Source organism: Bos indicus x Bos taurus, chromosome 15 (genome assembly GCF_003369695.1).
Source record: "Bos indicus x Bos taurus breed Angus x Brahman F1 hybrid chromosome 15, Bos_hybrid_MaternalHap_v2.0, whole genome shotgun sequence".
NCBI lineage: Eukaryota > Metazoa > Chordata > Mammalia > Artiodactyla > Bovidae > Bos > Bos indicus x Bos taurus.
The window spans coordinates 36,980,444-37,124,622 of record NC_040090.1 but is presented as its reverse complement, the minus strand read 5'-3'; the positions used below and the strand labels follow the sequence as shown (position 1 = coordinate 37,124,622).

The following is a 144,179-nucleotide window of genomic DNA, read 5'->3' as shown; positions in this document are numbered from 1 at the left end:
CCAGGTTCGATCCCTAGGTGGGGAAGATCCCCTGGAGAAGGAATGGCTACCCACTCCAGTATTCTTGCATGGAAAACCTCATGGACAGAGAAGCCTGGAAGGATGCACATTCAATGTACATTTTCTTCTATTCTCTTTCAATTTCATCAACATCTTAGTTACATATGGTTATAGGGCTGTTCCCAGTGTACAAACAAGAGAAAAAAGAGGGAGGTTAGATAAATTGCAAAGACACTGTTCTGTGTTTTGCATTGCAGTTAACCAAAATAGAACACAGGTTGTAAGTAAAATTGGAGCTTACTATCTTACCAGATTGAAGAAAGACTAAGAAACTAAGAAGCGTAAGGATATGAAGTCTAGTCAAGGCTATGGTTTTTCCAGCGGTCATGGATGGATGTGACTATAAAGAAAGCTGAGTGCAGAAGAATTGATGCTTTTGAAGTGTGGTGTTGGAGAAGACTCTTGAGAGTCCCTTGGGCTGCAAGGAGATCCAACCAGTCCATCCTAAAGGAAATCAGTCCTGGGTGTTCATTGGAAGGACTGATGTTGAAGCTGAAACTCCAATACTTTGGCCACCTGATGTGAAGAGCTGACTCATTTGAAAAGACCCTGATACTGGGAAAGATTGAAGGCAGGAGGAGAAGGGGACGACAGAGGATGAGATGGTTGGATGGCATCACCGACTCAATGAACATGCGTTTGGATAAACTCCAGGAGTTGGTGATAGACAGGGAGGCCTGGCTGCGGTTCATGGGGTCACAAAGTCGGGTACAACTGAGTGACGAACTGAACTGAACTGAAGGATATGAAACCATGGGAAGTATGGGAACTAGCCCCCTCCATTTGTCATCTGTTTTTTATCTGTGTGGCAAAACACTTGAAACAGATATTGTAAATCAACTATACTTCAATTAAAAAAAATTCATGACAGAAAGGTGTAGATAGGTCTAGACTCTGTTGAGATCATCTTCATCCACTCATCAGGGAAGGTAATATTATATTAAACTAAAAAATGAAGAGATTTTGGGGCAGGTGGTCTCACTCATTACCTTTCTTGCAGAAAGCTTTGTGTTTTCAATACAAATTGGCTCCATATACGGTGAGGGAGGTGAGCCTTTGTCAAGCCACAGAAGAATTTGTTAAATTCTTGCCATACACATTGTTTTTTTACTACGCTGAATGAAAATCTGCTGCTTTCACTGTTAGACAAGAATTTGGCAACATTTAAAAAAACAATTGCTTAATTCACGTGCTATAAATTTACCCTTTAAAGCATACAGTTCAATAGTTTTTAGTATATTCACAGTTGTGCAACTATCACCCAGTATCTAATTCCAGAAGACTTTTATCTTCACAAAAAGGAATCTGTTACCCATTAGCAATTATCATGATTCTCTCAGTGTCCCAGCCACCGAAAGACACTAGTCTACTTTCTGTCTCTATGGCTTTGTCTATTATGCACATTTCATGTATATGGAATTATACAATATATGATTTTTTATGTCTGACTCTTTTAATTAAGATAGTGTTTTTAAGGTTCATAAGTGTTGTATCATGTAACATAGTGTCAGTACTTCATTCTCTTTTGTTGTTGAATAATATTTCAGTATATGGATATACCTTGTTTTGTTTATCCATTCATCAACTGATGGGCATTTCAGTTATATTCCATATGTGCAACTTTTAAATATAAATTCTTCTCATTGAAAACAATATGTATAGTTCTACTTATGTAGGAACTACCTCTTGTATTTATTTTCATTTATATTATTTAAAAAAACATTTACTTATTTGGCTGCATCAGGTCTTAGGATTTTTCATTGTGCACAGGCTCTCTAGTTGTGCCTGACCCTGTGATAGCTGAGAAGTTTTTCTTTGCATAGCCCTCTGGCTGGATCACCTCACCATTTTCAACAGGGACTGTTAGAGCTCGGCCTCATCTCCATGGCCTTGTTCCAGATACAGCTATTAACCCTTGCACAAGTGAAGAGACTAATGAAAGATAAAGACAGGCAAGTTGAGAAATCCAAGGATAGTGAGCCAGAGTATAGTCCAGGACAGAATCCTAGCGGGGTGGGCTGCCTCCCTGATTCCCCTCCCAGTGTCTTGGTATTGGCTGGTTTCCTTACTACTGCAGAGGGCACCATGAGGTGCCGTGAAGCTGTCATCAGGTTGGTGTGTCCTTCAGGGCTGCTTCCCTGCCCATGGCTGCCGCTGCCTCTGCTTAGGTGTTTGTGGCTCAGTGCAAATCTATCCCCATCCCTACCACTCCTGGGGTTTGGGGTCTGCATCATAGCTGTGAAATGACCTGATCTTTCACCGACCCTCCTTGGCTCCCTGCTTAAGTCAGGTTATTGTCTTACTCCAGCAGGAGGGACGCTTGGTGACTTTGGGGATTTATCGTGGTCATCTGTGAACCATCCCTTTCAAACCTAATCTTGGGAGGCAGTACCACCAGATGAACAGTTCTGCCAGGTTGAATTGTAGGTATAAGCTGTGTTCTCAGGAATTTCCTGGCTGTCCAGAAATTAGGGCTCTGAGCTTCCACTTCAAGGGGCACAGGTTTGATCCTAAGGTCCTGCATGGCTGGAAAACAAAAAAAAAAGATGTGTTCTCCCTTCTATCCACAGTTGGGTTTCTCCCCAATTATTCTAGCAAGTAAAGTCAGTTTTGTTATAATGTGACATGTTACATTATAAAATCTTAAAAATCACCATGCTATGTAAATACCACATGAAATCCATAGGATTTATGGAAGAATGGAGTTAGGAGCACAGTATGCAAAAACTTTGTCAACAGCATGTTAAAAAAAAGAGAGAAAAAAAATATAAACAGTACCAGAGTTTTACACGTGTTAAATGATTAGGAACAATACAAATACTACAAAGAATATAATACTTTGAAAAAGACATGAAGTTTGTGGAAGTAGGTAAACAGATTGCAGCTTATGAGTCATTTTGAAGTGGTAGAAATAACTTTATCTGAAATAAAATGGAAAGTTGTGAAGTGAATGCAGGTAGCTGGTAGATATTTGGAGCGTGTGCTGAGTGTGTGTGTTTTGTGTACTTCTAACGTAGTTTGTTTTCAGCCTGATGCAGCTTTCTCCATTCAACCCGTGTTCAGTTCATTTGCTCAGTCCTGTCTGACTCTTTGCGACCCCATGAATTGCAGCACGCTAGGCCTCCCTGTCCATCACCAACTCCTGGAGTTCACTCAGACTCATGTCCATCGAGTCAGTGATGCCATCCTCTGTCGTCCCCTTCTCCTCCTGCCTGCAATCCCTCCCAGCATCAGAGTCTTTCCCAATGAGTCAACTCTTCGCATGAGGTGGCCAAAGTACTGGAGTTTCAGTTTCAGCATCATTCCTTCCAAAGAAATCCCAGGGCTGATCTCCTTCAGAATGGACTGGTTGGATCTCCTTGCAGTCCAAGAGACTCTCAAGAGTCTTTTCCAACACCACAGTTCAAAAGCATCAATTCTTTGGCGCTCAGCCTTCTTCACAGTCCAACTCTCACATCCATCCATGACCACAGGGAAAACCATAGCCTTGACTAGCCGGACCTTTGTTGGCAAAGTAATGTCTCTGCTTTTGAATATGCTATCTAGGTTGGCCATAACTTTTCTTCCAAGGAGTAAGTGTCTTTTAATTTCATGGCCGCAGTCACCATCTGCAGTGGTTTTGGAGCCCAAAAAAATAAAGTCTGACATTGTTTCCACTGTTTCCCCATCTATTTCCCGTGAAGTGATGGGACCGGATGCCATGATCTTCTTTTTCTGAATGTTGAGCTTTAAGCCAACTTTTTGACTCTCCACTTTCACTTTCATCAAGAGGCTTTTGAGTTCCTCTTCACTTTTTACCATAAGGGTGGTGTCATCTGCATATCTGAGATTATTGATATTTCTCCCAGCAATCTTGATTCCAGCTTGTGTTTCTTCCAGTCCAGCGTTTCTCATGATGTACTCTGCATCTAAGTTAAATAAGCAGGGTGACAATATACAGCCTTGACGTACTCCTTTTCCTGTTTGGAACCAGTCTGTTGTTCCATGTCCAGTTCTAACTGTTGCTTCCTGACCTGCATACAGATTTCTGAAGAGGCAGGTCAGGTGGTCTGGTATTCCCATCTCTTTCAGAATTTTCCACAGTTTATTGTGATCCATACAGTCAAAGGCTTTGGCATAGTCAATAAAGCAGAAATAGATGTTTTTCTGGAACTCTCTTGCTTTTTTGATGATCCAGCAGATGTTGGCAATTTGATCTCTGGTTCCTCTGCCTTTTCTAAAACCAGCTTGAACATCTGGAAGTTCATGGTTCACGTATTGCTGAAGCCTGGCTTGGAGAATTTTGAACATTATTTTACTAGCATTTGAGATGAGTGCAATTGTGCGGGAGTTTGAGCATTCTTTGGCATTGCCTTTCTTTGGGATTGGAATGAAAATTGACCTTTTCCAGTCCTGTGGCCACTGCTGAGTGTGTTACTAGTGTACAAAATTGCCCAAGGGCAAATGTGAAATTCAGTTATGCTCAAATTGTTTCAAAACATATCATTGGTTTTGGGACATATTTGTATGTTCAAACTAAGTGACACAGCAGAACTGAGTGTATGTAATCACTTTCTCCTCTGTCAACAGACTTCCTCTCTCCCATATCATGCACCTCAGTAAATGACTGTCGACTTAAAAAAACTCTGTTCCACATATTTATCCCTAGGTCTTTCCCTGGTACTTTCCAGTCTCACTCCTCTATCCTCAGGATCTGCCTATTATCTTCTAAGCTGCAGTGAACATGGGGCTACAGGTGTCTTTTCAAATCAGTATTTTTATTTTTCTTTGGATAAATACTAAGAGTGGACTTGTTGGGTGATACATTTGTTCTATTTTTAATTTTTTGAGGAAACCTATACTGTTTTCCATAATGGCTGCACAAATTTTCATTTCTGCCAACAGTATACAAGTATCCCCTTTTCTCCACATTCTTGACAAAACTTTACTATTTCTCAAATTACTTACAATTGAAAGTGAAAGTTACTCAGTCATGTCTGACTCTTTGAGACCCCATGGACTATATAGTCCATGGAATTCTCCAGTCCTGGATACTGGCGTGGGTAGACTTTCCCTTCTCCAGAGGATCTTCCCAATGCAGGAATCGATCCCAGGTCTCCCACATTGCAGGCAGATTCTTTACCAGCTGAGCCACAGGGAAGCCCAAGAATACTGGTAACCTACCCCTTCTGCAGTGGATTTTCCTGATCCAGGAATCTAACCAGGGTCTCCTACATCACAGGTACATTCTTTACTAACTGAACTATCAGGGAGGCTCAAAAATTTTGTACTGTTTCTCAAATTGCTTACAAAGGGACTATTTATAAGGATGTGGTCAGTACAAGATCCTAAGTGATCCTAAATGCAGTTATCTAGGGCTCATAAGTAACAACACATGTCACCACCTCTAGCTGTGAAGGGTTGAGTGACTGGATTCCTGAAGTAAAGAGCTGGCATAGAGAAGGTTACCTCTAGAGGAGTTTCTTTTTTGGGTTGATGTTGTTGAATTTATTCTATCTTTTCCAGTGTGAGTTATGTTTGTAAACATTTATGTTACTCTTTCATGTTGATTTTCCTCAAAAATTTTGTATTTGGTAGTAAAGAAAAATTGCACTAAACAGGATGAACAAAAGGAAGTTAAGTTTATTTGATACTATTGCCAGCAGTGGGAGAGACAACACAGACCAGGTCTAGAAACTCAGTTCTACTAAAACAAAAGGTGGAGTTGGGCTGGGGTAAGTGTCAGGAGAAATGGGTTTCAGCTCTGGGCTGTGCTAGTGGAAAAATAGTGGAGGACTTTAGGGAGAGGTTGATCAGTAGGGTTTGTCAAGCATATGGAGTTATTCCTGAGATTGCAAAGGCTTTTGTCTGTGATTAGGCCATCTGTCGGAGAGGGCGATGGCAACCAACTCCAGTACTCTTGCCTGGAAAATCCCATGGATGGAGGAGCCTGGTAGGCTGCAGTCCATGGGTTTGCTAGGAGTCGGACAAGACTGAGCGACTTCACTTTCACTTTTCACTTTCATGCATTGGAGAAGGAAATGGCAATCCACTCCAGTGTTCTTGCTTGGAGAATCCCAGGGATGGCAGAGCCTGGTGGGCTGCCGTCTATGTGGTTGCACAGAGTCGGACACGAATGAAGTGACTTAGCAGCAGCAGCAGCAGGCCATCTGTGCTTGCTAATTGCTGCTCTTAGAAGTTAGTCTCCATAGAGGATGAGAGATAGGGTGCTATCTCCTTTGATGTTTATATTTTAGGAGAAAGTTCCCAGGTCTTGAGAAAGACATTTATTTCTAGGTTGTAAAACTGAAAGTAGATTGAGAGAAGGTTTATTTATATGGCAAAAAGTTAGAGAAAGAATTTACAAGTTTTCTCAAGCAAATGTCCTAAGAATGGGGAGGCTAGATGCTAACAGGGAAAAAATCTGTCTAAAGTTTAGACCAAGTCATCTTGGTTATTGGCTAATTGTTTTTCTTTCTAGTTGGCAATCTCAGAATGCTGCTGTATTTGTTTGATGCAACCTGTTGTCGGGGAGGTATGGGGTGTGCCAGGGGTAGATTTACGGTTAAGCTTTTTTTCCATGTCTCATGGGGCATGAATATTTGCATCCATTTGGGTCGCCGTCCTATTTTCTGACCCAGTCACCACTATTCTGGAACACTTAGCCCTCTTATCTGATTTTTGGCTCACTTCTTGGTCTAACGGTGTATGTGCAAAAGGCTGTCCTGCCTACCTGCTCCTACTCTGCTACCCATTAATCAGCAAGCTGATTTTCTCATGCCCCTGCCCCTGCTCTTTTAGAATCAGATATTTCTGAATCTGAATCAGTATTATGTTTGTAGCAGTCCTTTTCCATGCACCTTTTGGGCTTCCATTCTTTCTGATAATTCTGTTGTAGATGTCTTTCTTCTTCTGGAGTTTCTTTACGTTTTTCTCTTTTTAAAATGGCTGTGCATTTGTTTCGTATTGTGTTTTAGATCAACTTACTCTTGACTATCTTGTCAGTATTGCTAGGTTTAGAGTGGAAGGAGGAAGCTGCCGTGAATGCTGTTTGTCATGCAGATTCGGAGATCTTTAGAACTTATTTGCTCTGAAATCTTTGAGACCTTCTTCATGGCACATTATGTTATATATTTCTGAAAATATTGCATGGAGAGAATGTGATGTTCATTTTCTGTTTTCAGAAGTTAGTACATTCAGAATGTATTCAAACCCAACTTTCTATAACATTCCACCATTACAGAGGCTGGGAATGTAAAAGACTTAACTTTTGAGTCTTTCTTGCAATCAGATCTGAACATCAGACTCATTTGTGGCCCACCAGGTATGAGTGAAATTCTGCAAGACTTCCTTTTAAATAACTTCCTTCTTGTCTGGAATGTGGAGATGAATGTGGAGTAAGGTATCTATAGTTTAGAATGACAGAGCAGAAAGTTGAAAGAGCCTGATTCCTTCATGTCACAATTGTTGCTGTTGTTCAGTCGCTAAGTCATATCCGACACTTTGCAACCTCACTGACTGCAGCACTCCAGGCTCATCTGCCCCTCACTATCTCTTGGAGTTTGCTCAAATTCATGTCCATTGAGTTGGTGATGCTATCTAACTATCTCTTCCTCTGCCGCCCCCTTCTCTTTTTGCCTTCAATCTTTCCCAGCATGGTACAACAGTGCTGCTTTAATAATTCTGAACTGCCTGACTGTGGTGTGTATGTGTGTGTGATGAGAAAAATAAACTCCAGTGTGGCTGGCCACTATTATCTATTGTCTCATATACAGCCAAACACAATCCTAATAGTTTGTTACCTAAAGTTAAGGAGACACATCTCTCTCCTTCTTGATGTTCTGTGCCATGTGCTGGCCAGCCCTTTGCCATAACACTTCTGTTCACTCTTCACTCACTCTCCAGAGTTGGAGGACACTCTTAAGTGTCTTCATCTGAGCAGTTAACGAAAAAAAAAAAAAAGTTGAATAGAGCTCAGTCCCTTTCTCTATCCCAGTCTCTAGACCATGTGTCTCTATGGCTCTCAACCATGTGGTAACCCCAGGTTTAAAGGTCCTATATCTGCAGGGAATCTGCAGTTGGGGAAGGTCAGTTTGATTCAAGAAATTGCTAACATTCAGCTAATTGACAGCATATTGAAGAAGAGGGTATACAAATCTATAAAATTTAGGCATTCAAATACATGTTTTTGTTGTATTTTCCTTTTTCTACTTGCAGCCAAGGCAGACTTCTGGGAAGATATCACTATGCACTTAAGAAATAAGGAATTATGTTTCACCTATGTGAAGGTGGTGTATCTGCTGCTACTGCTGCTAAGTCGCTTCAGTCATGTCCGACTCTGTGTGACCCCATAGACGGCAGCCCACCAGGCTCCCCCGTCCCTGGGATTCTCCAGGCAAGAACACTGGAGTGTGTTGCCATTTCCTTCTCCAATGCATGAAAGTGAAAAGTGAAAATGAAGTCGCTCTGTCTTGTCCGACTCTTAGCGGCCCCATGGACTGCAGCCTACCAGGCTCCTCCGTCCATGGGATTTTCCAGGCAAGAGTACTGGAGTGGGTTGCCATTGCCTTCTCCGGGTGTATCTACATATATTATTTAGAATTTTTCTGCTTAAGAGGTTTGTCTATTCTCCCTTACATATTTATTTATTGGATCATTTATTTATATCAGAATGGAGTCATGGATATTTATTTTGTACTTTAGTTTTAATCCAATACTAGAACTTCTGACCTGTAAAGAGCTTTTTGTCATCACTCCTATCCTTACAACAACAACAACAACAGCAACAACAACAGAAAGCTGAAAAAAAGGAAATTCAGTGATTTTTCTTGGACTCATCAGAGAATTGACATTGCAGGGTAACTTCTACCCCCAAATTTGGGGGGACAGATAAAGACAGAGAATTCAGAGAATCTGGCTAATAGGAGCAGAAGCTACTGGAGCCATAAACTGGTATGAAACTTCAAAGTTAATTTAGACATATCCTGGAGGATGTGTGTGGACTAGTATGAAAATGAGAAACACTTGGAGCTGTAGTCTTAGGGAGGCTCCACACTTTAAATCCAGCAATTCTAGCAGATTCTTATAGTAAAGATCCAAGAATGGATTGTGAAATAAGCCCAGAGCATGCTCCATGTTAGAGGCCTCCTCTCTAGGCGAAAAGACTTTATTAGAGACATATCCTACCTGGAGTAGGGGGTATTTCTCTGACTCCAGGTTGTTTGTTAGTCCTGTGATTTCAGTTTTCTGAGCTGAAAAACAGTCCAGAAAAACAGTTGATTTTTGGTTTGTTCAGGTTCATCTTGATATCAGGATGGGAGTGGCAACTTCTAAGTTCTTTGTATATGTTGCAACAGAAAAGTAATCTGTCTGATTTTTCTTTGACACTCAGATCTTAGCCACATAGTTTTTACTAATTTGTTAGTTTTCCATTCTCTCTATACCCTTGTTCTACCTGGGAGGCTTGGTCTGAATTATCCTTATCAGCCTGTTTGTAGAACTGGAAATCCAATCTCTTGGCTGGTAAGATTAGAAGAAATTCCAGTACTTTGGGGATTTATTTTTCCCTCCCCAAAATGTTAAAGGATCTCAGGGACTTAGTCCAAGCACCATATGGAAAGAGAAACAGGCAGTTTGACCCATGCATTAGTACACTACTTTTTATCAGCTGCAATGCTTCTGCTCTGGGTGTATAGGATCACTGTTAAAGAAACAGGTGAAAGCAGATGGTTCATAGATAAGCCTTGTTCATAGATACAATAAAGCCTTTCTATTTAACTCACTCTGTCAAAGGAAGATGATTCAATTCCTTGAATATTCATGGCCTAAGTTTTGCTTGGGTTCCAAGCTCACTCTACAACTTCCTTCCTATTTGACCTTAGTAAACTTTCTCAACTTTCTTGCCTCATCTGCAAAATGTGTAAATAACAATGAGTCTTGCTTCACAGGGTTGTTCTGGGGATTAAATGAGTTAATATTCGTGAACTGTCTAGAGCAGTACCTTGCTCTAGTATAGTACTATGCTCTTGCATAGTATGTACTATGCAAAATAGGTGAATTAATTTGAATTGATGATCCTACTGGAAGTGAAAGTGAAAGTGAAGTAGCTCAGTCGTGTTGGACTCTTTTCGACCCCAGCTCCTCCGTCTATGGGATTCTCCAGGCAAGAGTACTGGGGTGGGTTGCCATTTCCTTCTCCAGGAGATCTTCTTGACCCAGGGATTGAACCCGGGTCTCCCGCATTCCAGGCACGTTTTAACCTCTGAGCCACCAGGGAAGCCTAATCCTACTAATTGCGATATTAAAATTTTGTCCCAGAACGACTGGGCTCCAAAGCCTGTGTGCTTTCAATACCGTTGATAACTTTCTGCTATTTAAAGCTGGCTCACTTCCTAGACATATGCTCACCCAGACCAAAGAACCTTTGGAAGCCCACCCTCAGCTCCTGGGTCCTAAGGGCATACACCATAGGGTTAAGGGCTGGGGGAATGACACTATGCAGCACATTGAGAAGAACAGGGATGATGGGAAACTGTCTTCCTGCCAGGTGGGTGACAGACACTACAATAACAGCAGTGTAGAAAAAGAGAATGAGGGTGAGATGAGAGCTGCAGGTACTCAGGGCCTTAGATGTTGCTTCAGCAGAGTTCAACCTCAGCACTGAGCGAATAATCAACATGTAGGAAGCAAAGACCAGACCCATGTCACTCCCAACCACAAACCAAGCCAAGGCCAAATGGTAAAATCTATTAATAGTGATGTCATCACAGGCCAGACTGGTGACCCCCAAGTTAGAGCATAGGCAGTGGTCAATCTCATTCCTGGAGCAGTAGTGTCTCTGGGCAGCAAGTACAGGCACTGGGATGATCAGCAGGCCATTCCTGAGCATCATAGACAGTGTGACTTTGATCACAAAAGTCTCAGTGACTATGGAAGAGTACTGAAGGGGATAGCAAATGGCTACATACCTATCTACAGCCATGCAGAGGAAGATGCCTGACTCCATGCCCATGAAACAGTTGATGGCATACAACTGAGCAAAGCACTCAGTGAGACTTATGGTCTTGGCATTAAACCAGAAAATGGCCAGGATTTTGGGCATGATGGTAGTAGCCAGTCCAATGTCCACCACAGCCAAGATACCAAGGAGGTAATACATGGGCTGGTGTAAGGTAGACTCATGATGGATGGTGATCAAGATGAGGAGATTGGCACCAAGAGCTAAGAGGTAGAGTAGAGCCAGGGGCAGGGAGAGCCAGTGTTGCCAGCTGTGAATGCCTGGAAACCCCATTAGAACAAATTCAGACACTTGAAACCTTGAGCCATTGGTTATACTTAGGGTAGTATCCATGTCATGGGATGTCTTCTTCTCAACATTTATCTGTGAATTAAGGGAAAGCAAGAACAGACTGTGGTTAGCCCAGCTGAGGGTCAAAATTCATGTAGAGGAATATAAGATTCACCAACGACTCAGTTCTTTTTAGCATAACATATCCTCAACTTGCTTGAGACCCTTGGAAAAAATTCAGATAAGAACAATGGAAGAGCGAAAACAGATTCTAAGATAGAGCTTTTAGCAGAATAAAAGTGAAGATTTATGTCTTTGTTTTCTTGAAATTTTGAGTAGTGATTTTTAATATGTGAGGGTTATGAACACAAAGAGAACACATATGCATATGTAAAGAATCCAAACTTTTAGGAGGTAAAGTTTAAGGGCAGAAGTGTTTTCCCTGTTCTTGGAGATCTTAAGAAAGAGAATAAGCCACAATGAGAACCTTGCTTTTCTCTAAACAGCACCTGAAGCTGACAAATTGTTTCTGACAAAACCCATCTCATTTAATCTTCATCAAACAGCTGTTGCTATTCACACATGCATAGAGGATACAGCACTTAAATGATTAGTCTAGATAAGAATCATATATTGAAAACACTAATAAGTGATAAAGCTTCAGCAAAATTTTAACCTTTTGCATTTAATTTCAGCACCCTTTTCATCAAATCATATCCAAAAGTTCAGTACCCTTTAGGAATACCATTTGTTCCTGTTTTTATTATGAAAGTAATGTTAGAGGTATACTTAAAGCAATATTTTTATTTTAAAAATTTTATTAATTTAAAATTTTATTTTAAATACAATTTTCAAAGGTTACTTTCCACTTACAGTTATTACAAACTGTTGGCTGTGTCCCCCATGTTGTACAATACATCCTTGAGCCTATCTCACACCAGTGGTGTGTACCTCTCAAATCCCTACATTGGCCCCCACTCCACCACTGGGAACCACTGGTCTGTTTTCTATATCTGTGAGTCTGTTAAAGGAATATTTTTAAATCATCAAATTTATTAATAAAATATATAAAGAGAGAAAATGACCAAAAAACTTCCACCTACTTCCAGATTTTTGTGTGGTATTGGTAGGAAATACGGAAGGCATGTACTGCACACATTTAGACTTTTTTGTTTAAGTGATTTCATGTCTTATTATTGGTCCTTCAATATTTGATCTTCCTTGTTCTGACATTCTTGCTTTTGTTCATTCTTGAATTGTTGTAGAATATACTCAAGTGTTTGCACCAAAATTGTACATGGACATTAAGCTTTTGGAATCCATTAATATCTTAGATTCTTTATCTGTGAATACTACCTTACCTTGTCAAATATTTAGGTATCCATATTTCCTTTCCACATCTCTGTGTTTGCTTCATTTGATGGCATTAAGAGTAAGATCAAGGCTCTATCCTTCACCATCTGTATGAAGAATGAATGACCATGCCATTTATAGATTACAATAAATGTATATTTCCCATGAAATTGATGAAGAAAAATAGTATAGTTTCACTTTTAGAAAACAAAAAAGCTAAAAAATAACTTTAAATGCAAGTAACTATAAATCAAAATCTCAACAAATGTAATGATGTTTAACAGTTAACAACATTTAATTTTCAGCATTTTTGTTTGCAATCTTTTCATACAGTTGAAGTTTCACATAACTAGAGTTCTGTGCTTTTTCTTAATATAGTACATATAAATTTCCAAATTGGAGAACTCTTTAAAAGCATTTTAAGTGTTAAAAAATTTATAAATTTTATAAATTATCAATGGCCACTAAAAGTTTTCATATTTTTTTTATAACATTTTCACTAGCTTTTGTTTGGCTTTACGTGTCTATGTATGTATTTTATTTTGATATTTATATTATTTTCTTTTTTTTTCTATGTGTGTTTCAGCATAATTAGAACTCTTTCACCAAAAACTTATGGAAGGTATGTATCGGACACTGTAAATTTCCCAAATTCATATGAAAAAATTTTGTCTATATTTGCATTATTCTGGGGGAAGGGACCATGTAGCTTTCATAAAATTCTCAAAGCATTCCGTTTTACCAACAGGAAACAATTACAAGAAATTATTCTTTACTCAAAATTATGACCATTCACCTCTTATGACTTTCCATCTTTTAATGGTTGACCTTCTGGTTCTGTGTCTTAACTTATGTACATGGAGTTAATTTTACTGTTAATGAGAAGTATTTAAATAAATCAATTTCTAATAATCATTAGAAATGTCTTCTACATTTCTCTTCAAGTGATTATTATGCCTTCTGTGTCACATAATAAACCTTTATATGCATACATTTTCCTGGGCAATCAACTATTTTTATTTTTTATGGTTAATTTTGTGCCAATATAAAACTGAATTAAAAGTTTTAGTTTTATATTTAATATACAATAGAACTATATCCTCTTATTACTTATTCTCTTTAATTTCAAAATCTTTTTCATGTGTTTATTTTCCAGATTAACCTTAAAATTCCCATGTTGAGTTCTAAAATAATTTTATTTGGAATTATGTTAAATTTGTAGATTAATTTTGACAAACAGTTTGCATCCTTATGCTATTAAGTTTTCTCATTCATAAGTATGATTTTTGTCTGCATTTGTTAAATCTTAATGTATATGTGCCCAAACTCTAAATCTTCCCAAGATGAGGATAATATCATTGCAGTGTTGTATGGGACAGCAACACCCATGCTGAACCCACTGATGTACATTTTAAGAAATAACAATGTGAAAGATATGCTAATTAAGGTGGTCAAAGGAAGGATAATGGCCTGATGGCCTTAGATACCTTGTCTGGTGTCCTTGTCAATGAGTCACCAGTCTTTTACTCTTTCACAATTGTCCACAAAGAAGAACTGAATAAAAGATGAACCTATCTACGACCCAATCAAATAAATTTTTTTTTTTTTGTTCTTCTGTACCATTCTTATTATGACAAATAGTGTTTTGGGATGTTTTAAATGAATGTGACTTTTTTTGTACTGAAAAAAAAAATAAAGTCAATGAATTTCCATCAGTCAAAATAAACATTGTATTCCAATGTTTATTTTGACTGATGGAAATTCATTGACTTTATTTTTTTTTCAGTGTAATTATATTGTTCTCTTTAATTTCCTTTTTCATCCATTGTGGTAAACTTGTGCCATCTTTAGAACATTTTATGAGTGTCTGTATTACATCCACCAATTAATGATTGCAGATAAAGTATATTTTGGGTTTATTATATGTTGAAGTTATATTTGTTTCATTTTTGTCTTGTGTATTAGCCATTTTTCTAAACTGTTGTCAGTTCTTAACACTGATATTCTTTTTCTGATGTTCTAGATAAAGCAAAAAGTTGATTGCATACCTTGTTATTTTCTCTTTTTATGGATATTAATTCATCTTAATTTTTGCTTCATATCTCAAAGAAATGGTTGAAAATTCATTATTAATGTGAAATAAGTATGATGGAAAACTTCTTCAGTTTTTTTGGTCAGATTTTAATAGGAATTCAGCTTGAATGTGACTTTAAAGTTATATGTCTTTCTTTTTTTTGGATGTAATAAAGTAGTCTTTTCTTTGAAGTTCCTTTTTGTTCTGAGAATCTTGAATATAGAATTTTTATTATAGACCCCTCTGTTTATCATTTTATTCACTGACAATTTTAGAACTCAGTGTCATTTCTCTCCTCTTTCCTAAATTATGGACCTAAAATGTGGAGAGCCTGAGAGAAGGAAGGAACTAAAGGTGAAAAATCAAACAAGAAGAGCTAACTATGGAGGCCATAGATAAGTTATATAATCAAAATCAGGGATCAGGACAGAATTATGAGAACACAGGATGCATCCATCCCCTTACCCAGAATGCAGGTCATACATTCATTGGTTTGCTCACTATTTCAGAAGGAGCTCTGAAGAGCTTCTCAGGCTGCAATGCCTTCTGTAGATGCTCCTGCTCTCCTTGCTTAGTTGCTTGTGTTTGGCCTTTTGTTATTCAGAACCGATTCCTGTCCTCACTGGCCACGCCCAGAGTTTGGAGTTTTTGTATAAATTTGATCCCTGAGATGTCTAACCCTGGTGTGCTGCTTTGTAGGCTCTCCCTACTGTATTTCAAGCATCCTTCAGGATCTTTTTTTTTTAACACTGTGGTAGGAATAGAACTCAAGGGCTCTTAGGGGTTAGCCACTTAATGTCTGGGAGTAGTTTCAACTCTAGTCCCAGGGCAGTCCACCAGATGGACAACTTTTCAGCTCAGGATCCTGAGGGATTAGAACATCCTTGTGTGATGAATAGTGCTCTTCATTAAAGAAAGTTTTGAAGTCTCCCCATATTAAAATGTATCTTTACTCCATGCCCTTTCCACAGATTTCCCCCCCATTTCCTGCTTCACAAACGTGAGTAACCCCTTTGTGTCACTGCCCTATCCTCACATCCTATATGCATCTCATCTCACTGCAATATAATTTTTCAACATCACATAGAAATTGCTTTTATTAATGACCTCAATTGCCAAAAATATGGCATAATTTTTAGAACTTAATTTTACCTGAAACTTCTTTATTTTTCTGAATTGATTAAGTTCCTCCCATTGGGTCCACTTGCATTTATTGTCCTTCAAGATATTGTACATTTCAGTTCAGTTCAGTTCAGTCTCTCAGCCATGTCAGACTCTTTGCGACCCCATGGACTGCACCATGCCATGCCAGGCTTCCCTGTCTGTCACCAATTCCTGGAATTTACTCAAACTCCTCTCCATCGAGTGGGTGTTGCCATCCAACCATCTCATCCTCTGTCATCCCCTTTTCCTCCCACATTAAGTCTTTCCTAGCATCAAGATCTTTTCAAATGAGTCAGTTCTTCGCATCAGGTGGCCAAAGTATTGGAGTTTCAGCTACAGCATCAGTCCTTCCAATATTATTCCGGATTGATTTCCTTTAGGATGGACTGGTTGGATCTCCTTGCAATCCAAGGGACTCTCAAGAGTCTTCTCCACACCACAGTTCAAAAGCATCAATTCTTCAGCGTTCAGCTTTGTTTTTGGTCCAATTCTCACATTCATACATGACTATTGGAAAAACCATACCTTTGACTAGATGGACCTTTGTTGGCAAAGTAATGTCTCTGCTTTTAAATATCCTCTCTAGGTTTGTTATAGCTTCTCTTCCAAGGAGCAAGCATCCTTTAATTTCATGACTGCAGTCACCATGTGCAGTGATTTTGGAGCCCCCCAAAATAAAGTCTCTCCCTGTTTCCATTGTTTCCCATCTATTTGCCATGAAGTGATGGGACCAGATGCCATGATCTTAGTTTTCTAAATGTTGCATTGTTTTTTTTTTTCCTAAGCACCCCCAATGTTTTATTTTTCCCTAACCTCATGCTCTTTGTTTCATATATGATATTATACATGTTGAGTTTTAAGCCAAATTTTTCACTCTTCTCTTTCACTTTCATCAAGAGGCTCTTTAGCTCTTCTTCACTTTCTGCCATAAGCATCGTGTCATCTGTGTATCTGAGGTTATTGATATTTCTTCTGGCAATCTTTATTCCAGCTTGTGCTTTATCCAGGCTGGCATTTTGTATGCGGTATTCTGCATATAAGTTAAAGAAGCAGGGTGACAATATACAGTCTTGACAAACTCCTTTCCTGGTTTGGAACCAGTCTGTTGTTCCATGTCCAGTTCTAACTGTTGTCTCTTGCTTGCATACAGATTATCTCAGTTCTGTTCAGTTCAGTTCAGTCGCTCAGTCATGTCTGACTCTTTGCGACCCCATGAATTGCAGCACGCCAGGCCTCCCTGTCCATCATCAACTCCGGGAGTTCACTCAGACTCACGTCCATCGAGTCAGTGATGCCATCCAGCCATCTCATCCTCTGTCGTCCCCTTCTCCTCCTGCACCCAATCCCTCCCAGTATCAGAGTCTTTTCCAGTGAGTAAACTCTTTGCATGAGGTGGCCAAAGTACTGGAGTTTCAGCTTCAGCACCATTCCCTCCAAAGAAATCCCAGGGCTGATCTCCTTCAGAATGGACTGGTTGGATCTCCTTGCAGTCCAAGGGACTCTCAAGAGTCTTTTCCAACACCACAGTTCAAAAGCATCAATTCTTCGGCGCTCAGCCTTCTTCACAGTCCAACTCTCACATCCATACATGACCACTGGAAAAACCATAGCCTTGACTAGCCGGACCTTTGTTGGCAAAGTAATGTCTCTGCTTTTGAATATGCTGTCTAGGTTGGTCATAACTTTCTTTCCAAGGAGTAAGTGTCTTTTAATGTCATGGCTGCAGTCACCATCTGCAGTGATTTTGGAGCCCCCCAAAATAAAGTCTGACACTGTTTCCACTGTTTCCCCATCTATTTGCCATAAAGTGATGCGACCAGTTGCCATAATCTTCGTTTTCTGAATATTGAGCTTTAAGCAAAACTTTTCCACTCTCCTCTTTCACTTTCATCAAGAGGTTTTTGAGTTCCTCTACACTTTCTGCCATAAGGGTGGTGTCATCTGCATATCTGAGGTTATTGAGATTTGTCCCAGCAATCTTGATTCCAGCTTGTGTTTCTTCCAGTCCAGCGTTTCTCATGATGTACTCTGCATCTAAGTTAAATAAGCAGGGTGATAATATACATCCGTGACGTACTCCTTTTCCTATTTGGACCAGTCTGTTGTTCCATGTCCAGTTCTAACTGTTGCTTCCTGACCTGCATACAGATTTCTGAAGAGCCAGATCAGGTGGTCTGGTATTCCCATCTCTTTCAGAATTTTCCACAGTTTTTTGTGATCCACACAGTCAAAGGCTTTGGCATAGTCAATAAAGCAGAAATAGTGGTGTATTACATTGGTTGATTTGCGGATATTGAAGAATCCTTGCATCCCTGGGATAAAGCCCACTTGGTCATGGTGTATGATCTTTTTAATGTGTTGTTGGATTCTGATTGCTAGAATTTTGTTAAGGATTTTTGCATCTATGTTCATCAGTGATATTCGCCGGTAGTTTTCTTTTTTGTGACATCTTTGTCAGGTTTTGGTATTAGGGTGATGGTGGCCTCATAGAATGAGTTTGGCAGTTTACCTTCCTCTGCAATTTTCTGGAGGAGTTTGAGCAGGATAGGTGTTAGCTCTTCTCTAAATTTTTGGTAGAATTCAGCTGTGAAGCCATCTGGACCTGGGCTTTTGTTTGCTGGAAGATTTTTGATTACAGTTTCAATTTCCATGCTTGTGATGGGTCTGTTAAAATTTTCTATTTCTTACTGGTCCAGTTTTGGAAAGTTGTACTTTTCTAAGAATTTGTCCATTTCTTCCACGTTGTCCATTTTATTGGCATATAATTGTTGATAGTAGTCTTTTATGATCCTTTGTATTTCTGTGTTGTCTGTTGTGATCTCTCCATTTTCATTTCTAATTTTATTGATTTGATTTTTCTCCCTTTGTTTCTTGATGAGTCTGGCTAATGGTTTGTCAATTTTATTTATCCTTTCAAAGAACCAGCTTTTGGCTTTGTTGATTTTTGCTATGGTCTCTTTTGTTTCTTTTGCATTTATTTCTGCCCTAATTTTTACGATTTCTTTCCTTCTACTAACCCTGGGGTTCTTCATTTCTTCCTTTTCTAGTTGCTTTAGGTGTAGAATTAAGGTTATTTTTTTGACTTTTTTCTTGTTTCTTGAGGTATGCCTGTATTGCTATGAACTTTTCCCTTAGGACTGCTTTTACAGTGTCCCACAGGTTTTGGGTTGTTGTGTTTTCATTTTCATTCGTTTCTGTGCAAATTTTGATTTCTTTTTTGATTTCTTCTGTGATCTGTTGGTTATTCAGCAGCGTGTTGTTCAGCCTCCATATGTTGGAGTTTTTAATAGTTTTTCTTCTGTAATTGAGATCTAACCTTACTGCATTGTGGTCAGAAAAGATGCTTGGAATGATTTCTATTTTTTTGAATTTACCAAGGCTAGATTTATGGCCTAGGATGTGATCTATCCTGCAGAAGGTTCCATGTGCGCTTGCGAAAAAGGTGAAATTCATTGTTTTGGGGTGAAATGTCCTATAGATATCAATTAGGTCTAATTGGTCTATTGTATCATTTAAAGTTTGTGTTTCCTTGTTAATTTTCTGTTTAGTTGATCTATCCATAGGTGTGAGTGGGGTATTAAAGTCTCCCACTATTATTGTGTTATTGTTAATTTCTCCTTTCATACTTGTTAGCATTTGTCTTACACATTGCGGTGCTCCCGTGTTGGGTGCATATATATTTATAATTGTTATATCTTCTTCTTGGATTGATCCTTTGATCATTATGTACTGACCGTCTTTGTCTCTTTTCACAGTCTTTGTTTTAAAGTCTATTTTATCTGATATGAGTATTGCTACTCCTGCTTTCTTTTGGTCCCTATTTGCATGGAAAATCTTTTTCCAGCCCTTCACTTTCAGTCTGTATGTGTCCCCTGTTTTGAGCTGGGTCTCTTGTAGACAACATATATAGGGGGTCTTGTTTTTGTATCCATTCAGCCAGTCTTTGTCTTTTGGTTGGGGCATTCAACCCATTTACGTTTAAGATAATTACTGATAAGTATGATCCTGTTGCCATTTACTTTATTGTTTTGGGTTCAAATTTATACACCGTTTTTGTGTTTCCTGTCTAGAGAATATCCTTTAGTATTTGTTGGAGAGCTGGTTTGGTGGTGCTGAATTCTCTCAGCTTTTGCTTGTCTGTAAAGCTTTTGATTTCTCCTTCATATTTGAATGAGATCCTTGCTGGGTACAATAATCTGGGCTGTAGGTTATGTTCTTTCATCACTTTAAGTATGTCTTGCCATTCCCTCCTGGCTTGAAGAGGTTCTATTGAAAGGTCAGCTGTTATCCTTATGGGAATTCCCTTGTGTGTTATTTGTTGTTTTTCCCTTGCTGCTTTTAATATTTGTTCTTTGTGTTATCTCAGTAGATGCAGAGAAAGCCTTTGACAAAATTCAACATCCATTTATGATAAAAACTCTCCAGAAAGCAGGAATAGAAGGAACATACCTCAACATAATAAAAGCTATAGGTGACAAACCCACAGCAAACATTATCCTCAATGGTGAAAAATTGAAAGCATTTCCTCTAAAGTCAGGAACAAGACAAGGGTGCCCACTTTCACCATTACTGTTCAACATAGTTTTGGAAGTTTTGGCCACAGCAATCAGAGCAGAAAAAGAAATAAAAGGAATCCAAATTGGAAAAGAAGAAGTAAAACTCTCACTGTTTGCAGGTGACATGATCCTCTACATGGAAAACCCTAAAAACTCTACCAGAAAATTACTAGAACTAATCAATGATTATAGTAAAGTTGCAGGATATAAAATCAACACACAGAAATCCCTTGCATTCCTATACACTAATAATGAGAAAACAGAGAAATTAAAGAAACAATTCCATTCACCATTGCAATGGAAAGAATAAAATACTTAGGAATATATCTACCTAAAGAAACTAAAAACCTGTATATAGAAAACTGTAAAACACTGGTGAAAGAAATCAAAGAGGACACTAATAGATGGAGAAATATACCATGTTCATTGATTGGAAGAATCAATATAGTGAAAATGACTATACTACCCAAAGCAATTTATAGATTCAATGCAATCCCTATCAAGCTACCAACGGTATTCTTCGCAGAGCTAGAACAAATAATTTCACAATTTGTGTGGAAATACAAAAAACCTCGAATAGCCAAAGCCATCTTGAGAAAGAAGAATGGAACTGGAGGAATCAACCTACCTGACTTCAGGCTCTACTACAAAGCCACAGTCATCAAGACAGTATGGTACTGGCACAAAGACAGAAATATAGATCAATGGAACAAAATAGAAAGCCCAGAGATAAATCCATGCACATATGGACACCTTATCTTTGACAAAGGAGGCAAGAATATACAATGGATTAAAGACAATCTCTTTAACAAGTGGTGCTGGGAAAACTGGTCAACCACTTGTAAAAGAATGAAACTAGAGCACTTTCTAACACCCTACACAAAAATAAACTCAAAATGGATTAAAGATCTAAGTGTAAGACCAGAAACTATAAAACTCCTAACACTCTCTGACATACATCACAGCAGGATCCTCTATGACCCACCTCCCAGAATATTGGAAATGAAAGCAAAAATAAACAAATGGGACCTAATTAAACTTAAAAGCTTCTGCACAACAAAGGAAACTATAAGCAAGGTGAAATGACAGCCTTCAGAATGGGAGAAAATAATAGCAAATGAAGCAACTGACAAACAACTAATCTCAAAAATATACAAGCAACTCCTACAGCTCAATTCCAGAAAAATAAATGACCCAATCAAAAAATGGGCCAAAGAACTAAATAGACATTTCTCCAAAGAAGACATACAGATGGCTAACAAACACATGAAAAGATGCTCAACATCACTCATTATCAGAGAAATGCAAATCAAAACCACTATGAGGTACCATTTCACGCCAGTCAAAATAGCTGCGATCCAAAAGTCCACAAGCAATAAATGCTGGAGAGGGTGTGGAGAAAAGGGAACCCTCTTACTCTGTTGGTGGGAATGCAAACTAGTACAGCCACTATGGAGAACAGTGTGGAGATTCCTTAAAAAACTGGAAGTAGAACTGCCTTATGACCCAGCAATCCCACTGCTGGGCATACACACCGAGGAAACCAGAATTGAAAGAGACACGTGTACCCCAGTGTTCATTGCAGCACTGTTTATAATAGCCAGGACATGGAAGCAACCTAGATGCCCATCAGCAGATGAATGGATAAGAAAGCTGTGGTACATATACACAATGGAGTATTACTCAGCCATTAAAAAGAATTCATTTGAATCAGTTCTAATGAGGTGGATGAAACTGGAGCCTATTATACAGAGTGAAGTAAGCCAGAAAGAAAAGCACCAATATGGTATACTAACACATATATATGGAATTTAGAAAGATGGTAACAATAACCCTGTGTATGAGACAGCAAAAGAGACACTGATGTATAGAAGTCTTATGGACTCTGTGGGAGAGGGAGAGGGTGGGAAGGTTTGGGAGAATGGCACTGAAACATGTATACTATCATGTATGAAACAAATTACCAGTCTAGGTTCGATGCACGATACTGGATGCTTGGGGCTGGTGCACTGGGACGACCCAGAGGGATGGTATGCAGAGGGAGGAGGAAGGAGGGTTCAGGATGGGGAACACATGTATACTTGTGGTGGATTCATTTTGATATTTGGCAGAACCAATACAGTATTGTAAAGTTTAAAAATAAAGTAAAATTAAAAAAAAGAAAAAGCAGAAATAGATGTTTTTCTGGAACTCTCTTGCTTTTTCGATGATCCAGTGGTTGTTGACAATTTGATCTCTGGTTTCTCTACCTTTTCTAAAACCAGCTTGAACACCTGGAAGTTCACAGTTCACTATTGCTGAAGCCTGGCTTGGAGAATTTTGAGCATTACTTGACTAGCATGTGAGATGAGTGCAATTGTGCGGGAGTTTGAGCATTCTTTGGCATTGCCTTTCTTTGGGGTTGGAATGAAAACTGACTTTTTCCAGTCCTGTGGCCACTGCTGAGTTTTCCAAATTTGCTGGCATATTGAGTGCAGCACTTTCAGAGCATCACCTTTCAGGATTTGAAATAGCTCAATTGGAATTCCATCACCTCCACTAGCTTTGTTCGTAGTGATGCTTTCTAAGGCCCACTTGACTTCACATTCCAGGATGTCTGGCTCTAGGTCAGTGATCACATCATTGTGATTATCTGGGTCGTGAAGATCTTTTTTGTACAGTTCTTCTGTGTATTCTTGCAACCGCTTTTTAATATCTTCTGCTTCTGTTAGGTCCATACCATTTCTGTCCTTTATCGAGCCCATCTTTGCATGAAATGTTCCCTTGGTATCTCTAATTTTCTTGAGGAGATCTCTAGTCTTTCGCATTCTGTTGTTTTCCTCTATTTCTTTGCATTGATTGCTGAGGAAGGCTTTCTTATCTCTTCTTGCTATTCTTTGGAACTCTGCATTCAGATGCTTGTATCTTTCCTTTTCTCCTTTGCTTTTCGCTTCTCTTCTTTTCACAGCTATTTGTAAGGCCTCCCCAGCAGCCATTTTGCTTTTTTGCATTTCTTTTCCATGGGGATGGTCTTGATCCCTGTCTCCTGTACAATGTCATGAACCTCATTCCATAGTTCATCAGGCACTCTATCTATCAGATCTAGGCCCTTAAATCTATTTCTCACTTCCACTGTATAATCATAAGGGATTTGATTTAGGTCATACCTGAATGGTCTAGTGGTTTTCCCTACTTTCTTCAATTTCAGTCTGAATTTGTCAATAAGGAGTTCATGATGTGAGCCTGGTCTTGTTTTTGTTGACTGTATAGAGCTTTTCCATCTTTGGCTGCAAAGAATATAATCAGTCTGATTTTGGTGTTGACCATCTGGTGATGTCCATGTGTAGAGTCTTCTCTTGTGTTGTTGGAAGATGGTGTTTGCTATGACCAGTGCATATTCTTGACAAAACTCTATTAGTCTTTGCCCTGCTTCATTCTGTATTCCAAGGTCAAATTTGCCTGTTACTCCAGGTGTTTCTTGACTTCCTACTTTTGCATTCCAGTCCCCCATAATGAAAAGGACATCTTTTTTGGGTGTTAGTTTTAAAAGGTCTTGTAGGCCTTCATAGAGCCGTTCAACTTCAGCTTCTTCAGCATTACTGGTTGGGGCATAGACTTGAATTACTGTGATATTAAATGGTTTGCCTGGGAAAGAAACAGAGTTCATTTTGTCGTTTTTGAGATTGCATCCAAGTACTGCATTTTGGACTCTTTTGTTGACCATGATAGCTACTCCATTTCTTCTGAGGGATTCCTGCCCGCAGTAGTAGCTATAATGGTCATCTGAGTTAAATTCGTCCACTCCAGTCCATTTTAGTTCGCTGATTCCTAGAATGTTGACATTCACTCTTGCCATCTCTTGTTTGACCACTTCCAATTTGCCTTGATTCATGGACCTTGATTCATTCCAGGTTCATATGCAATATTGCTCTTTTTAGGAGGCAGGTAAGGGGGTCTGGTATTCCTATCTCTTGCAGAATTTTCCACAGTTTGCTGTGATCCACACAGTCAAAGGCTTTGACATAGTCAGTAAAGCAGAAGTAGATGTTTTTCTGGAATTCTCTTGCTTTTTGGATAATTCAATGGATTTGGGATTTGATCTCTGTTTCCGCTGCCTTTTCTAAATCCAGCTTGAACATCTGGAAGTTCACAGTTCATGTACTGTTGAAGCCTGGCTTGAAGAATTTTGAGCATTACTTTGCCAGTGTGTGAGAAGAGTGCAATTGTGCGGTAGTTTGAATATTCTTTGGCATTGCCTTTCTTTGAGATTGGAATGAAAACAGACCTTTTCTAGTCCTGTGGCCACTGCTGAGTTTTCCAAATTTGCTGGCATATTGAGTAAATCACTTTCACAGCATCATCTTTTAGGATTTGAAATAGCTCAACTGGAATTCCATCCCCTCCACTAGCTTTGTTCATGGTGATGCTTCACAAAGCCCTTTTGATTTCGCATTTCAAGATGTCTGTCTCTAGGTGAGTGATCACACCATTGTGGTTATCTGGGTCATGAAGATCTTTTTTGTATGGTTTTTCTGTGTTTTCTCGCCACCTCTTCTTAGTATCTTCTGCTTCTGTTAGGTCCATACGATTTCTGTCCTTTAATATGCCCATCTTTATATGAAGCATTCCCTTGGTACCTCTAATTTTCTTGAAGAGATCTCTTGTCTTTCTCATTCTATTGTTTTCCTCTATTTCTTTGCATTAATCACCGAGGAAGGCTTTCTTATCTCTCCTTGCTATTCTTTGGAATTCTGCATTCGAATGGGTATATCTTTCATTTTCTCCTTTGCCTTTAGCTTCTCTTCTTTCCTCAGCTATTTGTAAGCCCTCCTCAGGCAACAATTTAGGCTTTTGGCATTTCTTTTTCTTGGGGATGGTCTTGATCACTGCCTCCTGTATAATGTCACGAACCTCTGTCCATTGTTCTTCAGACACTCTGTCTATCAGATCTAACTCTTGAATCAATTTGTCACTTCCACTGTATAATTGTAAGAGATTTGATTTACATCATACCTCAATGGTCTAGTAGTTTTCCCTACTTTCTTCAATTTAAGTCTGAATTTGGCAATAAGAAGTTCATGGTCTGAGCCACAGTCAGCTCCTGGTATTGTTTTTGCTGACTGTATGAAGCTTCTCCATCTTCAGCTGCAAAGAATGTAATCAATCTGATTTTGGTATTGACCATCTGGTGATGTCCATGTGTAGTTTTCTCTTGTGCTTTGGAAGAGGGTGTTTGCTATGACCAGTGCATTCTCTTGGCAAAACTCTATTAGCCTTTGCCCTGCTTCATTTTGTATTCCAAGACCAAATTTGCCCGTTACTCCAGGTATCTCTTGACTTCCTACTTTTTCATTCCAGTCCCCTAGAATGAAAAGGACATCTTTGTTGGGTGTTAGTTCTAGAAGGTCTTATAAGTTTTCATAGAACCACTTAAGTTCAGCTTCTTCAGCATTACTGGTCGGGGCATAGACTTAGATTACTGTGATATTGAATGGTTTGCCTTGGAAACGAACAGAGATTATTCTGTCGTTTTTGAGATTGCATCCAAGTGCTGCATTTCAGACTCTTTTGTTCACTATGAGGGCTACTCCATTTCTTCTAAGGTATTTTTTTTCACAGTGATAGATATAGTGGGCATCTGAGTTAAATTCACCCATTCCAGTCCATTTTAGTTTGCTGATTCCCAAAATGTCGATGTTCACTCTTGCCATCTCCTGTTTGACCACTTCCAATTTGCCTTAATTCATGGACCTAACGTTCCAAGTTCCTATGCAATATTGTCCTTTACAGCATCAGACTTAACTTCCAACACCAGTCACATCCGCAGCTGGGTGTTGTTTTTGCTTTGGCTCTGTCTCTTCATTCTTTATGGAGTTATTTCTCCACTGTTCTCCAGTATCATACTGGGCACCTACTGACCTGGGGAGTTCATCTTTTGGTGTCCTATCTTTTTGCCTTTTCATACTGTTCATGGGGTTCTCAAGACAAGAATACTGAAGTGGTTTGCCATTCCCTTTTCCAGTGGACCATGTTTTGTTAGAACTCCACGCCATGACCTGTCTGTCTTGGGTGGCCCTACATGACATGGCTTATAGTTTCATTGAGTTAGACAAGGCTGTGGTCCATGTGATCAGTTTGATTAGTTTTCTGTGGTTGTGATTTTCGTTCTGTCTGCCCTCTGATGGATAAGAATAGGAGTCTTATGAAAGCTTTCATATGGCGGAGACTGACTGAAGGGGAAACTGGATCTTGTTCTGATGGGTGGGGTCATGTGGCCCATCAGACTGGGATTAAATCTTTAATATAATTTTCTGTTGATGGATGGGGCTGGGTTCCCTCCCTGTTGTTTCACCTGAGACCAAATTATAGTGGAGGTATTGAAGATAATGGTGACCTCTTTCAAAAGGTCCTGTGCATGCACTGCTGCACTCACCTGTAGCAGCCACCACTGACCCACGCCTCCATGAGAGACTCTTGGACACTCATGGACAAGTCTGGATCAGTCTCTTGTGGGGTCACTGCTCCTTTCCCCTGGGTCATTGTGCACACAAGGTTTTGTTTGTGCCCTTCAAGAGTCTGTTTCCCCAGCCCTGTGTAATTTCTGGTGGTTCTATGGTGGGGTTAGTGGCGACCTCCTCCAAGAGAGCTTATGCCATACCCAGGTCTGCTGCATCCAGAGCCCCTGCCCCTGTGGTAGGCCACTGGTGACCCATACCTCCACAGGACACACTCAAACATTCAAAGGCAGGACTGACTTAGTCTCCATGGATTCTCCTGGTGCACACAAGGTTTTGTTTGAGCCTTCCAAGCATCTCTGGCAGGTATGGGGTTTGATTCTAAATGCAATTTTGCCCCTCTTACCATCTTGCTGGGGCTTCTCCTTTGTCTTGGATGTGGGGTATCTTTTTTGGGTGGTGATGGTGATGGTTGTTCAGCAGCAAGTTGTAATTTTGGAGTTCTTGCAGGAGAAGATGAGTGAACATCCTTCTACAGCACCATCTTGTACTTTTACTGTTAATTAAATTGCAATGAAAGTGATATTGAGTTTGTATTCAGAAAAAATGCTCTTTAATGAGAGATGTATTCTTCAGTCGGACATGACTGAAGCGACAGCAGCAGCAGCAGCAGGCCATCTGTGCTTGCTAATTGCTGCTCTTAGAAGTTAGTCTCCATAGAGGATGAGAGATAGGGTGCTATCTCTTTCGATGTTTATATTTTAGGAGAAAGTTCCCAGGTCTTGAGAAAGACATTTATTTCTAGGTTGTAAAACAGAGAAGATTGAGAGAAGGTTTATTTATATGGCAAAAGGGTAGAGAAAGAATTTACAAGTTTTCTCAAGCAAATGTCCTAAGAATGGGGAGGCTAGATGCTAACAGGGAAAAAATCTGTCTAAAGTTTAGACCAAGTCATCTTGGTTATTAGCTAATTGTTTTTCTTTCTAGTTGGCAATCTCAGAATGCTGCTGTATTTGTTTTATGCAACCTGTTGTTGGGGAGGTATGGGGTGTGCCAGGGGTAGATTTATGGTTAAGCTTCTTTTCCATGTCTCATGGGGCATGAATATTTGCATCCATTTGGGTCACTGTCCTGTTTTCTGATCCAGTCACCTCTATTCTGGAACACTTAGCCCTCTTATCTGATTTTTGGCTCACTTCTTGGTCTAACGGTGTATGTGCAAAAGGCTGTCCTGCCTACCTGCTCCTACTCTGCTACCCAGTAATCAGCAAGCTGATTTTCTCATGCCCCTGCCCCTGCTCTTTTAGAATCAGATATTTCTGAATCTGAATCAGTATTATGTTTGTAGCAGTCCTTTTCCATGCACCTTTTGGGCTTCCATTCTTTCCGATAATTCTGTTGTAGATGTCTTTCTTCTTCTGGAGTTTCTTTACGTTTTTCTCTATTTAAAATGGTTCTGCATTTGTTTCATATCAACTTATATGTTTTAGATCGACTTACTCTTGACTATCTTGTCAGTATTGCTAGGTTTTAGAGTGGAAGGAGGAGGCTGCCATGAATGCTGAATTTGTCATGTAGATTCAGAGATCTTTGGAACTTATTTGCTCTGGAATCTTTGAGACCTTCTTCATAGCACATTATGTTATATATTTCTGAAAATACTGCATGGAAAGAATGCGATGTACATTTTCTGTTTTCAGAAGTTAGTACATTCAGAACGTATTGAAACCCAACTTTCTATAACATTCCACCATCACAGAGATTGGGAATGTAAAAGGCTAAACTTTTGAGTCTTTCTTGCAATCAGATCTGAACATCAGACTCATTTCTAGCCCACCAGTTATGAGTAAAATTCTGTCGAGACTCCCTTTTAAATAACTTCCTTCTTGTCTGGAATGTGGGGATGAGTATGGAGTAAGGTATCTATAGTTTAGAATGACAGAGCAGAAAGTTGAAAGAGCCTGATTCCTTCATGTCACAATTGTTGCTGTTGTTCAGTTGCTAAGTCATATCCGACACTTTGCAACCTCACTGACTGCAGCACTCCAGGCTCATCTGCCCCTCACTATCTCTTGGAGTTTGCTCAAATTCATGTCCATTGAGTTGGTGATGCTATCCAACTATCTCTTCCTCTGCCGCCCCCTTCTCTTTTTGCCTTCAATCTTTCCCAGCATGGTACAACAGTGCTGCTTTAATAATTCTGAACTGCCTGACTGTGGTGTGTATGTGTGTGTGATGAGAAAAATAAACTCCAGTGTGGCTGGCCACTATTATCTATTGTCTCATATACAGCCAAACACAATCCTAATAGTTTGTTACCTAAAGTTAAGGAGACACATCTCTCTCCTTCTTGATGTTCTGTGCCATGTGCTGGCCAGCCCTTTGCCATAACACTTCTGTTCACTCTTCACTCACTCTCCAGAGTTGGAGGACACTCTTAAGTGTCTTCATCTGAGCAGTTAACGAAAAAAAAAAAAAAGTTGAATAGAGCTCAGTCCTTTTCTCTATCCCAGTCTCTAGACCATGTGTCTCTATGGCTCTCAACCATGTGGTAACCCCAGGTTTAAAGGTCCTATATCTGCAGGGAATCTGCAGTTGGGGAAGGTCAGTTTGATTCAAGAAATTGCTAACATTCAGCTAATTGACAGCATATTGAAGAAGAGGGTATACAAATCTATAAAATTTAGGCATTCAAATACATGTTTTTGTTGTATTTTCCTTTTTCTACTTGCAGCCAAGGCAGACTTCTGGGAAGATATCACTATGCACTTAAGAAATAAGGAATTATGTTTCACCTACGTGAAGGTGGTGTATCTGCTGCTACTGCTGCTAAGTCGCTTCAGTCATGTCTGACTCTGTGTGACCCCATAGACGGCAGCCCACCAGGCTCCCCCGTCCCTGGGATTCTCCAGGCAAGAACACTGGAGTGTGTTGCCATTTCCTTCTCCAATGCATGAAAGTGAAAAGTGAAAATGAAGTCGCTCTGTCTTGTCCGACTCTTAGCGGCCCCATGGACTGCAGCCTACCAGGCTCCTCCGTCCATGGGATTTTCCAGGCAAGAGTACTGGAGTGGGTTGCCATTGCCTTCTCCGGGTGTATCTACATATATTATTTAGAATTTTTCTGCTTAAGAGGTTTGTCTATTCTCCCTTACATATTTATTTATTGGATCATTTATTTATATCAGAATGGAGTCATGGATATTTATTTTGTACTTTAGTTTTAATCCAATACTAGAACTTCTGACCTGTAAAGAGCTTTTTATCATCACTCCTATCCTTACAACAACAACAACAGCAACAACAACAAAAAGCTGAAAAAAAGGAAATTCAGTGATTTTTCTTGGACTCATCAGAGAATTGACATTGCAGGGTAACTTCTACCCCCAAATTTGGGGGGACAGATAAAGACAGAGAATACAGAGAATCTGGCTAATAGGAGCAGTAGCTACTGGAGCCATAAACCAGTAGGAAACTTCAAAGGTAATTTAGACAAATCCTGGAGGATGTGTGTGGACTAGTATGAAAATGAGAAACACTTGGAGCTGTAGTCTTAGGGAGGCTCCACACTTTAAATCCAGCAATTCTAGCAGATTCTTATAGTAAAGATCCAAGAATGGATTGTGAAATAAGCCCAGAGCATGCTCCATGTTAGAGGCCTCCTCTCTAGGCGAAAAGACTTTATTAGAGACATATCCTACCTGGAGTAGGGGGTATTTCTCTGACTCCAGGTTGTTTGTTAGTTCTGTGATTTCAGTTTTCTGAGCTGAAAAACAGTCCAGAAAAACAGTTGATTTTTGGTTTGTTCAGGTTCATCTTGATATCAGGATGGGAGTGGCAACTTCTAAGTTCTTTTATATGTTGGAACAGAAAAGTAATCTGTCTGATTTTTCTTTGACACTCAGATCTTAGCCACATAGTTTTTACTAATTTGTTAGTTTTCCATTCTCTCTATACCCTTGTTCTACCTGGGAGGCTTGGTCTGAATTATCCTTATCAGCCTGTTTGTAGAACTGGAAATCCAATCTCTTGGCTGGTAAGATTAGAAGAAATTCCAGTACTTTGGGGATTTATTTTTCCCTCCCCAAAATGTTAAAGGATCTCAGGGACTTAGTCCAAGCACCATATGGAAAGAGAAACAGGCAGTTTGACCCATGCATTAGTACACTACTTTTTATCAGCTGCAATGCTTCTGCTCTGGATGTATAGGATCACTGTTAAAAAAACAGGTGAAAGCAGATGGTTCATAGATAAGCCTTGTTCATAGATACAATAAAGCCTTTCTATTTAACTCACTCTGTCAAAGGAAGATGATTCAATTCCCTGAGTATTCATGGCCTAAGGTTTGCTTGGGTTCCAAGCTCACTCTACAACTTCCTTCCTATTTGACCTTAGGAAAGTTTCTCAACTTTCTTGCCTCATCTGCAAAATGTGTAAATAACAATGGGTCTTGCTGCACAGGGTTGTTCTGGGGATTAAATGAGTTAATATTTGTGAACTGTCTAGAGCAGTACCTTGCCCATAGTATGTACTATGGAAAAATTAATTTGAATTGATGATCCTACTGAAAGTGAAAGTGAAGTAGCTCAGTCGTGTAGGACTCTTTCCGACCCCAGCTCCTCCGTCTGTGGGATTCTCCAGGCAAGAGTACTGGGGTGGGTTGCCATTTCCTTCTCCAGGAGATCTTCCTGACCCAGGGATTGAACCCGGGTCTCCTGCATTCCAGGCACGCTTTAACCTCTGAGCCACCAGGGAAGCCCAATCCTACTAATTGCGATATTAAAATTTTGTCCCAGAACAACTGGGCTCCAAAGCCTGTGCGCTTTCAATACCGTTGATAACTTTCTGCTATTTAAAGCTGGCTCACTTCCTAGGCATTTTCTCACCCAGACCAATTAACCTTTGGAAGCCCACTCTCAGCTCCTGGGTCCTAAGGGCATACACCATAGGGTTAAGGGCTGGGGGAATGACACTATGCAGCACATTGAGAAGAACAGGGATGATGGGAATCTGTCTTCCTGCCAGATGGGTGACAGACACTACAATAACAGCAGTGTAGAAAAAGAGAATGAGGGTGAGATGAGAGCTGCAGGTACTCAGCGCCTTAGATGTTGCTTCAGCAGAGTTCAACCTCAGCACTGAGCGAATAATCAACATGTAGGAAGCAAAGACCAGACCCATGTCACTCCCAACCACAAACCAAGCCAAGGCCAAATGGTAAAATCTATTAATAGTGATGTTATCACAGGCCAGACTGGTGACCCCCAAGTTAGAGCATAGGCAGTGGTCAATCTCATTCCTGGAGCAGTAGTGTCTCTGGGCAGCAAGTACAGGCACTGGGATGGTCAGCAGGCCATTCCTGAGCATCATAGACAGTGTGACTTTGATCACAAAAGTCTCAGTGACTATGGAAGAGTACTGAAGGGGATAGCAAATGGCTACATACCTATCCACAGCCATGCACAGGAAGATGCCTGACTCCATGCCCATGAAACAGTTGATGGCATACAACTGAGCAAAGCACTCAGTGAGACTTATGGTCTTGGCATTAAACCAGAAAATGGCCAGGATTTTGGGCATGATGGTAGTAGCCAGGCCAATGTCCACCACAGCCAAGATACCAAGGAGGTAATACATGGGCTCGTGTAAGGTAGACTCATGATGGATGGTGATCAAGATGAGGAGATTGGCACCAAGAGCTGAGAGGTAGAGTAGAGCCAGGGGCAGGGAGAGCCAGTGTTGCCAGCTGTGAATGCCTGGAAATCCCATTAGGACAAATTCAGACACTTGAAACCTTGAGCCATTGGTTATACTTAGGGTAGTATCCATGTCATGGGATGTCGTCTTCTCAACATTTATCTGTGAATTAAGGGAAAGCAAGAACAGACTGTGGTTAGCCCAGCTGAGGGTCAAAATTCATGTAGAGGAATATAGGATTCACCAGTGACTCAGTTCTTTTTAGCATAACATGTCCTCAACTTGCTTGGAAAGACCCTTGGAAAAAATTCAGATAAGAACAATGGAAGAGCCAAAACAGGTTCTAAGATAGAGCTTTTAGCAGAATAAAAGTGAAGATTTATGTCTTTGTTTTCTTGAAATTTTGAGTAGTTATTTTTAATATGTGAGGGTTATGAACACAAAGAATACACATATGCATATGTAAAGAATCCAAACTTTCAGGAGGTAAAGTTTAAGGGCAGAAGTGTTTTCCCTATTCTTGGAGATCTTAAGAGAATAAGCCACAATGAGAACTTCCTTTTCTCTAAACAGCACCTGAAGCTGACAAATTGTTTCTGACAAAACTCATCTCTTTTCATCTTCATCAAACAGCTGTTGCTATTCACACATGCATAGAGGATACAGCACTTAAATGATTAGTCTAGATAAGAATCATATATTGAAAACACTAATAAGTGATAAAGCTTCAGCAAAATTTTAACCTTTTGCATTTAATTTCAGCACCCTTTTCATCAAATCATATCCAAAAGTTCAATACCCTTTAGGAATACCATTTGTTCCTCTTTTGATTATGAAAATAATGTTAAAGATATACTTAAAGCAATATTTTTATTTTAAAAATTTTATTAATTTAAAATTTTATTTTAAATACAATTTTCAAAGGTTACTTTCCACTTACAGTTATTACAAACTATTGGCTGTGTTCCCCATGTTGTACAATACATCCTTGAGCCTATCTCACACACAGTGGTTTGTACCTCTCAAATCCCTACATTGGCCCCCCATCCACCACTGGGAACCACTGGTCTGTTTTCTATATCTGTGAGTCTGTTAAAGGAATATTTTTAAATCATCAAATTTATTAATAAAATATATAAAGAGAGAAAATGACCAAAAAACTTCCACCTACTTCCAGATTTTTGTGTGGTATTGGTAGGAAATACGGAAGGCATGTACTGCACACATTTAGACTTTTTTGTTTAAGTGATTTCATGTCTTATTATTGGTCCTTCAATATTTGATCTTCCTTGTTCTGACATTCTTGATTTTGTTCATTCTTGAATGTTGTATAATATACTCAAGTGTTTGCACCAAAAATTGTACATGGACATTAAGCTTTTGGAATCCATTAATATCTTAGATTCTTTTTGCTACCTTTATCTGTGAATACTCGGAAAAGGCAATGGCACCCCACTCCAGTACTCTTGCCTGGAAAATCCCCTGGATGGAGGAGCCTGGTAGGCTGCAGTCCATGGGGTCGCTAAGAGTCGGACATGACTGAGCGACTTCACTTTTACTTTTCACTTTCATGCATTGGAGAAGGAAATGGCAACCCACTCCAGTGTTTTTGCGTGGAGAATCCCAGGGACAAGAGAGCCTGGTGGGCTGCCGTCTATGGGGTCGCACAGAGTCGGACACAACTGAAGTGACTTAGCAGCAGCAACAGCATCTGTGAATACTACCTTGCTAAGTCACTTGAGTCGTGTCCCACTCTGTGTGACCCCATAGACGGCAGCCCACCAGGCTCTCTTGTCCCTGGGATTCTCCACGCAAAAACACTGGAGTGGGTTGCCATTTCCTTCTCCAATGCATGAAAGTGAAAGTGAAATCGCTCAGTCGTGTCTGACTCTTCGCGACCCCATGGACTGCAGCCTACCAGGCTCCTCCGTCCATGGGATTTCCAGGCGAGAGTACTGGAGTTGGGTGCCATTGCCTTCTCCAGAATACTACCTTACCTTGTCAAATATTTAGGTGTCAGTATTGCCTTTCCACATCTCTGTCTTTGCTTCATTTGATGGCATTAAGAGTAAGATCAAGGCTCTATCCTTCACCATCTATATGAAGAATGAATGACCATGCCATTTATAGATTATAATAAATGTATATTTCCCATGAAATTGATGAAGAAAAATAGTATAGTTTCACTTTTAGAAAACAAAAAAGCTAAAAAATAACTTTAAATGCAAGTAACTATAAATCAAAATCTCAACAAAGGTAATGATGTTTAATAGTTAACAACATTTAATTTTCAGCATTTTTCTTTGCAATCTTTTTATACAGATGAAGTTTCACATAACTAGAGTTCTGTGCTTTTTCTTGATATAGTACATATAAATTTCCTAATTGGAGAACTCTTTAAAAGCATTTTAAGTCTTAAAAAATTTATAAATTTTATAAATTATCAGTGGCCACTAAAAGTGTTCATTTTTTTAAAATAACATTTTGGCTAGCTTTTGTTTGGCTTTACATGTATATGTATGTATTGTATTTTGATACTTATATTATTTTCTTTTTTTTTTTCTGTGTGTGTTTCAGCTTAATTAGAACTCTTTCACCAAAAATTTATGAAAGGTATCTATCGGAAACTGTAAATTTCCCAAATTCATATGAAAAAATTTTGTCTATATTTGCATTATTCTTGGGGCAGGGGCCATGTAGCTTTCATAAAATTCTCAAAGCATTCCGTTTTACAAACAGGAAACAATTACAAGAAATTATTCTTTACTGAAAATTTTGACCAATTTACCTCTTATGACTTTTCATCTTTTAATGGTTGACCTTCTGGTTCTGTGTCTTAACTTATGTACATGGAGTTAATTTTACTGTTAATGAGAAATATTTAAATAAGTAAATTTCTAATAATTATTAGAAATGTCTCTACATTTCTCTTCAAGTGATTATTATGCCTTCTGTGTCACATAATAAACTTTTATATGCATAAATTTTACCTGGGCAATCAACTATTTCTATTTTTTATGGTTAATTTTGTGCCAATATAAAACTGAATTAAAAGTTTTAGTTTTATAATATATTTAATATACAATAGAACTATATTCTCTTATTATTTATTCTCTTTAATTTCAAAATCTTTTTCATGTGTTTATTTTCCAGATTAACCTTAGAATTCCCATGTTGAATTCTAAAATAGTAGTTTTAGTTGGAATTATGTTAAATTTGTAGATTAATTTTGACAAAAGTTCACATCCTTATGCTATCAAGTTTTCTCATTCATAAGTATTATTTTTGTCTGCATTTGTTAAATCTTAATGTATATGTGCCCAAACTCTAAATCTTCCCAAGATGAGGATAATATCATTGCAGTGTTGTATGGGACAGTAACACCCATGCTGAACCCATTGATGTACACTTTGAGAAACAACGATGTGAAAGATATGCTAATTAAGGTGGTCAAAGGAAGGATAATGGCCTGATGGCCTTAGATATCTTGTCTGGCGTCCTTGTCAATGAATCACCACAGGTCCTTTACTCTTTCACAATTATCCACAAAAAAGAACTGAATAAAAGATGAACCTATCTCAGACCCAATCAAAAAAGTATTTTTCTTTTTTTTTTTTTTTTGTTCTTCTGTACCATTCTTATTATGACAAATAGTATTTTGGGATGTTTTAAATGAATATGACTTTTTTTGTATTATGTATTCCAATGTTTATTTTGACTGATGGAAATTCATTGACTTTATTTTTTTCAGTGTAATTATATTGTTCTCTTTAATTTCCTTTTTCATTCATCCATTGTGGTAAACTTGTGCCATATTTAGAACATTTTATGAGTGTCTGTATTACACCACCAATTAATGATTGCAGATAAAGTATATTTTGGGTTTATTATATGTTGAAGTTATATTTGTTTTATTTTTGTCTTGTGTATTAGCCATTTTTCTAAACTGTTGTCAGTTCTTAACACTGATATTCTTTTTCTGATGTTCTAGATAAAGCAAAAAGTTGATTGCATACCTTGTTATTTTCTCTTTTTATGGATATTAATTCATCTTAATTTTTGCTTCATATCTCAAAGAAATGGTTGAAAATTCATTATTAATGTGAAATAAGTATGATGGAAAACTTCTTCCAAAAATCTTTTTTGGTCAGATTTTAATAGGAATTCAGCTTGAATGTGAAGCTGACTTTAAAGTTATATGTGACTTTAAAGTTATATGTCTTTCTTTTTTTTTGGACGTAATAAAGTAGTCTTTTCTTTGAAGTTCCTTTTTGTTCTGAGAATCTTGAATATAGAATTTTTATTTTAGACCCCTCTGTTTATCATTTATTCACTGACAATTTTAGAACTCAGTGTCATTTCTCTCCTCTTTCCTAAATTATGGACCTAAAATGTGGAGAGCCTGAGAGAAGGAAGGAACTAAAGGTGAAAAATCAAACAAGAAGAGCTAACTATGGAGGCCATAGATAAGTTATATAATCAAAATCAGGGATCAGGACAGAATTATGAGAACACAGGATGCATCCATCCCCTTACCCAGAATGCAGGTCATACATTCATTGGTTTGCTCACTATTTCAGAAGGAGCTCTGAAGAGCTTCTCAGGCTGCAATGCCTTCTGTAGATGCTCCTGCTCTCCTTGCTTAGTTGCTTGTGTTTGGCCTTTTGTTATTCAGAACAGATTCCTGTCCTCACTGGCCATGCCCAGAGTTTGGAGTTTTTGTATAAATTTGATCCCTGAGATGTCTAACCCTGGTGTGCTGCTTTGTAGGCTCTCCCTACTGTATTTCAAGCATCCTTCAGGATCTTTTTTTTTACACTGTGGTAGGAATAGAACTCAAGGGCTCTTAGGGGTTAGCCACTTAATGTCTGGGAGTAGTTTCAACTCTAGTCCCAGGGCAGTCCACCAGATGGACAACTTTTCAGCTCAGGATCCTGAGGGATTAGAACATCCTTGTGTGATGAACAGTGCTCTTCATTAAAGAAAGTTTTGAAGTCTCCCCATATCAAAATGTATCTTTACTCCATGCCCTTTCCACAGATTTCCCCCCCATTTCCTGCTTCACAAACGTGAGTAACCCCTTTGTGTCACTGCCCTATCCTCACATCCTAAATGCATCTCATCTCACTGCAATTTAATTTTTTAACATCACATAGAAATTGCTCTTATTAATGACCTCAATTGCCAAAAATATGGCATAATTTTTAGAACTTAATTTTACCTGAAACTTCTTTATTTTTCTGAATTGATAAGTTCCTCCCATTGGGTCCACTTGCGTTTATTGTCCTTCAAGACATTGTACATTTCAGTTCAGTTCAGTTCAGTCTCTGAGCCATGTCGGACTCTTTGTGACCCCATGGACTGCACCATGCCATGCCAGCCTTCCCTGTCTGTCACCAACTCCTGGAATATACTCAAACTCCTCTCCATCGAGTGAGTGATGCCATCCAACCATCTCATCCTCTGTCGTCCCCTTTTCCTCCCTTCTGCAGTTTTTCTAGCATCAAATTTCATGACTGCAGTCACCATCTGCAGTGATGTTGGAGCCCCCCAAAATAAAGTCTCTCCCTGTTTCCATTGTTTCCCATCTGTTTGCCATGAAGTGATGGGACCAGATGCCATGATCTTAGTTTTCTGAATGTTGAGTTTTAAGCCAAATTTTTCACTCTTCTCTTTCACTTTCATCAAGAGGCTGTTTAGCTGTTCTTCACTTTCTGCCATAGGCATCGTGTCATCTGTGTATCTGAGGTTATTGATATTTCTTCTGGCAATCTTTATTCCAGCTTGTGCTTTATCCAGCCTGGCATTTTGCATGATGTATTCTGCATATAAGTTAAATAAGCAGGGTGACAATATACAGGCTTGACACACTCCTTTCCTGATTTGGAACCAGTCTGTTATTCCATGTCCAGTTCTAACTGTTGTCTCTTGTCCTGCATACAGATTATTCAGGAGGCAGGTAAGGTGGTCTGATATTCCCATCTCTTGAAGAATTTTCCACAGTTTGTTGTGATCCACACAGTCGAAGGCTTTGACATAGTCAATAAAGCAGAAGTAGATGTTTTTCTGGAATTCTCTTGCTTTTTGGGTAATTCAACAGATTTGGCAATTTGATCTCTGTTTCCTCTGCCTCTTCTAAATCCGGCTTGAACATCTGAAAGTTCACGGTTCATGTACTGTTGAAGCCTGGCTTGGAGAATTATGAGCATCACTTTGCCACTGTGTGAGAAGGGTGCAATTGTGCGGTAGTTTGAACATGCTTTGGCATTGCCTTTCTTTGAGATTGGAATGAAAACTGACCTTTTCTAGTCTTGTGGCCACTACTGAGTTTTCCAAATTTGCTGGCATATTGAGTAAATCACAGCATCATCTTTTAGGATTTGAAATAGCTCAGCTGAAATTCCATCCCCTCCACTAGCTTTGTTCATAGTGATGCTTCACAAGGCCCTCTTGATTTCGCATTTCAAGATGTCTGTCTCTAGGTGAGTGATCACACCATTGTGGTTATCTGGGTCATGAAGATCTTTTTTGTATGGCTTTTCTGTGTATTCTCGCCACCTCTCTTAATATCTTCTGCTTCTGTTAGGTCCATACGATTTCTGTCCTTTAATATGCCCATCTTTATATGAAGCATTCCCTTGGTACCTCTAATTTTCTTGACGAGGTCTATTGTCTTTCCCATTTTATTGTTTTCCTCTATTTCTTTGCATTGATCACCGAGGAAGGCTTTCTTATCTCTCCTTGTTATTCTTTGGAATTCTGCATTCAAATGGATCTATCTTTCCTTTTCTCCTTTGCCTTTAGCTTCTCTTCTTTTCTCAGCTATTTGTAAGCCCTCCTCAGGCAACCATTTAGCCTTTTTGCATTTCTTTTTCTTGGGGATGGTCTTGATCACTGCCTCCTGTACAATGTCACGAACATCTCTCCATAGTTCTTCAGACACTCTATCAGATCTAATCTTTTGAATCAATTTGTCACTTCCACTGTATAATCATAAGGGATTTCATTTATATCATACCTGAATGGTCTAGTAGTTTTCCCTACTTTCTTCAATTTAAGTCTGAATTTGGCAATAAGAAGTTCATGATCTGAGCCACAATCAGCTCCTGGTATTGTTTTTGCTGACTGTATGAAGCTTCTCCATCTTCGGCTGCAAAGAATGTAATCAATCTGATTTTGGTATTGACCGTCTGGTGATGTCTATGTGTAGAGTCTTCTCTTGTGCTTTGGAAGAGGGTGTTTGCTATGACCAGTGCATTCTCTTGGCAAAACTCTATTAGCCTTTGCCCTGCTTCATTTTGTTCTCCAAGACCAAATTTGCCCATTACTCCAGGTATCTCTTGACTTCTTACTTTTTCATTCCAGTCTCCTATAATGAAAAGGACATCTTTGTTGGGTGTTAGTTCTAGAAGGTCTCATAGGTTTTCATAGAACCATTTAAGTTCAGCTTCTTCAGTGTTACTGGTTGGGGCATAGACTTGGATTACTGTGATATTGAATGGTTTGCCTTGGAAATGAACAGAGATCATTCTGTCATTTTTGAGATTGCATCCAAGTACTGCATTTCAGACTCTTGTTGACTATGAGGGCTACTCCATTTCTTCTAAGGGATTTTCATCCACAGTAGTAGCTATAGTGGGCATCTGAGTTAAATTCACCCATTCCTGTCCATTTTAGTTCACTGACTCCTAAAATGTCCAATTCCAGTTTGCCTTAATTCATGGACCTAACGTTCCTAAAATGTCCACTTCCAATTTGCCTTAATTCATGGACCTAACGTTCCAAGTTCCTATGCAATATTGTTCCTTACAGCATCAGACTTAACTTCCAACACCAGTCACATCTGCAGCTGGGTGTTGTTTTTGCTTTGGCTCTGTCTCTTCTTTCTTTATGGAGTTATTTCTCCACTGTTCTCCAGTAGCATACTGGGCACCTACTGACCTGGGGAGTTCATCTTTTGGTGTCCTATCTTTTTGCCTTTTCATGCTGTTCATGGGGTTCCCAAGACAAGAATACTGAAGTGGTTTGCCATTCCCTTTTCCAGTGGACCATGTTTTGTTAGAACTCTCCACCATGACCTGTCTGTCTTGGGTGGCCCTATATGACATGGCTCATAGTTTCATTGAGTTAGACAGGGCTGTGGTCCATGTGATCAGTTTGATTAGTTTTCTGTGGTTGTGATTTTCGTTCTGTCTGCCCTCTGATGGATAAGGATAGGAAGCTTATGAAAGCTTTCATATGGCAGAGACTGACTGAAGGGTAAATTGGATCTTGTTCTGATGGGTGGGGTCATGTGGCCCATCAGACTGGGATTAAATCTTTAATACAATTTTCTGTTGATGGGCAGGGCTGGGTTCCCTCCCTGTTTTTTCACCTGAGACCAAATTATAGTGGAGGTATTGAAGATAATGGTGACCTCTTTCAAAAGGTCCTGTGCATGCACTGCTGCACTCAGTGCCCCCGACCCTGCAGCAGGCCACCACCGGCCCACGCCTCCACCAGAGACTCTTGGACACTCATGGACAAGTCTGGATCAGTTTCTTGTGGGGTCACTGCTCCTTTCTCCTGGGTCATGGTACACACAAGGTTTTGTTTGTGCCCTCCAGGAGTCTGTTTCCTTCTGGTAGCTCTATGGTGGGGTTAATGCCAACTTCCTCCAAGAGAGCTTATGCCATACCCAGGTCTGCTGCATCCAGAGCCCCTGCCCCTGTGGTAGGCCACTGGTGACCCATACCTCCGCAGGACACACTCAAACATTCAAAGGCAGGAGTGACTCAGTCTCTATGGGTTCTCTTGGTGCACACAAGTTTTTGTTTGAGCCCTCTGAGCATCTCTGGCAGGTATGGGATTTGATTCTAAATGCAATTTTGCCCCTCTTACCATCTTGCTGGGGCTTCTCCTTTGCCTTGGATGTGGGGTATCTTTTTTGGGTGGTGATGGTGATGGTTGTTCAGCAGCAAGTTGTAATTTTGGAGTTCTTGCAGGAGAAGATGAGTGAACATCCTTCTACAGCACCATCTTGTACTTTTACCATTAATTAAATTGGAATAAAAGAGTGATATTGAGTTTGTATTCAGATAATATGCTCTTTAATGAGAGATATATTCTCTGATCATTCTATCTAAATTAGCAACTCCAACTCTATATAATTCTCTGCTTTAAATTTATCTCCATGCCACATAGCATCTCATGACATGCATATTGTAAGTCATTTTTTTGTTTTTCTTTTCTTTTTCTCATAGTAAAATGTAAGCTCCCCGAGAGAATGCTTTTTGCCATTTTTGTTCACTGCTCTAAACCCAGCACTTAGATTAGTTCCCGGCACTTAGTAGATGTTTGTCAAATGTTTGTCAAATGTGTGAATAAATATTGAGAAGAGGCATATGGGAGAAGTCTTAAGGAATTTAAAAGTATGATGATGGTAATTCTGGTCTCATAGAATGAGTTTAGAAGTATTCTGTGTGTGCTGTGCTATGCTAAGTCACTTCAGTCGTGTCTGACTCTTTGAGACCCCATGGACTGTAGCCCACCAGGTTCTTCTGTCCATGGGATACTCCAGGCTAGAATACTGGAGTGGGCTGCCATGACTTCCTCTGGGGGATCTTCTCAACCCAGGGATTGAAACTTAGTCTCTTACATCTCCTGCATTGGCAGGTGAGTTCTTGACCACTAGCGCTGCCTGGGGAGCCCACAAAGTATTCTATTATCCTCTATTTTTTGGAATAATTTAGGAATTCTTCTTTAAACATTTGAGAGAGTTCATCAGTGAATCCGTCTGGGGTTGGACTTTTCTTGTTGGAAGCTTTTTGATTACTGAGTCAACCTTTTTACTTGTTATAAGTCTGTTTATATTTTAGATATCTTGTTGAGTCAGTTTTGGTAGTTTGTATGTTTCTAGAAATTTTTCCCTTTAATGTAGGTTATCAAATTTGCTGGCATGCAATTTTTTTATTCTCTTATAATCCTTTTCCTTTTTGTGAGCTTGGTAGTAATGTTCCCATTTTCATACTTAATTTTTGTAATTTGAGTCTTCTCTCTTTTTTTCTTGGTCTTTCTGATTATGCCCCTAGCCCTGGTCATGCTTATGGCCTTCCTTCTAGGAAAGCTCCCCAGGACTATGTGGGAGCTTTTCAAAGCTCTTATTTGCCAAGGCATCTCACTCCTCAGCCTTTCCTCCCAAGAATTTGGTGTGTCCATTGTTTGCTTTGACTGTCATTCCTTTCCAAATCCCAGGGGCTAACACATTTGTGTTTACATATTTTTTGCCAAATGCCCTCAAGTAACCTCTACTATATCTTTATAACCTCTACTTTATTTGGGGAGAGTTCTGAGTTACATGAAACAAAGACACATTGTTTCTGTCTTTCACAGAGCCACCAGATGGATTAAAAAATGACAACAATTCTTTGAGAACAAGGTCTGCTCTACTCCTTCCAGGACCAGGAGCCCACACAGGGAGCATAGGCTGCTCTTTTCAGGAATGTCACCGAGTCACAGAGGGAGAGATGGAGCCTAGGTTAGTTAAAATTCCACAGAGCTTTCCTACTGCGATTCAGTCATCTTTGTATGATTGAGTGCCCACAGGCTTCCCTGGGGTGTCCAGCAGCCCCTCCTAGAAGCTCCCTGTTATGGTTTTGTAGCCGAATGCCTCTGGTAATATACCTTCTTGTGAACAGTTTTCTCTGGCACCCTGCAAGTTGGATTTCCAGCAAGTTCTGCTGGCACAGTGTCACAGCAACTTTCCCATTCAGTGTGCCATCCTGTACCCTCTCCAACAAGGACTGGATCTCAGCCCAGTGGGGCTCTTCCTTTGGAGAATCCATCTCACCTCTAGTGGCAGTGGCTGCTCCTATATCTGCTATTTATATAATCTTTAGAGTTCTATCTACTTACTAGGCAATCCCTTGATTTTCCAATTCCTTGTTATAGTTGATAATTCTTTTTATTTAATATTTCCTGTTCAGGTTATATGGCTTCCCTCTCTTTATTGGACAGAGAATGATACATTGGAGAAATGTATACAAAAAATTATAAACAGTGAATTTGGTAAAGCTTCACAGCGAAACAAAAATAAATTTTCTTAATGTAATTGTAAGCTATACTAAAAGCTCTAAAATACTTTTGATATAGAAGAGATATGTTTTACATTAATCATCAACAATGACTTGAGACTAAAATTTCAAATGATTTCAGCAAAATTCAGTGTGCTAGTTATCTATGCTTTGTACAAGCACAGAGTATAAAGCAATACCTATTTTATCACTGTCACAGATTCTGTGGGTCAGGAATTCAAGAACAGTGCAGTGGAAAGGTTTTCTTTCTACTCCATGTATCTGAAACCTCAGCTCAGGAGCCTCAAATAGCTGGGGTGATCAAATTCCCAGGGTTGGAATCACTCAACAGGCTTGGCTCCTGGACTGACACAATTTCAAAGCTGGGCTCAGCTGAGGTTGCTGAGTGCATTACCTACCCATGGCCTTGGCATGTGGTTTAGACTTCTTTTTGCATGATGGCAGGATTTTTAGTGGGAGCATCATCCAGGGACCAAACATTACAAGAGGCACAGGTGGATGCTGGGTGTGTTTTCCTGGCCAGGACTTCCATCACAGTCTATTAGCTGTAAGTGAATCACTAAGGCCAGCTCAGATTCAAGGTGGTGGGCAGTAATTAGATTCAACTTCTAAATGGGGAATTTCCTGGTTACATTGCAAAAGAGTCTGAGGGATGGAGATGTTGCAGTCATCTTTGTAATATGTCATACTCAGTGAGAAGCTTGATAGGGAATAAAAGGGACAGAAAAATGCTTTACATTCTTATCTTGAGCTTAGTATTAGAAGGACAAAATACTGAATCACTACTATATAATTTGGAATAATACAAAAATATAAAGTTGAAAGTGTCCCTAAAGTTATGAATATAGTAACTGGTCAAGCAGATATATTTGATAAAACTTCTAAGTCAAAGAAATGGATATATAGGGAAATCCTCCCTGATAGCTCAGTTGGTATAGAATCTGCCTGCCATGCAGGAGACCATGGTTTTATTTCTGGGTCAGGAAGATCCACTGGAGAAGGGATAGGCTACCCACTCCAGTATTCTTGGGCTTCCCTTGTGGCTCAGATGGTAAAGAATCCCCCTGCAATGCAGGAGACCTGTGTTCGATCCCTGAGTTGGGAAGATCCCCCGGGGAAGGGAAAAGCTACCTTCTCCAGTATTCTGACATGGAGAATTCCATAGATTGTAGAGTCCATGGGGTAGCCAGAGTTGGACACGACTGAATGATTTTCACTCATGAAATGGATCAATTCAGCAAAAGTCAGAAGTCAAAAAAAAAAAAAAATGAGAAAACATAATGAAAATAAACGATGACCAAGGCAACCACAAATATGGAATTATGATAAATGTGGCTAGGTTGAATCTCCCTACTTAAATGGTAAGTCTCTCAGAATAGGTTAAATAACAAAGATGCAGCTAATGCTGTGTTGAAAAGACAGGCCCAAATTAAAATATCAACTGGATATGAAAATAAATGCATGAGAAAGGATAAATAGGCAATTAAAAATAAAATAGTGTGACAGTATTAAATTTATATAAAGCAAAACAAATGAAATACACATGACAAAGGAATAGTTCATAAAGATTAAATAGAAGACACACCTCTTTGTATTTATGGTGCAGAGTGCAGAGAGCATAATTAAGTGCTCTGATCTTTCTGTTGTGTCAGAAATTTTGCTGAGACTCTAGGTTGCATATTGGATTTTCATGTATTTTTAAAAGAGTTGAGAGACACATTATCACAGCAGTTGTTGGCAAAGGTCTGCAATCTGGGCTGCTACACATAGACTCACATTGTGTAGAATTGCTTTCCATCTGAATCAGTGGCCACTGTCCAACAGAGTGAAGTAGGAATTCCTTTTGGAGGAAGTTTGTAGCCTTTGTTCTTGGGTAAGTTTCTAGGGGTAACTCTTAGGATGGCCTGTCTCAGACGGTGGACTGACTGCCTGCAGGTCTGCTGTGCTGCCCAGCAGCTACTTCCCTGGTGGGGTGAGCTCACGGTTTCTGATGTTGTTTCAGGCCCAGTGCTGTCTTCCAAGAGGCTGTTTTCCAAGGTGGACTCACATGCATACTTCCTGAGGTCTTTTTCTAGACTGTGGTCTAGGGTATTTTCTTTGATACAAATGAGTCAGCAGACCATGTTATACTTCTCTGAATCACTGCATCATGGATAAAGTCTTTATTAAGGATCTAGCAGAGGAAATGGCAACCCAGTCTAGTATTCTTTCTGGGAAAATCTCATGGACAGAGGAGCCTGGTGGGCTATGGTCCATGGGGTTGCAAAGAGTTGGACACAACTGAGTGAGTACACACACACATCTTGTACAGAGTTCTGTACTAAACTCAGAGAACATACAAAATGATCAAGGATCAGAGTTCTTGAATGCAAAAGTATGCATTTTTGTTAGATGTTCCAAAAATAAAATTAGATTTAAATAATTGGTTATTTGGAGCTACTTTTCTAAGGCATTTCTGGGGCCATTGTCTTCCTTTCCTAGAAAGAAAATTTTGCCACACAATTCGACCATTTTTTCCCCATGTGTGTATCATATCTCAAAGCATGTTTTTTTTTTTTTTTTTTTTTATCTCTTGATTGTCTGATTGTCACAGCATGCTGTGATTTCTAGCATTTTTTTCCTGGTAAGAGACAAAGGCAGATTATAACCCAGGTTTATTGAGAGCTAAAACTTCTGATTATTATGACTTTTAAGTTAAAGAACTGAAGGATTGTGAGGTTTCATAAGTTGTTCAAAATCATGCAGAAATTCTGGAACCCAGCAAGACTAAGAGAGAGAACTGTGAAGGTTATGCAATCAAACTTCCAATCTCTTGAATCCCAGCTATCATGCTTGAAAACTACTGGCAGAGGCAAAAAAATGAAAGTAAAACAAAATTTAATATTTGTTATCTGTTCAGTTCAATTCAGTCGTTCAGTTGTGTCTGACTCTTTGCAACCCCATGAATTGCAGCATGCCAGGCCTCCCTGTCCATCACCAACTCCAGGAGTTCACTCAGACTCATGTCTATCGAGTCAGTGATGCCATCCAGCCATCTCATTCTCTGTCGTCCCCTTCTCCTCCTGCCCCCAATCCCTCCCAGCATCAGAGACTTTTCCAATGAGTCAACTCTTTGCACGAGGTGGCCAAAGTATTCAGCTTTAGCATCATTCCTTCCAAAGAAATCCCAGTGCTGATCTTCTTCAGAATGGACTGGTTGGATCTCCTTGCAGTCCAAGGGACTCTCAAGAGTCTTCTTCAACACCATAGTTCAAAAGCATCAATTCTTCGGCGCTCAGCTTTCTTAACAGTCCAACTCTCACATCCATACATGACCACTAGATAACAGATAATTGGTTATCGCTGATAATTGCTAAACTGTCTTTCAAAGAGGTTTTTCTACCCCTTTGTTACAGTATGGGCTTTTATATTTTTGACATACACTGAAATGTTGCTTCATAGGTACACAGTAGTATTTTACATATCCAGAATTTGTTTATGAGTGTCTATTTCATCACATCCATGCCATAATTAAAATTTTCAATTTAAAAATCTTGATTATTAGAATAAGTAAAAATTGATATTATAATTTTGGTTTACCTTTCTCATCATAGTTTTGTGAACTTTGACTATTTTTTAACTTTGACATTTTAAAAGATTTTTTCCCCCATTTACATACTTAGGTAATTTTCTATTTTGGCTTTATGTACAACCCATCCTTTATGTATATGGCTTTATGTACAACCCATCTGCATCATGATGCAGAGTATATCATGAGAAACGCTGGGCTGGATGAAGCACAAGCTGGAATCAAGATTGCCGGGAGAAATGTCAAGAACCTCAGATATGCTGATGACACCCCCCTTATGGCAGAAAGCAAAGAAGAACTAAAGAGCCTCTTGATGAAAGTGAAAGAAGAGAGTGAAAAAGTTGGCTTAAAGCTCAACATTCAGAAAACTAAGATCATGGCATCTGGTCCCATCACTTCATGGCAAATAGATGGGGAAACAGTAGAGAGAGTGACAGACTTTATGTTTTTAGGTTACCAAATCACTGCAGATGGTGACTGCAGCCATGAAATTAAAAGATGCTTACTCCTTGGAAGAAAAGTTATGACCAACCTAGACAGCATATTAAAAAGCAGAGACATTACTTTGCTGACAGAGGTCCATCTAGTCAAAGCTAAGGTTTTTCCAGTAGTCATGTATGAATGTAAGATTTGGACCATAAAGAAAGCTGAGTGCTGAAGAATTAATGCTTTTGAACTGTGGTGTTGGAGAAGACTCTTGAGAGTCCCTTGGACTGCAAGGAGATACAACCAGTCCATCCTAAAGGAAATCAGTCCTGAGTATTCATTGGAAGGACTGATGGTGAGCCTGAAACTCCAATACTTTGGCCACCTGATGCAAAGAACTGACTCACTGGAAAAGACCCCAATACTGGGAAAGATTGAAGGCAGGAGGAGAAGGGGATGACAGAGGATGAAATGGTTGGATGGCATCACCGACTTGATGGACATGTGTTTGAGTAATGATGAGTTGATGATGGACAGGGAAGCCTGGTGTGCTGCAGTCCACGGGGTTGCAAAGAGTCAGACAGGACTGAGCAACTGAACTGAACTGAACTGACAATAAAGAATGAACTGAACCCATCCTATAGCATTAAGAGAAATAATGTTTTTCAAGTGCTTAGCATGGAATCCGAAAGCATAACCTTATTCTTAAGTTTTACTCTATGAATATTATCTCTATATGAATTTTCTGGAAATATTTTTTCATTCATTTTCTATTACATTCTAATTAATTTTACATATGCATACACTTAAACTTTTATATATTTATAGTAATTGCACTTTTAAAATTAATTATTTCATGACTTTTAAGCTTTCAATAATGTAAAATCCAGTAGTTTAATAAGTATTCACATGCTTTTTCTTTACCAAAATTTATTTTAAAATTAATTTTGTAATCAGTTTGGAATTTGACATGAAGTGAGAAAGTCCTAAATTAATTTCACCCACAGATAGCTAAAAGATGCTTGCTCTTTGGAAGAAAAGCTATGACAAACCTAGGCAGCATATTAAAAAGCAGAGAGATTACTTTAGCAACAAACGTCCGTATAGTCAAAGCTATGGTTTTTCCAATAGTCATCTATGAATTTCTGGAAAAGGAAATGGCAACCCAGTCCAGTATTCTTGCCTGGAGAATTCCATGGACAGAAGAGCCTGGTGGGCTACAGTCCATGGAGTCACAAAGAATCAGACATGACTAAGTGACTAACACAGGTATAGATATAAGAGTTGGACAAAAAATAAATCTGAGCACCCAAGAATTGATACTTTTGAACTGTGGTGTTGGAGAAGACTCTTGAGAGTCCCTTGGACTGCAAGGAGATCAAACCAGTCCATTCTGAAGGAGATCAGCCCTGGGATTTCTTTGGAAGGAATGATGCTGAAGCTAAAGCTCTAATACTTTGGCCACCTGATGCGAAGAGCTGACTCATTAGAAAAGACCCTGACACTGGGAAAGATTGAAGGCAGGAGGATAAGGGGATAACAGAGGATGAGACAGTCAGATGGCATCACTGACTCAATGGACATGAGCTTGAGCAAGCTCTGGGAGATGGTGAAAGACAGGGAAGCCTGGCATGTTGCAGTCCATGGGGTTACAAAGAGTCAGACATGATTTAGTGACTGAACAATAGATAGCTAAATCATTGTTGCACCACTGTTCAGTAAATAAACCTTCCCATTACTTTGCAATACGCTTTTTTTGTCAAAAAGTAAATTCAAACATGTATTCAAAGATCGTTGCCTGACCAGTCAGTTTTCTCTATTTTTAATGCCAGTACTAATTGAATTAGTATATTTACCACATGATAGAAGAGGGTTTTGCTAATAATTTTGGATAATTTTTTCAATTAAAAAAAGACTGGTTGTATTAAATTCAAACATACAAAGGAATATGGAAGAACTGATTATCTTTATCCCATTGATTTGTTCCATTCAGAAATTTAATGGAAATTTCTGTTATAAGTGTCGTAAGTAGGTTTAGAATTTTTTACCTTATATTTCTCTTTTACTTTTTTATCTTTTGAAATTAGCTAGTATTATTTTAAAAACCTTTGGATCATTATTGCTTTCTAAAACATTTCGCAAAACATAACTATTTTACACTGCTGCTGCTGCTGCTAAGTCACATCAGTCGTGTCTGACTCTGTGCGACCCCATAGACGGCAGCCCACCAGGCTCTTCTGTCCATGAGATTTTCCAGGCAAGAGTAAAGGAGTAGGGTGCCATTGCCTTCTCTGATTTTGCACTACTGCTTTCCAAAGCTCATTACTTAGGAGATTCTCATTGGTTTTTTTTTTTTTTTGGCAGGAAGATGCATTGCTAAAATTTAACTGGGATAACTTTAATTAATATAAGCTCTTATTTATATTTTACGTCTTTTAAAAATCTTTATAATTTTCTATACAATATAAAGAAACACTTATGGTGAACATCCTTGTCTAGATCTGGACTTTAAATAGTATGCTGTTGGAGCTCTCCTCAGTGTGGTGCTGGTGAATCCGTTCAGTTCAGTTCAGTCTCTCAGTCATGTCCAACTCTTTGCGACCCCATGGACTGCAGCACGCCAGGCTTCCCTGTCCATCACCAACAAGCAAGTTTGAGCTTGCTCAAACTCATGTCCATTGAGTCAGTGATGCCATCCAATCATATCCTATGTCGTCCCCTCCTCCTCCTGCCTTCAATCTTTCCCAGCATCAGGGTCTTCTCCAATGAGTCAGTTCTTTGCATCAGGTGGCCAAAGTATTGGAGTTTCAGCTTTAGCATAAGTCCTTCCAATGAATATTCAGGACTGATTTCCTTGAGGATTGACTGGTTGGATCTCCTTGCAGTCCAAGGGACTCTCAAGAGTCTTCTCCAACACCACAGTTCAAAAGCGTCAATTCTTCGGCACTCAGCTTTCTTTATGGTCCAAATCTTACATTCATACATGACTACTGGAAAAACCTTAGCTTTGACTAGATAGACCTTTGTTGGCAAAGTAATGTCTCTGCTGTTTAATATGCTGTCTAGGTTGGTCATAACTTTTCTCCCAAGGAGCAAGTGTCTTTTAATTTCATGGCTGCAGTCACCATCACAGTGATTTTGGAGCCCAAGAAAATAAAATTAGTCTCTATTTCCATTGTTTCCCCATCTATTTGACTTGAATTGATGAGAGCGGCTGCCATGATCTTAGTTTTCTGAATGTTGAGTTTTAAGCCAACTTTTTCACTCTCTTCTTTCACTTTCAGCAAGAGGCTTTTTAGTTCTTCACTTTCTGACATAAGAGTGGTATTATCTACATATCTGAGGTTATTGATATTTGAATGCTTTTCAGATAAACAGTCTTAACTGGTGATTTTATGTCTATATCTAATTCTTGATTTGGTTTTTTAAAATCAGAAATGAATGAATTAAATCACTATCTCTGTTCAGGCTCTTGCATCTGTAATTTAAACAGAATGCTCTCCTGCTTTCAGCATCCTTTCAGCATTTACTGCATGCCTCCCCTGTGTCAGGCTCCAAAAGGCAGCGGTTCTGGGACTCTTTCCTCCAGTAGGGGTTTCTGTTCTTTCTAATATGTACACTTTTCTCACTTGTTTTCCAGACCTCAGGCCTTTGTCTTTATACAGATCTTGAGAGAAAAGAGGGCCAGAATTGCAATGATCACACTAAGGAAACAAAGTGAGAACACCGACAGAGGAGGAAGAAAGAGGCTGGGCAACCAGGACAGAGAGCTGGCACACAGGGCAGGAAATCAGCCTCCTCCTCGCACCTCGGTCTCCCGGTCACTCCCTGCTAGGAGGTCTTGGAGAGATTCTCTGCATATGGAACTGCCTTCTGTTGCTGTTGTTCAGTTGCTCGTCATGTTTGACCCTTTGTGACCCCATGGACTGCAGCACCCCAGGCTTCCCTGTCCTTCACTATCTCTCGGAGATTGCTCAAACCCATGTCCATTGAGTCAGTGATGCCATCCAACCATCCCAGTGAGTCAGCTCTTCGAATCAGGTGGCCAAAGTATTGGAACTTCAGCTTCAGCATCAGTTCTTCTGATGAATATTCAGGGTTGATTTTCTTTAGGATTGACTGGTTTGATCTCCTTGCTGTTTAAGGAACTCTCAAGAGTCTTCTCCAGCACCTCAGTTCGAAAGAAGCAATTCTTCGTTGTTCAGCCTTCTTTACGGCTTCTATTCTCTTGGCCACACTCTTGCTTTTGCTGTAAAGAGTACATCCTTTCCTCTCCCCTGGCGTCTGGGTTGTTGTATAGATTGGAACTTGGAGGTGCCCTGGACCCTTTATGTTACTCCCTTGGTCCTCCAAGAAGCTCTCTCTAATCTTTTTTCCTGTGTGCAATGAAACTTGATGTTTTCTCACTGCAGCCTGGAAAGGCCTTCAACAGTCTTAGGAGCATATCAAATTCATCTCAGGGAAGAGAAGTACTCAGGTCTCAGTCCCTTGGGAAGCACTATCAGTACTCATCTCTGCTGATGAAGGTTTAGAGAGAGGTGTTTTTCCATCTGTGTGACTCCATCAAGGCCTGCCCCTCCCACAAGACACAATTTTCTTTACCCTCCATAGGGACTATTTTCCAGCAGATGTATTCTCTCTGTTTTATGTTTTACTATGTCTTTTCTCATGGGTTATCTGTCCCATATAAGAGCATATTTATACTTCCTCTTCTAAATATATTCTACCTGACTCCCCCACCCCCAGACCCACTTTACACCTTGTTCTGCACCCAGAGAGGGTATTGCCTCTGGATGTTGTTAGGTTTGGCTAATAGGAAGCACTGGCAGTTGATCAGAGGCAGCAAGAAGGACAAGTTGAAGGATTTATCCCTCTGAGTCGCCCCTTCCAAGTCCACTCACTGTTCTGTAGTGCCTGGGGCCTCTCCTAAGGCCACTGCTCCCATGAGGTGATTGCCTTGATGACTCTGCCAGTCGTGAGCTCTCCATTGCTGTCCAGACTAGGGAGGGTAATGCCTTTGATGTTACCAGCCCTGGTGTATTTTGCCACCCCTGCTTTATTATTATTATTGGTTTTAACTCTTCCCATGTATTTTGACAGTTCTCTTCATTATACTCTCTTCAGTCTTTCCTTTTGCATGTATCATCTGTTTCCTGTTAGGACTTTAACTAATACACCTCCTGATCTCAACTTTCTCCCACTCAGCACCCTTGTCCTAAATCTGCTCCCTCTCTTTCCTTTCTTCCACAAATTCCTAAAGCATTTCTCTCAGTGTGTTGCTCCCAGTTCCTTACCTCTCATATTCTTTTAAATCTACTTGAGATTTATATTCTCCTATCTTCTGGGAGTTGGTGATGGACAGGGAGGCCTGGCGTGCTGTGATTCATGGAGTTGCAAAGAGTTGGACACGACTGAGTGACTGATCTGATCTGATCTTCCTACTAAACCAAAATGTATCAAAATTTAAAACCTTTTTATTTTGTAGTGGTGTGTAGCCAATTAACTTGTGATAGTTTCAGGTGGACTGCAAAGGGACTCAGATTTGATTCGTGGGAAGTAGACAATGAAACAATCGAGGGTACAAGAAGTTTATTAGGGATCAGAACCCATGGAAAAGCAGGGAGAAGGAAATATTGGGTAAACAGAGAAGTAGATTGTGATGCAGGTGTGAGAGGGCCTCAGTCAACTGACTCAGAGCTCTAGAGGGGATAGAATAACATCTTTCTCCACATGACACAAGGATATGAGAGGTTGTTGACACCGGTGCATATATATGACACTGGAAAGCCAGAGACAAGAATTCCCATGGATATCATGGATATTTTGCTATGGCACTCAACCTAATCTCACAAATTGATACTTTCCCACATATTTGTTAATAAAAATACCTAAAGAGGAAAAATCAGATTGATGAACTTAAGCTATATAAGCAGTATATATTATAAGGCTATAATAATTAACACAGTGTAGTACAGGAAAAAGAAAAAAGATTATTAAAAAGAAGAGAGAGCTGAAAGATAAGTCTACATGTATATGAACACAAAGCAGTGTGGGAAAGGGCAGTCTTTTTTCTAAAAGGTAGAATGTCTATAGGCTGCCCACAGGCAAAAGTAAACCTTGATCCCTAGCCGCATAAAAGTCATTTTGAGAGTAATTGTGAAAGGTTAAAAACAGTAAAAGCTCTAAATGATAGCACAGAAGAATATATTCATAACCTTGGGGTAAATGAAAATTTCTTAAATATCTCATAAAAAAGGACTAAATGTAAAGGAAATGATTAATAAAACTGGATTATTTTTTACCTAAAATTTTTCATTTCTCTTTAGTAAATATTTAGGCATGGCCACTCCAGTGTTCATTGCAGTACTATTTAAAAAAGCTAAGACATGGAAGCAACGTAAATGTTCATTGACAGATGAATGGATAAAGAAGATGTGGTGTGTATATACAATGGGATATTACTTAGCCATAAAGAGAACAAAAGAATGCCATTTGCAGTGACATGGATGGACTTAGAAATTGTCATGCTGAGTGAGGTAAGTCAGAGAAAGACAAATGTCATATGAATCACTTATGTGTGGACTCTAAAAAAGGCTACAAATGAACTTATCTACAAAACAGAAATAGAGTTACAAATGTAAAAAATAAACTTATGGTTACCTGGGAGGGGTTGGGAGGGATAAATTGAAAGATTGGGATTGACACAAGTAAACTACTGTATATAAAATGAATGACTAATAAGGACCTAGGGTATAACACAGGGAACTTTATTCAATACTTTGTAATGTCCTATATGGAACATTAGAATCTAAAAATAAGTGGATATATATGTATATATAACAGATTCACTCTGCTGTACACCTGAAATTAAGACAAGTTGGAAATCACTTATGTTGTTCAGTCACCAAGTTATGTCCAACTCTTTGTGACCCCATGAAACACATGGACCCCACTCCAGGATTCCCTGTCCCTCACCATCTCCTGGAGTTTGTCCAAGTTCAATTATACCCCAATAAAAATTAAAAAAAAATTCAGGCATGGAGTTGCTGAGTTATGTGGTAATCATATGTTTAATTTTATTAAAATGCATCTACCAAATTGTTTTCCAAAGTGGTTCTACCATTCTACATTGTTACCAGCAATTTGAGTGTTCCAGTTGCTTTGTATCCTCATCAGCACTTGGTATGTGTGTGTGTTAGTTGCTTAGTTGTGTCCGACTCTTGCAACCCCATAGACTGTGCCCACCAGGCCCCTCTGTCCATGGAATTCTCCAGGCAAGAACACTGGAGTGGATTGCCATTTCCTTCTCCAAAAGGAACTAGAGAAAGAAAGAAAGTGAAGTTGCTCAGTTGTGTCCAACTTTTTGTGACCCCATGGACTGTAGCCTACCAGGCTCCTCCATCCATGGAATTTTCCAGGCAGGAGTACTAGAGTGGGTTGCCATTTCCTTCTCCAGCACTTGATATGGTCAGTGTTAATTTTAGCCATCCTAATATGTCTATCATTGTAAGTTATTATGGTTTTAATTTGCATTTATTCTATGACTAATGGTACTGAACATCTTTTAATATGCTTCTGAACTTGTTGGCTATCCATAAATCTTCCTTTGAAAAGTGTTCAAATATTTTTTACTGTTTGTGAGTTGTCTTATTATTTCTCTGTATAATTTCTTTACATAATCTGGATTCAAATCCTTTCTCAGACCCATGCAGTGCAAATATATTCACCAAGTCTGCAACTTACCTTTTATTTTTATTTATTTTGCAGAGTCACTGAGCTTTATGGTTCCATTTGACCCCAAAACACACTTTTATTGGCCTCAAGTTATCTTTTCAAAAATAACTAAGCATGTGAATTTGAACGTTCCCCACCCCCAGGGGCCTTCCACCATTCGGTTCCTTCCAGGAGCTCCAAAGCGGAAGTTGAGTCTGTCCCACTCAGGTCGTTGTGAAGTGGCTCTGCTTCCTGGGGTCGGGGATAGGGGTGAGGTTCTGATGTGAATGACGGTGATGTGCCAGCACAGGGGCTCTGCTGGTGGCCGTCACATGGTTGCACAGGGATGAGTTTTATATCCTGGCCATTTTATAGAAGACTTTCAACTGTATTCCCAGCACTTCAGATTTGGACACCAGGTCATTGAGCTTCCCGCCTCGCGCTAATAAAGACTGCATGGTGTTGTGTAGAATGATGTTTCTGCATATCTGCACTGGTCTCATTCAGTTCAGCCTGCACTTTAGTCATGGAGTCAGCTTCTTGGGGGTTCTGGTGTCTACTGAGGTGACTGTCCAGGCCTGTGTACTGGATGGTATAGGGGGATCCAACTGGCCAGTCTATCCTGTGGACCTGCTTGGAGAATTCGTCTAGTACCTTCTCTAGCAAGGTAAAAGACTCCCAGGATGGATGTTCACGGTCAGCAATGACCACTTCTGCAAGACTGTCATTTCTCACGAAGACATAGCACAGATATTCTTGTTCCACAGAAGTTTGGCTATCTTTTGCAGAGCACTCCACAATCAGGATCCCCTGGAGAAAGAAATAACAACCTACTCCAGTGTTCTTGCCTGGAGAATCCCATGGACAGAAGAGCCTGACAGGCTACAGCCCATGGGGTTGCAAGACTCAGACACGACTTAGTGACTAAACCACCACCACCACCACCAGCCATCCAATCAATCAGTTGGCTTGTGAAGGCGGTGAATTCCTAAACGCTGGACCTCTGGAAGAAGCTGAAAGAGGACACATCGTATGTGGCTTTGAGCACTGCCTTGGACTCGCCTTTGTACAGACACTTAGGCTGTACAGCTTCATGGCGCCGTGCCCTCAGGCCGGCCACCCACCTGGTGGTGGCCTGGGCTCACAGGGAGCAGCATGGTGCCGCCCCTTGAGGGGCTGACGGGTCAGCCACCTGCTTCCTTCTGCCTTTTATTTCTAAATGATGTCTTCTGATGAGCAGATTTTAAAATTTTGGTAAATTCTAATATATCAATTTTTATTTTATAGTTTGAAATAAAATTATAAAATAAAGCTAATGAACTATGCTGTGCTGTGATTAGTCACTAAGTCATGTCTGACTGTTTGCAACCCCATGGAATGCCCCACTAGGCTCCTCTGTCCATGGGGTTCTCCAGGCAAGAATACTTGAGTGGTTTGCCATGCCCTGATCCAGGGGATCTTCCAAAACCAGGAATTGAACCCAGGTCTCCCACACTGTGGGAGGTTTCTTTACTGTCTGCGCCACCAGGGAATCCATTTTTATTTTATAGCTTAAAATAAAACTATAAACTTATAAAATAAAACTAATAAACTATAGTTTAAAATAAAATACATTTTGTGTCCTATTGAAGAAATTTTTGGTTAACATAAAGTTGCAAAGATTTTATCCTATTTTTTTTCCTAGAAAATTCATAATTTTAGCTTTTACATTGTCTTAAAATTTTTGGATTACCTCGTTCAGAGGATGTGACTGCTGATTGATTCCTGAGCTGGACCTGGGCAATCAGGATCCTCATTCCCTCCCTGTCCTTGGAATGGGTGTACCACCCACCATTCCCATAGCCAGACCCATTTTCAAGGATGCAGCTGAAGAGAGAGTCATATGTTGTTGAGACCATCTGAGTGAATCCATTTAAGATCTCTCTATAAATTCCTAAGATTCTAGCTGGTGGTGTGAAGATTTACTCATCTTGTGGGTGCCCAAGACAAGCCTCCTAAGTAAATTCCCCTGCTTATTATACTTGCCATTTATCTGGGGTGGTCTGTGTCTTCAATTTCTACTTTGTCTCCATGGAGGAAGTTTATATTTTGTATATGAATATTCAGTTGTTTCAATACCCTTTATTGAAAAGTTTATACCTTTCCCACCACAGTACCTTGCACGTTAGTGAAAAAAAAAAAAAAAAGATTATTTATATATATGTGTGTGTGTATTCTGAACTCTCCTTTTTGTTCCATTGAGCTATTAAACTATCCCTTATGTTAATATTACACTGTCTTGATATTGTAGATTTAAAACATCTTGAAATAAGTCCTCAGACTTTGATAACTTTTGAATTGTTTCCAAAATTATTTTTGTTCTGTTGGGTCTTTGCATTTCAGATAAGTTTGAGAATAAGTTGTCCAGTTTTTACAAACAAAAAATCTTCTGGGATTTTCATTGAAATTGCATTACATTTATAGATCAATTTAAGAGACTAGACATCTTAGTCATATTGAGTTCTCCAATGCATGAACGTAGCATTTCTCTTCATTAACTTAAATCTATAATTTCTCCCAGCTATGTTTTCTAATTTTCAGTGCAAAGACTCAGATATAGTCTATCAAATTAATTCCTGAGTGTATTATGTATTTTGATGTTATCATACATAATTATTTTATGAATCTAATTTTCCAGTTTTTCATAGCTATTAATGCTGTGTACAAGTGCAGAAAATCAATTTTGTTTTGACTTTAACAAATGAGCCTGCTAAATTCACTTAATAGTACAGATCATAGGTTTTTCTACTTACAGTCATGTTGTATTCAAGTGATAATCATTTTACTTTTTTTCCCAGAAATGCTAAGATTTTATTTTGTTTTGTATGTGTTTTTCATCATTTATTTTGTTAATTTGATGAGGTAAATCAACTTTTTGAATGTTAAATTATCTTTCATTCCTGGGTAAGCCTCGTCTAAGTTCAGTTCAGTTGAATTGCTCAGTCGTGTCCGACTCTTTGCAACCCCATGGACTTCAGCATGCCAGGCTTCCCTGTCCCATCACCAACACCCAGAGTTTACTCAAACTCATGTCCATTGAGTCAGTGATGCCATCCAACCATCTCATCCTCTGTCGTCCCCTTCTCCTCCTGCCTTCAATCTTTCCCAGATTCAGAGTCTTTTCCCATGAGTCAGTTCTTCGCATCAGGGGGCCAAAGTATTGGAGTTTCAGCTTCAACATCAGTCCTTCCAATGAATATTCAGGACTGATTTCCTTTAGGATGGACTGGTTGGATCTCCTTGCAGTCCAAAGACTCTCAAGAGTCTTCTCCAACACCACAGTTCAAAAGCATCAATTCTTCGGTGCTGAGCTTTCTTTATAGTCCAACTCTCACATCCATACATGACTACTGGAAAAACCACAGCTTTGACTAGATGGACCTTTGTCAGCAAAGTAATGTCTCTGCTTTTTAATGTGCTGTCTAGGTTGGTCATAACTTTTCTTCCAAGGAGTAAGTGTCTTTTAATTTCATGGCTGCAGTCACCATCTGCAGTGATTTTGGAGCCCCCGAAATAAAATCTCTCACTGTTTCCACTGTTTTCCCACCTATTTGCTATGAAGTGATGGGACAAGATGCCATGATCTTAGTATTCTTAATGTTGAGCTTTAAGCCAACTTTTTCACTCTCCTCTTTCACTTTCATCAAGAGGCTCTTAAGTTCTTCGCTTTCTGCCATAAGGTTGGTGTCGTCTGCAAATCTGCAGTTATTGATATTTCTACCAGCAATGTTTCATCCAGCCCAGTGTTTCTCATGATGTACTCTGCATATAAGTTAAATACGCATGGTGATAATATACAGCCTTGAGGTACTCCTTTCCCTATTTGGAACCAGTCTGTTGTTCCATGTCCAGTTCTAACTGTTGCTTCTTGACCTGCATACATATTTCTCAAGAGGCAGGTCAGATGGTCTGGTATTCCCATCTCTTTCAGAATTTTCCACAGTTTGTTGTGATCCACACAAACAAAGGCTTTGGCATAGTCAATAAAGCAGAAGTAGATGTTTTTCTGGAACTCTCTTGCTTTTTCTTTTCTTTTTTTTTTAAAAATAAATTTATTTATTTTAATTGGAGGCTAATTACTTTACAATACTGTATTGGTTTTGCCATACATCAACATGAATCCACCACGGGTATACACGTGTTGCCCATCCTGAACCCCCCTCCCACCTCCCTACCCGTACCATCCCTCTGGGTCATCTCAGTGCACCAGCCCCAAGCATCCTGTATCATGTATCAAACCTGGACTGGTGATTCATTTCATATATGATATTAGACATGTTTCAATGCCATTCTCCCAAATCATCCCACCCTGTCCCTCTCCCACAGAGTCCAGCAGACTGTTCTATACATCTGTGTCTCTTTTGCTGTCTCTCATACTGGGTTATCATTACCATCTTTCTAAATTCCATATATATGGGTCAGTATACTGTATTGGTGTTTTTCTTTCTGGCTTACTTCACTCTGTATAATAGGCTCCAGTTTCATCCACCTCATTAGAACTGACTCAAATGTATTCTTTTTAATGGCTGAGTAATACTCCATTGTGTATGTGTACCACAGCTTTCTTATCCATTCATCTGCTGATGGGCATCTAGGTTGCTTCCATGTCCTGGCTATTATAAACAGTGCTGCAATTAACATTGGGGTACACATGTCTCTTTCAATTCTGGTTTCCTTGGTATGTATGCCCAGCAGTGGGATTGCTGGGTCATAAGGCAGTTCTATTTCCAGTTTTTTAAGGGATCTCCACTGGTACTTGATCTCTGATTCCTCTGCCTTTTCTAAATCTGGCTTGAACATCTGGTTCACGGTTCACATACTGTTGAAGTCTGGCTTGGAGAATTTTGAGCATTACTTTACTAGCATGTGAGATGAGTGCATTTGTGCAGTAGTTTGAACATTCTTTGGCATTACTTTTCTTTGGGATTGGAATGAAAACTGACCTTTTCCAGTCCAGTGGCCACTTCTGAGTTTTCCAAATTTGCTAGCATATTGAGTGCAGCACTTTCACAGCATCATCAAGCCCCAACTACTCATCATAATTTTTATATATTGTTGAGTTTGATTTACCAATCATTTGTAAAGGATTTTTATATATCTGTTCATGAGGGTTTTTGGCCTGGATTTTCTTGTTTTGTAAGTCTTTAATTTGTTATCAGTTAATACTGACCTCATAAAATGAGTAGGAACGTGTTCCCTCCTCCCCTATTTTCTAAAAATTTGCATAGGATTATTGTCTATTTCTTAATTGACAATATTTATCAGTAAAGACTTGATCCAGTTTCCTCCTTTTAACTTCATTGCCATAGATTTCTTCTCGGATTTCACTAATTCTTACTCATTCAGATATCATGTCTTTCTTCTCATGCCCAGAATATATGTAGGAAATCTACTAAGTCACTAATTTATTATCATCACTGCTCTGCTTAAACAACTCCCTTGTTCGTTGTCTTCCTTGACCTCATATTTAACACAGTGTTATTCGGAAGAGCACTTAAGACCTGTTGCAGCCTGGGTCCAACCTCCCTCTTAAATCTCATTCCTCTCCACTAATCCTTCAATTTTCAGTTTTTGGCTATTTAGCAAGAATTCCAGACTTTAGTAGTTTTGGTATCTTTAATGCTAATGTCTGATCCTGAAATATTCTATTCTCACTTTTCAACTTTCCTCTTAATATTGTCTCATTAGTATACCCTTCCTTGATTCACACAGGCATGATTAGATTCTGTCTCTCCAAGTGTTTCCATATCTCCAAGGTGTGGCCACAGAGATCTTTGCTTGTACCTCTGCTTGCCTTTGGTGATGCTTTGCTTTAGCTTGATGTGTATCTTTCACCTGACTCTAAAAATCCGTATTTCTTTCTTTCGCAGCCCTTAAGAGGAACTCAAGAAATACTTTTATTGATCTAGATTATTGATCCAAATCCTCTTGAATGTTCTTGGAGCTTTGGTCTTGTCCTGACCTCTTGATGTTTTACCCAATTTCTGAATTTAGATGAGGATTTGAGGATTTCAGTTAGATGGTCCATGTTTACGTTAATCTAATGTTTTAGTTTTAATAATTTTCTTTTTGGGGGGCCAAAGGGCACATGGCTTGGAGGCTTTTAGTTCCCTGACCAGGGGTTGAAACTGTACCCTTAGCAGTGAAATCGTGAAGTCTTAACCACTGGACTGCCAGGGAACCCCCAACTTCTCTATTTTCTGAGTCTTAAGTTCTTGTTTCAGTTCCTCATCCTCTCCTTCAGTTCCACTCAGATTAACCTTTGTATTGCTCCTGCCTACTCATACCTCTTCCAATGAGGTTCTGACCTGATATTTTCTACCTTATAATACCAATATCCTGAAGTTTCAGAGATATCCTAGCATCCTCTAAGATAGAATGATCTGTCCTAAGCTCATTGTTACCAAGCTTTGCTTCAGTGTTAGAAAGTTGAGTGCTTCACGTTAGTGTTCATAATCTTGGCTCTATCTAAAATGACACCTACTGTGTCTTCTTCCCTCTGGAACTGGGTTAGTACCCTTAGAACACGGCTTTTCTAAATGGAGGAACTGGTTCTGGGCAATGATCATTTCCAATCAAATTGCGCTATTCTCTTTTAATATAACTTGTTTTAACCTCTATCTTTCTAATTAAGGATTATCTTTCTGAAGACATACAAATCTGGCCAAGTCCCGAACTACAAATTTTCATGTATTTGTTTTTATTTTTCCTTTGGCTTCATTAAAAAAATACTTTTTTTTCTTCAAAAAACAAATACTTTTTTTCTTACTAGATTTGAAGAATACATGAAGACTCATGCATACCACCACACATGTCCTTTTATGTACACACTCAATTTTTCCAATCCTTCTCAATCCAATGCAATGTCCAGATCCTCTATTCGCTTGAATATTCTCTCATCGATTAATCTGGCACCACTTTAAGGAGTGATTTTAGTGACTGAGTTGAATCAAGTGTAGAGAAATTGGTTAAGAAGAGACAGAGCTGAAGGTAATCTCACTAAGGTGAGATAAGATATGGATGGCAATACCTACAGGACTTGGCCTGCCCTTGTGTCTACCATTTTGAAATCTAGCACAGGAGACATTTGGCATTTTCTCCAGCCTTATTCCATGGCCAGATTCTCTCATCTTATAAACACTGTCACCTATTAATCCATTCTTCCTCTCACAGTCCCACCTATGTCATGGGGTCATATAGGTAATATTGTAGCTGGTCCTGGTGTTGTCCCTCCCCATCTCCCTGCCCTCCTCTTACCTTCCCTAAATCAGGTTGCTTGGTGATCAAATTAGGTGTCCCATTTCCCATCACAGGATGTCTCTCCTTGCTTCTGGCTGCAGGCCCTTAGCCCTCTCTTGACATGGCACCCTGGAGTATGATGTTCAAAATATTCCCCATTGGGGCTGTTCCTTGAAGACTCAGTAACTAGAAGAGACTCTGTTAGACCTTTGCTTGAAGAGGGAGCAGAGTACTAATTGGTGTCTGGGTGGTGGGAGTTTCACTTTGGATCCCTATAGGCAGTGGCTGAAAAGGTACCCATTAAATACCCTGTTCTTGGGACCTGACTGGTAGCTTAACTTCTCATTCCTCGTAGGTCAGTGCACCTCTTTGGTGAGTAATGTTTAAGGGTAGGCCCAAGGAAGAGAGATTCGTATAGGCTACATCTACAACTTAATTTTTCCCCCAACCTTCCCAGATCTGGATAATCTGATAGGCTGTCTGGGGGTAAAAATGCATTGTATTGATAACAGTAGGGAAAAGGGGAAATATCACCAATATTGATGATGTGTACATCATCAGAGATCTATCTAGATCTTTTTGTGTTGTATATGGGCTTCTCTGGTAGCTTATGTGGTAAAGAATCTGCCAGCAATGTGAGAGACCCAGGTTTGATCTCTGGGTTAGGATGATCCCTTGGAGAAGGGAATGGCTACCACTCCAGTATTCTTTCTTGGAAAATCTTATGGACAGAGGAGGCTGGCAGGTTATAGTCCATGGGGTCACAAAGAGTCCGGCACGACTGAGTGACTAACACTTTCACATTGTGTCATATACAAGGTGGGGGCGGGGGTGGGGGTGGGGTATTGGGTGTGTGAGAATTACTTCCTCCAAAGCAGGCAAACATCCTGCTGGTTCTGGCACAACAGTAAGTTATTTATAAGTTGGCTCCTCCTTGAAGCCTGCAGGGTGAGCCTTAGGGAAACATTTATGGAGGCCCCTGCATCTGCCTCCAGGAATCCTCTAGCTCCAGGATTCTTAATCTCATTTTACTACTTCCGTGATGGAAATAAAGGAGTTGAGCTTACTGAATTAGACTTTCCCTTGAGGCATAAGGTTTATAATGAGGGACATTTGCTGGGTCCTCAGGGGATAGTTGGGCCATTAGATTTAAGTATTTCCTACACAGTCCTGAAGACACTGTTTCATTCCACAAAGTTGGCTGAGGCTTAAGGTTGGGCAGCTTTTTGGATAATCTGAAACAGGTGCTCAGGTGATCAAAGCCACATTTCTTGACACCTTCCAACACCCCTTCCCTCACAGCACCATATTCTGGGGATGCTGAGGGAAACAATGTGTGTTGGGAGGGAGAAAAGGAGCATTATCTGGGAGGATATAGTATTTTTGACTGGGTGGCTCTGGGTTACTACTAAACAACATCCACACATGGGATGAAACTATCTTTTTTTTTTTTTTTGTGGAACTTATCATCTTTTGTCAAATCAAATGCATTGCCTCTGAATTGCTAAAGTTTCTGTTGCTCTTAATCAGGTAACTCCTAATGCCTCATTTACTTCTTGTAATTCAGTGACAATAAAATGACTGTTTCTAGCATTTGATAAGGAATTTTCACATATTGTATCTCATTGGATTCTCATAATGATCCTGTGAGGTAGGTTTTAGTATGTTCATTTCACATGTGAGGACACTAAGGCTTGAAAATGGTTAGATGCTCTGCTTAAAGTCACACAGCAGACATATGGAAGAAATAGTACCTCGAACCAGGATCTTGACTTCTGGTCCAGTGTTTATTCCAAGACACCAGAACTACAGGTCCACTCAAATCTCCTTATCTTCCAAGCCCTTATACCTTTTGCTGTTATCACTTAGTCTCCTTAGCAGCTATGGTTTAAGGTATGGGCAATAGTCATGTAATTTCTCTTGGAGAGAAAAGAAAAATGTTCTTGGTCATTTTAAAGCTGCACTGTTCCTTCTTTTTTTAATTTCTTTTTTTTTAAATTGTAGTATAATTGCTTTACAATGTAGTGTTAGTTTCTGCTGTATGAAGGAGGAATCAGTTATATGTATACAATGTAATATTACTCAGGCATAAAAAGGAATGAAATTGGGTCAACTGTAGAGATGTGGATAGACCTTGAGTCTGTTACACAGAGTTGAGTAAGTCAGAAAGAGAAAAACAAATATTGTATGTTAATGCATATATGTTCCTTCTTTTCTGAACTGTGCTCCTGGGCTAACTTCTGCTCCTCTCCCTCATGGTTAGAGACTCCTTCTTGCTGCCATTGAAAGTATGAGAGGAACCCAGCTGTAATGTCTCTGCCTGGAATGTGAATCACTCTATGCTCCAAAACCCTCTCGGACCCTGGGCCCAGGTCTCTGCATGTTCTTGTGCTTTTCTTTGGCATGAGAGGACTGTGGTACTGGCGGTGTTGGGGTATGCTGGAGAGACACCCAATCCCTAAGTCGTTCTTCATCCGCCATGCTATTTGGTTCCTGTGCTGCCCACTCGTGGCCACAGTGTCCTGGGCATTCTTCCTCTGCTCCGTAGTAGTCACTATTCTCTCGAAGACAAGATGATAACCTCCTAGCTCGTGGCTCAGTGGATGTGAGATCTTGTCTGATTCTGCCACTAATAACTCTGGGACTCTGGGTCTTTTACTTATCTCTAGACCTTAGTTTTCTAACCTACAAAATGATGGTTTGAGCATAGTACATGTTGGGGATATGTATAATTCTGTACACTTTATGTGATTACATGAAAAACTGAACTGGAAGGTATATCTGATCATTTTATTTTCTGTTCTCAGCAATATAGGTGTGATATAGAGTTTTTGACTTTCATATGATTATTATTTAAAAAATTTCTGTTCATTCCAGGTCACCACAACTCTAAACTTTGTGTCTGCTGCTGCTGCTAAGTCGCTTCAGTTGTGTCCGAATCTGTGCGACCCCATAGACGGCAGCCCAACAGGCTCCCCCGCCCCTGGGATTCTCCAGGCAAGAACACTGGAGTGGGTTGCCATTTCCTTCTCCAATGCATGAAAGTGAAAAGTGAAAGTGAAGTCGCTCAGTCGTATCTGACTCTTTGCGACCCCATGGACTGCAGCCTACCAGGCTCCTCCATCCATGGGATTTTCCAGGCAAGAGTACTAGAGTGGGGTGCCATCACCTTCTCCAGAACTTTGTGTCTACCTATGTACAATACCACCTTGAAGGAGAGGGAGATACAGAAGGTGGTGAAATCAGATATCTATTGAGATTTTGGGGAAAGAAGCAAGATGTACATTTGTGAAATGATTGGGGAATAACCCAAGGAGGAATCTAATTAGTGTTGGAGTCATCAGGGACCATTTATTCTGTAACCTGGAAGTCCGTGGAGTTTGGAGAAGTGGAATGTCTCCAAATTAAGGAATTTTCCAGATGTTAGGATTTGGGGCAGTTTCAGATGAAGGTTGGTTGTAATAAGACTTATGTGAGGTCTATGCTGATTAGATCAATCACTAGCATTCAGAATTTGGGAATAAGAGCATGATGGGAAGGAGTTTCACTTACAACAGTTCCTGGGCATCTACTTGAATCTGTGATTTACTTAAATTACGTGAACTGCTCCAGGTCACAGATATAGTAGGAAGTGTAATTCTGGAAACTGGTTTCTGCTTTTTTTTGTTCAATGCATTTCCCACTAGACCAAGCTGACTTGCCTCTTTCGTGTTTAAAGATCTTGCAGAAATATCGACTAAATTGAAAATTACTTTTGACTATTTTCTTAGAATAATGGGGAAAGACTGATGGTGATGGTGGAGTTAGTCAGACCACATGTTCTGAGCTCCTAACCTTCTCATTGAATTTAACCTGTTTGCCTTTCTTTGCAGGGGCACTTCACACTTCTAAGTGAGGTGACCACCATGACTTTTCCCAATAATTCTCATCTCTTCTCACATACTTTCTTCTTGGCTGACATCCCAGGACTGACTGCTGTCCACATTTGGATCTCACTTCCCTTTTGCTTCATGTTCTTCCTGGCAGTGACTGGGAATGGTGTCCTGCTTTTTCTCATCTGGACAGAATGCAGTCTTCTCCAGCCCATGTTTTTATTTCTTGCCATGCTCTCCTTTGTTGACCTGGTTCTCTCTCTTTCCACTCTGCCCAAGATGCTGGCCATTTTCTGGTTTGGTGCTACAGCCATCAGCTCCTACTCCTGTCTTTTCCAGATGTTCTTCTTCCATGCATCTCTGCCATGGAATCAGGAGTGCTGGTGGCCATGGCCCTGGACTGCTTTGTGGCCATCTGTAACCCACTATGTTATGCAACCATTCTTACCCCAGCAGTTGTTGCCAAGATTGGAGGCCTGGTGGTGCTTTGAGGTGTGGGTTTGACCACCTCCTTTCCAAGCCCAGCCCATGGGCTGCCCTACTGTGGCTCCCACACAATTGCCTACACCTACTGTGAGCATATGGCAGTGGTGAAACTGGCCTGTGGGGCCACCACCGTGGATAACCTCTATGCCTTTGCTGTGGAGATCTTTCTTGGTGCTGGGGATGTGGCCTTTATTGCCTACTCTTATGGGCAGATTGTAAGGACCATGATTCATTTGCCCTCATCTGAGGCACGTGCTAAAGCAGGCAGCACACGTACAGCTCACATCTGTGTCATTCTCTTTTTCTACAGACCAGGCTTTCTTTCTGTAATCATGCAGCACTTTGGCCAACCCACAGCCTCTGCTGCCAAAGTCATCCTTGCCAATCTCTACTTGCTATTTCCCCCTGCACTGAACCCCCTTGCCTATGGAGTCAAGACCAAGCATATCTGGGAGCACCTGTGTAAAATTCTAAGTCTCAACCGTATTGATCCCACCTGAGTGTAGTTCTCATTAGTTGGACCTTGGGGGCCAAGGTGACCCTCCCCTGTGTGATGGGAGCCCCATAAGACCATGCTACTTACCTGGTGGGGACAAAGAAGAGAGAGCAAATGAAGTTATTCTGAGTGTTTAGAAGTTGGGAAATCTCTTCTGAGACCTATGGTGTTTAGATATTTGGATGAAAATCTAGAAGGGCTGGGGTGTATCAGTTGATCAATCAGCAAGTACTTTTCTGGATACCTTTTCCCCTAAAAGTTTGTTATTTACTTGTCTTGACAAAATAAGTGCATCAGGTAATTAAGAAATAATTAGACTTTAATAGATCTGGATCAAGTGACTCAGGAGTTCAAATGAAAACATGGACCACCTCCCACCACCATGACACTGACACATAGCCTGTTTGTGGAAGCAATAAGACTCCCTCTATCAGAAAAAACTTTGGCATCACAGAAACTGGCAAATTCTGGAGATACTTTAAGTCTTAAGATTATGAGAGAAACTCTGTAAAATATTCATGTTCCATCTGACTCCAAAATTGCCAATAACATTTAAAATCTTTATTCTTTGTATTTTTCTAGCCTGTTTTTGAGATGGCTGACCCTCTATGGCTCTTATAGTATTATGAATTTTTAACTTCTCAGGTTAATAATAATTCTTTCTTTCCTCATTTTTAGTCTCTGGTACAAAAAAAGTTTGTTGCACACAATAATTATTGTTCTAATTCTTGCTTTGTTTATTTTCGGTCTTCATTTCTAACTCTCTTGCCCATTGTCTTCTAGTTTCTACCATTGGTACTCACTGTAATGTTTCTTGTATGCTGTGAAGTCTTTACACACTCTTGCAATATATGTAGTGTTGAGTGAGGGTTATGTATTTGTAATAACATGTTTCCTTCTTTAGTTCTTCAAGAGTCCAACTTCCTCCAGTTATGTATTGTCTGGGCTCTTCCTAGTGGAAATGCATCATCCTGTCTTTTTCCTTGACATTTCTACTCATCTTGAATTTCAATTCAAACCTCACTTTATTGAGGAAGGTTTTTTGAATTAGATAAGTCACCTGTTTTTTGAACCCAGAGTTTTGTGTGTATTTCTTTCATTATCCTTCACAATTTATATATATACTGATTGAATTAATGATCTCTGTCCCCCATCTCTAGTAAATTGTGAGTTAGATGTGTTGTCTTATTATCATAGTACCTGGCACATAATAGGCTCTCAATAAATGCTTGTTCAATAAATACATCTCATTCCTTTCATGGACTGTGTCATCACCAGCATATTTCCTCATCAGTCACATTGTGTTTTTCCATAAATAAATACATAAATCTTCATAAGTGTAACAGTAGGTACTCAATACATTTTTATTGGAGAAATTAAATAAATTTTCACAAAAATGTCATTGCCATTGCAATCACTATTTATAGTACTGTCTTCACTACCATTGTCATGACTAAGGGCACATTAACTTAGTCTTTTCAGGTGTTATAAGTTCAACTGGTGGTATTTTGGATACTATGCAACATATTAGAGGACATATTTATAACACAGACTCTACTGTGCAGAAGCAAGGAACAAAGAGAAAACTAGCATTTGTATTTCTTCTTTTCTTTATTTCCTCTCCTTTTCTTCATTATTTTCTTCCTTACCCTGAGTATTTACCATGCTGTCAGTGTGATGATGAAATGAACTTGAAAATATAGAAATTATGATAAAATGTGATAGTGCAATGGTAAAGATTGGTTCTAAGTTATAGAGTATTAATTCTCAATGGGAGGCCATGGGCAGAGATGGGGCATGGGTTAGACTGGGTTTAAATTGATGCTATAAATGACCAGAGTTTAGAGACTATGAGCCTGAATTGTTGGGTGGGTAAGTGGACCAGGATTAAATTTATGGTCCCTATGGGGAGTCTGCCTCAGTCCTTCTCTGAAGTGGCTTCTGTTCTATGCACACTGTATGATCCTGTATTTTTCCCTGTTAAATATTAATCTTCAATATTATCAGTAAGAAGAAAGCTTTTCAAAGAAAGGGCAAAAAGAGGAGGACCCCCTTTCTCTTATCCCTGCTCCACTGATGGGAGTGGAAGAAAGATTGGCAGAAGAGAGGGAGCAGCAAAAGCTGCTCCATCAAAGCTCCATCAGAGCTCAAAGCTCTCTATTGATGGTAATTATCACTCAAACCTCCATCCACCTAAGGTATCTCCCTCTACAGCCCTGTGGTTGCTCCCTCTTTGTATTGACATTAGTGTAAAATTTTTATAATATGAACAGCTCTTGTTTTCCTCTTATTCTGTGGTACCCTGAAGCTTAGAGAATAAAACTGCATTATAGATAAACTCTGTCATTTAATGTCTACTAAATGTGTATGAAGATGGTACTCTCATAGTTCTCATATTTTTCTAATGAAAATGTTATACTTCCTACTAAGTGGGGAACATCCATTTTCTCACACCTCTTTTACCTCTGATTTGGAAATGAGTTTACTGTTCTTGTTCCTAAATGTAATGTTCAGTTCTTTCTTTATTTTTGTAAAAACAGACTAGCAATCAAACAAGCACAGACTGGTGCTTTCAAGGTTTGTGTCATTTACACATATCATCCTCTACCTCTCCCCATTACTAATATCTCTTCTTTCATCAAATGATGGCTTAATCAACATCTTCTTTATTATTTCACTACCCATAGTCCTGGAGGGAGACTTCAGGGTGAATGACCCATTGAACACTCTAGGTTTTCTTATTCTTCATTTCTTTATTCCCAAAGATCCTATCTCATTTACCGATTTCCAAGATGTATACTTATACTTGAACCTTGTTAAAGATTGCTATGCTTGTTTCCAACAGATGTCCCATCATCTATACTTCATTCTTTCCTATCCATACTCCTAGTATGAGGCTTAATAATGAGATTCTGATTGTGTTTCAACCTTCTGCTTAAAATCTTCCTAACTTTCTGCTGCCCTTTAAAATGACCTAAAATGTGCATGATACAGTCTTACTTACAGGCCAGGCTAAGTTCCTGAGAACTACATTCCCCAATGTCATGATTTCTTCAAGTCTTTGACAATACCAAGCTCCCTTCTCTCCTGCCTCAGGGATTTTGTATCCTCAGCTTACTCTCACCCTTCTCTTCACTTTTAACCCATTCTTTTGGTCATGAACTTGAATTTAGGATGGCTTCCCTGAACTCTCCAGGCTGAGAATGTTCTCATAAGACACTTTAGTTTTGACTTATAACACTTATAACTTCTATTAGTTATCCTTATGATCATGTATTTAAAAGTATCATTCCATGATCTGTGATCACAAGGACCATTTTATCACGTCAGCTGTTGGTGGCTGTTTTTTTGTCCAACATCTATTAGAGTACTTAGATTTGGTAGATATGTAATATCCATTGAATAAATGAAAAACTAAGGCTTCCCACTAGCTATAAGTGAAATGTTTGTAGACTGGAAGAATGAAAAGACTGCACTAGAAACTTTATTCCAAAGGAGAACATGGTCCCTGGGGTCGACTGGTAGCTGCTTTATCTGAGATGGGACCAAGGGCAGAGTTTACCAGGTGATGGAAAGATGTGATAAAGAAGATCCTAGCCTACCTCATTGGAAACTTCCTGGAATGAGTTGTCTGAGATGTGTATTTATCCTATACTTGCTATAGTATTGAAGTTGATGTTTGTATGCTTGCCACAATTCCCCAAAGAGAAGCAGAGTGCTCAATTCACCTGAGACAGGTGGCATTTATCTTAGGTTAGGTCCTCTAGAATAAACCTAATGCAGAGATTTGTATGTACGTGGCTTATTTTGAAGTATACTTGGAAATAACACCTGTCAAGAGTGAAGGAAGCAGGATGAGGCAGAGAAAGAAGTTAAACTGTGATCCAGTTATCCCAGATGCTGATGTTGATTTCTTAGGGATGCTCTTGAGCTGGGATGGTACTTCAGTGTTGCTTCATGTTGTTGTATTTATACATAGACCAGTCATTGAGCAAGATCTACACTCAGGAAAGAGAAGCAATTTTGTGTGAATCAGCTCTTTGTCCAAAGGAATGGCTCAATTATGATAACTTTTAGCAACAACATTCACAGGAGATGGAAGATAGAACCTACTGAAGTACAAAATCCACTAAAGTATTTATTGGGTCCGAGTTTGACCTGTGAATATGAGAAGTCTGAGCTTATACAGCAATGTGGGGTTTCTTAGCTTCCTGAACATAAGGTTTCTTATCATAGTAATGAGGAGGTACAGACTTAGGAATGATGACCAACACTGGACCAACATTAGCCATCTGGTCAGGGCTAGGTACCACTCCTGGCTTACCCAATCAGCTGTCCCTGGGACAGCAGACTTAGCTCTGTGTGCCTCTAACCAATCAGAAGGTTACATTTGGCTCTATTCAGATGGGTTTGGGTGGCCTCTGGGACCTGCCAATTGGTAATAACATCTTCCCTGCTCAGTACCTTGTTCACAGTCACCAGGACTGCTTTGGAGAAGTATCATAAAAGGCTTTGCCTTTGAGGTAAGATTACAGAACCAACTATGAGTTTGTGTATAATTTATAGTATAACTGATATACATCACTTAATTAATATTTATAAACACAGAATTAAAATTTTATTTATTTTATTTTTTAACTTTACAATATTGTATTGGTTTTGCCATATATCAACATGAATCCGCCACAGGTATACACGTGTTCCCCATCCTGAACCCTCCTGCACAGCTTGTGTTAGCCTGTTACATCATGAAGTCTTTGCCAGCCAGATGATAGTTATAAATTTCAATAAGACATGGTCCTTTAGTTGATATAAACCATTAAGACACTGAAAGAATTTCTATGATATAGATGAAACAGAAACTTGTGGATGAACAAAGAAAGATAATAAAATAAAATGCCCATAACTCAATCAGTGGCTCAAATATAGTCAGTGAATCCTTTTTAAGAGGCAGAAGACAGTGGACTCTGAAGTTTGAAGAAACAGCAATTCAGATATAGAGCAGGAGAAAGAATACATAAAAAGGCCCATGTTAAATAGGATGGTATACTCATATAATTCCAAAAACGTAAAAATGGTTAAAGTAAACTATACATGTGGGAATATTTTAAGTACAAGTCAAAGTTATACAAAAAGATAGACTTTGAAAACCTTGTATACCAGTCATAAACGTAGGTTTTATTTCACAGATTAAATGAACTAAAAAACATTTAACTGTAGGAGTGACATGATGACATCTGCATTTTAGGTGCATTTAAGAACACTTTGGCTTGAGAATAGAGAGTGGATTGAAAGGATAAGTGACAAAAGCAGAGAGATTTAAGGAAACAATCCAGTTTGGAGGAGTAGGGAGTATGACCTAAACATGGACATTGGGGGTTGAGAAAAAGAAGTGGCTATAAGAAGGGTTAAAAATCCAGTCAACAGATACTGTGATTATGTAAAAAGGATGAGAGACAGAACTGCGCATGCTCAGTCCCTTGCACTGAGTAATGCCAGAATCTTTCTGTAGCCCACCAGGCTCTTCTGTCCATGGGACTTTGCAGGCAAGAGAGACATAATAAGCAAGGGTAATTTCAAGTTCGTATATTGGGTTGGATAGGTTGACAGTGATGTAATTCACAAAAACATGGCAAACATGTGGAGCAGATTTAGGAAGAATAGGTAAGTTAATTCAGTCTTGAATATGTTGAGCATGTGGTATAGATATTTAGGAAGCAAGTGGAAAAGTGGATTTGTGTTTCAGAAAGATATTTGACTTAAAAAAGCTGTTTGGAAGTATATAAATTAAAGCATATAAATACTTAAACTCATGTGAGCTCAATCAGAGATAAAGTACAGAATATGGAAGAGAGGAAAGAGTGAACCCTTGGAATCAGCAACATATAACTAATAGGTAGATGGAGAAAGCGGTGGACTGGGGATATGAGAGAAACAGTGGTAGAGTACTAAGTTATGGAATCTGAGGAATACTAATTTAAAAAAATAGCAGGCTGGTTTATAGTGTTGCTCAATGCCAAGGGGCAAAAAAAGAATTCTTCTGTGTAGACACTTGCAGACTAGAAGTAATTGAATGTTTGAGTTTCAACATATCTCTAAAAGCAGCCTACGCTTACGCTTATCCCTAAATGAAACTAGTCTCTCTTAATTAAGATATGTGGATATCTTGCTTTTGCTAAATTATCTGAAGAAAAAGAGATTTTCCTCCTAGTATCTGATTTTATTCCCTTGTGTTACAGTTTAAACTTATTTCTTCATCTCATGAAGATGGTAGCCAGATCTGGACAATGTGATAATCCATAAAGAATGAAGAAATCATGACTTTGGTTTTTTTGCCTCTTCTCTTTCCAAGCCATTGATGACAACCCTGAGTAATTCCAGCTGGAGGCTGATCGAGCCATCCTTTTTCCTGATCGGCATCCCGGGTTTAGAGGAAAGCCAGCACTGGATAGCACTGCCGCTGTGTGTCCTTTACCTCCTTGCCCTACTGGGCAATGTCACCGTCCTCTTCACCATCTGGACTGACCCATCCTTGCACCAGCCTATGTACCTCTTTCTGGCCATGCTCTCTGGCATTGACCTGGTCCTGGCCTCCTCCACAGCACCCAAAACCCTTGCAGTGCTCCTGGTTCACGCCCATGAGATTGGGTACACCGTCTGTCTGATCCAGATGTTCTTCATCCATGCGTTCTCTTCCATGGAGTCAGGGGTACTTGTGGCCATGGCTCTGGATCGCTATGTAGCCATCTGTCACCCTCTGCACCATTCTACCATCCTGCATCCCAGGGTCATAGGGCGCATTGGGATGGCAGTGTTGGTGCGGGGGATACTCCTCCTCCTCCCCTTCCCCATCTTGTTGAGGAGACTTGTCTTCTGCCAGGCCACCGTCATAGGCCATGCCTACTGTGAACACATGGCTGTGGTAAAACTCTCCTGCTCAGACAGCACAGTGAACCGAGCCTATGGGCTGGCAGTGGCACTGCTTGTGGTTGGTCTAGATGTCCTGGCCATTGGTGTTTCCTATGCCCTCATCCTGCAGGTGGTGCTGAAGGTACCAGGGGGTGAGGCCCGACATAAGGCATTTAGCACATGTGGATCTCATATTTGTGTCATCCTGGTCTTCTATGTGCCTGGAATGTTCTCTTTCCTCACTCACCGCTTTGGCCGGCAGGTGCCCCATCATGTCCATGTTCTTCTGGCCACACTCTACCTCCTGGTGCCACCTGCACTCAATCCTCTGGTCTATGGGGTGAAGACTCAGCAGATCCGCCAGCGAGTACTCAGGGTGTTTGACATAAAAGGACAGATCTGAACACATCCCAATCATTTTATTCAGAGGTTCTTGCCAGCCATGCTGCTAGGAGCCCATGGTTGGTCTTCTCCACATGGATCAAGTCCATTGTTATCATGAGAAATCTTTCTGGTTATAATAGTCTCATGGCAAAGAACATCATGAACACTTGGCTCCATGGCTGATTGAGATGTGCCTAGAGAGCCTGATTGTGAATATTTCCTCCATCCTTTATTTCCTAATCCAAACATTTCTCTATTCCTGGTGATGGAGGGGTTTGGGGTTAGGAGACACACATGATGGCTCTGGATATGTCATTTTTTCTATCTAATGACTGACTGTGCAACATATCCTAGAGTGTATATGGAAAGTTCCAGTGTTTGTCCTGTTTTAGTTCTGAGTGTCATTAAAACTTATAAGTGCTATGAGCTTCAGGTCACTAGGCTCCTGTGTAGTAAGAACCTTTTTCAAATCATTTGAGATAGTCACAATGTGAGAAAATACCTTTTCCTGAAATATGGGTGTTATTTATTTAAAACAAACTTATGTGGAGCAGATACTGTGATAGGGAATAATGTGATATCCTTGTATTTAGTGTAGAAACACATGTGAATAGTGACTTTCTTTTTTAAAAGATATGTTGTATTTCAGATTTATTGTGTTTTAATTTACCTATATTTTTCTTTGGATAAAGGAGGAATAAGATAAAGTATTGAATTTATGTATTTTATAAGTATTAATTTAACCAAGCAAAAGTAACCATGTAATTATTTGTATCTTACAACTATAAAATATGCTAGAATATGATGTTGATAAACATAGGTTTATTAGTAAATTTAGAAGCAGTTATGCCAGTGGATGCAAGAGTTGGACTGTGAAGAAAGCTGAGCCCTGAAAAAAAAAAAAAGAAAGCTGAGCACCGAAGAATTGATGCTTTTGAACTGTGGTGTTGGAGTAGACTCTTGAGAGTCCCTTGGACTGCAAGGAGATCCAACCAGTCCATTCTAAAGGAGATCAGTCCTGGGTGTTCTTTGGAAGGAATGATGCTAAAGCTGAAACTCCAGTACTTTGGCCACTTCATGCGAAGAGTTGACTCATTGGAAAAGACTCTGATGCTGGGAGGGATTGGGGGCAGGAGGAAAAGGGGACGACAGAGGATGAGATGGCTGGATGGCATCACCGACTTGATGTATGTGAGTCTGAGTGAACTCCGGGAGCTGGTGATGGACAAGGATGCCTGGCGTGCTGTGATTCATGGGGTCGCAAAGAGTCGGATATGACTGAGTGACTGAACTGACTGACTGACCGATGCCACTTAAACTGAGTTACTCTTTCTGAAATGTGGATATGGAGTGATTACAATGAGGCCTCACTCCATCTCTGCTAACAGGAACTGGGTAAAAAGTTATAAAAGGATTGTCGTAATTGATTTGTTGCCTGTTTGTGGGATATCGCCTTAATATTGATCTTAACTATTTTGAGTCCCTAGAAAAGTTACAATGTTTTTTAGTCCTTGAAGAAATCAAGTCACTGGTACCTAGATGTAAGATGCTCAAGTGATCAGAGTATCCTATCTTGAGATTCCATCATGGTAGGGTAGATGGTTAGTGTTTCCAATTTCTCCTTTCTTTGTAAATTTTACTTCTAATAAGTAGTCTTATATTATAAAGCTGAGTATGAAGTCTTTAATTTGGTTGTCACACATGGGTGAGTAAAGGAGGATTGCTCTGAGTTCTTATTGCAGGAGGGATTACATATTCTCATCACTCTTTTCTAGGTGTGGGATTTAAACTATGGTAAATTGTCCTGGGGAAGCCAGTCTATGCTATATCACACACACTGGAAAACAAATACTTTGACACTAGAGGTATTTAGTTTGAGTAGATTATAAAAGGAGTAATTTGCTTTGTCCTTCCATTTATAGTACTTTCCAGTGCTTGGAATGTGGATGTGAAGCAGCTTCCTTGGATCAAAAGATGGAAATGTGTGTTGAAGATGGCAGGGCTACATTATAGAAAAGTCTGTGTCCTGCTTCTTCCTGGGCCACCAAACCTGGCTTATATCTGTGACAAAAATGAACTTGAAGTTGGTTTAAGCCAATGTGTTTTGGGAGGATCTTTGTTGCAACAGACTAACCTATAGCTTAAGCAGTACACAGTCTTCATCTCAGATCTTTCTAGTAGTATACGTATTTCTCTGCCTGAAAGATGTCTTTTAAAATTTCCTTTTGAAAAGATTTGTGGTTCTTGTCTAAAAACCTATTTATTTTACTCACATCCAAATTTAATATGAGAAAGTTATTTAAATTATTGCATTATTTAATTTTCTACTGTGTCTGTGGTATATCCTCTATTTCATTCTTAGCAGTGTTTGCTTGTGCTTTTTCTCTTTTCCTTGATTACCCATGATAAACATTTATCAATATTATCAAAGTATTTCACTGTGTAGCCATTCAGCTAAGTGTTAGTACTGATGCTTTGGATTAACCTTCTTGTCTTTTCTGCTGGTTTACTGACATTACCTCAGAATTAACTGATTCTCTCTGTCTGGCCCCACAGCAATGACAGGGCTTGGAGATTCAGCAACACCTCCTTCATTTATAGAGGGAGCTGGTTTCCTAGTCACTTTGTGCACAGGATACTAAACTGACCCATCTCCTCTGACACTACAAGAATAATTTTTTCATTAATTCACTGAATGATTTTTCTTTTATGTTATTATTTCTATTTATTCTAAGCTTGGAGCATTCCCTAGATCTCCTAATGTTATCTCCTAATAACATTTCCTATCTCTAAATCAAGCTTTAGCTTCTCCAATTACTCTTTCCCTAACTCATAATTCTATTGTCCATATTTACATTGGTTTACAGATTTTTTTCATTTTGTTTTTTTTCTATATTTCCAATCCAATTTGACTTATGGATCCAGAAAATTCAGAAAATATTTGAACCAATTGTTTTACACTTCCCTGTATCCTAGAACTGTTATTATTATTTTAATAATTCTTTGTCTATTAAATGAGACTTTTGGGAGAGAGAGAAAAGTACATCATATTTTTAGTCCAGCATCCCAAATCAGAATTATTACATTTTAGATTTCATTTTTTGGTATTAGTAGTTTTGTATATAGCTTCCATTTTAAGCCATAAGCTTCTGGTAGATAGGAGTCTTTTGTGTTCCATTTACTTCTCAAAGCTAAATGTCTGACTTAATCTCCAGTGCAAGAAACGTCTTCAGTAATTGTGATACAGGATGAATGCACAAACTTGGTACCTCTGCAGAGAGTGCTTCTTTTATTCTGTTAGCAATTCTTGGTGTGGTTTTTTGTTTAGGATTAGGAATATAGATTTCTCATCCTAGAATTAGATGTTCCTCAACTTGGTAGAAACAGAGTGTCTCTTTGAGAGAAAAAAGCTCAGGAGTACTGCTGGAGATTAGAAGCACAGGTTTTCTACTCTTAATCCTCTCTGTATTCTTAGGAGTAGTGATCACTCACAAGGAATTAAAGAGGGGCCAAAGTAATGTATGGATGTGAAATTTGGTCTATAAAGAAAGCTGAGGTCCAAAGAATTGATACTATTGAATTGTGGTATTGGAGAAGACTTTTGAGAGTCACTTGAACAGCAAGGAGATCAAACCAGCAAGGTAATCAACCCTGAATATTCATTGGAAGGACTGATGCTGAAGCTCCAATACTTTGGCCACCTGATGCAAAGAACTGACTCATTGGAAAAGACCCTGATGCTAGGAAAGATTGAAGGCAGGAGGAGAAGGGGACGATAGAGGACGAGATGGTTGGATGGCATTGCCGGCTGAATGGATGTGAGATGAGCAAGCTTGGGAGTTGGTGATGGACAGGGAAGCCTGGCATGCTGCAGTCCATAGGGTTGCAAAGAGTCAGACATGACTGAATGACTGAACTGACTGAAAGTAATAATAGAGCTTAATAACTTCGATATGCATAGCTCTCCAATAAGTCATGACTGATATATGTGGAAGCAGAGAACACAGAGGGGGCCATCAGTTTCATTCCCTTAATTCTAGATCTTAGGATCACTGCTTACTCCCTTCCCCAATCTGGGGGCATACTTGATGTGAAAATTTGACTCAAAGTACAAATATCTTTGTTGTTCTTGCTTAGTTTCTGAGTCTTGTCTGACTCTTTTGCGACCCCATGGACTGTAGCCCCTGTTCGTGACTCCTCTGTTCATGGGATTTTCCAGGCAAGGATACGGGAATGGGTTGCCATATCCATCTCCAGGGGATCTCCTCGACCCAGGGATAAAACCTGTATCTCCTGTATTAGCAGGAGGATTCTTTACCACTGAGCCATCTGTAGGATTCCCATAAATGGATGAAGATCTAGAAAAATGTAAACTACAAAAAGATAATGGTTGGCTCCCAAGTTTTCTTTGGGAAGCTGATCATGGGTACTTATGCAAGTGAACTTATGACATTTGAATATGAAGCAAAAGAGAGTCCATTGCTGTCCTTATAGATCCTCTAGGCAGTCAGTGAAATGGACAGGTTGAAACAGGCTACCTACTCTCAGATTCAACAACCCCACCATTACTCCAACAGTCTGTCCAGTTAGTGACCTTTCTTCCCATATGTAAAAACAAGCAAGAGAAAGTGGAGGATAAGGTTCTTTCTTAGTAGGCAGCAGAGGGCGCCTTTCACTTTCTTTGGGTGAGGTTGATAATGTTATAAGGGCTGCCCTAGTAGCTTAGCTGGTAAAGAATCCCCCTGCAATGCAGGAAACCTCGGTTCAATTCTTGGGTCGGGAAGATTCCCTGGAGAAGTGATAGGCTACCCACTCCAGTATTCTTAGGCTTCCCTGGTGGCTCAGATGGTAAAGAATCTTCCTGCAATGCAGGAAACCTGGGTTTGATCCCTGGGTTGGGAAGATCTCCTGGAGAAGGGAATGGCTACCCACTCCAGTATTCTTCGGAGAAGGCAATGGCACCCCACTCCAGTACTCTTGCCTGGAAAATCCCATGGATGGAGGAGCCTGGTAGGCTGCAGTCCATGGGGTCGCTAAGAGTCGGACACGACTGAGAGACTTCACTTTCACTTTTCACTTTCATGCATTGGAGGAGGAAATGGCAACCCACTCCAGTGTTCTTGCCTGGAGAATCCCAGGGATGGGGTAGCCTGGTGGGCTGCCGTCTATGGGATCGCACAGAGTCGGACACGACTGAAGCGACTTAGCAGCAGTAGTAGCAGCAGCCAGTATTCTTGCCCAGAGAATTCCATGGAAAAAGGAGCCTGACAGACTACGGTCCATGGGGTCACAGAGAGTAGGACACAACTGAGCGACTTTCACTTGATAATGTTAAAGGAAGGTTGGAAAATGTGGGGGGAGAGGGGTACATTTTTCTGCTGGGTCATAAATTATGTCTTAATAAATTTCAAGAAGAGAAAAAACCCAACATATATTTAAACTGAAAAAAATAACAATATATGTCATGATAAGGTCCAAACAACCAGAAATTAAACAAAATACCTCTAAATAATCTGTGATTCAAGTAAGAAATCATACAGAATATTAGAAAATATTTCAAACTATAATGACATGTAGTAAAAGAGGAATATAGCTAAAGAAGAGGGAAAATTACACTTTTAAATGTTTATATTAGGAAAGTACAAAGATTTAATATCAACTATCTAAGGTGACAACTTAAGAAGTTAGAAAAAGAAGTATAAATTTAGACAAGGTAAATAAGATTAAGGAATTATTAAAGATAATAGCAAAATGAATAAAATTGGAAGCAAAAACAGTAGAGAAAATTTAACAATTCAACAAAAGAGCAAAACTAGTACTTTGGAAAGATTAATAATATTGATAAAGTGCTGGTAAGATCATCAAAGAAAAAGAGAGAAACACAAAGGATAAATATGATGATTGAAGAAGTTCTTATGTAGACTATAAATCTTGACTTAGGCATACACTTCCTGTTTCTAGCACCTACCCCAACCCTAGGTTAACTATAACATTGTCCCAGTGAACCCTGGACTGTCATTTGCAGCTGAAAATGCTTCTGGTTTGTCATCTGCCCAAACCCACCATGTAAGTTACCCTATAATAAACTGATCCATTGGGTATGGAGCTGCCAGCCTTGGTTTTTGGTTTCAAGATAACTATCTCAGTTCAGTGGGCACTTGTTTGTTCCCTTCATCCTCCAACACTTGGTCACTCCCAGAACAGTCCTATTCAAGCCTAGCTCCAGGGACAGCTGCCCCAGATGGACAACTCTTCCAGGTTAAACTGCTGTGTTCTCCATTCTCTCAGGCTTATTTTCCTCCCCACTCACTCTATCAGGTATAAATTGGTTCTCTTACCATATAACACATGAATTCTTTAAATTCACTATGCTATGCAAAATCCCATGTGAAAAACCATAGGATATATGGAGAAATGGAGTGAGTAGGATAAAAAAGATAGAAAACAATATACAGTAGAGTTTTTCATATTAAATGGTTAAAAAATACTCCATTGAATATAATGCTTTACTTTGAAAAATGCAGGAAGCATGCTTGTGGAAATTGACAGAAGACTTGCAGCTTGTGAATTATTTTGAAGTGGTAAAAGAAACTTTATTTGAAATTAGATGGAAATTTGTGAAGTGAACTAAGTAAGGTACCTTGTGGCTGTTGGGGGTGTGTGTATTTGTGTGTTTTGTATATTCTTATGATGGTCATTTTCAGCTTGATGCAGTTTTCTGTGTTCAAATTATACAAAGGCAAGTATGAAATTCAAATATCCTCCAAATGTTTTCTAATATATCACTGGTGTTGGAACACCTTTATATGTTCAAACCAAGTGATAGAGCAAAACTGACTGTATCCTTTTTTTCCACTGTCAACAGTTTTCCATAATCCCAACGACTGCCGAAAAATATCTCTGTTCCACAAAGTTTTGTCTAGGTCTTTCCAAGTACTTCCCGGTCTCACCAGGTATTCCCAGATCTGCCTTTCACTGACCTATTATCTTGTAAGAGGTATCTTGTATATCGCCTTTACCTATTCATTTTTTAAAGCTATGATCATTCAAAATCTGTCATATCACTACCTTGAAACTGCTTGCTAATGAATGTGCATAAAATTAGGTCGAGTCCCACTAGAGAGCAGAGCATATACTCATATTAGAATAATTTAAGAATGGTTTACTTGTGAAGGGACTATTCATAAGGATGTGGTCTGTAAGAGATCCTAAGCAACAATGCAGTTACTCAGGGCTTGTAACATCACTTGTCAAATGAGTGACTGTATTTCCACAGCACAGATGTATCTAGACATCACAGACCATGTCTTGATACCCAATTTAACAAAAACAAAAGGTGGAATTGGACTGGGGTAAAGTGTCAGGAGGAATGGGTTTCAATCATGTGCTGAGCTAGTGGAAAAGTACTGGAAGGTTTTAGGTGGGGGTTAATCAATACGGTGTGTCAAACATATTGAGTCATTGTTGAGATTGCAAAAGCATTAGTCTGTGATTAGGCCATCTGGGCTTGCTAACTGCTGCTCTTGGAAATTAGGCTCCTACTCTCCATAGAGACTGAGAGATGGAGTGCTATCTCCTTCGATGCGTATATATATATGTGTATATATATATATATTTAAAACTTATTTATTTATTGGCTGCTCTGGGTCTTCGTTGCTGCATGTGCTTTTCTCTAGTTACAGTGAGTGGGGGCCACTCTCTAGGTGTGGTGTGCAGGCTTCTCATTGCAGTGGCTTCTCTTGTTGCAGAGCACAGGCCCTAGAGCACCTGGGCTTCAGAAGTTGCCGCATATGGGCTCAGTAGTTGTGGCGCCCAGGCTTAGTTGCTCTGCACCATGTGGGATCTTCCTGGATCAGGGATCGAACCCATACCTCCTGCATTGGCAGATGAATTCTTTACCACTGAACCACCAGGGAAGACTCAATGTTTTAAGAGAAAGTTTCCAAGTCTTGAGAAAGAGATTTCTAGGTTGTAAAATTGGGAGGAGGTTGGGAGAAGATTTATGTACATGGCAAATGGGCCGAGAAAGAATTTACAATTTCTCAAAGTAAAGTTTCTCAAGCAAATATTCTAAGGAAGCTAAGGAAACTAAGGCTAGGGGTCTGTAGTCTTAAAGAAACCTGTCCAAAGTTTAGACCAAGCCATCTTGGTCACTGGGTGATTATTATTATTTTTTTCTAGTTGGCAGTCTTAGAATGCTGTTGTATTTATTTGATGAAAACTGTTGGGGAGTTGCGAGGTGTGCTAGGGCTTGGTGTATGGTTGAGCTTCTTTCCCATGTCGCATGGGGCATGGCTATTTATAGCCATGTGGATCACTGTCCTATTTTCTGACCCAGTCGCCACTATTCTGAACACTCGCTTCTCTTGTGTGACTTTTGGCTCACTTCTTGGTCTAATAGTGCATGTGCAAAAGGCTAGTCCTGCCTGTCTAGTATCAGACATTTCTGAATAAATATTATTTTTTAGTAATCCTTTCCTGTGCACATTTTGGGCTTCCGTTCTTTCCCATTATTTCATCACAGCTGTCTTTCGTCTTTTGAAATATGTCCATATTTTCTGCTTCATAAACACTTCTCCATTTGTTTTGTATCATACTATAGATTGATTTACTATTGAACATCATGTCAGTATAGCTAGTTTTTAGAGTGGAAGGAGGAAGCTGCAGTGACTTCTGAGTTTGTCATGTGGATTCAGAGATCTTTGGAACTTTTTTACTATTTGGAGTTTTTGAGACTTTCTTCATGATACAATGTCTTATCAATTTTGAAGCCATTGCATGAAAAGTACATGATGTGTATTATCTGTTTTTACTAAGAGTAAGCTATTCAACTCAGAGACATTACTTTGCCAACAAAGGTTCTTCTAGTCAAGGCTATGGTTTTTCCAGTAGTCATGTATGCATGTGAGAGTTGGACTGTAAAGAAAGCTGAGCACCGAAGAATTGATGTCTTTGAACTGTGGTGTTGGAGAAGACTCTTGAGAGTCCCTTGGACTGCAAGGAGATCCAACCAGTCCATCCTAAAGGAGATCAGTCCTGGGTGTTCATTGGAAGGACTGATGCTGAAGCTGAAACTCCAGTACTTTGGCTACCTGATGCAAAGAGCTGACTCATTGGAAAAGACCCTGATGTTGGGAAAGATTGAGGGCAGGAGGAAAAGGGGACGACAGAGGATGAGATGGTTGGATGACATCACCAACTCAATGGACATGAGTTTGGGTAAACTCCGGGAGTTGGTGATGGATAGGGAGGCCTGGCGTGCTGAAGTCCATGGGGTTGCAAAGAGTCGGACACGACTGAATGACTGAACTGAACTGAACTGAAGCTATTAAACATTCATTCAAACCCACTTTTCCATAACTCTCTTCTATCATGGAGACTGTGAAGCTGAAATACTTAACCTTTGAATCTTGGACCTAAAGATGGACATCAGACTCATTTCAATCAATCAAACGCAAAAGTCTGTTGAGGCTTTTCTTCCTTCTTCTTATCTGGAACATGGAATTGAAAGCAAATAATTGTAATCATAACTTTAGATTTGTTGTTGTTGTTGTGCAGTGGCTAAGTTTTGTCCAATCCTTTGTGACCCCATGGACTGCAGCATACCAGGCTTCCCTGTTCTTCACTACCTCCTGCAGTTTGCTCAAACTCACATCCATTGAGTTGGTGATGTCATCCAACCATCTCTTCCTCTGTTTCCCCCTTCTCCTTCTGCCTTCAATCTTTCCCAGTACCAAGGTCTTTTCCCATGAGTCGGCTCTTCTTATTAGGTGGCCAAAGTATTGGAACTTGAACTTCAGTGTTAACCTTTCCAATGAATATTCAGGACTGATTTCCTTTAGGATTGACTGGTTTGATCTCCTTGCTGTCCAAGGGACTCTCAAGAGTCTTCTCCAGCACCACAGTTCGAAAGCATCAATTCTTCGGTGCTCTGCCTTCTTTATGGTCCAACTCTCACATCCATACATGACTACTGGAAAGACCATAGATAGCTTTGAGTAGATGTAGCTATACTTTATATTTAAAAATCAAACACGTAGTGTTTGATGTTTCAGGCTTACAGTGAAGTTGTTAACCAGGAATTTATGAATGGTCTCTATGGTAGTCTGTGAACTTTGTAAACATATGGAAATAAATCTCATCATCATTGTTACTCTTATCATCATTACTATTTATTACCATTAGGAGAGAGTCTACTTATCTTTCATTAAATTTTAGACCATTTCACTCCTCAAGTAAAAATTGCAGAATGCTGTTCTTTATTCAAAATTTTGACCAATATTCACGTCTTAGCCTTTAAATTTTAAATAGCTGAGCTTTTGGTTTTGTGACATAACATTTATATGAAATTAATTTTGATGTTAATGAGAAGTATGTAAAGAAATTTGTTTTGAATTATTAAAAAATAACATCTACATTTCCCCCTAACTGATTATTATGCCTCCTTTGTCATATACATAATTTTTATATGTATTAATTCTATGCCTGGAGAATCCCATGGACAGAGGAGCCTGGTGGGCTATAGTCCATAGGGTTACAAAGAGTCAAACATGACTGAAGAGATAAGCACACACACACATGCTTTAATTCTATATCTGGGTAATCTGTTTTTTCATATGTCTTCCTGGTTATTTTTGTGCCAGTATAAAACTGAATTAAATAGTCTATTTTTATAAAAATTTAATGCACAACAGGACCATATAACAAAACTACAATTTTAAAGCTCTTTTTATGCATTTATTCTTCCAGATTAACCTTAGCATTCATGCACTGGGTTCTAAAGTATCACAGTTTTGGTTGGGATTTTGGTTAGATATGATGGCAAAAGTCCGCCTGTTTGGGAACCTCCTGGGAGGAACTGTTTCAGGATCAGTATTTATCTCATACTTGCTGTAGGAATGGAGTTGATGTCTGTGGACCTGTCACAATCCCCTAGGAGAGAAGCACTCAATTCAAAAACGTGTGGCATTTGTCATGCCATGAGGTTGGATTTTCCAGAGTAAGACTTGGAGGTTTGTATGCAAGAAGTTTATTGTGAAGCATACTTGAAAATTATACCTGGTTATGTCTGTCAGGATGTCAGGGAAATACGGAGAAGAGAAAGAGGTTAAACTATGATCCAGTTACCCTAGATACCTAAGCTAATTCTATGCGATGCTCTTGAGGGAGATGGTCCTTCAGTGTTGTTTCAAAGTGAACAAAGAGGGTCAAGTCTGTGTGTTTGTATATAAATCAGACACTGGCTGAGAACTGCACTCAGGAACAAAAATTGTCTTGGATGAATCAGCAAGAGAGAGTGACTTAATTATGGGCTTTTAGCACCTGACACTTTCAACAGATAGAGGAATGAACACATTTAACTATGGAGTCCACTAAAGAATTTGCTGGGGCTGAATTTGACCTGTGAATGTGAGAAGTCTGATCTTACAGAGCAATGTGGGGTTTCCTAGCTTACTGAGCATCAGGATGTACAGGCTTGGGGGTGATGATCAACACTGGACAAATGGGACCCTGGATCAGGTGAAGTTGCCACTCCCTGCTCTGTCTCTCTGTCCAACCAGCTATCCCTCGGGTAGAAGATGGCTCTGTGTGCCTCCAGTCATTCTTGAGGCTAACTCTGGCTCTGTCCAGGCATGTTTTTAGTGTCTTCTGGGACCTGGCAATTGGTAATGACAGTTTCCCTGCTCAGCCTTTTTTTTTGCAGTCACCAACCCTACCTTGGGGCAGTACAAGAATGGACTTGCCTTTCAGAGTGAGGATGACAGAACCAGCTAAAAGTTTTTGCATTGTATTTCAGTTGTGGAAAATGAGGTCAGGTTTGGAGCTTCAGGTTCTGGGGAAGGCTCTTGACAGATGACTTCCATCTTTCCCATAATCCTTGCAATAGGAGTTATTTCTTGGTTGACTACTATGGCTCTGAGTCTTCTAATATGTTTGACACCTCTTAGTAGCTCTAAGTTTGTTTCCCTTTGTCTCAGAGACGTTATCCTCCAAACTCACGGATTCCTCAAAACTAACCCACTCTATTTCAATCCCCTTAGCTTCTACCCTTTAAATCATACATGCTGCAAGCTAATGTGCGAGCTTGCATATACTCCCCAATGCCAGTAAATGGTCAGCTGAGCCATTCACAGGGGCCTTTAGCATTCTCCTAGGTTGGCATCCTCATCACATATGGTGCATGTAGGTATGTCTTATTTACCTAATTCAGCCAAGTCTTGCCAGAGCTAGTACCATGCTTCACATCCTTGGAAAATTTGAGTTGCCTAGACCTATGTGATGTGTTTTGTTTCCTTTTTGGTGTTCAGAGATTTCTGTGTGGGCCTTCTGGATGTAAAATCTTCTTTATCACTGATACTTCCAAGCTAGGCAGAAGATCATCATGGAGACAGAACTGGGACTCATTTTCTTCAACTGAGCAGAGAGGGTCCTAGTGAAACCTTCTTCAGTCTGGAAATTTTCTCCTCTTTCTAAGTTCTCTTCATGTTGCTAAGTCTTGCTCAATCCTATGTTGGGACTGACCAGTGTTCTTGCCTGGAGAATCCCATGGACGGAGAAGCCTGGTGGGCTACAGTCCATGGGGTTGCAAAGAGTTGGATACGACTGAGCTACTAACACACACACACACACACACACACACGTTGGGACTGTAAAGCATGCATTTTCAGAAGCTAGCCTAGAGGTCAAGAGAACTATATCCCTGTTCTAGGCATTTCATTGACTATTTATGTGTCTCAGATTTGACATTTGACCTCTACATCTGAGGGTTTGATCTCTATTTTTCTCTCTCCTAGTAGGTCGTCCCCACAAACCCACAGTTTTTGTGTCCTCGCCTAATCTCTGGGTCCCTGCATCTCCCTTCACTACTGTCATAAAATCCACACCACTGTAAAGAAGGAGATTAATGAGGCAGGGACAGGCCACAGCCTGCAGAAGAAGAGCCTTCTTGCCTGTAGTGACAGAGACAGTGCTGGAACTGACCACTGTGAGGAGTTCCTCATTTCTGACACTCACCTAGGATTCTGCCACAGCTTCCTATGGCAGAGAGATTCAGTGTGGTTTTTCTATCATGAGGCCCCCAGAATATCACTTGGTGAGGAGCACTGAGGCTCAGTCAGTCCATGCCTCATAGATGCCCCACCATCTGCTACATCATTCCTGTTCCTTAAGTTCAGGGTCTGTCTTGTCAAGTTCTCACGATTCCTGGTTGCTTTATATACACATTTATTTATTTTAAATGTACTCATATAGATATTTATTTATTCACCAAACATTACTGGGCACCAATTAAATTCTGGCCTTTCTGGGACTTGCCCTGTGACTGCAAGCATGCATGCATGCATGCTTATTTGCTAAGTTATGTATGACTCTTTGCAATCCCTTGGATAGCCTGTGAGGCTCCTCGGTCCATGGGATTTTCCAGGCAAGAATACTGGGGTGGGTTGCCATTTCCTTCTCCAGGGTATTTTCCCCACCCAGAGATCGAACTTGCATCTCTTGTATTGGCACAGAGATTCTTTACCACTGAGCCACCAGGAAAGCCCATAAGCAAGGCATAGTCCCCACTTTTTAATGACTGACAGACTAATGAGTTTTATAGTTCAAAGTAATCAGTGCAATGACATGGCCAGTAAGGTGATTTTATAGAAAAGTAAAGGAGACACGCCAGGCTGCCTCACAGAATTTGGGGAAGGCTTCATAGAAGAGAGGTCACTTGGACTAAATTTACATGAATAATTAAGAATGAACAACTTCAAATTTTGTTACTTGTCCTCTGCTTTCTGGCCAGAGAGCTAAATATGTCTTCATTTTTAGGTTCCTGGGAATAAAGTCCCTTTTGCGTTTCCTCTACAAATCATTGAGGGATTTCTTGTTTACTTTAGTAATTAACGCTTAGCAAACAGCTCTCATCTTTCTCCCTAGACTCACAACAACCCAGTACAAAGAAGAGGCAGGTTGTACTCAGACACACGTCTCTGCTCTTCTCCTTTGCGCACTAAAGTTTATCTTCATCTTCCTCCACTGCTCTGCTGACACTGCCCCTATCAGAGCAATGGGTGGTGGCCTTCCACAAATGCTCAGCTGTCCTCTGACTCCTCAGCTGATACGAGAGAAAGGGGTTGGAACTTGTACCAGAAAGGAAGTAGTTAAGAGAGAATTAACTTTCTCATTGCGTAGAATGTTCAGCACTGAAATATGAAGTTTTGTAAAATTGTGAGATTTTTCTTAGAGGTGTCAATGAAAAATGTTCTTTTACTTGTAGATTTGAATCTGAGAGGAAAGCAAAAGGTGGGTGATATGTGCCCTCCAGGCATTTCAGATTTTGTACCTGCCCTGGTCACAGTTTTGGGGCAATATTTTTTATTATCATTGAGTTACAAAAAAGATAGTTGAAGTGATGTATAGATTTATAATCCACAAGAACTGACTCTTATTGATAATACAGAAATACAAGTGTGTAATCCTCTCTTACACTGAAAAGACAACTATTTCACACTGTGTCTGTCTTTTAAGACTAACACATATAAATAAACATATCTAGTTTAAAGATTTTTGTTTTAACTCTGCAGAAGTTAAACATAGTAGCTATTTAATTCGTATTTCTTGTTACGTGGGGCTTTCAGAAGCACTGAATCATCATGATAAGAGACAGACATAGCAAAAGTTTGAAATAGAGAGTTATGGGGACAAAAAATGCACCAGGAATGGAGAAATTATGATTTTCTTTTTGTCTCTTCCCTTTCCAAGTCATTGATGACAACCCTGAGTAATTCCAGCTGGAGGCTGATCCAGCCATCCTTTTTCCTGATCGGCATCCCGGGTTTAGAGGAAAGCCAGCACTGGATAGCACTGCCGCTGTGTGTCCTTTACCTCCTTGCCCTACTGGGCAATGTCACCGTCCTCTTCACCATCTGGACTGACCCATCCTTGCACCAGCCTATGTACCTCTTTCTGGCCATGCTCTCTGGCATTGACCTGGTCCTGGCCTCCTCCACAGCACCCAAAACCCTTGCAGTGCTCCTGGTTCATGCCCATGAGATTGGGTACACCGTCTGTCTGATCCAGATGTTCTTCATTCACGCGTTCTCTTCGATGGAGTCAGGGGTACTTGTGGCCATGGCTCTGGATCGCTATGTAGCCATCTGTCACCCTCTGCACCATTCTACCATCCTGCATCCCAGGGTCATAGGGCGCATTGGGATGGCAGTGTTGGTGCGGGGGATACTCCTCCTCCTCCCCTTCCCCATCTTGTTGAGGAGACTTGTCTTCTGCCAGGCCACCGTCATAGGCCATGCCTACTGTGAACACATGGCTGTGGTAAAACTCTCCTGCTCAGACAGCACAGTGAACCGAGCCTATGGGCTGGCAGTGGCACTGCTTGTGGTTGGTCTAGATGTCCTGGCCATTGGTGTTTCCTATGCCCTCATCCTGCAGGCGGTGCTGAAGGTACCAGGGGGTGAGGCCCGACATAAGGCCTTTAGCACATGTGGATCTCATATTTGTGTCATCCTGGTCTTCTACGTGCCTGGAATATTCTCCTTCCTCACTCACCGCTTTGGCCGGCAGGTGCCCCATCATGTCCATGTTCTTCTGGCCACACTCTACCTCCTGGTGCCACCAGCACTCAATCCTCTGGTCTATGGGGTGAAGACTCAGCAGATCCGCCAGCGAGTACTCAGGGTGTTTGACATAAAAGGACAGATCTGAACACATCCCAATCATTTTCTTCAGAGGTTCTTGCCAGCCATGCTGCCAGGAGCCCATGTTTGGTGTTGGCTATATGGATCGAGTCCACTGCTATTGTGAGAAGTCCTTCTGGTTGTAATAGTCTCATGGCAAAGAATGTCATGAACACTTGGCGCCACGGCTGATTGGGGTGTGCCTGGAGAGCTAAACTTGTAAATATTTTCTCCATTCTTTCTTTCATGATCCTGACATTTCTCTACACCTGGTGATGGAGGGATTTGAGGATAGGAGAAATAGATGATAGCTCTGATATGCCATTATTCCTGTCTCTGTCTAATGATGGACTGTACAACACATCTGGAGTGGGTAAGGGAAGTTTTAATGTTTGCCTAGTTTTAGTTCTGAGTGTCATCAACGCTTGTAAGTGTTGTGAGCTTCAGGTCACCAGGTTCTTATGTAGTGAGTCTTTCTTAAAGCATTTGAGACAGCCACAATGTGAGAGAATACCTTTCACTGCAATATAGGTGCTATTTATTTAAAATAAACTTAAGTGGGGCAGGTAACATAATAGGTTCTGGAAATAATGTGATATGATCTCTATTTTAAATGAAAAAACACGTGTAGTGATTTCTCTTTTTTAAAAGGCCTATTTGTATTTTAACTTTATTGTGTTTTAATTTACCTATAATTTTACTTAAGATAAAAAAGGGAAGAAATATTGAACATATTTGTGTTTTATAAGTACCAATTTAACAAAGCAGAAGTAGCTATGTATTTATTAGTGTCTCATAACTGTAACATGTGTAGAGTCTGGTGTTAATAAACATAGCTTTCTTAGTAAATGTAGAAGCAGTTATGCTACTTAAACTGTTTCTAGAACGTGGATACCTAGTGATGTCAGTTAGACCTCCTACCATCTCTGCTAGCAGGAGCTGGGTAAAAGCTTACAAGAGGATTGTCACAATTGCTTTGTTTTCTGTTTGTCAGATGTTGCCCTACTATTGAACTTAACTATTTTGAGTCCCTAAAAAGTTTCAATTATTTTTAGTCCTAGAAGAAATCAAGTTACTGCTACCTTGAGTATTAGAGAAAAGATGATAGCTTTGGATATGTCATCTTTTCTGTCTTCATCTAATAACTGACCTTCAAGATCATCTGGGTTAAGGGTGGAAAGTCCTAACTTTTGGCAGATTTTAGTTTCAGAGTGTCTTCAAATCCTATAAGTTAGTGGTGTGAGTTCTAGGTCATTGCGTTCCTGGGGGGCAGCAGAGTTTCTCTCAAAGTAGTGTGAGAAGACACCTTTTGTTGCAATATGAATGTTATTTATTTAAAATAAATTTAAGATGGGAAGGCACTATAGTAGGTCCATAGAGTAATAAAATCTCTATTTCCAAGGAAATATCTCTCTCTTTATGCACATATGTGTATGTGTGTGTGTGTATAGTGAGTTTATTTTTAAAGTATCTGTTTGTATTTTAACTTATCCATAATTTTGTCTAGGATAAAGAGGGAATAAAACCAAGTATTGGATATATGTTTATGTGTTTTATGTCTTAATTTAACAAAACAAAGCAAATATGTAATCATCAGGATCTGACAAGCATATACTGTATTAGTGTCTGGTGTTAGTAAACATAGTTTTATTAATACATGTATAAATAATTATGCCACTTGAAAGAACGGGTCTTTCTGCAATGTGGATATGGAGTGATGTTCGTAAGCCCTCCGTCCACTTCTGCTAATAAGAACTGTGTCAAAACTTACAAGAGGTTTGTCACAGTTGGTGTATTGTACTCTGTTTGTGGGATGGTGCCCTGAGATGGGACTTAATTATTTTGTATTCCTAAAAAGTAACACATTTTTTTCAGTCCTGGAAAAAATCAGGTCACTGCTACTTAGAGGTAAGATGCTCTAGTGATGAGAGGTTCCTATCAGGGTAGAAAAGGTGGAGTAAATGGTTAGTGTTTCTAGTTGTTCTCTCTCTCTCTCTTTTTTTGGAAAACTTTACTCCTAATAAATAGTCTTCTGTTATAGAGCTGAGTAGGAAGTCTTAATTTGGTTGGTGCACATGGGTGAGTTAGGGAGGACTGGTTCGGGCTCTTATGCAGGAGGAATGACACAGTCTCATCACCTTGGCTCTAGGTCTAGGACTTAAAACTCTGCTAAGTTGTCCAGGGGAAGTCCAGGCTATGCTGTATCACACCCATTGGGCAACTGCTTTGATAATATGTATCACACTCACTTGCAAACAAAGTAAGAAGTACTTTAGTTTGAGTAGATTATACAAGGAGTAATTTGCTCTCTCTTTCTGTTTTACCATTTTCTGATGCTTGGAAGGCAGATGTTAAGGAGCTTCCTTGCATCACAAGATGGAAATGTGTGTTGAAGAAGGCAGAGTAACATTATTGAAGAGCTTGTGTCCTATTGCTCTCTGGGCCACCAAACCTGAATTAAACCTGTGACAGAAATGCACTTGTAGGTGATTTAAGCCACTGTACTTTGAGGAATCTTTGTTGCAGTTACTGGCTAAAACCTAAAAATACATGTTTTTGTTTTAGATCGTTCCAGTGGGATAAGTATGTCTTCTAGAATTTCCTTTGAAAATGTTTGCAAGGTTTTGTTTGGGTAAAATGCATTTATTTTGTGCTCATTCAAATTTACTATCAGAGAACTGTTTATGTCATTTTCTTCTTATATTTTATTTTCCATGGTGTCTGTACTGTATCTCCTATTTAATTCCTAGCAGTGTTTATTTGCTTTTTTTCTGCTTACCTTGGTCATCCATGTTAAATATTTATCAATATTATTAAAATATTAAAATAGTTAAACTGTGTGGCCATTCAGTCAAATGGTAGCTTTGGCTTTCTTTTTTTTAAATTAGAGGATAATTACTTTACAATATTGTGATGGTTTTTGTCACACATCAGCATGAATCAGCATTAGGTATACATATGTCTCCTCTCTCTTGAAACCCCTCCCTCCGCCCTCCCCACACCTCCAGGCCATGACAGAGTGTTGGCTTTGGGTTCCCCGCGTGGCACATTGAACTCCCACTGGCTGTCTATTTTACGTGTGGTAATGTATATGTTTCAATGCTATTCTCTCATCATCCTACCCTCTCCTTTTGCATTTAACTTTCTTATATTCTCTGTTGATTTAGATTTCTTTACTTTTCTACCATCTCAAAGATGCATTAAAAAGGATACCAAACTATTATTACTTATTTTATATCTATTTTTTTCATTTTTTGGCTCTAGTGAATTTCTAGTGAATTTTCTAATGGATTAGTTTTTATGCTTATTTGGCATTGACCTTTCTTTTCTTGCTAGTTTTCCACAAAACTTTATATTCTTACCCTTATATGTCTGTTCATCGATGAAAATTAACTGATTTGGGTAGGTGGTGTGAGTTTCCTCAGAGGCTGTGAATGTCACAGCCCCTGCGCCCTGATGGTAGGACTCTATAGGTCATTTGCTCACAGGCAGAATTCCCTTTAGGCTGTCAAGAGAAAGATGAAAAAGTGCAGTGAGTTTCTTCTTCTTTTGCTGAAGTAGAGAACTTTTATGTCTGAAGCCAGTGATACTATAGTGCATTTTGCTGATCAGTGGACTGTTTTTCCATACTTTTTCTCTATTTCTAACCTTGAGTACTGACACTATCTCAGAATTGACTCTTGAGATAGAGTCAATTGACTCTGATCCTCTTCATCCAGCCCCACAGAAATGACAGGATTTGGAGATAGAGCAGCATCCTCTTTACTTATAGAGGGAGCTGGTTTCCTTGTTATTTTGTGTGCACAGGATACCAAACACATTCATCTGCTTTATGCAGTTCAATATGAGAAAATTTCCTCATCAATCCACTGAGGACTTGTCTTCCATTTCTATTATCATTTCTATTTATTCTAAGCCTGGAGTATTCCCTGAATCTCTTAATAAGAATACTTCCCATCTTCACACCAAGTTTTAGCTTCTCCAATTCCTCTTTTTCTAACTCATAATTCTACCCTCCATACATACATTGGTTTGCAGGTTTTTTATTCTGGCTTTACTATAAATTCAATCCAATCTGACTTTTGAATTCCAGAAATATCTGAAAGTATTTGAAACAGTTCTGTTACACTTTCCCGTATCCTAATACTATTACTGAATTATTTTTATGTTTCTTTACTCATTATATTTAAAATTATATTACAAATCTATAGTTATCAAAACAATATGGTTTTGTCATAAAAACAGACCATATATCAATAGAACAGAACAGACACCTCAGAAGTAAACTCATGCACGGTGGTCAGTTAATTTACAACAAAGGAGCTGAGAATAAGCAATGGGAAAAGCATAGTCTTTTTAACATACAGTGTTGGAAAAACTGGATAACCACATGCAGAAGAATGGAATTGGATCCCTATTTTACACAGTACACAAAAATCAACTCAAAATGGTCTGCAGGCCTGAAACCATAAAAATCCAAAAGAAAACACAGGGGGTAAACTCCTCAACATCATTATTGGCAATAATTTTTGGATTTGACATCAAAAGCAAAGTCAACAAAGGCCAAAATAAACAAGTGGGACTACATCAAACTAAAAAGCTTCTGCAAAGCAAAGGAAATCAGCAACTAAATGAAAAGGCAACCTATGGAACCAGGGAAAATATTTTCAAAATGTCTATCTTATAAGGGGTTCATATCTAATTGTATAAAGACCTCATACAACTTAATAGCAAAACAAAACAAAAACAAAAAACAAACTGATTAAAAATAGGCAAAAGAATTTAATAGATATTTTCCCAAAGAAGACATCCAAATGGCTAACAGTTACATGAGAAGGTGTTCAATCACTAATATCAGGGAAATGCAAATTGAAACCACTATGAAGTATCACTTTATACTTGCTGAAATCTATCATCAAGAAGACAAGAGATGGCCAGTGCTGAGGAGGCCATGGAGAAGAGGAAACCCTGTGCTCTGTGAGTAATGTAAATTGGTGCAGCCACTGTGGAAAGCATTATGGAGGTTCCTCAAAATGTTAAAACTAGAACGACATATAATCCAGCAATCCCACTTTTGGCTATAACTAAAGGAAATGAAATCTCTGTCTTAAATAGATATCTGCAGCATGATTTACAATATCCATGAAGCAACCTAAGCATTCCTTGACAGAAGAATGGATAATGAAAATGTGGTATATGTACTATATATATCTAATATATAGCTGTGTAAAGAAGAAAATCCAACTTTTTGTCACTACAAGAATAGAACTTGAGAGCATTATGCTGAATGAAATAAGTCAGTCAGAGAAAGACAAATACTGTATGTTCTTACTTACATGTAGAATCTTAAAAGCTGAACTCATAGACACAGAGAAAGAGTTGGTGGTTGATAGACACAGAGTATGGGGATGGGGGAAATGGGCAAAGTTGGTCAAAAGGTAGAAATTTCTGGATAAAGACAAATAAGTCTGGAGATACAAAAAGAAAACTTTGAGAGAGAAAGAGAGGAAGTGAATAATGTTGTCCATTCAAGATCTTCAATCAGAATTATTATAATTTTAATTAAAGTCCATGATATTTTTTGTTGTATATATCTTCCATGCTATGCTTGACTCCAAGAAGACAAGAGTCTTTTATATTTCTTTACTTCTCAATACTAAGTGTCTGACTTACTCCTGAACACAACAAATGTCCTCAATAATTATTTGTAATATTAGATTCAATTAATCCTCAAACTTGATACCTCTGCAATGAATACTTTGTTTTTCCTTTTACTAACTTTTATTGTGATTTTCTCTTTGGGACTGGGAAGACAGACCTCCCATCCTAGAATTAGATGCTCTCACCTGACAGAGACAGGGTGCCTCTTGAGAGAAAGAAGATCAAATGTGCTATTGGAAGTTAAAAGTGCAAATTTATCACTCCTTAGTAGTTTAGTTTAGTTGCTAAGTTGTGTCTGATGCTTGCAACCCCATGGACTGTAGCCCACCAGGCTCCTCTGTTCATGGGATTTTCCAGGCAAGACTACTGGAGTGGATTGCCATTTCCTTCTCCAGGGGATTTTCCAGACCCAGGAATTGAACCCTGGTCTCCTGCACTGCAGGCAAATTCTTTACCGACTGAGCTATGAGGGAAGCCCAATGCATTTCTAGCAGTAGAGAAGTGCCACAAAGAATAAAAGAAGAATCAAAGTAGCAATAGTTGATGGCTCAGGGGTAAGGAATCCACCTGAAATGCAGGAGACTAAGGAGATGTGAGTTTGATTCCTGGGTCGAGAAGATATCCTGGAGGAGGACATGACAACTTACTCTTGTATTTTTGCTAAAAAATCCCATGGACAAAGGAGCCTGGTGGGCTACAGTTCAAAGGGTCACAAAGAGTCAGACATGATGTCTCAATAAATTTCAAAAGAAAAAAACTAACACAATTAAATTGGAAAACAATAAGATGTTATGATAAGTCCCAAACACTTACAAATTAAAACACATCTAAATAATCCATGGCTCAGATAAGACATCAGAGAGAATGTTAGAAATTATTTCAAACTAATTGATAATGACACATAATAAAAGTTATGGAGGGCAGTTATATAGAAATTAGAGGGAAAATTATAATTTCAAATGTTTATATTAGGAAAGAATGAAGATTTAATATCTTAGATTTAATATCTAAGTTGACAACTTAAGAATTTAGAAAAAAAAGAATAAACCCAAGGTAAACAGAAGTAAGAAATCATTAGATAAGACCTGAATCAATAATACTTAGATTAGAGAGAGAGAGAGATCAGTCACTAAGTTGTGTCCGACTCTTTGCGATCCCATGAATCGCAGCATGCCAGGCCTCCCTGTCCATCACCAACTCCCGGACTTTACTCAGACTCACATCCACGAGTCAGTGATGCCATCCAGCCATCTCATTCTCTGTCATCCCCTTCTCCTCTTGCCCCCAATCCCTCCCAGCATCAGAGTCTTTTCCAATGAGTCAACTCTTCCATGAGGTGGCCAAAGTACTCGAGTTTCAGCTTTAGCATCATCCCTTCCAAAGAAATCCCAGGACAAAAAAAAAAAAAAAATCAAAAGAACAAAGTTGATTCTTCGTAAAGATTAATAATGTTAATAAAGCCTTGGTAAGATTTATCAAAGAAAAAGAGAGAAGCACAAAGGATCAATATAATTATTGAAAAAGTTATTACACAGGCCATACTAAAGAGTAGAAGGATAATAAAGGAACAACACAAATAATTTTAAGCTGACAAAATCAATAATTTACCTATGAGATTATAGGATACACAAATTATGTGAATTCCAGCCCCTAAACATGATAAGTGCAGACTTGTGATTAAGAATTCTCAAGGTATAGTCTTTCCTTTTGCAAAGAAATTCTACCCTTCCCTTCCCTCTTTCTTTTTCTGTTTGGTGAAGGAAAAATAAAAATCACACAATGAATCTGACTGATTTTTATCACAAACCACCAAGAGATAGTCAATTATGTCTGTCACTGAAATAATTACCCACTCAGAGAAGTGGTTCAAAATACACTGAAGAAGGAGGAAGGAGTCAGATTATACATGACCTTGAATTAATTAATTAGGAAAAAATATGTTGATTCTATTACACTCCAAATATTGTGTGAAACACATTAATGAGATACAAAATCAATGTGGATCTAATGCTCAACGAAAGTAACTTCCCAGTTTATGTGTAGTCTTGAGCAGTAAATATTATGAGAACTGGTTTTATTTTATGAAAAATGGGAGAGTTCTGATACTATAATGTAATGTAAATACTGTAATGGAATCTTGATGAGGGCAGACACCTTAGCTATTTTATTCATCTTTTTATTCCTGTGACTATTCTACTACTTGAAAAATGGTTGATAATAATAAATGAACACATATTGAATGACTGAGGTTTACATAGGATAAATTAGCTGCCCCAATTCAGGCAGATATGAAACAGCAGAGTTGAATTCAGGATAATATAAAAAAGCAGGAAAGGGTATGGTGTCATTAAGAAATTTTGGAACATTTCAATATAACATTTCAGAATGCTGAAAGTGGAATAAAGTAATATTTAAGAGGATGATCTGTGGAGTCAAACAGATAGATACAGATTTGAACTTCAAGTTAGTTTCAAGTCCTGTTTCCCACCTTTTAACTACCACCTAGTAGCACCTTAACACACGGTAAGATGAAGGTTCCCGGGAGATCCAGTTCATTACCAGCCGCAGGGCCCCAGTATCCTAAACTACCACTGTTCCCAGCTGGCTTGGAGGAGGGGATAGAACAGTGTGAAAACTGATTGCAGGCCATAAAACCCTCTACACTTTTTCAGCAGAGCCAAGGAAGCAGTTCCAATCTGGTTACTGGATGCAGGCCAATTGACGTTTTAATTCGGAGCCAATCTGTTGCATCATCTGTGAGTTTCAGGGCTAAGGGAGGGAAGCAAGTCTGTGTTGGACCTGCAACAGCTGGGTCGTCGAAAGACTCAGAATGGGAGACATTCTCATTCTAATAATGGCTCTCTTGATAACAGAAGAGAAAGGCTGGTGGTACTGGATGGATGAAATTCAGAAATTCTAGGTTCCTTTTGGAAGAGAATGATCTTGTATAGTCTCAGCAATCCCATATCATTAAATACAAGGGATCCTATGGCTGGGAATTTCATTCAAGTATGTGACTAAAATCCATTTGGCTTGCTCAGAAAAACAGTCTAAGGGACTTTAGAAAAAGAAAGGATGGGAGATTGTTTGGAGTTTAATATGACATTGGGCACCGAGCCCATGAGTTCAGTGAGGAAACTGGTGAGGAGATTTGATTATTGCTTTCACCCAACATGTTCCAGCAGAGTAGTGTTAACTAAAAAGTCTCCTCTAATTATTATACATGATTCACATTAAACAGAAATAGATTTCTCTGTAATTTTTCTCCTTAGTGGTCTTAGTTTTTCTCTTCCTCTTAAAAGTCAATGGCATGTTTACATCACACAAAATAGCTTCACTTTCCTAAATTGTCCCTCATTATGAGTTCTCAAGTCCCATTTATCCTGGAAATCTTCTTCTAGGTGGTAAAGTTTCAAAAATGTCCCTTAAATCAAGGTGCACTGAACTGCACACTGTGTTCTAAACATGGTTGAACCAGAGCAAAGCAGAGAATAATTATCATTTTCCCTCTAATTAGTGTTACTTCTTCAAGTAAGAGTTAGTTTTTAATCATTCTTATCACCTGAATATAAAAAAACATCAACTTAAATTTGTTTCTATACTTCTACCTGACAGTACTTCCAGGCATCTGATCCTTTTTTTCTCTGTATTTATTCCTTCTTTTCCCCTCCTTTATTACCCTTTACACTAAGTACACTCTTCTCAGTGAAATCCAGGTAGCAGAAGGATGAACTTAATTAAAATAGTTCTCTATGATGTAAGGAAGGAATGAGGACAGAGAAGTGGATGAATCAGAGACTAAGATTTGTAAAGGGTATGTTACAGACTGGGGGATGCTTCCCAGATGGTGCTAATGGTAAAGAATCTGCCTGCCAGTGCAGGAGACATGAGACATGGGTTTGATCCCTGGGTCAGGAAGATCCCCTGGAGAAGGGAATGGCAACCCACTCCAGTATTCTTGCCTGGAGAATCCCTTAGACTGAGGACACTGGTGGGCTACAGTCCATAGGGTTGCAAAGAGTCAGACAGTACTGAAGTGGCTGAGTACTCATGATCATAGAATTGAGAGTATAAATTTTTCCATCTCCAATTTACTTTGGTGTGTGACTAAAAAGTGAGGAAAAACTAATTTTTTAAACTACTATCTAATAAATTATGTCAGCAATACTCACCAAAAAGACCTATAGTTAAATGTGATTTTCTGACATCTTTATAAATTATAGATTAATCTGTAAACTAGTGAGCATTTCTGGCCTATGGGATCCATAATTAGCCAATTTGCTTTGGTCACTGTCCCTTGGAAAATTTTTTATAGCTTTACAGTATGTTTTAATGCAGTGATTCTTCTTATTTTCTTTTAAATTTTGTGGCTTATTTGTCTTATTGCTTTTCCATTTAACTTTAGCAATAATTTGCCAGGCTCTCCCACCATTAATATGTAGCTTTAGAAAACTTTGCCTTTATTTGGGATTGTTCGTCTATATCTCATCAGTTTTCTGGATGAGTAAGTGCTAGAGAATATTTTGGGAGTTTTGTTTTTTATTGACCTAATTCCTGTGCCTTACCATACATAAACCCAAATAAAATCTCCTCAGTTTAGGATTTACCTCATGACATCACCCAGTAACTACTCCTCTGCTCCAGCCTCCAAATTCCTCCTCATCTGCTTCCCTAACTACCAGAGTTGGCAGCACTGGCTGGCCTTACCCTTCAGCTTCCTCTTCCTCCTGGCCATGGGGGCCAACACCACCCTCCTGATCACCATCCGGCTGGAGGCCTCTCTGCATGAGCCCATGTACTACCTGCTCAGCCTTCTCTCCCTGCTGGACATGGTGCTCTGCCTCACTGTCATCCCCAAGGTCCTGGCCATCTTCTGGTTTGACCTCAGGTCCATCAGCTTCTCTGCCTGCTTCCTCCAGATGTTCATCATGAACAGTTTCCTCCCCATGGAGTCCTGCACATTCATGGTCATGGCCTATGACCGCTATGTGGCCATCTGCCACCCACTACGATACCCATCCATCATCTCTGACCAATTTGTGGCCAAGGCTAGTGCTTTCATCATAGCTCGGAATGCTTTGCTGCTTTCACCTGTTCCTATTCTCTCTGCCCGGCTCCGCTATTGTGGGAAAAATGTCATTGAGAACTGCATCTGTGCCAACCTGTCTGTGTCCAGACTCTCCTGTGACAATATCACCGTGAACAGAATCTATCAGTCTGTGGCTGGTTGGACTTTACTAGGCTCAGATTTCATCCTCATCTTCATCTCCTATATCTTTATCTTAAGAGCTGTGTTCAAGCTCAAGACCGAGGGGGCTGCTGTCAAGGCTCTGAGCACGTGTGGCTCCCACTTCATCCTCATTCTCTTCTTCAGCACCATCCTTCTGGTTGTGGTGTTGACAAATGTGGCCAGAAAGAGGGTCCCCATGGACATCCTGATCCTGCTCAATATCCTTCATCACCTCATACCCCCTGCCTTGAACCCTATTGTATATGGGTTTCAAACCAAAGAGTTAAAGCAGGGGTTTCAGAAGTTGTTGCATAGGGGGTTTTAAACACACAGAAGAAGGCCTTCTGTGGAAACACCTATTACTATTTCCTCTGTTTCTATTTCAGGATTTGTGATTCCAGAAAGCAAACTAATGCTTGATAGTGAACATTTCCTACCCAGTTTCTGTCCTTCTGGTATCAAAATTCATTTGCATAGAGTGGGTAAAACTAATATTCTTAGGTACCTAACTTTGTATCTAAATATTATATATTTAAATAATCTCATCTTCATAAAAATACTACAGGACAGGGATTACTATTCCACTTTATGTATTAGAAAACAATAATTTATGGAAAAATATTGAAAAAGGTCACATCTGGTGAGTGGTAAAGCATCAATACAAGTGCAGGTCTCTGACTCCAGAGTCCTTCATGACACAGCATTCTTTCCTCAGATACAACTGAAGCTCTAGTTCTGCTCTTCAGGCCATGATCTCTGGGACGTTTTTGTGAACCTCCAGCTGATAAGTATATTCTCTCTAGATCCTCTCCCTTGAGAATCAGGGAGAGCTAAGCAGAGGCACAGAGCTCAGAGAGATCACCATCTTTATCTCATCATGACTGTTCCAGCTTCTGTTACAAAAGGATAATATTCATAATGGTACTGCTTATGCCCAACAGAATCCTCATATGTTTTATGGAAACTCTTTATGGAAAGGCTGGGTACTAAGGACCCAAGTGAAGGTAGAAGTGGGGAATGAGAAGACCAGAAATGTGAGGAATGGATAAACTGAGTGTGGTGGTTTATGGAGACCTTCTGTTAACTTAAAACCATGTGCCATCTGGTCTGGAGCTGCACTCAAGAGGAGAGTACAAGTATGGCATATGGTTAAATTTCTGGATTCACAATCTAGTGAAAATGGGTGAGAAAACATAATATATTATTGTAGTTGGTAGGCAGAGATGTCATTATTTACATTGGTAGTTGGGAACTTAGGGTTTGAGCTTATCCTATGGGCTTTCCTAAAGGTCAGATATAATTCTTATTTGCAAAATTCCATAGAATAAAAGCAAGGGCCACTCTATTAAGAGGTCCTCAAACACTAGTTCCAGTGAATAGATTCCAAAATTATTAAAGGCCTTTGAAATGTAGATAGTACTAGTACCTTGCTTTCAACTAATACTATCTTTATTTTTGAATTGTCTCTTGACTAGTAAACTACAAATACTAGATGAAAAAGTGTATACTCTATGGTGTTAGAGTATTAAAAAGAAAAAAAATGGTGAAAGCTGGAGAGCTGGTTAGGGGGTGGGTGGAGCGCTGCTTGATTTCTTTGCAAAAAGCATGAAAACGTGGTTAGAAAGTATTTCAGAGGAATTTCTTTAAAGAATGAACAGAACTTGATTAACAATTGGATATGTGAGAAGGAGAGAAAAATGTCTGTATTTCATGCTGACACTTCTGTGGATTTTATTATCTCTAACCTTGGTTGTTCAAGGAATTTTGGCCTAAAGTTATCTTCTTATGAGTGAAGACAGAGACTGGTTCCCGAGAGTCAAACACGGTTGACCTGGAGGCCTGGTCATGCAGTTGTCTTTACTTAGCCCTTTGACTCCATGAATAAAAGATTTATAGTTACATGCTTTTTCCTGAGACACTCATATTAATTCTGAGTACACATACTATTGTCCGTATACACAAGGAAGAAAATTTTCATAGATTTTCCACTTAAAAATGAATCTAAGTGTCATCCTTAAACTTGAAGGTCCTGAATTAGTCACATCTCACTTAATTTCACATTTTTACAATGCCACTGCCCTTCCTCCAGTCCTAAAATCTATTTTCTTCAAACTTCCTGGCTATATTTTAGCTCTCCCAAATCACTATAACTTCAGGTTCCCCCAGAAGTATACCCTCTTTTATTGTGGTGCATAGTCCCCTTAAGATACTAAGTCTTCAGATGTAAAACGTGTCTCCTCTGGCTGTGGGGAGGGTAGAGGGCTTATGCAGTCATAAATCCAACCCTGAACCCAGGGAGGTATCAGAAGTGGGATGGTGCTTTCATCTGCTTGTTCAGTATGATTATACATAGTTATGAGGGACTTTAGCTTGTAAATATGGAGCTAACAAAGTCAAGATTTATCCTCTCACTTGAAACAACAGCAAAACTGGACAAAAATATGTGAAACAATAGTTCTGAAGGCATTGGACATTAGGCAATGGAGGATAGGAAGTAAATGAGCTAAGTCCCTTTTACTGGAGAAAGAGTGTTGAGCATTCTGAGGAGGAATTCCAGACTATGTCAAAGGGAGGGTGAACTTAAATGTAGCCTGACAGTCTTCCTGTGTTGAGGACATGGGGGTCAGGGGATCCTAAGGCAGCTAAGAATTCACAGGGCAGAGTACTGGAGAAAAAAGAACTGCCTAGAATGAGAACTCCAAAAATCTGCAGAAGGGCTCCCGTAAAGTATTCAAGAGTACTGATCAATGAATTCTTGTGTGGAAACTATTCAAAAATATCTGAGAAAACAAAAGCAAGAACTCACATAACCTCTTCAAAGGGAGGTTGGGATGGCCTTTCAGAGTTTTCTGGGTCTTTCCTGATGGCTCAGATGGTAAAGAATCTGCCTGCAATGCAGGAGACATAGGTTCAATCCCTGGGTCAGGAAGATGCCCTGGAGAAGGGAATGGCAACCCACTCTACTATTCTGCCTGGAGAATTCCATGGACAGAGGAGCCTGGAGGGCTACAGTCCATGGGGTCACAAAAAGTCAGGCACGACTGAACAACTTTCACCTTCACCTTCAGACTTTTCTAAACTGAGGTGTGTGTGCCAGGCCTTTTTCTTCTCTCATCAACTATTCATTGGATGGGGGTTGCCCCAGGGAGGGAGCATAACATTGGAGGAGGCAGCCCCTTTTACCAAGGGCAATGTCCCAAAAGGAACACAGCTGAATGCCCTTATCAGTGTTACAGTTCAATGTAAAAGACGAAGTCCTAACCCACAAAATACATCAGGAAAGTAAAAGGGATTTTAAGGATCAGAATAAAAATGATTAAATTAACGTGATTTTTATATTTTTATATGGTATAATAATTTAAAACAATGAACAATTTTTAGAATTAGTTATATATTTAGTAAGATGTTCAAAGATAAGATAAACTTGAAAAAATTAGTAGTTTTCTTTTTTCCTTTTTTAAAAAAAAATTTTGGCTGCACTGGGTCTTCATTGCTGAGCACGGGCTTCTCTAGTTGTGGTGCATGGGCTTAGTTGATCCAGGCATGTGGGCTTAGTTCTATGACAGGGGATCAAACCCGTCCTTACATTGGAAGAAGGATTCTTTACCACTGGACCACCAGAGAAGTCCTTCAATAGTTTTCTTTATATCAGTAAAAATTATCCAAAAATATTAGAAATAAACATGACACTTACCACAAGAGGAATTTATTAATATGTAGAAATTGGCATCATAAAAAATACACAAGACCTTTAAGGACATAATTTAAAAATTATACTAAGCTATTTAAGTGAAACTTCCACTTTACTTTTACACCTTAAAAGTAGAGAAAACAATTTATGTGGAAAATAACATATGAACATTTTAAAGATGTCAGTTCTCCCCATATTAATTGATAAATTCAATGAAATTTCAAGAAACACTCCATCAAGATTTTCAGAGGAATGTTTGTTACAGTTTTTCTTAAATGTATATGGAAGGTGAAAGTCTCATTAAATGGAAGAGAGATTTTAACAGCATTCATGTTAACACATATATGTGAAATCTGTTTAGAAAAATATAACCTATTTTGCAGGGCAGAAATAGAGACACAGACATAAAGAATAGGTCTGTGGACACAGTGGGAGGGTAAAGAGAGGGTGGGATGAATTGAGAGAGTATCATTGACATAACTATACTACCATGTGTAAAATAGCTAGCTAATGGGAAGCTGCTGTATAGAACAGGGAGCTCAGTTTGGGGCTCTGTGACCTAGGGGGCGGGATGGTGGGGATGTTAGGGAGGCTCAAGAGGGAGGGGAAATGTGTATACATATAGCTGACTTATTTTGCTGTACAGCAGAGACTAACACAACATTGTAAAGCAATTATTCTCCAATTAAAAAAGATTCAAGTTGCACCTTAGATTAGATAATAAAGCATACTACAAACTCATGATTTATAAAATGATTTTGCCTAGCTAGTGTAAAAGCATGGGATATAAATGATATGATATAAATGTATATATATGATAATATCATATATACATATATAAGATCTTCAGTTCAGTTCAGTCGCTCAGTTGTGTCCGACCCTTTGTGACTCCATTGATTGCAGCACATCAGGCTTCCCTTTCCATCACCAACTCCTGGAGCTTGCTCAAACTCATGTCCATTGAGTTGGTGATGCCATCCAACCATCTCATCCTCTGTCATCCCCTTCTCCTCCCGCCTTCAATCTTTCCCAGCATTAGGGTCTTTTCCAAAAGGTCAGTTCTTCGGATTAGGTGGCCAAAGTATTGGAGTTTCAACTTTACCATCAGTCCTTTCAATGAATATTCAGTACTGATTTCCTTTAGGATTGACTGGTTTGATCTCCTTGCTATTCTAGGGACATGCAAGAGTCTTATTCAACACCACAGTTCAAAAACATCAGTTCTTCAGTGCTCAGCTTTCTTTACACTCTGAACCTCACATCCATACACGACTACTGGAAAAACCATAGCTTTGACTAGATGGACCTTTGTAGGCAAAGTAATGTCTCTGCTTTTCAATATGCTGTCTAGGTTGGTCATAGTTTTTTTTCCAAGGAGCAAGCATCTTTTATAAAAATTTCATGGCTGCAGTCACCATCTGCAGTGATTTTGGAACCCAAGAAAATAAAGTTTCTGAGTGTTTCCATATCTATTTGCCATGAAGTGATGGGACTGGATGCCATGATCTTTGTTTTTTGAATGTTGAGTTTTAAGCCAGCTTTTTCACTCTCCTTTCACTTTCATAAAGAGGCTCCTCTGTTCCTCTTTGCTTTCTGTCATAAGGGTGGTGTCATCTGTGTATCTAAGGTTATTGATATTTCTCCTGGCAATGTTGATTCCAGCTTGTGCTTCATCCAGTCCAGCATTTCACATGATGTACTCTGCATGTACGTTAAATAAGCAGGGTGACAATAAATAGCCTTGATGTACTCCTTTCCTGATTTGGAACCAGTCTGTTGCATGTCCAGTTTTAACTGTTGTTTCTTGACCTGCATACAGATTTCTCAGGAGGCAGTTAAGGTGGTCTGGTTTTCCCATCTCTTGAAGAATTTTCCACAGTTTGTTGTGATCCACACAGTCAAAGGCTTTGGCATACTCAATAAAGATGTAGATGTTTTTCTGGAATTCCCTTGCTTTTTCTATGATCCAGTGGATGTTGGCAATTTGATCTCTGGTTCTTCTGCCTTTTCTAAATCCAGCTTGAACATTGGAAGTTCTCCGTTCACGTACTGTTGAAGCCTGGCTTGGAGAATTTTGAGCATTGCTTTGCTGGTGTGTGAGATGAGGGCAATTGTGAGGTAGTTTGAGCATTCTTTGGCATTGCCTTTCTTTGAAACTGACCTTTTCTAGTCCTGTGGCCACTGCTGAGTTTTCCATATTTGCTGGCATATTGAGTGCAGCACTTTCGCAGCAGAATCTTTTAGGATTTGAAATAGCTCAGCTGGAATTCCATCACCTCCATTAGCTTTGTTCGTAGTAATGCTTCCTAAGGGCCACTTGACTTCGCATTCCAGGATGTCTGGCTCTAGGTGAGTGATCACACCATTGTGGTTATCTGGGTCATGAAGATCTTTTTTGTATAGTTCTTCTGTGTATTCCTGCTCTATTCTGTGTATTCATTATAGAGATGGCAAGAATATATATATATATATGTGTATATATATATAAGATCATATTTTATATATAAGATATTTTATATTTTATGTATAAGATATTTTACATTTTATATATAAAGTATTTTATGTTTTATGTATAAGGTATCATATATAAGAATATTTATATATAAGATCTTAACATACACATAAAAATAGATGAAAAGCACACAACTGATTGTTTATACCAGTTATTTCTAATGGGTTCTAAGATTTTACTGGATGACTTTAAATGATGTACAATATCATAATTTGAATGCTAGAATGTCAATGTATTATTTTGTAATATAGGAAAAATGAAAAGTTATTGATTGGACTATATTGTTCAGAGTGAGAATTTGAACGATTAATGTTGGATTTGTGGGAAAAACACATGAGTGTTTATAAGTAGAAAACAAATGTGAGAAGTCAGTGAATTCAGGGACCTATTTAAAGGTCATCAGTTAGGAACTCATGGGAACCAGTAAAAATGAAGAGAAGGCTGGGAACTACAAAGCAGCTCTTTCACTGTGTAGGGCTGGACTACAGTATCCCTTTTGAAATCTTGGTTTGGCCATCAGTCGGTTCCGGTGCCCTCTATGCACAGTCCTATTGCGTTCCAGGTGTACACCTCGCAGCACAAGAGTAGAGCTGTGCTGAGTTCCCGGCAGAAACAGCTCTTTCCCTGCTTGCCCTGAGTTGTTATCAGCTCTCCTCATTATTATCTATTATCCATGCACTCAATCCTCCAGTGCAACATAAAGCATCAGGAAGCTCCATACAAGTAGCAGACTACTACAATTACACCAATCCCAGACAAATTTATAAAGGGCACTGGAATAAATTTCTGCTCATTTTCTAATGCAAGGTGGCTCCCAGGTGATGGTGTCGGCAGATGCATCAGATGAGACAACAAAGAAATGAAATGAATTATGTATTGCCTAACTAAATTATTTGTCTAAAATCAGTGAGAGGCTACAGGCTAAAGTCTGTTTATCAGATTATTTCTCTATTGAATATATTCTTTATCTGATGTCTAAACTTCTCCAAAACTTTTCTCAGATTTATCCTTAGTTTAAGAAATTATACTGTGTGTATACTATATGTATCCCTCTTATTATTTACTTCACTTACATAACATTTATTTTTCATCAGAATGTGATTTTCATACAGTGGGCATCCCTTAGCTGGGAAAACTGGAAATGCTTGAATACTTAGTTCAGCCTGTACTCAAAACTTAGTCTTTCTTGTTTAAACTACCAGTTTTTGATTTATCTCATTTTTGTGGCTGATTCATCTCTAAAACTTAGATTTGAAACATCCTACTTTCTGACTATCACCTTCTAACTGCAGGCTCAAATTTTTAACTATCCTTAATGCAGTCACAATTGTTGAACATCAAGACTACCAAGCCACTGAAAAAAATTTCCTTCATTTTATTATTTTTCTTTTTTCTTAACTTCTCAAGCTGAGCATCTACGGCCCATCATGCAATTATGCTCTTGGAAATAATCTGACCTCCTTTGTTCTCTTCCTCCATTGTAGTTGCTTGAAATAACCCAAACACTGACTAAATCTAAATATCTATTTCCTTTGTGGAAGATTGAAGCTTTCTAGAAAAAAATCCCCTGAGTAACTTGTTGATTTCACATTAAATTTATCATTATGAACTTCAAATGTAAGCTCAACAATTCCCAGAAATCTCACTATGTGATACAATTATAGTAAATGGGTCCATGTCTACTAGGTTATCAAAGAGAATCCTAGAATTATATTTGATTTCTACACTGAATGCCTCATTTTCTAATTCATCAGTATATTTATTTGACTATTCCTCCAAAATTTGTCCCCTCAAATTCATTTCCTCTGCCACCAGTCTGGTCCCGGCCACCATCTTGTCTGGGCAAGTAACAGTCTTCTGACTGGCTTCTCTGCTTCTACTCTTGTTTTTCTTCCCATTCATACCTCTCTTCCTTAAGGCCATTTTGATTCAACAACTTATCTAAAGTAATGCTCCCACAGTAATGTTCTATGATGGCTTTTGACAGAATTCTGTATATTTTCTTTTGTAAATTTTTTCTTTCGTAAATTTTACAAAATTTTCTTTTGTAAAATTACCAAAGCTTTCTACATTTTAATTGTATGATCAAAAGAATAAAATTAAAAGCATATTTAATTAAAAAATAGAAAATATACACATAGTTCAAAGTTTTAAAAGTTAAAGGTATTCAGTAAAAATAATTAATTTTCCATATCAGTTTTATTTCTGACGGCATATGTTAGAAAACCTAAATAATTATGGACTAAACAAAATAGAAAATACTTTTTCTTCCATGTAGAAGAGTCTCGGAAATGGACATCTAGGACTGAAACCAGAGCTTCACTGGTTTCTCTATTTCTGCTTTACCATGCTTAGAATCTAATGTTCATCCTCAATGTTACTGATAGTTTAAGGTGCTTACTAGAAATTCAGGCATCAGTCCTGTGCCTGTTCTATGTGGAAGGAAAGACGGCAAATGACCTTCATTCCTCAGCTAAATTAGTTCACTTTAGAGAGTTTTCTTGGAAAGTTTGCCAAATTACATCTACTAACATTTGAAATCTGAGAGGTGTAGTATTTTGGTGCTATACGTGGGTACCCAAATAAAATAATGTTTTTTGTTATTAAGGAAGAATGGAGGTATTGGCTAAATAACCAGTAATCTCTAACATACCATTTACCCATCTGCCAAGTTTGACAAATTTGTCTTTCTCAGAAAGAACTACTTTTACAGGTTTGTTGTGTATCCTTTCAGAGGTAATTTGATTTCATCTAAGAACATATAATAAATTGTGTATATATATACACACTTATTTATATTATATTCTTGGTATAGCATTGCAAAATTATTTTGTATAGCATTCTACATACTGTTTTTGCCTCTTGCTTCTTTGCTAAACAATGTGTCTTAGAAATTATTCAAATAAAATACATTTAGAGATGCCATTTTCTTTTAACAACCATATAATTAGAATGCACTCTTGATGAAGGCAAGGACCACATTTGCTTATTTACCATTGTATTGGGTTGGCCAAAAAGTTCGTTTGGGTTTCCATATGCTATTACGGAAGAACCCAAACAAGCTGTTTGGCCAATCTAATATTCAGTGTCCAAGACAGTTTGTGGATCACAAGATATAGTTAGTGTTTGTTTAATGGGTGGGTCATGCAAACAGCCGGGGAAGGCAGTGGCACCCCACTCCAGTACTCTTGCCTGGAAAATCCCATGGATGGAGGAGCCTGGTAGGCTGCAGTCCATGGGGTCGCTAAGAGTCGGACACGACTGAGCGACTTCACTTTCACTTTTCACTTTCATGCATTGGAGAAGGAAATGGTAACCCACTCCAGTGTTCTTGCCTGGAGAATCCCAGGGACAGGGGAGCCTGGTGGGCTGCCATCTATGGGGTTGCACAGAGTCGGACATGACTGAAGCCACGTAGCAGTAGCAGCACGCAAACAGCAAATGCCAGAGCTGTGATTCAAATCTGTGATTTGAATGATTTTATTCCTTTATTTAATTCACAACCTTGATGTCTTAAATTAGATTGTCAGATTTCCTTTTCTTTCTCTTCACTCTTTAGGGGATAAATATATTTATTAGTTAAATAAATCTTAACAGTTTTCTGAACTTGATGTGCTAGGATTTTGTTTAGGAATTCAATACTTACAGTCACATTCATCAGATTAGTGGTGACAGTGGGAAAGGGTCATTTAGAACATAGACATTGAAGTCAGACGGATGTAGCTATAAATGTAGCCTAACTGTGTACCTTTGGGGACGTTTCCGTCTCTCTAGCTACCCCCTACACACAGTAGGGATAATAGTTTCTACTCCAAAGAGTTGCTCATCCATATCCAAGAGAGATGATTCAATGAGAAAAATTATATAAAGAACTTAAGTAGTTTAGGTCACTCAGAAAGCACTCAAAACATTGGACTTACTGTAATAAAGACTCTGTAGTCTCTTTTTCTCCATTTTCAACAGGTTTGTGTGTCAGGGCTTATGCACCAGATCCTTGGCTTCTGGGCAATTTCTTACCTTAGTTTCAAACCAGTCCATTTTTCACATGTTAACTCCCTACCTGCAGGAGCATAATATGACACAGTTCCCAAAGGACTCAGCTTTTTACCCGTCAAGTCTCTGCTTCCCAAGTTACCTTTTCCCATCTGGGTCTAAGAAAAAGGGTAGGAGAGGAATCAAATCAGATCAGATCAGTAGCTCAGTTGTGTCCGACTCTTTGCGACCCCATGAATCGCAGCACGCCAGGCCTCCCTGTCCATCACCAACTCCTGGAGTTCACCCAGACTCACGTCCATCGAGTCAGTGATGCCATCCAGCCATCTCATCCTCTGTCGTGTCGTCCCCTTCTCCTCCTGCCCCCAATCCCTCCCAGCATCAGAGTCTTTTCCAATGAGTCAACCCTTTGCATGAGGTGGCCAAAGTACTGGAGTTTCAGCTTTAGCATCATTCCTTCCAAAGAAATCCCAGGGCTGATCTCCTTCAGAATGGACTGGTTGGATCTCCTTGCAGTCCAAGGGACTCTCAAGAGTCTTCTCCAACACCACAGTTCAAAAGCATCAATTCTTCGGCGCTCAGCCTTCTTCACAGTCCAACTCTCACATCATACATGACCACAGGAAAAACCATAGCCTTGACTAGACAAACCTTTGTTGGCAAAGTAATGTCTCTGCTTTTCAATATGCTATCTAGGTTGGTCATAACTTTCCTTCCAAGGAGTAAGCATCTTTTAATTTCATGGCTGCAGTCACCATCTGCAGTGATATTGGAGCCCAGAAAAATAAAGTCTGACACTGTTTCCACTGTTTCCCCATCTATTTGCCATGAAGTGGTGGGACTGGATGCCATGATCTTCGTTTTCTGAATGTTGAGCTTTAAGCCAACTTTTTCACTCTCCACTTTCACTTTCATCAAGAGGCTTTTGAGTTCCTCTTCAGTTTCTGCCATAAGGGTGGTGTCATCTGCATATCTGAGGTTATTGAGATTTCTCCTGGAAATCTTGTGTTTCTTCCAGTCCAGCGCTTCTCGTGATGTACTCTGCATAGAAGTTAAATAAACAGGGTGACAATATACAGCCTTGACGAACTCCTTTTCCTATTTGGAACCAGTCTGTTGTTCCATGTCCAGTTCTAACTGTTGCTTCCTGACCTGCATACAAATTTCTCAAGAGGCAGATCAGGTGGTCTGCTATTCCCATCTCTTTCAGAATTTTCCACAGTTTATTGTGATCCACACAGTCAAAGGCTTTGGCATAGTCAATCAAGCAGAAATAGATGTTTTTCTGGAACTCTCTTCCTTTTTCTATGATCCAGCGGATGTTGGCAATTTGATCTCTGGTTCCTCTGCCTTTTCTAAAACCAGCTTGAACATCAGGAAGTTCACGGTTCACATATTGCTGAAGCCTGGCTTGGAGAATTTTGAGCATTACTTTACTAGTGTGTGAGATGAGTGCAATTGTGTGGTAGTTTGAGCATTCTTTGGCATTGCCTTTCTTTGGGATTGGAATGAAAACTGACCTTTTCCAGTCCTATGGCCACTGCTGAGTTTTCCAAATTTGCTGGCATATTGAGTGCAGCACTTTCACAACATCATCTTTCAGGATTTGGAATAGCTCAACTGGAATTCCATCAGCTCCACTAGCTTTGTTTGTAGTGATGCTTTCTAAGGCCCACTTGACTTCACATTCCAGGATGTCTGGCTCTAGGTCAGTGATCACACCATCGTGATTATCTGGGTCATGAAGATCTTTTTTGTACAGTTCTTCTGTGTATTCTTGCCATCTCTTCTTAATATCTTCTGCTTCTGTTAGGTCCATACCATTTCTGTCCTTTATCGAGCCCATCTTTGCATGAAATGTTCCTTTGGTATCTCTGATTTTCTTGAAGAGATCCCTAGTCTTTCCCATTCTGTTGTTTTCCTCTATTTCTTTGCACTGATCACTGAAGAAGGCTTTCTTATCTCTTCTTGCTATTTTTTGGAACTCTGCATTCAGATGTTTATATCTTTCCTTTTCTCCTTTGCTTTTCGCTTCTCTTCTTTTCACAGCTATTTGTAAGGCCTCCCTAGACAGCCATTTTGCTTTTTTGCATTTCTTTTCTATGGGAATGGTCTTGATCCCTGTCTCCTGTACAATGTCACGAACCTCATTCCATAGTTCAAGAGGCACTCTATCTATCAGATTTAGGCCCTTAAATCTATTTCTCACTTCCACTGTATAATCATAAGGGATTTGATTTAGGTCATACCTGAATGGTCTAGTGGTTTTCCCTACTTTCTTCAATTTAAGTCTGAATTTGGCAATAAGGAGTTCATGATCTGAGCCACAGTCAGCTCCTGGTCTTGTTTTTGCTGACTGTATAGAGCTTCTCCATCTTTGGCTGCAAAGAATATAATCAATCTGATTTCGGTGTTGACCATGTGGTGATGTCCATGTGTAGAGTCTTCTCTTGTGTTGTTGGAAGAGGGTGTTTGCTATGACCAGTGCATTTTCTTGACAAAACTCTATCAGTCTTTGCCCTGCTTCATTCCGTATTCCAAGGCCAAATTTGCCTGTTACTCCAGGTGTTTCTTGACTTCCTAGTTTTGCATTCCAGTCCCCTATAATGAAAAGGACATCTTTTTTGGGTGTTAGTTCTAAAAGGTCTTGTAGGTCTTCATAGAACCGTTCAACTTTAGCTTCTTCAGCGTTACTGGTTGGGGCATAGACTTGGGTTACTGTGATATTGAATGGTTTGCCTTGGAAACGAACAGAGATCATTCTGTCGTTTTTGAGATTGCATCCAAGTACTGCATTTCAGACTCTTTTGTTGACCATGATGGCTACTCCATTTCTTCTGAGGGATTCCTGCCCGCAGTAGTATATATAATGGTCATCTGAGTTAAATTCACCCATTCCAGTCTATTTCAGTTCGCTGATTCCTAGAATGTCGACATTCACTCTTGCCATCTCTTGTTTGACCACTTCCAATTTGCCTTGATTCATGGACCTGACATTCCAAGTTCCTATGCAATATTGCTCTTTACAGCATCGGACCTTGCTTCTATCACCAGTCACATCCACAGCTGGGTATTGTTTTTGCTTTGGCTCCATCCCTTCATTCTTTCTGGAGTTATTTCTCCACTGATCTCCAGTAGCATATTGGGCCCCTACTGACCTGGGGAGTTTCTCTTTCAGTATCCTATCATTTTGCATTTTCATACTGTTCATGGGGTTCTCAAGGCAAGAATACTGAAGTGGTTTGCCATTCCCTTCTCCAGTGGACCACATTCTGTCAAATCTCTCCACCATGACCTGCCCGGAACAGGAGCTCATAAAACCCTCAAGATTTATTAAGCAAATTCCCAACATGGTTTTACTACAGCTGATACATCATAAAAGACTCATCCCTCTACATCTTCTGTAAATTCCAGGGCTAAGGGCAGATAAAACAGGTTCTGTTGGATCTAGATATGAAGAATGACAAGGCAGTTAAGGATCCTTTTCTAATAGCCTCCAATAAATAGGAAGAAAAAGGCAATAACAAGGTAAGAGATATGGTAACTTTGGATGCATTAGCATCTAGAAACCCTAAGCAGATCCATAAGGAGCCAATTAGTTTTCTTTCTTCTCTCTGCCTTCCTAGAAGAGGACCCCATTTCATTTCTTGTTTAGGAGACTTAGTGAAAGTAGAGAATTGGCTTTCATCTTGCTTGACCAGGAAAGAGAGGAAGCCTATAAATTCTACAGTGCGATAAAAGGTGTACAAATGCTGAATTAGTATGTCACTGGACATCTGGCACATGGACTCAGGAAAAAAAAAAAAAAACCGATGAAGAAGTTTTCCCCAAACTCTGTCCCCATAGAGCAGTTTAAATTGCAGACAGATAACTTTCTTTGGACTGACAGAACTCTTTCACATTTAACCAAACTCAGTTTCTCTGAGATTTTTCTCCAATGGTTCTGGTTTTGCCCTTTTGCCAAAGATAACCATTCAAATATTTTCAAGTTATCATTGATGTCCTTTGCAGATCACACATTATCCAGTTCAGTTCAGTTGTTCAGTCGTATCTGACTCTTTGCGACCTCATGAGCTGCTGCACGCCAGGCCTCCCTGTCCAACACCAACTCCTGGAGCCCACCCAAACTCATGTCCATTGAGTCGGTGATGCCATCCAACTATCTTATCCTCTGTCATCCCCTTCTCCTCCTGCCTTCAATCTTTCCCAGCATCTGGGTCTTTTCAAATGAGTCAGCTCTCCGCATCAAGTGGCCAAAGTACTGGAGTTTCAGCTTCAGCATCAGTCCTTCCAATGAACACCCAGGGCTGATTTCCTTTAGGATGGACTGGTTGGATCTCCTTGCAGTCCAAGGGACTCTCAAGAGTGTACTTCAACACCACAGTTCAAAAGCATCAATTCTTTGGCACTCAGCTTTCTTCACAGTACAACTCTCACATCCATACATGACCACAGGAAAAACCATAGCCTTGACTAGAAGGACCTTTGTTGGCAAAGTAATGTCTCTGCTTTTTAATATGCTGTCTAGGTTAGTCATAACTTTCATTCCAAGGAGTAAGTGTCTTTTAATTTCATGGCTGCAATCACTATCTGCAGTGATTTTGGAGCCCCCCAGAGTAAAATCTCTCATTGTTTCCACTGTTTACCCATCTATTTGCCATGAAGTGATAGGACCAAATGTCATGATCTTAGTTTTCTGAATCTTGAGCTTTAAGCCAACTTTTTCTTTTTTTTTTTAATTTTTATTATTTTTTTAAATTTTATTTTATTTAACTTTACAATATTGTATTGGTTTTGCCAAATATCAAAATGAGTCTGCCAGAGGTATACATGTGTTCCCCATCCTGAACCCTCCTCTCTCCCCATACCATCCCTCTGGGTCGTCCCAGTGCACCAGCCCCAAGCATCCAGTATCGTGCATCGAACCTGGACTGGCGACTCGTTTCATATATGATATTATACATATTTCAATGCCATTATCCCAAATCATCCCACCCTCTCCCTCTCCCACGGAGTCCAAAAGACTGTTCTATACATCAGTGTCTCTTTTGCTGTCTCGTATACAGGGTTATTGTTACCATCATTCTAAATTCCATATATATGCGTTAGTATACTGTATTGGTGTTTTTCTTTCTGGCTTACTTCACTCTGTATAATAGGCTCCAGTTTCATCCACCTCATTAGAACTGATTCAAATGTATTCTTTTTAATGGCTGAGTAATACTCCATTATGTATATGTACCACAGCTTTCTTATCCATTCATCTGCTGATGGGCATCTAGTTGCTTCCATGTCCTGGCTATTATAAACAGTGCTGCAATGAACATTGGGGTACACGTGTCTCTTTCCCTTCTGGTTTCCTCAGTGTGTATGTCCAGCAGTGGGATTGCTGGGTCATAAGGCAGTTCTATTTCCAGTTTTTTTAAGGAATCTCCACAGTGTTCTCCATAGTGGCTGTACTAGTTTGCATTCCCACCAACAGTGTAAGAGGGTTCCCTTTTCTCCACACCCTCTCCAGCATTTATTGCTTGTAGACTTTTGGATTACAGTCATTCTGACTGGCGTGAAATGATACCTCATAGTGGTTTTGATTTGCATTTCTCTGATAATGAGTGATGTTGAGCATCTTTTCATGTGTTTGTTAGCCATCTGCATGTCTTCTTTGGAGAAATGTCTATTTAGTTCTTTGGCACATTTTTTGATTGGGTCGTTTATTTTTCTGGAGTTGAGCTGTAGGAGTTGCTTGTATATTTTTGAGATTAGTTGTTTGTCTGTTGCTTCATTTGCTATTCCAGTTGAGCTATTCCAAATCATGAAAGATGATGTTGTGAAAGTGCTGCACTCAATATGCCAGCAAATTTGGAAAACTCAGCAGTGGCCACAGGACTGGAAAAGGTCAGATATCATTCCAATCCCAAAGAAAGGCAATGCCAAAGAATGCTCAAACTACCACACAATTGCACTCATCTCACATGCTAGTAAAGTAATGCTCAAAATTCTCCAAGCCAGGCTTCAGCAATATGTGAATTGTGAACTTCCTGATGTTCAAGCTGGTTTTAGAAAAGGCAGAGGAACCAGAGATCAAATTGCCAACATCCGCTGGATCATAGAAAAAGCAAGAGAGTTCCAGAAAAACATCTATTTCTGCTTGATTGACTATGCCAAAGCCTTTGACTGTGTGGATCACAATAAACTGTGGAAAATTCTGAAAGAGATGGGAATAGCAGACCACCTGATCTGCCTCTTGAGAAATTTGTATGCAGGTCAGGAAGCAACAGTTAGAACTGGACATGGAACAACAGACTGGTTCCAAATAGGAAAAGGAGTACGTCAAAGCCGTATATTGTCACCCTGTTTATTTAACTTATATGCAGAGTACATCATGAGAAACGCTGGACTGGAAGAAACACAAACTGGAATCAAGATTTCCAGGAGAAATCTCAATAACCTCAGATATGCAGATGACACCACCCTTATGGCAGAAACTGAAGAGGAACTCAAAAGCCTCTTGATGAAAGTGAAAGTGGAGAGTGAAAAAGTTGGCTTAATTTCAACATTCAGAAAACGAAGATCATGGAATCCGGTCCCACCACTTCATGGGAAATAGATGGGGAAACAGCGGAAACAGTGTCAGACTTTATTTTTCTGGCTCCAAAATCACTGCACATGGACTGCAGCCATGAAATTAAAACGCTTACTCCTTGGAAGGAAAGTTATGACCAACCTAGGTAGCATGTTCAAAAGCAGAGACATTACTTTGCCAACAAAGGTCCGTCTAGTCAAGGCTATGGTTTTTCCTGTGGTCATGTATGGATGTGAGAGTTGGACTGTGAAGAAGGCTGAGCGCCGAAGAATTGATGCTTTTGAACTGTGGTGTTGGAGAAGACTCTTGAGAGTCCCTTGGACTGCAAGGAGATCCAACCAGTCCATTCTGAAGGAGATCAGCCCTGGGATTTTTTTGGAAAGAATGATGAAGCTTAAACTCCAGTACTTTGGCCACCTCATGCGAAGGGTTGACTCATTGGAATAGACTCTGATGCTGGGAGGGATTGAGGGCAGGAGGAGAAGGGGACGACAGAGGATGAGATGGCTGGATGGCATCACTGACTCGATGGACGTAAGTCTCAGTGAACTCCGGGAGTTGGTGATGGACAGGGAGGCCTGGCGTGCTGCGATTCATGGGGTTGCAAAGAGTCGGACATGACTGAGCGACTGATCTGATCTGATCTCCCATTCTGAAGGCTGTCTTTTCACCTTGCTTATTGTTTCCTTTGTTGTGCAGAAGCTTTTAAGTTTAATTAGGTCCGATTTGTTTATTTTTGCTTTTATTTCCAATATTCTGGGAGGTGTGTCATAGAGGATCCTGCTGTGATGTATGTCGGAGAGTGTTTTGCCTATGTTCTCCTCTAGGAGTTTTATAGTTTCTGGTCTTACGTTGAGATCTTTAATCCATTTTGAGTTTATTTTTGTGTATGGTGTTAGAAAGTGCTCTAGTTTCATTCTTTTACAAGTGGTTGACCAGTTTTCCTAGCACCACTTGTTAAAGAGATTGTCTTTAATCCATTGTATATTCTTGCCTCCTTTGTCAAAGATAAGGTGTCCATATGTGCGTGGATTTATCTCTGGGCTTTCTATTTTTTTTTCCATTGATCTATATTTCTGTCTTTGTGCCAGTACCATACTGTCTTGATGACTGTGGCTTTGTAGTAGAGCCTGAAGTCAGGCAGGTTGATTCCTCCAGTTCCATTCTTCTTTCTCAAGATAGCTTTGGCTATTCGAGGTTTTTTTGTATTTCCATACAAACTGTGGAATTATTTCTTCTAGCTCTGTGAAGAATACTGTTGGTAGCTTAATAGGGATTGCATTGAATCTATAAATTGCTTTGGGTAGTATAGTCATTTTCACTATATTGATCCTTCTACTCCATGTCCTTTTTGATTTCTTTCACCAGTGTTTTATAGTTTTCTATATATATATCTTTAGTTTCTTTAGGTAGATATATTCCAACGTATTTTATGCTTTTCATTGCAATGGTGAATGGAATTGTTTCCTTAATTTCTCTTTCTATTTTCTCATTATTAGTGTATAGGAATGCAAGGGATTTCTGTGTGTTGATTTTATATCCTGCAACTTTACTATGTTCATTGATTAGTTCTAGTAATTTTCTGGTGGAGTCTTTCTATGTAGAGGATCATGTCATCTGCAACAGTGAGAGTTTTACTTCTTCTTTTCCCATTTGGATTCCTTTTATTTCTTTTTCTGCTCTGATTGCTGTGGCCAAAACTTCCAAAACTATGTTGAATAGTAATGGTGAAAGTGGGCACCCTTGTCTTGTTCCTGACTTTAGAGGAAATGCTTTCAATTTTTCACCATTGAGGATAATGTTTGCTGTGGGTTTGTCATCTATAGCTTTTATTATGTTGAGGTATGTTCCTTCTATTCCTGCTTTCTGGAGAGTTTTTTTTTTATCATAAATGGATGTTGAATTTTGTCAAAGGCTTTCTCTGCATCTATTGAGATAATAATATGGCTTTTATTTTTCAATTTGTTAATGTGGTGTATACATTGATTGATTTGTGGATATTGAAGAATCCTTGCATCCCTGGGATAAAGCCCACTTGGTCATGGTGTATGATCTTTTTAATGTGTTGTTGGATTCTGATTGCTAGAATTTTGTTAAGGATTTTTGCATCTATGTTCATCAGTGATATTGGCCTGTAGGTTTTTTTTTTTTTTTTTTGTGGCATCTTTGTCAGGTTTTGGTATTAGGGTGATGGTAGCCTCATAGAATGAGTTTGGAAGTTTACCTTTCTCTGTGGTTTTCTGGAAGAGTTTGAGTAGGATAGGTAGAAATTTAGCTTTTCTCTAAATTTTTGTAGAATTCAGCTGTGAAGCCATCTGGACCTGGGCTTTTGTTTGCTGGAGATTTCTGATTACAGTTTCAATTTCCGTGCTTGTGATGGGTCTGTCAAGATTTTTTATTTCTTCCTGGCCCAGTTTTGGAAAGTTGTACTTTTCTAAGAATTTGTCCATTTCTTCTACGTTGTCCATTTTATTGGCATATAATTGCTGGTAGTAGTCTCTTCTGATCCTTTGTATTTCTGTGTTGTCTGTTGTGATCTCTCCATTTTCATTTCTAATTTTATTGATTTTTCTCCCTTTGTTTCTTGATGAGTCTGGCTAATGGTTTGTCGATTTTATTTATCCTTTCAAAGAACCAGCTTTTGGCTTTGTTGATTTTTGCTATGGTCTCTTTTGTTTCTTTTGCATTTATTTCTGCCTTAATTTTTAAGATTTCTTTCCTTCTACTAACCCTGGGGTTCTTCATTTCTTCCTTTTCTAGTTGCTTTAGGTGTAGAGTTAGGTTATTTATTTGACTTTTTTCTTGTTTCTTGAGGTATGCCTGTATTGCTATGAACTTTCCCCTTAGGACTGCTTTTACAGTGTCCCATAGGTTTTGGGTTGTTGTGTTTTCATTTTCATTTGTTTATATGCAAATTTTGATTTCTTCTGTGATTTGTTGGTTATTCAGCAGTGTGTTGTTCAGCTTCCATATGTTGGAATTTTTAATAGTTTTTCTCCTGTAATTGAGATCTAATCTTACTGCATTGTGGTCAGAAAAGATGCTTGGAATGATTTCTATTTTTCTGAATTTACCAAGGCTAGATTTATGGCCCAGGATGTGATCTATCATGGAGAAGGTTCCGTGTGCGCTTGAGGAAAAGGTGAAATTCATTGTTTTGGGATGAAATGTCCTATAGATATGAATTAGGTCTAAGTGGTCTATTGTATCATTTAAAGTTTGTGTTTCCTTGTTAATTTTCTGTTGATCTATCCATAGGTGTGAGTTGGGTATTAAAGTCTCTCACTATTATTGTGTTATTGTTAATTTCTCCTTTCATACTTGTTAGTGTTTGTCTTACATATTGTGGTGCTCCTATGTTGGGTGCATATATATTTATAATTGTTATATCTTCTTCCTGGATTGATCCTTTGATCATTATGTAGTGACCTTCTTTGTCTCTTTTCACAGCCTTTGTTTTAAAGTCTATTTTATCTGATATGAGTATTGCTACTCCTGCTTTCTTTTGGTCTCTATTTGCATGGAAAATCTTTTTCCAGCCCTTCAGTTTCAGTCTGTATGTGTCCCCTGTTTTGAGGTGGGTCTCTTGTAGACAACATATGTAGGGGTCTTGTTTTTGTATCCATTCAGCCAGTCTTTGTCCTTTGGTTGGGGCATTCAACTCATTTACATTTAAGGTAATTACTGATAAGTATGATCCCATTGCCATTTACTCTATTGTTTTGGGTTCGAGTTTATACACCCTTTTTGTGTTTCCTGTCTAGAGAATATCCTTTAGTATTTGTTGGAGAGCTGGTTTGGTGGTGCTGAATTCTCTCAGCTTTCGCTTGTCTGTAAAGCTTTTGATTTCTCCTTCATATTTGAATGAGATCCTTGCTGGGTACAATAATCTGGGCTGTAGGTTATTTTCTTTCACCACTTTAAGTATGTCTTGCCATTCCTTCCTGGCTTGGAGAGTTGCTATTGAAAGATCAGCTGTTATCCTTATGGGAATTCCCTTGTGTGTTATTTGTTGTTTTTCCCTTGCTGCTTTTAATATTTGTTCTTTGTGTTTGATCTTTGTTAATTTGATTAATATGTGTCTTTGGGTGTTTCGCCTTGAGTTTATCCTGTTTGGGACTCTCTGGGTTTCTTGGACTTGAGTGATTATTTCCTTCCCCATTTTAGGGAAGTTTTCAACTATTATCTCCTCAAGTATTTTCTCATGGTCTTTCTTTTTGTCTTCTCCTTCTGGGACCCCTATGATTCAAATATTGTAGCGTTTAATATTGTCCTGGAGGTCTCTGAGATTGTCCTCATTTCTTTTAATTTGTTTTTCTTTTTTCCTCTCTGATTCATTTATTTCTACCATTCTATCTTCTAATTCACTAATTCTATCTTCTGCCTCTGTTATTCTACTATTTGTTGCCTCCAGAGTGTTTTTGATCTCATTTATTGCATTATTCGTTATATATTGACTCTTTTTTATTTCTTCTAGGTCCTTGTTAAACCTTTCTTTCATCTTCTAAATCCTTGTCTCCAGGCTATTTATCTGTGATTCCATTTTAATTTCAAGATTTTGGATCAATTTCACTATCATTATTCGGAATTCTTTATCAGGTAGATTCCCTATCTCTTCCTCTTTTGTTTGGTTTGGTGGGCATTTATCCTGTTCCTTTACCTGCTGGGTATTCCTCTGTCTCTTCATCTTGTTTATATTGCTGATTTTGGGGTGTCCTTTCTGTATTCTGGCAGTTTGTGGAATTCTCTTTATTGTGGCATTTCCTTGCTTTGTGTGGGTTTGTACAGGTGGCTTGTCAAGGTTTCTTGGTTAGGGAAGCTTGTGTTGGTGTTCTGGTGGGTGGAGCTGGATTTCTTCTCTCTGGAGTGCAATGGGGTGTCCAGTAATGAGTTATGATATGTCTATGGTTTTGGGGTGACTTTGGGCAGCCTGTATATTGGAGCTCAGGTCTGTGTTCCTGTGTTGCTGGAGAATTTGCTTTGTATGTCTTGCCCTGGAACTTGTTGGCCCTTGTGTGGTGCTTGGTTTCAGTGTAGGTATGGAGGCATTTGATGAGCTCCTGTCAATTAATGTTCCCTGGATTCAGGGTTTGGACTTAAGCCTCCTGCTTCCAGTTATAGGTCTTATTTTTACAGTAGTCTCAAAACTTCTCCTTCTATACAGCACCATTGATAAAACATCTAGGTTAAAAATGAAAAGTTTCTCCACCATGAGAGTCACCCAGAGAGGTTCACAGCATTACATGGAGAAGAGAAGAGGAGGAGGGAGTTAGAGGTGACCCGAATGAGATGAGGTGGAATCAATAGAGGAGAGAGCGGGCTAACCAGTAACCACTTCCTTATGTGCACTCCACAACTGGACTGCTCAGAGATGTTCACGGAGTTATACAGAGAAGAGAAGAGGGAGGAAGGCGACAGAGGTGGCCAGGAGGATAAAAGGAGGGAATGAAAAGGAGAGAGACTGATCCAGCCAGTAATCAGTTCCCTAAGTGTTCTCCACCGTCTGGAACACACAGAAATTCACAGAGTTGGGTAGAGTAGAGAGGGGTTAGGGAGGAGACACAGGCGACCTGGTGGAAAAAAAGGAGAGTCCGAAGCGGGAGAGAGCAGTCAAGCCAGTAATCTCGCTCCCTAGTAAAAAAATGGGTACTGAAGATTGGGTTCTTAAAGGTACAAAATTGGTAACAAATACCCAAAAGCAAAAATGAAAAATCTAGAGTTTGGAATTTCAAAAATAAATGTTAAAGAAAAGAAGAAGGAAAAGGAAGAGAAAAACAAAAACAAACAAAGTCACAGAAATTATAAGGAAGATATAGGTACAAAATTGATAACAAATACCAAAAAGCATAAATTAAAAATCTCCTTTAGAAGACAGTGGGTTGCTTTTCTCAGTGCCTGATGTCCTCTGCCAGCATTCAAAAGTTGTTTTGCGGAATTTACTCAGCGTTAAAATGTTCTTTTGATGAATTTGTGGGGGAGAAAGTGTTCTCCCCGTCCTATTCCTCCGCCATCTTAGCTCCTCCTCCTAAGCCAACTTTTTCACTCTTCACACATCTATATTTTGTAACAATTACTTAACCCCACAAAGGGGGTCAGTGCCTTTTATTATGTTTTAACTTCCTATGACTTTATCTCAGTCTGACAAAGAATTTCCAAATCCATAGTGCCCTGAATTGGATAAGATACTCCAGAGGGCTAATTGAAACGGAGTTGAGAAAGACTCTCAGTTTTGTTTTTGACATTGTGTTTCTATGAAATAAATGAATAGATATGATATTCTCAGAAGAATGCCTGGTATATGCGAGATGCCTGATATATACCAGTGAATATTGTCGATCCAGCTTTAGAGTCCTTAAATTATTTTTTATTCCATGTACCACTACTTACACTTATTAGAACATCGAGAAATTTGCTTCCCTTTTCTTCTTTCCCATTCCAGATTTTCTCTCCTCCTACCTGCTATCCAATGTTAAACAGTGAAGAAATTGAATTGGACTTTAATAAGCTTAGAGTCCAAGTGATAACACTGGGTGGCTAAAGGCAAGTACCTTGGACTTGATGAGTTTTGGGCAATAACCCTTTCACAAGTAAATGGTGAACAAGTGATGAATAGAAGCAGATAAAGAGGAGAATTGATCAGCAAGTAGCCTTTGAGGAGGTGCATGAACAGGTATAAATATTATGTCAAACAATGCTAGAAAAGGACAAAGTGCAAAGAAGGGCACTCAACAGGGATGAGAAAACTTGAGGAGGAGGAAGGTCAAGAAGAACAGGAAAGCTGGGTGCAGAGAGATGAGATTTTGTATGGATAAGTTGGTAATATTTTAAGCTGAAGGAAATTCAAGAAAATTTGTACTAACATAGCAGGAACAATAGAGTGATTCTGAGTTTGTTTTAGGGCAAGGGCAAAATATTTATTAAGTCAGAGACCTAGCCTAGGGTTTTACCATTCACCAAGGGACAGGCTCTTGAGCAGCACTGCAGACAGTGGCGTGAATGAGCCTCCAGGTTCTAACATGCATTGTGTGGCATGCTCTGTCCATCCCCTGAAGTCCACCATAAAAACCCTCAGTGACTACCATTTGTAGTATTTTTTTTTAAACATTTTTCTTTAAAATTTTTTAATTTATTTTTTATCTTATGCTGGAGTATAGTTGATTACCAGTGTGATAGATTTGGGCAAAGTGATTCAAATTATGTGTGTGTGCTGTGCTGAGTCATGTCTGATTCTTTTGCGACCTCATGGACAGTAGTCCACCAGGCCCCTCTGTCCGTGGGATTTTCCAGGCAAGAAAACTGGAGTGGGTTGCCATTCCTTTTTCCAGGGGATCTTCCTGACCCAGGGATCGAACCCATGTCTCTGGTGTTGCAGGCAGGTTCTTTAACACTGAGCCAATTCAAGTTATACTTGCATCCTTTTTCAAATTCTTTCCCCATTTAGGTTGCTACATAATACAGAGCAAAGTTCCCTGTGCTGTTGAGTAGGTCCTTGTTGGTTATCCATTTTAAATATAGCCACCATTTGTAGTATTGATCAGAGCTTCTCCTTTCCCCTCCTCCAAGTTCCTTCAGCACTGAAACCCTGGCTAATTCTCCACTTTCACTCTCCTTCCTTGAAATTTTCCATCTGTGTAAAACACTAAGGTCCAGTTTTTAGCAATAGGCTTTTGTTAAGAATCTATGGGGCGTTAGAGAATGTTGATGTATATCAGTGAAAAGTGCATGTTGTCAGTCCTCAGATATTTCAGAGTAGGGTGGAGGGAGACAAAGAGGTACAAAATCTATGTGTAAAAAATTACAAAGAAATGATAATAGTAAAGAAAAAAAGTTGCTTTCTTAATAAACAACTACTTCAATTATCTTACTTTCCATCTGAATTTGTAACCTTTCCCCAAATAGGCATGCTACAATATGATTCATTCTTGTCTTGCCTTTTCCTTTACCTGCAAGCTTGAATGAGCCTTTTAGTTATGTAGTCAGCCTTCTCTATCTACACTTTCTCACTTATTGAATCTTCAGCTCCTTTCATTCTGGTTTCTATTGCCACCAGTCCAATGAATTATCCATGTCCAGGTCACTAATGACACCCTTTCAATAAAATTTAATGACCATTCATATTCTCATATTATTAGACTTTTGCTTAGCTGACAAGTTGATCCTATGTTCCTTAAAATTTTCATGGAGAAAGCAACTTCTCCTTTACAGTATTATCATTTTTGTTTTCTTAAACTGGTACAACACTGACTTAATTTATTGCACATTTTTAAATTGTGAGGTTACTACCTATCGTTATTCTCTTTTCACATCTTAGCATTTACACTGATTCTTTTTTTCTCTTTCATAGACTGTAGCATTAATTGTCTAGAGAAGGAAATGGCAACCCACTCCAGTATTCTTGCCTGGAGAATCCCAGGGACAGAGGAGCCTGGTGGGCTGCCGTTTATGGGGTTGCACAGAGTCGGACATGACTGAAGTGACTTAGCAGCAGCAGCGTTAATTGTCAAGTCCCACCACTCTATCTTTAGGATATTGCCTGGAATTTTCCTCCTTCTATATATCATTAGCAACCTACAGAGTGAGAGCTATATTTTTGAAATCAATTAAACAAAATTACCTTTTGTATCTGACCAAGCAAATAGTCAAGACAAGACTTCTCAGCTCAGGATTCACTGGATGACCTCACTCAGCAACTACTCCACTCCTTTAGTCTCTGAATTCCTCCTCATCTGCTTCCCTAACTACCAGAGCTGGCAGCACTGGCTGTCCCTGCCCCTCAGTCTCCTCTTTCTTCTGGTCCTGGGGGCCAATGCCACTCTCCTGATCACCATCCGGCTGGAGGTCTCTCTTCATGAACCCATGTACTGTTTGCTCAGCCTCCTCTTCCTGCTGGACATGGTGCTCTGCCTCACTGTCATCCCCAAGGTCCTGGCCATCTTCTGGTTTGACCTCAGGTCCACCAGCTTCTCTGCTGCTTCCTCCAGACGTTCATCATGAACAGCTTCCTCCCCATGGAGTCCTGTGCATTTTTGGTCATGGCCTATGACTGCTATGTGGCCATCTGCCACCCACTGAGGTACCCATCCATCTTCACTAACCACGTTGTGGCCAAGCTAGTACCTTCATTGTCATACAAAATGCCCTTCTCACTCTACCCATTCCCATTCTTGCTGCCAGGCTTTGTTATTGTGGGAAAAATGTCACTGAGAACTGCATTTGTGCCAACCTGTCTGTGTCCAGGATTTCCTGTGACAATTTCACCCTGAACACAATCTACCAGTTTGTGGCTGGTTGGATGATACTAGGCTCAGATTTCATCCTCGTTTTCATCTTCTACATCTTCATCTTAAGAGCTGTGTTCAAGTTCAAGGCCGAGGGAGCTGCAGTCAAAGCTCTGAGCATGTGTGGCTCTCACTTCATCCTCATTCTCTTTTTCAGCACCATCCTTCTGGTTGTGTTGACAAATGTGGCCAGAAAGTGTCCCCATGGACATCCTGATCCTGCTCAATATCCTTCATCACCTCATACCCCCTGCCTTGAACCCTGTTGTATATGGGGTTTGGACTAAAGAGATAAAGCAAGGAATTCAGAAACTGTTGCAGAGAGGGATGTGAATTTATAAAACAGATTTAGAATTCTATCTGCCCTTCCTTCTCAGTGATTTCTCCCAGGCATGAGCTAGAGAAAAGCCTGACCCTGGTTTCTGCCTTTGTTCTTGCCTGGCTCAGGAGAGGGTAGGCAAGAGGAAGAAACTCATTTTTCTTGGGCAACTGCTTTGGTCCTGGGCAGTTACAGTGAAACAATTTAATCTTCACAACATTCATGTAGCTACTACTACTACTACTACTTCCATTTTACATAGTATAAAAAAATATGATTTTAAGAGAAAAAACTACTGGAGATCATATATATATACATATAGCAGATATATGACAGAGCAGACATTAAAATCCAGGCTCTAGAGCCTGGTGTCTTTCTACAGAAATGTCCCACCCTTGCCTGTGTTTTGTCCTTCTGGATTTCCATGGATATTTCCTGCCTGTATCTCCTATTATGAGAGGGATGAGTTCTCAGAAAAGACAGAGTCCTGTGACAAAGAACCTGCAGGACCATAGGAAAAGAGCACTCATAATAATAATAAATCAGTGCTAACCTCTTACTATGTCCTCAACAGCCTCACTGCCCTCAGGGAGTCTAGAGAATGAGGAAATAGTTTGAGGTGGGGGGAGAGTGGATATGAATGGAGTAAGAAATTGGGGAATCAGGACAGTAAATTGGCCATGTCCCCATGGGTTTAAGCGGCACATGCAGTGAACTGAAAGGCAGGTCTTATCTGTTGATTCATCTCAAGAGCTCTAGTTGAAGGTGAAAAGATAGAGCGAAGTGTCACGTTTGTGGATAAAAGTGGGTTCATTCAGGAGAAAATAAATCTCACAGATTACCTTTAGAGAATTTAAAGTAAGCACTTGATTAAATAAGTATTGGACTGCTGCTAAGTCACTTCAGTCGTGTCCGACTCACACATGAAAATTTAAAAAAAAAAAAAAAAAGAGGGAAAAAGAGAGGATGCTGAAGTAACACAGGGATAGTACCTGAGGGAAGAACCTTATACTTGGGAATTGTTGGGTCATTAGGAGCCAGCAGGTTGGCGGTGGGCTTGCTGAACTGGGTTTCGCAGCTCTGAGGAGGGGAGCAGCCTCTGACTGGTACTCGTGTCACAAGGGCTCCGCGGAGGTGCCCTTAGGGCTGGGACAGAGACCTCTGAGCAAGGACTCTATCCTGATGCTGGTATCTCTGAAGGAGTTTAGAGAGGCTGACTTGATTCTGGGAATTCTGAAACTCTAACCCAAACAAAATCCAAAGCAACCAACCAACCAATCCTGGAAGCTAAAACCAATTTCAATGCCAGAATGAAGAGTCATTGCTGAGGGATACTGATGAAAGGGGAAGGAACAAGTATCCCACCTCACCCCCCACCGCCTCCACCTTCCAGTCTTTGTCTGTTGCTCTCTGTAGGTAAAAGCTGAGAGGGATCCAGCTGACCCAGAGTCCTAGAGTCTAAGCCCCAGCATCACAAGATGTTTGGATGGGAGGGTGTAGCTCTGAGTGACAAGAGGTAATTATTGGCACAGCTCCAAATGTTTGAGTCTGAAAACTTAGGATCACCTGAAGGACAGTTATACAGTCCCTGCAGTATAGGATACCACCCGGTGGGCTGGAGACAGAGTGAAGTCCTACAGGGCAGACAGGTGAAGAGATGTGACATGATGCTGTAGGGGCAGCTTTCAAAGTTATGAAAGAATTTGATATTAAGCTGGTAACAGGAATGGAGATCCACTGCTCCACCCTATGGGGATAAAAATAACTGCAAATCAATGCTGATATTGGGCTCCAGGGGCAGATTCTTCCAAAGAAAACCACACTCAATAACAGTCTGAAAGGAAAAATGACATCTCTGCAAGATAGTGCTCTTCATACCCCCAGACCGGGCTCTCATTTTCTCAAGCCAGAGCCACAGATGTGATTCAGTATTTGTCATTTGATAAATGTCCTTTGATAGGACTTCTCTCTATCTCATGGCTGCCCAAATAATTTTTCCACCATCATCTCCTACTGTTCCTCAGAAGACAGAAGGGCCAACTTCAACACCTCTTGCCTAATATGATACTAATAATTACAATGTCCAGATATACTGATAATAATTATAGTAATATTAATGAAATTAAAAGCTCAAATATTTTGAATGCTTGCAATATTCCAGTTTTTATGCATGATAATATTTAATTTTCATAAGAGTCTTTTGTAGATGATTAAGATTAAGAGGACCACAGTTTCTCAGAATTGTCAAGCCCAGTGCAAGTAGTTCAATGAACGAGACACAGTGGTACCAAGACAGGCTTTGGGGTGAATCTACGTGTAGATAAAGAGAATGGAGGAACAGGGTAACTCAAAGAGCCTGGTCTTGAAAGGCAGACACAACTCAGCTGTAAAGTAATCATAGCATTGCAAAGGTACTTAGTAGAAATCTTTGAGCGCTGTCTTGAATGGATAGAATGAAGTGGCATAAACTAAAGGAGTTTTAAATTGGTGGGGTATAAATGTCCAAACTTCCAGTTATAAATAAGTATTGGAGGTGCAATGTACAACATGATGACTATAGTTAATACTGCTCTGTGTTGTATTTGAAAGCTGCTCAGAAAACGAATCCTAAAAGTTCTCATTGCAAAGAAAAATTGTTTTTCATTTTTTTGGCTATCTATATGAGATGTTGGATGTTAACTAAAATTTTGTAGTAATCATTTCACAGTATATGTAAGTCAAGTCATTGCTGTGTGCCTTCAACTCATACAGTGCTATATGTCAATTATATCTCAATAAAACTGAGAGAAAAAAATTAATAAAATGGAGGGATATAGATTTTTTTTTCAGTTTAACTGAGAAGGTCTGTGAAGAGTCACTTTGCTAACTGTGGTCCAGTTGTACTAGAAGGGGGTGTACAAAGAACAAGAGGAGGGGGAGAAAGTTGATCTGTCAAGGCCACTCAGGTTAGTCACACTTACGTGAGGAACACAGAGTCTTTTGAGAAAGATCTGAAACCGCTGAACACCGCTCTCTAGGAACAAGGCAGATTTAAATCAAGATTCAGCGACAAGAGAAAGCAACAAGTTTCCTGGAATTAAATTATCTGGAGGAAAGAGAGTCTATGCTGGTGATCAATGTTCAAAACAAAGACCTAAACATTGTTAAGGGAGCAAAACTACATTTCCACAGATCATAAAGTGGAGTTTGGGAGCCTCTTAGCACATAGCCATTTGATACTGTAGTGTGTTCGGGGTGTACTCTGAGCATGAAGGTGTTAACCATGAAAGGTATGACCTCAAAGGCAGACTGTGGGACATCAAGACTGCAGCCAAGGAGTCTAAACAGGATAGCCTTACTGCAAGGAGTAAAGAAATGCTTCGTTGTTGACATGTCAACGGTGCCCCCCTGTGGCTATAAGTAGGAATAGCAATATTGGAGTGAATTTGGTTCTCAACCTCTTCTCATTCTTAAAAAGAAACTGACAACTCTGAAAAATTCCTGGGATCTCCAATACTCAGCTGGAGGGCTAGGGTAGATTTGAGACAAAAATACTGTACTTCCTGCTCAGAAGTCTGTGGGGGTGGGGGGGGGGTTGAAAGATTAGAAAATAAAATGATACAATAATTTACAGTCTGGTTTCCTTTATTTCAGTGACATTTAAGAACAATATCAAATCAATCACATGAATCAGATATTCATGTTGCTGGCTTACATCTTGGCTGTCTCTGCCCACTGAAGTCAAATAAAAAATATGGAGACTGAGTTTGGAGGAAATAGAAAGGTGGCTTTAATTCTTAGTCTGCCAAGAGGGGAACAGGGTAGGCTCGTGCCTCAGGAACTGTGCCCCGTCTCCATGAGTAGTCTAGGGGCTTATATAAGATGAGGGCTTGCAGTCAAGAGTCAGTGATGGAGAACAAAGGTGTTAGGATGGTGTCTCCTTCTTGCATTGTTTCAAAAATAGTCATAGGCTGGAGTCAGAAACCCAGTTATTGAGTCTGGCAGTTCAGTAGCTCGGTGGCCTTTTTTCTGATATGCAAAACAGAAGAACTACAAGGGGAAATTAAAGGATGCTTGCTCCTTGGAAGAAAAAGTATGACAAACCTAGACAGTGTACTAAAAAGCAGAGACATCACTTTGCTGATAAAGGTCTGCAGAGTCAAAGCTATGGTTTTTCCAGTAGTTATGTATGGATGTGAGAGCTGGACCATAAAGAAAGCCAAGCACCGAAGAACTGATGCTTTCAAATTGTGGTGCTGGAGAAGGCTCTTGAGAGTTCCTTGGACAGCAAGGTTACCAAGCCAGTCAATCCTAAAGGAAATCAACCATGAATATTTACTAGAGGGACTGATGCTGGAGCTGAAGCTCCAATAATTTGGCCACCTGATGTGATGAGCCAACTCATTGGAAAAGACTCTGATGCTGGGAAAGATTGAGGGCAGGAGGAGAAGGGGCAACAGAGGAAGAGATGGTTGGATGGCATCGCTGATTCAATGGACATGAGTTAGAGAAGCTCTGGGAGATACTGTGGGACAAGGAAGCAGTTCATAGGGTCACAAAGAGTTGGACATGACTTAGCAACTGAACAACAACAACAAGGAAAAGAGATATTAGGTGCAAAATGTAGCTCTTGCAGAGTTAGGGGAGCAGAAAAGCAAACTGAGTTACAGACATGCAGAGTTTGAAGGAGTTAAAGTAAAAAAAAAAACCTTTGAATGTTCAGGCCTACTCACTGTTCTGTTTATCTTTTCTGTTCTTAGGAAAAGGAAAGAAAAAAAATTCATTCTTCTCTTTTCCTTTCCACTACAACATTGATAAGGGTATATTGTATCATAATATTTAATAAGATTCTAAATTAGGTGTATTTTGCTAAGGACTATATGAAATAGTAACTTTTCCCCCCCATTTCTTCATCTATACAACCAAAAATTAGTTATTGAGTGCTTCATGTGTAATTAGCACAGTAGTGATTAGCATAGATGGTTACCAAGAGGTAAACTACTTTCAGAGAGATTTTGGTCAAAATACCATGAATTATCATTTTTGAAAATTTGCAGGAGAGACAACTGAGTTAAAAGATAAAATACTAATGGTCATTCAACTACCAGGCACAAGAGTGAAGAGAGAGAAATTAGGCATATTTGCTACTTAATCTAGTTTTCTTACTATATTGTCTAGAGATTGATCTACATTTTTTTCTACTTTAATTAGATAGTTGTAGGGTTTTCTGAAGTTTTTCATGCTCTAAATTATAGATAGCAGAGGCAGTGCACATCAAAATCCATGTTATATTGAATTAATAAATGCCCATAAAGTTAGTTACTGCAATAAAAATACCACAGGAACTTAACACAATTTGTTTACTTCTCATTCACATCCTGATATCAGTGCATGGGGGCTTTGCTTCATGTCGTCATTTAGACATGAAAGGACAACAGAGGAAGAGATGGTTGGACGGCATCACTGACTCAATGGACATGAGTTAGAGAAGCTCTGGGAGATACTGTAGGACAAGGAAGCCTGGTGTGCTGCAGTTCATAGGGTCACAAAGAGTTGGACATGACTTAGCGACTGAACAACAACAACAAAGGAAAGAGATATTAGGTGCAAAATGTAGACCCATGCTTCTGTCATATTTGGGTATTCTGCATCATAAGGCCTTACAGACTTTCACAGATCCTTCTGCATCTGACTTTCACACACTGAGGCTTACCAGGTGGCTCAGTGATAAAGAATCCACCTGCCAATGCAGGAGACACAAGAGCAGTGGGTTAGATCCCTGGGTCGGGAAGATCCCCTGGAGAAGAAAATGGCAACCCACTCCGGTATTCTTGCCTGGAGAATCCTCATGGACAGAGGAGCCTGGTGGGCTACAGTCCATGTGATCGCCCAGTGTTGGACACGACTGAATGACTGAGCATGAATGTGTCACACAGTGAAGGGAGACAGTGTGCAGAATCTTGCGGGATATTTTAGGGGCCAATCTGGGAGAGATTTACATCATTTTCTTTACCATTGTGTTGGCCAGAATCCTCACATAAATCTAGCTGCCTAGAGGAGAGGCAGGGTGACTAAATATTTCTTTCTTAAGAGAAATGATATGAGAGACTCTCACATGTAACACATACTTGACTCTTTCCAAGTGAGGCTACCCAAACTCTCATTTAGTCACTGAAGGCAGCACCGAGTCCAAGATCACCAGGAATGTGTGGTCTTCTTCATCAGTCCTGATGTGGCTCCTCTTGGACCATCATCTTCCTTCTTTCATCACATATTTAATGGTGGAGCAGAAACTGGGTACTAGCCATTAAGAGTCTAAGTTGAAAGTGAAGCATGGGGTACATTTCACAGAAACTTGTCAATGGTAATGATGGAATGCTTTGGGGGCAGGCATCACATCTTAACCTCCTGACAGCTGGGGAAGATCCCTAACTAGATACTGGTTATGTTCTTTGGGAGAGGATCTCCTGACCATTGTTTTCTATGTCCCCTTGTTCTTCTTTTGGGGGGGTTGTCCCCAGTGACATTAAATGAAGCAGGCATTGGAGCACGTGACTTCTTTCGGAGGTACTGTATTTGTAGCCTGTTCCCTGCTCATAAAATATTAGGGTCAACAACTATTTTAATTGTTTACCAAAAGCTTTCTCTAAAAGCCAAGCTATTTACAGCAATTGTTTTCTAAATGTTGTTTGTTTTGGTCACTAAGTCTTGTCTGACTCTTTTACGACCCCATGGACTGTAGCCCACCAGGCTCCTCTGTCCATAGGATTTCCCAGGCAAAATATGGGAGTGGGTAGTCAATTCCTTCTCTAGGGGATCTTCCTGACCCAGGGATTGAACCAGCGTCTCCTGCACTGCAGGCAGATTCTTTACCACTGAGTCACTTAGGAAGCCTATATTGGGAAATGTATATGCTGGGTTGCTAAGTTGTGTCTGACTCTTTGCGACCCCATGGACTGTAGCCCACCAGGTTCCTCTGTCCATGGGGATTCTCCAGGCAAGAATACTGGAGTGGGTTGCCACATCCTCCTCCAGGGGATCTTCCCAACCCAAGGATGGAACTCAGGTCTCCTGCACTGTGGGCAAGTTCTTTACCCACTGAGCCACCAGGGAAGCCCAAGAATACTGGAATGGGTAGCCTATGACTTCTCTGGGGGAACTTCCCAACCCAGGAATCGAACCGGGGTATCCTACATTGCAGGAGGGTTCTTTACCAGCTGAGCTACCCAGGGAAGCCCTCTGATATGTTAGTACTAGGTCAATTCCAGATGCTAGAATCACTGTGTAGTGTAAGCACCTGACAGGTAGCTTTTTTGATTATAATATAAGTGCCTGGCATTGGGTTTTGATTGCTGAAGCATACGCTTTAAAAATGTTCATCTCCTTCAAATAAAACAAAAATAAGATATTACCTCAGAGTGGTCAGAATGGCCATTATCAAAAATTTACAAACAGTCAGTGCTGGAGAGGGCGTGGAGAAAAAGAAACCCTTCTATACTGTTGGTAGGAATGTAAATTGGTATAGCCTTTATGGAGAACATTATTGAGGTTATTTTATAAACTAAATATAGAACAACCATATGATTACCAAGGGGGAAAGTGGGGGTAGGGATAAACTGAGAGACTGGGATTGAGATAGGAGGTAGAGAGGCTCCAAGTTGCACATCATAGCCAGCCTCCCTTTGCATTTCCTGAGGCAACAGATAGGTGGGCTCCAGTTGAGAAATTTACAATGAGCAAGCCTCCCATTTGTTCTCCAAAATGGAAGTAACACAGAAACAGGGTAAATAGCCAGTCTTTGTCTCCTGTAAACATGTCAAGGGAATAATCAAGGCAAGGACAAAGAGAGGCAAAAACTCTGTCTAAGTAAAGGATTGAGGGATCTCCCCTTCCTTCTCTTTTGGGACAAGGGAGACACTATACATGTGCAGAAAGGCTCCCTGGAGTCAAAAGTCAGAGAATAATTCCAGGCCATAATGAGTCTTGCTCTTCCCAGAAGCCTTCACTTTGAGATCTATCTTGGTAAAGGTGTGCATGCTCACCCCAGGGGAGGGTCCTGAAACAGATTAACATGGGCGGGGGGCAAAGCAAGATGACTGGCCTCAGAGAGGACAAAGACCCAGAAAACTGCCCCCTTATAAAGGATTAAAACTTCCCAAAGGAGCGACTCTCTCTCTGACCTCGTCTGTGCCCCTTTCTGCAAGTACTTTTCAATAAACTTTTACTTTACCTTCTGCCTCCTCTCCTGAATTTGTTCTTGATGAGGCAGGCAAAGACTAGGGATCCTGGCTCTAACTGCTGGCCCCATGTGGTTCAGTGATTAGGACTCCTGGTCTGGGAAACTAAGACCTTGCTTCTAACTACTGCTCACTACTGCTTGCTGTAAGTTGACGTTCACTGCTGTGCACATCTGAAATCAGGATTGACATATACACAGTGCTATATGTAAAATGGGCTTCCCTGGTGGTCAGATGATAAAGAATCTGTCTGCAATGTGGGAGACATGGGTTTGATCCCTGGGTTGGGAAGATCCCCTGGAGAAGGAACTGGCAACTGACTCCCAAGAATGCCTGGGAAATCCCATGGACAGAAGAGCCTGGCAGACTGCAGTCCAATGGGATTGCAAAGAGTCAGACACCACTTGGCAATTAAACACACACCCCAGACATTTTTAGCCGATAGCATCACAAAACACATAAGAATTTTCTTTGGCATAATGTAACATTTTTCTTTCTTTTTTTATTTCCTTTTTCCCCATGACACTCCTTTTCTGCATGATTGTGTCTATCTAACACTATCAGTCTTGAGAGGACAGCTATCCACACCATCTAGTCTCTTTTCAGTGGTGGTTTCTATGAGTCTTTGCTACTCAGTTCAGTTCAGTTGCTCAGTCATGTCTGACCTTTTGCAACCCCGTGGACCATAGCATGTCATGCTTCCCTGTCTTTCACCAACTCCCAGAGCTTACTCAAACTCATGTCTGTAGTCTGTGATGTCATCCAACCATCTCATCCCCTGTTGTTCCCTTCTTCACCTTCAATCTTTCCCAGCATCAGGGTCTTTTCCAATGAGTCAGTTCTTCACATCAGGTGGCCAAAGTATTGGAGCTTCAGCTTCAGCAACGGTCTTTCCAATGAATATTCAGGACTGATTTCCTGTAGGATTGACTGGTTTGAGCTCCTTGCAGTCCAAGGGACTCCCAAGAGTTTTCTCCAACATCACAGTCCAAAGCATCAGGATAACTTGGCAGCTGCCAAAACAACAAGTGAAGAACTAAAGAGCCTCTTGATGAAAGTGAAAGAGGAGAGTGAAAAAGTTGGCTTAAAACCCAATTATTCAGAAAACTAAGATCATGGCATCTGGTCCCATCACTTCGTGGCAGATAGATGGTGAAACAGTGGAAACAGTGACAGACTTTATTTTTTGGGGCTCCCAAATCTCTGCAGATGTTGACTGCAGCCATGAAATTGAAGAGTGATTGCACCTTGGAAGAAAAGTTATGACCAACCTAGACAGCATATTTATTAACAAGCAGAGACATTACTTTGCTGACAAAGGTCCGTCTAGTCAAAGCTATGGTTTTTCCAGTAGTCATGTATGGATGTGAGAGTTGGACTATAAAAAAAGCTGAGTGCCAAAGAATTGATGCTTTTGAAGTGTGGTGTTGGAGAAGACTCTTGAGAGTCCCTTGGACTGCAAGGAGATCCAACCAGTCCATCCTACAGAAAATCAGTCCTGAATATTCATTGGAAGGACTGATGCTGAAGCTGAAACTCCAATATTTTGGCCCCCTGATGCGAAGAACTGACTCATTTGAAAAGAACCAAATGCTGGGAAAGATTGAAGGCGGGAGGAGAAGGGAATGACAGAGGATGAGATAGTTGGATGGCATCACTGACTCAATAGACATGAGTTCGAGCTTGGGAGTTGGTGATGGACAGGGAAACCTGGCGTGTTGCAGTCCATGGGGTTGCAAAGAGTTGGACACGACTAAGTGACTGAACTGAACTGAATTGAACTACCATTTATATACACTGATGGCCAAGCAAAAATCCAACTGTGGCGTGAGAAAGGTGAGAAGCGGTAGGAGAATCTTGGGAAATTTCTATGGCTTTTCTGGTCTGTCTGAGACACTGTCTACCCTACAGCCTGATCTACCTCTTGTTTGCATCTTCCAGATGATTTATTAAGTAATTCTCCATGTTTTATTTTAGACATAAGAAAGAGAAGCAGAGGGACATACTTAGATCCCTTCCATGGTTTTCTGTCATCCCCATCACCTGTAGTAGGAAGAAGAGAAGGCACTGGGTGGAGCATAGGTAAGCTGCATGCCAGGGATAGAAGTCCAGTGGATGTGGTGCAGAGATCTGAATCCATCCCCAGACCCAGCCCCCAGCTCAGGACCATGTAAATGTTCTCCTGAGACCTCCCTTGTCACTCTGCCATGGTGACCTCAGGAGTTCAACATTTAATTAAAACAAATGATGATTTTCTGCTCAGTCTTTGAGTTCATGTAGTTTGTTGTCTGTCAGGAGACACTGTTGTTGGGACCTAATTGCGAAGGGGAACTAGAGGTGTTTATATCTGGGGAAGACAGACCTTGATGGATTTCCTCAACAAAGTCACTGAATTTGTTGCATTTACTTGGATGTTTATAATAGAATTAAGAACTGTGTCCTGTTTGAAAAATAGGCTGAGAGTTTCCAAAGACCTATGATCACTGCTGTAAAAGTAACTATTGATTTGTATGCAGACTGAGCCAAAAGAGGGACATTTATGGGTCCATGTGTCTTGTTTCCTCATGGGTGAGGTGGGTGCAGGCTCCCTGACTTCCTAGGTACGTTGATTACTTGAGAGAAGTCTGAGGAGCTCTGTACTACATTATCCAGCTGACTAGTATCAGCTAGAAGATATTCTTGAGACTATAACTTTTCATTTCTTTTTCCTGCTATGGGGCAAATTCTGCCTTGCTTGGAATCATAAATTTTGATTTTCTTTTGCACCAATCTTTTTTTCTCAGCCAAATGGATTGCACACTTTACCAAATAATAAACACGATATAGTGATCACCATGCATCATTCTTCCTGCTCTTCACTGAGTGATGGAATGGTCAATGTGCCATATACTCTTGAGAAAGAACCTCCTGACGCTCACTTTTTTCTAAAAAGACTTGAATTTTAATATTTGGAAGTCACCTTTATTATCCTGCCTAGGCTATGGTTAGCTATATGAATTGGGTAGATAATTTAAACCTGCCATATTTCAGTTTCATTTTCTCACAAGCATGGACAAAATCATTTTTTTAGCTGTGTGATTTTGTAAATTCAATTGTATACATAAAAACATTAACTACAATCATTCAATAGCTTTGTCATTCTAAGAGTTGACTCATTGGAAAGGACTCTGATGCTGGGAGGGATTGGGGGCAGGAGGAGAAGGGGACGACAGAGGATGAGATGGCTGGATGGCATCACCGACTCGATGGACGTGAGTCTGAGTGAACTCCGGAAGTTGGTGATGGACAGGGAGGCCTGGCGTGCTGTGATTCATGGGGTCGCAAAGAGTCGGACACGACTGAGCGACTGATCTAATCTGATCTGATGTTTCCTTAATAATCTCCCCTCTTCCTCTTTCCTTCTCTCCCTTCCCTTTTTTTTTTCTATCTTCCTTTCCTCTTTTTCTCTGCTTCTTCTTCTTTTTTTTTTTCCTGCCCTGATATCTCCTTCTCCAGCAGTTGTGTGTAGGAGAGTGTGAGACCTAGAACCAGACTCCACCTGGACTCCTCTCTGTGATTCCTGTGCACAAGGTCCCAAAGATCCTACATTTAGCCTGAGTGTCCCTTTCCTAAGAAGCATATGAAGACCTTCACAGGAGAGGCTATTTTCAGGTCTGATTTTCAATTCAGAGTGGTGGCTGTACTGGTGGCAATCCCTCTTGTTTTCCCAAGAAAGCAATGCTAAGTGTTGCTCTGTATAAGATGTGTATTGTTAACAGTAGCATTTCCTACAACCATAGTGACAGTTCAGACAAAGAACAGTCATGAAGGTGAAATCCTGGACATGAGTTCACTTGTAAAGAGGGCCACTCCCAGCTACTTGCTTGGATCCAAACCACTGATCCTTCCATCACATGGATGGGACACATGGCAAATGCTTCCTGCCCCCACGGTTGCCTGTGGTCCATGCTCCTCTGAGATCCCTGCTCTTTTGATCACTGGGGGTGTTCCTCTGTCACCTCCATACACAGACTTACAGTTGCTGAGGGTAATTTATTCTGTCCTTCCCCACAGGTGCAACTATAGAAATTTTTTTTTCTGAGAAGGTTCTCATCCCTCAGTTTTCTTACACTTCTTTTCTTGGGGTTTCTTTTTCTTTATTCAGATTGCCTAAGAGCTTTTGATCTCTCTCTCTCTCTCTCACTCTGTTCACAGTGCTGAATTAATACACTCTATTGGGAAATAGACCACAGGGCCTTGGGGTACAGGTGTCTGACAAAGGGACCAACCCCTGTGAGCAATGAGGATGGAAGGGGCACAGTGAAGCTAGAGCCCATAAAATTGGCCTGTAGAGCCTTTGGAAGGGCCAGTTCAGGTACTTTCCCCAACAACCAGAAGCAGCAGCAGTGCAAAGCTTCTGGAGGTGGTAAGTCCAAGCTGGGGCCAGGAAAATGTGAGGAAGGAGGCAATGAGGAAAGGAGGCGAGTTCAGGAATAAAAAGGAGATGGAATGCTTTCAATAGGGCCTAGTGCAGATGTTGATCCTGTGAAGATACTTAGATCCTGTGGCCATACAAAGTATATGGGCTTCAAACAACTCTAGGCTCAAAGCCCTTCACCCATATCATGGCTGGGAGACCAAGGCTGTGTGTCTGGCTGGGTCAGGATTTTTCTTTCCGACCTAGTCTAAATCCATCTGTGAGCCAAGATGATCATTCCTTTTTCTAGGCAGCCATTTCTGAGCTTGGATATCCTATTATATCCTATTATCTGACCTTTCCAGATTCAATATATCATGGTCAGAGAACATGTTTTCTTTGTTAGCACCTGGAACAAAGAATCACAGCAGCCACTCCTTTATAAATATCAGCCTGTGAGTAAAAACTAATGGAATTGGAGTATTGGCAATCAAATCTATGCCCTAGATGGCCAAAAAGTCCTCACTTCTTAGAATAAGAGGCCTTACTTTCAATGAGGAGAATACATATATAGAGAAAAAAAATGGTTCCAGCTATTAAGGAATTTAAAAGACTATAAGATGGAGCTGAAAGTATATTGCTATACTATATCAGTGTTATTGGAGGTCTGAAAGGGACATTTCTTTCCCATGTCACTTAAAAGACTTTTGGTGACATTCTTAACTCTAGTCTCCCTGCATCTCGCCTTTTCTTACACCAAATTCAAGAGTCCTCCTCATCCCTCTAATACATCCTTTCTTCTCCACTTACATGCCTGTGTTCAGATCTTGATCATTTTTCCTTTGAACTATTCAGGATTCTCTAAAAGGCTTGTGTGCAAGTCTCCTTTGTCCTGTCTGTAGCATGGCACTTCCCTGTGTCAAATTCTCTGTTGATTCCTTAGGATGTACCTGACAATGTCTATTGCCAGGTGGGCTGTGAATGGCTGCATATGCTCCTTCATGCCTGTAAACTCTGTCTCCTGATGCTCTTCTCTCCCATCTCCTCTCCCCAAAGAAATTGGGATCTACCAGCCCAGAAAACCCCATCATTATTTATTACTGAGTCCACCTAGGCAGACATTTCTTCTCTTGCCATTACCTATAAGAGTGACCCTCCCCTCTCTCCAGGTGAATGTTATCCCTTTTTCTTTCCTGTTCTGATGCTCTTAGCTTGTCATATCCCTGGGGCAACAGAATCTCAGGAAATGATCCTTTTTGTCCCCCCAAAAACACTGAAGCTAAGTATCATTTATCTGTTTTATAAATGGGAAAACTAGGTACCAAAGAGTTTAAATAGCTGTCAGGGTGGTACAATGAGTATAAAAGCCAGAATTGGAATTCCTTTCCATCTAAGGTCCACATTTCAAGCATAACACATTGTTTCATTCATCTGTACTTTTGTCTCTTTCCAGTTGCTTGTAAGATCGTCTTTACTAGAGTCACAACTATACTGTATTGTAAGTATTGATAGGTTAATTTTCCTCTATTAATTAAGCTCTCAGAAGATAACTGTTTTTCCTTAATCCATGTTATACATTTGTATGCTTTATGATAAGACCAAGTACTGAGAAGGCACTGACTCTTTCTCATTTGTTCAAATAGATCAAGCCACTCTGAGGATTCAGAACTTGAAGTTATTGGAAAGGAGAAGCCTTTTCAGGAAAGGTGGATATGTCTACTATTCTTATTTCTCTGATTCACATAGGGTAATTTTCTTAATCACAAATCGAAATACAGGACAGAGTTGATACATAATTTTCCCTATTGCTGTTTTAATCTCAGAATCCTTGGTTTGTCTTAAAAGCCCTACAATGGGTAGAAATTGTGTGTGTGTTTGTGTATGGGTTATATTGATAAAATCTGCATTTGGGAAGTCTGAGACATAAAAAGTGAAAGTCCTTTTTCCAATTCTTATCTGACAGCAAAAGTCTGATACCTCCTTGCACACACTTCACCCTCCTACATGATACTTGTCAGATAGTACTCATAAACATCGTTAAGAACCGTAACTCTGTTGATTATAGACTGCCTGGGCTCCTGCCTTCATCCTGCCATGATTCTCTGGCTCTTTCCTGTTCTTTGACTGTTGCATTCATTGTTGTCAGCCTTCTTAGTACTTGGTTCACCCTGATCTCTGTTTAGCAGTGAGGGGGATAAGACAGTACCCAATCCAAGAAACAAATGGAATCAAAGCAGATAAGTTTACAGAACAGATTCCAAATGCTGGGATCATTGGGTCCGGCCACAAGAAATCACAGATAATTTTGCTAACAAGGTATATGAATTCCTATTGAAGTTAATATGCCTAAAACTCACTCACTAACTAGTTTTCTATTTTACTTTTGGTAACCTCCTGGTATCCCTCAATACTGACTGTCTCTGTCACTAGGATAGAAAATTCACAGTCTTTTCTAAAGGACTCAAGCCAAAGAAAGCACTCTTCAAATTTCACAAAGAGAAATAGCAGCAAATAATCCAGTAAGAGAATGATAAACATTATGCCTTGAAGTAAAATCCTCTTTGAGGTTGGAAGAACATATTCTCCTTGGGTGGGGTCAAGGAATATTTACCTCTAATCTTTTATGAAGATAAAGAATCCTGAAGTCAGTCCCTGTCCAATTGTACAGAAATGGCTGGGCTTTTCTAAGACTTCCATGTGGTCAGCTGAACAGAGCCCTCTGTATGGCTGTCCCTTCTAAACTCTGAGGGAAGGAAAGCCTTAATTAAACTGTGCTTATTGAGGCTAAATATTGTGAAAGAGCTCTAGAGTCAGATTCCTTGGTTCTCAGTCCTGGCTTCACATACTAACTTTTAAATTCTGATCAAACTATCTTGCTCCCCTTTATCTGTACACTTTCATTATCTGCAAACTTAGAATAACAATATTAGTTATATTTAAGTGCTTTTAAAAGGATGATATGAGTTAATGAATATAAACATTCAGCATAATATAGCATGAAGTTTGTTCAGTTAAATGTCAGCAATGATTGATGATGGTTTGAAAACTTCATTGGGACAGGTGAAGAGCATATCTAGAATGCATACTTTCTGTGGTAATATATTCTGTCTTACATTTTAAGGACTGAATTTTCAATGTGATCAGAAAACATTACATGATATCATACAGCAACTACTCCATTCCCCCAGTCTCCGAATTCCTCCTCATCTGCTTCCCTAACTACCAGAGCTGGCAGCACTGGCTCTCTCTGCCCCTCAGTCTCCTCTTCGTCCTGGCCATGGGGGCCAACGCCACCCTCCTGATCACCATCCGGCTGGAGGCCTGTCTGCATGAGCCCATGTACTACCTACTCAGCCTCCTCTCCTTGCTGGACATTGTACTCTGTCTCACCGTCATCCCCAAGGTACTGGCCATCTTCTGGTTTGACCTCAGGTCCATCAGCTTCTCAGCCTGCTTCCTCCAAATGTTCATCATGAATTGCTTCCTTGCCATGGAGTCCTGCACATTCATGGTCATGGCCTATGACCGCTATGTGGCCATCTGTCACCCACTACGATACCCCTCCATCATCACTGACCAATTTGTAGTTAGGGCTGCCATCTTTGTGGTGGCCCGGAATGGCCTCTTTTTTCTTCCTGTTCCAATCCTTTCTGCCAGACTGAGATACTGTGCAGAGAACATCATCAAGAACTGCATCTGCACTAACCTGTCTGTGTCCAAACTCTCCTGTGATGACATCACCTTCAATCGGCTCTACCAGTTTGTGGCAGGCTGGACCCTACTGGGCTCTGACCTCATCCTTATCATTCTCTC

The 144,179-nt window shown here is 39.8% G+C and overlaps 6 protein-coding genes and 3 pseudogenes across 6 annotated transcripts in view; 6 read left to right on the top strand and 3 right to left on the bottom strand.

Moving 5' to 3' along the window:
- Positions 1–10,400: 10,400 nt before the first annotated feature.
- On the bottom strand, positions 10,401–11,584 carry LOC113904832 (olfactory receptor 688-like). The gene has a single exon (XM_027561921.1). It carries the CDS (start codon positions 11,387–11,389, stop codon positions 10,424–10,426), a length of 966 nt encoding a protein of 321 aa, XP_027417722.1. The 5' UTR covers positions 11,390–11,584; the 3' UTR covers positions 10,401–10,423.
- Positions 11,585–31,769: 20,185 nt separating this feature from the next.
- LOC113904831 (olfactory receptor 688-like) lies at positions 31,770–32,735 on the bottom strand. The gene has a single exon (XM_027561920.1). It carries the CDS (start codon positions 32,733–32,735, stop codon positions 31,770–31,772), a length of 966 nt encoding a protein of 321 aa, XP_027417721.1.
- Positions 32,736–55,735: 23,000 nt separating this feature from the next.
- LOC113905014 lies at positions 55,736–56,477 on the bottom strand (annotated as a pseudogene).
- Positions 56,478–66,565: 10,088 nt separating this feature from the next.
- LOC113906064 lies at positions 66,566–67,518 on the top strand (annotated as a pseudogene).
- Positions 67,519–73,143: 5,625 nt separating this feature from the next.
- LOC113905012 (olfactory receptor 52L1-like) lies at positions 73,144–74,826 on the top strand. The gene is made up of 2 exons (XM_027562055.1): positions 73,144–73,178; positions 73,827–74,826. Exons 1-2 carry the CDS (start codon positions 73,144–73,146, stop codon positions 74,824–74,826), a joined length of 1,035 nt encoding a protein of 344 aa, XP_027417856.1.
- A 14,675-nt stretch (positions 74,827–89,501) lies between these two features.
- Positions 89,502–90,515, top strand: LOC113905011 (olfactory receptor 52L1-like). The gene has a single exon (XM_027562054.1). The coding sequence runs from the start codon at positions 89,502–89,504 to the stop codon at positions 90,513–90,515; it is 1,014 nt and encodes a 337-aa protein (XP_027417855.1).
- Positions 90,516–100,758: 10,243 nt separating this feature from the next.
- Positions 100,759–101,703, top strand: LOC113905010 (olfactory receptor 56A1). Its single transcript, XM_027562053.1, has one exon. The coding sequence runs from the start codon at positions 100,759–100,761 to the stop codon at positions 101,701–101,703; it is 945 nt and encodes a 314-aa protein (XP_027417854.1).
- A 25,127-nt stretch (positions 101,704–126,830) lies between these two features.
- LOC113904830 lies at positions 126,831–127,768 on the top strand (annotated as a pseudogene).
- Positions 127,769–143,508: 15,740 nt separating this feature from the next.
- Positions 143,509–144,179, top strand: part of LOC113904829 (olfactory receptor 56A4-like) — a 954-nt gene continuing 283 nt past the window's right edge. Inside the window, exon 1 of the mRNA XM_027561918.1 lies at positions 143,509–144,179. This exon is cut by the window's right edge and continues 283 nt beyond it. Coding sequence (XP_027417719.1) covers positions 143,521–144,179 — 659 coding nt within the window. The 5' untranslated portion in view covers positions 143,509–143,520.

Coding starts and splice junctions, on each gene's coding strand:
- LOC113905012 (XM_027562055.1), top strand. CDS start 73,144: ATGGCAAACATGTGGAGCAGATTTAGGAAGAATAG. Junction 73,179..73,826: donor AGCAGATTTAGGAAGAATAG/GTAAGTTAATTC, acceptor TAAAGAATGAAG/AAATCATGACTTTGGTTTTT.
- LOC113904832 (XM_027561921.1), bottom strand. CDS start 11,389: ATGGATACTACCCTAAGTATAACCAATGGCTCAAGGTTTCAAGTGTCT.
- LOC113905011 (XM_027562054.1), top strand. CDS start 89,502: ATGCACCAGGAATGGAGAAATTATGATTTTCTTTTTGTCTCTTCCCTT.
- LOC113905010 (XM_027562053.1), top strand. CDS start 100,759: ATGACATCACCCAGTAACTACTCCTCTGCTCCAGCCTCCAAATTCCTC.
- LOC113904831 (XM_027561920.1), bottom strand. CDS start 32,735: ATGGATACTACCCTAAGTATAACCAATGGCTCAAGGTTTCAAGTGTCT.